Source organism: Podarcis tiliguerta (genome assembly GCF_965153285.1).
Source record: "Podarcis tiliguerta genome assembly, chromosome: 3".
In the NCBI taxonomy this organism is placed as follows: domain Eukaryota; kingdom Metazoa; phylum Chordata; class Lepidosauria; order Squamata; family Lacertidae; genus Podarcis; species Podarcis tiliguerta.
Genome location: NC_139536.1, coordinates 87,286,262 through 87,430,440, shown reverse-complemented (window position 1 = coordinate 87,430,440; position 144,179 = coordinate 87,286,262). Strand labels below are relative to the sequence as shown.

Genomic DNA, 144,179 nt, shown 5'->3' with positions numbered 1-144,179 from the left:
ATAGCTAAGCAATGCTTAGTTGATCAGTTTTATGTGGACACTAGTATCTTAAAGTCTTTGAACAGTCTCGAAAATACGAAGTTCCATATCTTAAAAGCAGCATATGTTTCAAAAAAAATTCCCCTAGATTTATATAAAACTGCCCAATAACTTGTTTTTCTGGGTGGCCAACCATATAAAATACCACAAGACATTAAAAACCTTTCATAAAATAAAAGCATTTAGCAGAGGGTTTCCCAAACTTGGGTCTTTAGCTGTTTTTGGACTACAATACCCATCATCCCTGACTAGCTAGAGATGGTGGGAGTTGTAGTCCAAAACCAGGTGGAGATGCAAGTTTGGGAAATCCTGATCTAGCACAATTCAGGATTCCAGTTCCACAATTCAGGATTCCAATTCAGGATTCTTTTGGATCCCATTTCCTGGGCCTTTTGATCTTCACCTGACATCCTCCTCCACTTGCCCCCTTAGGTAAGTTTGGAGGGTGGGGACAAGAGGAGAGGACCTTATCAGTTGTGGCTTCTCACTTGTTTAATGTTCCTCCTCAGTTAGATCTGCCTGGGACCATCATTAACATTCATTTGGTTACCTGGTGAAAAGCTTCTTTCTCCTCCCAGCCATTTTATGATAATTTATGATATTGCTTATTGCTAGATGTTGCCTGCTGCTGAAGTTTTATTTCACTGGGTTTATATAATAAAAGCAGAGCAAACAGCCCCCTTAACCTACACATATGCACAAAAAGTATCTATAAATACACTTGGCTAATATTTTAAATCAATAACACCTTCACGAAAAAGATTACTGCCTTTGTGAACTCAGGGAGTCAAAGCACTTTTTAACTTCCCATTGCAATTGTTGATTTTAGTACTTATTGAACCGAAAACAGAATTCACTTCTATAAAATTAGAGGTTCTCCATAGGTAGAACAGAGGGAACATGAAGCTTAAAAAAAACTTTTGTTCTTTTTGCTTTCATCTTTTGATAATTGTTTTCTTTTACATAATGGGCACGTAGTTATGCCCACATACAAACTGAGGGGGCCTGATTCAACTCGCTGTAAAAATAGCGCAGTCCCCTGACCTTCAGGAAGCACTTAAAATCTACTTGGTAACTTTGGTATCACTTTTTGTTGTACAATGAATATGAGCCAGTAGTTTGTTCTGTGTGTGCATGTGTGCGTGCACACACGCTTATGGGCTGGCATTCAAAAACATGAACCAATTATGTGCAATGTATGTTAAATACAAATGACACCTGCAAATAAGCATACAGAATTAAATACAGAAAAAGGGGAAACATGGCAAGAAACGTGATTAAAAAGACTAATTCTGTGGGTTGTATACGCAAAATATATCCCATACATTATATTCAGTTATTATATCTCATGCTCTAGCTGCAGTTCCCTGTCTATTTGCAGAGGAAACTGGATATGGTTTAAAATTAAGTGGGTAGGACCCTTGGCCTCCCTCTGTTATGTATGCTGGAACTGCTTGTATGATCAGGTTTCAATACATTATACGTGATAGATTATTAGTAGAGTACTGGTTACGTTGTGTGACAGCTTGTTACAGATATCTGGAAATCTGCCTGTACTGCAGAAGAGCAGTACAACTGATGATACAAATTATTCTTTTTAAATCTGCTGCGACCCACAGCAAGTATTTATCAGGATTCAGTGCTCTGACAGCTAGGTATTCAGGTGCAGTTGGGCATGGTGGAAGCTTCCACTGTTTGGGGGATGCAGAGATCTTGCTCTAAAACAGCTCTAGGTCTCCGGGAGTCTTCTACCTTTCCCACTTCTAGCTATTGAATCTGTTCTTTTAGCCTCTTCCTCTATTCACTTTGCACTTCACAAATTTCTCAGGTGCATGGAAGGCTGATTGTTACCGTATTTCCTAGGAATTTGGGAATTCTCAGGATGTTGATTCTTCCTGGGGAAGGTTGCATACTAGCTATCCCATGGAATGCCACGTGGAATTTCGCTTCTGGGGTTCCTGTGAAGCCTGGAACTTTAGAGGTCTATGGTTCTTATCACTGGTAGCTTTTTTGGATAGTGCTATAGAAGCAAGAGTTTTAATGTCCTATTCATTTATTATAATAATTAGCAGTTCATCTCTGTTCCCACCCTGCTTTCTTCCCTGTAGTAATTCTGGAACAGAGTCATCATTCATTCAGACCAGTCATTTACAGGGCTGCAATACATAAATGGGGAAAATAAAGACAGCAGTAGAAATAGCAAAGGCAGCAAGTATATGGGGATAGAAAAACATACAATTGTAGAGGCACAGTATATTATAATATACTTGCTTCATACACCGCACAGTACATTTTGCTTGACTTATAAGTACAGGACAGCTTTGCTGAGCCACAGTAACTAAAGATACTGCTTGCTTCTTCAGTTCCTTGTATCAGACAAACTGAATTCTCACCTACCAGAATGGTATAGGAAAAACGAATTATAGATGTCTAGCAGGAAATAGATAGGACTGTGCACTTCTATACATACGCAGGATAGGTGGACCTCAGCTTCTAGTTATGGTTTAGCTGCATTAATAGATAGCTACATTACTTTTGAAATATTTGAATGAAGCCAGCATATTTTAAGCACTGCTCTGATTTGAAACTGCGCCAGCAACTTGGTTCTTCTGAAAAGGGCATGTTTTGGAATGTAGCCCCCACAGGCTTCTAATTGATCCCATACTTAAAAGTAGAAAAGACATCTGGAATGCTGAGGGAGAAAAACAACAATTGTAATTACTTCAGAAATTGCATACTCCCTGTGTTGGCTTGGCAATATTTCTTGCATGGAATTTATACTTGAACAGAGCTTTGAAACACTGGACGTTTGATGGGAAAACGTCGGGGGTTTTCCTCCCAAAATGTGTACATACTGTAGCAGTATACTTTGCATCCCCCCCCCCAAAAAAAAGAGGCAATAGGGAATGATACACCTATATGTTACTGCGGAACACCCCGCTGTTCTAAGTTCACAATCCCATGGCGTGAACTGGAATCTGGGCCCAGGGAGTTGTGCCAGCATAGCTGGCCGAGATTAACACCACTGTGCTTTCAATAGAGGTAATGCACAGTTTGAAGGACCCCATGTGAGAGGCAGGGAAGGGGAGATATCCCAGGGTGAGAGACTGGGAGAAGAGAGGGATGCTCCCATGTGGGAGCTGGGAAGACACATCTTTTTCTGTATGGGACAAAAGTTAAGGTACATTGTGAGAGAGGATTTTGTATTCTTCAATCTCTTCCATCTTTTTTTCTCTTCTCTCCTCTCCTTTTATTATTCTTTGTGTAGATTAGCTCGTCTTTTATTGTATAGTGAAAAAATGCAATAAAACTTCATTTAAAAAACAAACAAACCAGAGGTGATGTCAGGATAGTGTCCACTCAGCTGTCACATGACACAAAAATGACCAGAGGGAGGGCAGAGCTGGAATGTGACTAGAGAAGTCTCAGATGCCATTCTGAGGTTTCCTTGGCCACCACTGAGACAGCTATGATAATGTAACCCTATGTGTGTCCGAGTGGTTTCCGTGGAATTCAGTCTACAAGGAACATAACAGGGCATGGCTGGCCTAGACATATTCCCAACCACTGTCACTTTTGAGTACAGTGACAATGCATTTCAAAGGGTGGCTATAGTGTAAAATTGCAACCCAAATATATGTGTGAATTTGACTTTACTCAGTAGCGACAGGGAGGTCTCTTTCCCTCTACACTATGCAATTAATTCTCTTTACGTGGTGTTAGCATAACAGTGCTGCAGACCAAACTTCTACCTTTGCATCTCACAGGCTTATGGCTGCAGTGTTGGTGACCCCTCCCCTCCCCACTTTTACCCGTGTATTTATCTGCTAAGTGAAGTAATATTTCATGCATCTGACCAGCTTTGGCTGTAGCCCATGAAAACCTACGCTTACAATAACATTGTTGTTCTTTACAGTGCCCTTTGTTGTGTCTTTCTGCAAAAGTGACTAGCATGGCTGCCCCTCTGGAATTTAAGGCAGAGGCAGCTATGATGCAGAAAATATGGGCATGCATTTCTGTTTTTTGTTTTTGTTCAGGGAGGTTGGAGGATTAAGGCAGATTACAGCGTTGGGATAATGTCCGATACCTTGTGTTCCATTTGGTCCTAAATAAAACCCTGGCCAGGGTGGGGGAATTGTTTGTTACTATGGTGATGATAGGCTTTTACTATGATGGGAAGTGAGTGGAAAGCTTAGCTTAGTCGTGTAATGCCACTTACAATGATGAACACTCCATAAATGGGAAGTTATGGATAGCTGGAGATGCGCTGAACCAATAAATGCAGTTTGTATACCAAAGGCATGTTTTCTTTAATTGAGAAAAAGGGGGGAAGCTTTACACACTGACGCCTAACCAGTGACACATCCAGGCAATTCATCATTTTCTTCTTGTCTCTACTCCACCACTCATTCAAAAAACAAACATTTTCAACTTTGAATTTAAGTGTGTGAGTTTTCATCCATTGTTTTGTTTTCATCCACCAGTTTTGTTTAAAATAGGTTCTCATTTGCCTTAACACATTCTCATGGCAAGAGTTTGTCCTTATCTATGTGTTCCAGATTTTATTAATCTACACAGATTCACTAATAGCATTAGTTTTCTTTTAGTGTTGAGTTATTGGTGTCTAAGCAATGTGAAACATGAAGTGGATCAGTCTTTTGCAAGTTGTAATAGCACTGTAAGGAGGTGAAAGTCCAGGATTTTCCTTAATGTTTTTTATTGATCTCCGTCCCAACAGTTTGAGTGATGTGTATCCACCAGTGCCTTTTCTTGTTATTGTGATATGTGGAAGGTCTCCCTACACATCCATATAAGTAAATGATCTTGTATTTGCCATTTACTCTTCATGGCTTTTGAAGTGGGCATGAGTCCATGAAAAAGATTATGCCATAATCTTTAAGATGTGCCATAAGACGCTTTATTTTTGCTGCAAGAGACTAATACCGCTACCCCTTTGGAAATTATTTTTGATGTTCTTTTTAAACAAAGACAAAGGATTAATGAGGTTTGTTTTATCTTTTTTAGCCTTTATAACCTGGCATCACTGGAATTAAGAGAGAATCTGTTGACATATTTACCTGAGTAAGTTGTTCGTTTTAAGTTTGTTTTGCATTCATGGCATGAATTGCAGCATTTCTGCCTCACTTTCTTTCTCCAACCCCATTCTTTAAATGAGTCATTCGGTACAAAGAGATGGCGCTGGAATGCAACATTTTCATTAACATCTTTTAATTTAATTTGTGTGAATGTTATTCAACAATTAAGAGGGGAATGTCCTAGCCCTAATGCTAATAGGCTGCTTTTAAAGCTATGTGTGAAAAATACACTATTCTTGTTTTCCTAGGTCAGTTGCCCAGCTGCAGAGACTAGAAGAGCTAGACCTAGGGAACAATGAACTTTATAATTTGGTAAGCTTCCCACACTTTCCCCTGGTTTATAGTGTTGGTGCATTAGTATGCAAATTCCCAAACTGGCAACAGTGACATCTGAAAAGAGCAAGGCTTCCAGAGAGTGATTTTGTACTGATTGCAATTAACGCTGTTCGTTCCAGCAGCATTTGGAACTGTCTTTGCTTATTGGGACCTGAAAGCATCTGTGCTCGAAGGGCTGCCTTATGGGCTGTGGACGTGGATAAGGAACCTCTTGCAGGGAGACTATAGAACGTTATTGGGGAATGTAACTCCATCTTGGGTACACCAGTGCAGCACCTGTTGCTCATGCTTTATCAAGAGAAGAGGATCTAATCATGTGGTCCATGGATGAGAAGCTTTTATGAATAACAAGGGTTTGCAGAAGGAGCTTCCAAGCAGCCATCCCATTCTAAAGAAATGGAGTGAAAACAGCCTCTCGGAGAAAGGCTGTGGTTTGCTTTCACTTCCTGAAGCAGAACAACCAGCAATCTGCTGTTGGGGCTGACTGCCTCCCAGTTGGCACCTTCTCAACATCTAAGATGGAAAGCCACCACATCTCTTACAGTCTGTCAAAATAGGACAATGTTAAAAAATGGACAGTTGGTCTTAAGATGCACTTTGGAGAGAGTTTGAAAAATCCCACTACTCTGCTTTCCCACTTTGAGTTCCATGGGCTATTCACACCATTGTCTAGTCTAGGATGATCATCATCTTCTTTTAATAATAATAATGATGATGATGATGATAATAATAATAATAAATAATAAATAATGTATTATTTATACCCCACCCATCTGGCTGAGTTTCCCCAGCCACTCTGGGCGGCTCCCAATCAAGTGTTAAAAACAGTACAGCGTTACATATTAAAAACTTCCCTGAACAGGGCTGCCTTAAGATGTCTTCTGAATGTCAGGTTACAAAAGTTAATGCTAATGAAATGCGAACTCACTGAAATTACTATATGCCCACATGTTCTCATACATATGCTTTTCTTGGGTGAAATGGAGAGCACTTAAAATTAGCATTACCTTTCTTCTGTTTGACTTCTTTTTTCCTGCAGGTAATGTATAAATGCACGCATGACATGTATACAGTCATAGAAGAGTGAAAGGTTGTCACAACCTGGTGATGCTTCCTTGTATAGATTATTGTTTATGTAGACTCGTCCGTCATGTTCCCTGTATAGATTGTTTTTGTAGGCTTGTCCTTATAGTCATCGCCTCTAAACTCTTCTTCTCCTTACTTCATTCCTCAGCTTTCAGCTTTCCAAAACTATATTTCCCTTCCCCCTTTTTGAAAATTTGCAAATCCTTTTTAAGACTTGCTTTTATGCCACTCACAGTTTGTAGTGTTTTTCTTTTAAACAGTCCTCACTGGAGACAGAAATCGCAAGCACATCAAGAGAAAATCCCCACCTGCCCTCCTTAACTGCTTTAATGTTTAATTCATGTTTAAAAATGCAGATACACTCACACACACTAAAATAAGCTCAAACTGTACAGTATGAAATCACAAATTTAATGCATAGATTACACACACAAAATTAAAATTCTCCCCCAAACTAGACAAGATTAACATTCCAGCTGTTTCTCTTTTTTTACTTTCTTTCCCCCATCCACTGATGTGGCGCTGAAGGCAGAGCATGAAAAAAAATTAGAAACAGTGCAGGCTCTCATTTAATAACCGCAGAGAATGTGCATGGAAGACAGACTACAGCAACTAAAAATATTCTGAGGTTAAATTCTTAATAATGATAGTTAATGTTATAGTGTGGTTTTGGAAGCTCACTGTTAAAAAGCAGGGGGGAGGTGTGTGTGTGTGTGGCTCTATTGCAGTATAGAGTCATTGCAAATTGGTGGTAAGTTTGCTTACACCGTTTGTCTTGGCATTTTGCTCTTCTTGGCATGCTCCTCTTTCAAGCGGGTCATATAACTTCATTTAAAGAGAAAGGAAAAAATGCCAGGTTTTTCTAGCAAGAAATAATAAAACGTAACTCCACGAAATAGTGGTCCGTCAGAATAATGAGAAGCTCTTAGATCCCAGCACTTTAGAACATAGGGAGATGGCCCTTGTCGTTGGTGAAAATGAAGCGCTTCTCATTACAATGTTTCATGCACATTATAGGTTGTGGTTGTAATCAAGAAACTCTGTATCTGCGAATGTTGCCTGGAAAAGCTTTCACTTCCATGAACTGGAGAAAGGGCTTTGGAATGTTGGCTGGAGTGTTTTGGGATGTGGTTAGGGTTATCGGGAGTTGACCCTGGAAGTGGAGCTGTTGCAACATGTTGAGATACCATTTCTCCTCCTCCTTGAAGTTCTGAATTGTTAGCAGTGTTAAGTAATGGCATGCTGAGCAGCCAAGAACCAGGAGGAGACACAGGTTTTGTGCTTATTCCTTATCAATAGCTGCACCTATTTGTTGTGAGAGTTCTTTGCTATGGGACTTTGGATATAGCAAACACAAGCGTAATGCTTGCAGGAATTCTGCATTCTTGATTTGGCTATAAAGGATACTTAGCTGAAGAAATGATGTTATTTCAGATTCCCCTGTGTATTTAAAAGTATTTTGCAATGGTATTCATGATACATTTTCTTTCACGTGTTGCAGCCAGAAACTATAGGTGCACTTTATAATCTTAAAGATCTCTGGCTAGATGGGAACCAGCTGGCTGAATTACCTCAGGTAAGAGACAATTCTCATCAATTTTTAAATTACACTGAACTACATCGAACATTATTATTATTGGATGACTGAAGGGGAAATCTAAGCCCTTCATATCCTGTTATTTAAAAAAGACAAAGTGTCCATTTAAAGATTATGTAATATTTGATTTCCGCCTGTAAATGCCTTTTCATCTTTGTATGTGTGTTTTGAAGCTGAAGAAGCACAGGGGAAGGGATGTGATGTCAGTGACTCCTCCAGAAACCCATTGCTAGTCATGGATCGGTTTCCCCCTCTGCTTCACAATGGAGAGGTCACCTATGTGTCATGCATAGCTGTCAACGTTTCCCCTTTGTGAAGGGAAATTCCCTTATTCCGAATAGGATTCCTCGCAAGAAAAGGGAAAAGCTGACAGCTATGGTGTCATGTAACTGCAAGGAAATGGAAGGGGCCATGATATTCTTGAGGGGGAAGTAGGTGACTCTCAAGGATATTAAGCCCCCAAAGAGTGGTGAATCCTTTTCAGCCTGATGGATTCATTTCCTCATGGTTGACCTTTTTGTGGGTGGGTGTAGTCACATGCCAGGGAAGGAGGCCAAAGGTAAAAGTGGGTGTGATCAGAGGCAAACATTAGGGCAGGTGGGCAGGGACTAAAATGGGCACAGTAATGAATGGGGCACTTACCTTTGTAGAATAGGCTACATTTCAGCTACTCAAATGCCTGGTGTTTCTGTAGCTCCTCACACACCTCTATCCAAGCCAGCAGTAGACTTATCAAGTCAAGCAAATGTATTTAAAGATGATGAGAGGTGTTGCTCAAGCAGAGGGGGTAAGGCCTAGGGGATGCTTTGGGGCCTAGAGGGCTGCATTTGACCCTTGAACTGCAGGTTGCCCAACTCTGCTTTTCACAGTTTTCTGTTCGGAAGCTGAGGAACGTGAGAGATGCTCTACACAGAAAGAGCAAGCTGCTGTTTTGGAATGTCTGCTTTCTGCTATCTTTCCACCTGTGTCGATTCAGCAACACAAGTGTTTTGATAATTTGGGAGATGAACTATGAGAAAATGTGTGTAGGTGTGGATTTTATAGTGCGGGTTCACTGGCATGTGAGCAGAATTCAACATAAATGTCATTGATTTTACAATCGGACCAAGCACCCATATCTTCGGCTAACTGTAATCCAAACATTGATGGTATAATGGCAAAACTTGGTATACAATTCAGTGAGATTAAATAGTTAAAATATTCCCCTGTTAGACATATTTCTTCTTATAAGGAATGCAGAGGCAGGTTCCCCATATACTGATACTGAAGCTTTAGTCAGCAAGGACTGATTTGACTAATTGTGTGCCTAAGCTTTTACATGTTTAGCCCTTTCACCTTGAATAGTATTCAGAATTGGGTGTTGGCTACTGTTGAATGAATGACTGGCTGGCAGCGCTGGGTTGCACTCATAAGTCAGCAAATTAACTTGGACTGTTAGCACATGCTAGGTATTGCACACAGAGGTTTTACTGGTGAATCACTTGTGATATCATCAGAAATGAGTTGTCGTCTGGCAGAGAGGAATTGCCCTTTTGCTGTTAAGCATCTTGTTATGGGGCAGTTGTCAGATCTCTGGGTGCTGCATGTTGAGACATGACTTAGATGTTTGTCTTGTAGGAAATAGGAAGCCTGAAAAACCTGCTATGCCTGGATATCTCCGAAAACAAACTGGAAAAACTGCCTGAAGAGATAAGCGGTCTGCTGTCTTTAACTGACCTACTCATCTCTCAGAACCTTCTTGAGGTGCTACCGGATGGCGTAGGTAAGTGAAAAATTGTGTTTTTAAACAAATAATAAAAAAGTAACAAGAATTTAATCAAGTCCAAACATTTCCAATGGAACAATTTCTTTCTCAAAGAAATTTCTGCTTTGGACTAATGCTGGTAAAGGACAGCACAGTACATTGGCTGCATTTACACATAACACTAACCCTTGGTTTAGGGTTGCAACGCTGAGTTTGTGTGACTCTTGGACTCATGTATTCTCCAGCCTCTTTCCTCTTCAGGCAGGGCCATAAGCAGAATAGTAATAGCTTCTTCTTTTGTCTATCCACAATTTAGTATTGTATCCAAACTTTATGCTGTGAAGAGAGCCTGGGTTGTCTAGTGGTTAGAGCAGGCTTCCTCAACCTCAGCCCTCCAGATGTTTTGAGACTACAATTCCCATAATCCCTGGCCACTGGTCCTACTAGCTAGGGATCATGGGAGTTGTAGGCCAAGAACATCTAGAGGGCCGAGGTTGAGGAAGCCTGGGTTAGAGAATGTCTGGCCCAGGACCTGGGAGAGATCAAGGTTCAAATCTCTACTTAGTCACAAAGCTCATTGGTTGTCCTTAGGCCATTTGGTTCTTCTCAGTCAAACCTACTTCCTGCAGTGACTGTGAAAACAAAGCAAGGGAGGAAAAAGAATGTATGCCACCCTGAGATCCCGGGAGGAAAGGTGAGAGATAAAAACAAACTAGTATAATAAACCACAGCTTGCTTCCGTTTTAGTAAATTGGTGTTTAAAACTACAGTGGTACTTCAGGTTACATACGCTTCAGGTTGCAGACTCCGCTAACCCAGAAATAGTACCTCGGGTTAAGTACCTTGCTTCAGGATGAGAACAGAAATCGTGCTCCAGCAGCATGGCGGCAGCAGGAGGCCCCATTAGCTAAAGTGGTGCTTCAGGTTAAGAACAGTTTCAGGTTAAGTACGGACCTCCGGAATGAATTAAGTACTTAATCTGAGGTACCACTGTAATGTTAGCTAGTCTGGACTCAGATGGACTTGTAAGCTGTAGTTAGTCACTCACTGCTCTGCTACCTCATCTGCTCAAAAGACTCCTGCGTCTTCCATGATACAGGCTGTTAAATCTTTCTCCCACTTGAGCCTGTAGCTTTGTTCTGGAACACCAACATGGTTCTCTTCCTCAAATCCTTTTATGTCCCGTGGTCATTTTTAAATGAAGTGTGATAGCTGCAAATTCATTTGCTTGCATCCATCCTGTTTCTTTTGCGACATTTCTTCCTTCCCAATATTGCTGGCAGGCTTCCTGGGGCAGGGACCTGGTTTGTTTGTCTTTTTGCTTTAGTTGAAGCACTATATATATTGATGTTGCTATGAAAATAATAGTAACTCAAGTACAATGGTTTTCAGGTACAGTAAGGGAACACTTTTAAGAAAACGTCTCACATGAGATTCTTCCAACTGTAATATCTCTATTTTTGCAAGCTTTATTTTGATTGCCTTATCATGTCTGGTGCTGCCTAGGCCTCTCCCATCTTTGTCCTTGCCTTCCTCCCACTTGCTAAACATCCTGGCTGCTGCCCTTAGTACTCCAACTCTTCGTGATATAGCCCACAGCATTCAGTCAGCAGTTTCCTTTTTGCTCGCTGTGCCTTGCCAATTTTTTATTGGTACATAACCAATTACCTATTACAGAGAGGGCAACTGGAGGCTTATGAATGAGGCCATTAATTACCTTTCATCAGACTCTCTCACTGTGGTCACAGCATTAAAAATGAAACTGCCCCACCCCCCAAAAAGCAACTATCCTAAAAATGCATGACTTTCTACACCTGTGTCTTATAGCCAGTGGATGGAAATATGGAATTGGATCAGAATTCAAATCCCTGCTGCATTATGAAACTTGGTGGGTAGCCTCGGGATGCCAACCTCTGTTGGCTTAACATACTTTACAGGGTTGTTGAGGAAATATTGAAATCAAGGCTGGAATAAAGTGATTGGGGGCCATGGTGCAGTTTGCAAAGTAGTTGTCTCCCCTCCCTGCACCGAATACACAAAGCAAGTTGTGAAGTATTTTAAAGTGCCTAACAAATTTATTATGGCATAAGCTTTCATAAACTACAAAAAAATAGTCTCAGCAAGTACAATTTTACAGTAGCCAGCTAAACACAAGCAAAAGACAGTTTGCTAGCCTTGCTAAATGAAAAGAAAATACTCTGAAAATGGGCAGTTTCACATTTTTAACTCACTTAACTTACCATAAAATGGCAAAAAAACAGAGACTTAGTGCTGGTATAATATGCATCAAATGTTGCTTCCTTTAACCTGAGTTATAAAGGACTCCCCCCACATGCACACACATATGCATTGGTACAACTCTGTGGCTTTAACCAAACTTAATTTGGCCTGATTATCGTATTTGTTGGAGGCATAACTCCCACTTGTTCTCAGTTGAGCTTACTCACAGATAAGTGTGCACAGAAGATTTATTCCAAAGAGGAGGTGTCATAAGGCAGGCATGTCCAACTTTCAAGAGACTGAGATCTACTCCCACTATAAATTGTTGAGCTTTTTGGGGTGGGGGGAGGGTCCCGTGATCTACCACAGACACAAATAAGGGACTGTGGAAAACAGAATAATCTTCCTTCATTTTAAAAAGCTTTTTACTATTTTGATTTAACAGGTGAAATAGTAAGGAAAAGCATACGGTCAGCATTTTTCCTAATTGCTTAGTTAAAAATAAAAAACAAAGCCTTTCCCTACTTTTCAGTGTTTTGCTGCAAGGCAGAACCACTGAAATACGGTAACTAACATAAATTTAAAATGGATTTGCCCCCATTGAATAATGTAATTGTGTTATAATTATTTGATTTTTAAGACGTTTTAATCAACTTAGTTTAAACATAGTGGTCTACCTATATCTGCATTGATAATGCCCCGTTGCTTTCTCACAAGAAATCTAAGACTAAGCCCCATTAAACACCAGTGATTCCTATATCCTGATATCTAAACAACTCACTCATTGGCTAAAAACATTGCAAGCCAGGTGTAGCCTGGCTTGATCATCTTACATAAATCACTTAGAAGGTTGTTTGCACATTTTTGCTTTATAACTTTTATTCTCAGTTTATCTGAGGGAAGACGTACCTCAACGGTTCTTGACTATATTGTCCTTTCATGTTCTGCAACAGCTATTGTTAAAGAACTTGGGTGATAACACCACTTAGATAAAAGTCACATGGAGTTTTGTTTTCTCATTTTCTAGATTATAAACATACCTGAAATAATTATCTTTGAAAAGACCTTATTAGAAACAACATCACCACAAAATTTTGCTGGCACACTTTAAGTATTTTAGAATATCTGCTAATGATGTCTGGCAAGTGTTTTATTCCACATATTTGCTACTGGTGCAGTTAAAGCAACTAGCATAAACTTCTATCTTCTGCTTGTAGGTAAATTAAAAAACCTATCCATCTTGAAGGTTGACCAGAACCGGCTTGTTCAGTTAACAGAAGCAGTAGGAGACTGTGAAAGCCTTACTGAGTTAGTTCTCACAGAAAACCAGCTGCTGGTAAGTATGGCTGCAGCTCTTCAAATGAGTGGCAGTAATTAAGCCTTTTGCCATATCTTGACTCATTTTCACTGCAGCATCTTTGTTTTTCCAACTTATGACTACTCCAGTAAAATATAAGACAGTCGAATTAGTACCCTTCAATGTGCATTCTTAAACACATACTATGCATACCATGGAGGCTGTAGTCTAGGAAAAATAGGGGATTATTAGAGAGAATGAGAACAAACTTCGATTTCAGTTTTAAGCAGTTGTTACTTGTATCTAGCTTGCTACAACAAATTATTCAGAAAACATCTGTGGCATATATGAAAAGTGCAACAGAAATGAGAACACGCCCCCACACAAAAAATGGAACTGGATCTCTATTTCCCCAAAGAAGGGCCAGTAGGGTCCAAAGCACATTTGATTAATAAATATGTTTTGCCTACCCTGCTTATTTATATATTTGTTTATTTTGCTTGCATATTTAAGAAACCACAGGGGTGGAAAAGCTACTTATTACTTCTTTGGGTGAAATGTCCCATCATTACATTCTAGCACAGTGTTTCCCAAACTCAGGTCTCCAGCTGTTTTTGGAATACAGTTCCCATCATTCCTGACCACTGATCTTGCTAGCTAGGGATGATGGGAGTTGTAGTCCAAAAACAGCTGGAGGCCCAAGTTTGGGAAACACTGCTCTAGTGGTAGGAACACCTGTTCCAAATTTAAGAAACTTGCCAAGATTGGCTGGTAGGACTTCACTACTGTATCATTCTATCTTTCTTCCCTACCCGATTTTTCCTAACATGCATTCACCTCATAATGGAAAGCCTTGATTAAAAGGGTTTGGGCTCACATATCTCCCCAAATGAGTATCTGATTGCAAATGCTCTTTAGTAAGCTGATGGTTATATCTTCAGAGGGAGAGAGGCTTTAATTTAAAACCTCCAACATTTTGCATTTGCCTAGTGTGGTGGAGCAGCAGCAATAGCCTCCCAGCAGCGTAGTCACTGCTACTTACTGGGAGCGATGAGGTTGAGGTTGTGCAAATGCTATTGCTGCAGCTCCAGCCACCCACCCCTGTATCAGGGGAACTGCTCCTGCATATGGCACAAAAGCTCACCTAATAATTCGGCAAGTTTCTTAAATCAACTAGATGTTTTAAAGGTATTGGAACGAGGAGGTAGAAATCCATAGTGCACAAAAGGTATTTTCAGTTCCCTGGTGCTGGAAATAGAGGCAGCGTAGAAAAAGAAAATGGAAACAAAACAACAACAACAACAACAACAACAATTTATTATTTATACCCTGCCCTTCTGGCTGGGTTTCCCCAGCCCCTCTGGGCTGCTTCCAACAAAATATTAAAATACAGTGGTCAGTTAAACATTAAAAGCTTCCCTAAACAGAGCTGCCTATGTTGGAGCTGTTTCTGACACTTCCAGGTGGGTGCCCAAGTTAGGATGGTGTTGGATCTTGGGATGTTGTGTTTTCAAGCAAGGGGAGAAGGAGAAGGCAAAAGCAGTAATGGCTGCAGAGGTGAGGAAGCAAGGAGGGTTCTGAATGACACAGCAGCATTTTGATTTGCTAGGCAAGATGCAAACATAAAAACAGAGTGCACACCATAGTTACTTAACTCTGTTACATGCGGCTTCATCCTCAGATTATTCATATGTAAATTCGTATGTGGTGGTGAGCATTCCTCTTGGCACTGCCATCACTGCTCGTTACCTGGGATGGGGTTAGGTTTGAGTCAGCAGTGAGGTCATAGTCACATGGTTGTAGCAGAGGACTGGTGGCAAAGGTCATGTTAGTGCAAACATGACCTTGCTTTGCTCTGATCTGCCCCACCACGTTCACCCAGAGAACTTCATTGAGCTCACACACCTTGGAATCTTAAGTCTTTAAATCTCAACAACCTGTATCATCTGGAATTTCCAAACTGCTCTGAAAGGTAAACACATATTGAAAAGCTGGTGGTATTGGTAATCACTGACATTGCTCTGCTTTGATCTGAAACAGACTTTGCCGAAGAGCATTGGACGGCTAAAGAAGCTGAATATACTGAATGCTGACAGAAACAAACTAGTGTCTTTACCCAAAGAGGTAAGCAATATCCCTGTTGTTTGTCTTTGCAGGGGAAACTGGACAGCATGTAAAAAGGTATGTCATTTCCATTCAGCTAACAGCCTTGGGTCAGGGATGGTGGGGCTTGTAGCCCAACAACAAATAGAGAGCCATAGGTTCCCCATTTCTCAACTAGAATGAAATGTAGTAGGGCGAGAGCTTGGACTGCACTGACTAGTAAAACCTGAAATAAGTGGACCTGGGTGGATGGAAATAAATGCATGTAAGGAAGTGTGTTAGAGCAGTCTATAACTGGAATGGTAATTTACTGTCCAATGTGCTGTGGCTGGTGTCTAGTGGTTTAGCCCAAATGATTTCGCTTCTCATGGTCTTGGACATCCCAGAACTGAAAGGAGCTCTTAATTTCCATCAAAATCCACTCAACACAGCAGATGAAGCATTTTCAAAGTTAGAAAAAGGAAGAAAGAAGGCCAGTTCCTTTCCCAGGGCAATGTTTTGGAACACTAATTGCTGATGAATGTGTGGTGCTCTATCAGAATACCCTTGAAAAGTCCCAAGCAATTATGAGTATTACTGGTTAGCCATTTAGCTTTTTATGGTTAAAAATTACTATGCAGAAGTTCGTCTCAAGGTCACAAGATTTGAAATGGCATTGGGTGCTTGTAACAAATGAACTGAAGAACGCTGCCTTCTTGGATATCTATACAACATCTGCAGGGTTTTTAAAAAAACATTTTGTATTTAGCACACTGATGAGATTGCATTGCTGGCAGTCTTATTGTCACAGGCTCTTGTCTGTGGCAGGTTCTGACCTGCAGAATGCTTGTGTCTTTCTGTGTGAATAATTTACTGAGGGGTAGCTGTGCTTAGTCTACTGCAGCAAAACAAAAAGCATTGCAGGAAGAAAGAAAAAAGATTTAATAGATTTGCTATTGCAAATTTGCTGAGAATCCTCAGGAGACCTAGATTCCTTATAGGAAGCTAGTCCCGTGATCTGTTTGAGCAAGCATGTACCCTGTAACAACCCTGCAATGTAATGTTTCTGGATTTCAAAGCATAGTGTACCTTGCAAATGTTTCCTTTAGTCCTTGGGAATTGCAACTTTTGGAAGTAAACGTAGGCTTCACTTCTGCCATCTTAGTCTAAATCTGTGTCCTTTAAGCCTAACAAATGTCACTGTGGCATAACTTTCAACAGACACAATTACTTTCTTACACATGTGTCTTCCATTCTTCATTTTATGCAAAAACTGTGCTGGGCACATGTAATCTGCTTGGTTTGCTTTTAGTTCTGCTTTGTCGCTGAGTGAAACAGGTTTTGGTTTTTAAGGAGGGTGGGAGGGGGGTTGGAATGACAGCCGACAGGCTTCTGGTGGTGTTTTTTTTGTTGCCAGTGTAGCTGTTTGATAACATTTGCTTTCAGCAAAATATGAACATGTGCTATAAATAAGAAAAGCCACACATGGTGTGAAAGTCAAAATGACAAGAAGAAATTTAATTTAATACATCCAGAGACTGAAAGACTGCAGGGATGGAGCAGTGTGGTGAGGAGTCTGCCAGCTGACAGCCTTACAAATTCTGCAGACTCAGCCTGGTGGCAGGAGCCTTGGCCCTGGAAGTAGGTTTGATTTGTCCTAGTAACACAAAGGCTTCAACTCTGCCCTCGCCACTCAATGGGATTACTGCTACATTGCAGTAAACATTTCAAAAACAGCCTTATTAGCCCTTGAAGGTCAACATAGGTTTGTTGGTTCAGTTGGCCACATGCTCCTGAACTTTTAGGCTTCCAAGTCAGAGAGGTCTTCAGAATTTTCCTTTTCTTTGTAGTTTGGATGCTGATTTTTCTGGCCTCTCCGGATACATCTGGTATCTGTGAATAGGCATGATGGATGGGGGCAATGAGCACTGAGTATCACCAATCCTGAGTGGTTCTGCAGTCTAGAAAATGTGAAGGTGGGCCAGTATAAAGAGATAGCCTTGGATAAGTGTACTCATACCCTTTTATATAGGATTACACCAAATCAGGCCAGGTCTCCATTTAGCTCTGCAGGGTTTCAGATGAGTCTTTCTCAGCCCTACTTGCAGATGTTGGGACTGAACCTGGGAGCTTCTACACTTGGGTAGGGAACCTATGTTGTTGGACTCCAGTTCCTATCAGCCTTAGCCAACATGACCAATGATCAAGGATGATGGGGGTTGGATTTCAACATTTGGTGGGTCACAAGTTCCACACCCTGTCCTACATTGAAAGCATGGGGAACGTAACAAAATGTGGTTACTCTCTAGATTCTCAGCCAACAAATATGTTGACAATTAAGTGTATGAGAACAGTTAATTGAAAGCAAAGCAAATCAGCATCCTTAATTGGATGTTACTGCAGAATGAAGATTGTGTTCAACTAAGTCCTACTCAGAGTACACCCATTGTAATTAACGAACCTAAATTGGTAATTTCCATTAATTTCAATGGGTCTGCTCTGCATAGGGCTAGCATTGAATACCACCCTGAGAGTTTATTCTACAGTTTTATTCATACAATAGTAGAGAAGTTTGGTGGTTATATGATACTTCATTGATTAGAAAATGTGAGTTCAGGAAGCTGACTGTTTTCTTCTGATGTCAGTGATATTTAAAACTGGAGATAAAATTAAATTATAAATAGAATTTTGTCTTTCACTGAGTACCACATGTATGGTAGGGTCTGATAAGAAACAGTTTTTTGCCTGGTGAGTTTAGCCTTCTTTCTGTGTACCACTTAATTTGTCACAAATATCTGAGGGACCTGAATTGTGCCTGGGGGCCTGTAGATCCAGCCTGTCATTTTACTGTGAAAGCTTCAGATTATACAGAATGAGCTGCTACACGATGTTGACTGTTGTGTTATAGTACAGAGATAACTGCATGCTGAGTCGAATAGTTGTCTTGTTGAGAGCAGGAAAAGAAATACTGGAGTTCAGCTTCAAATGTATCAACATACTCTGTACAGAACCTTAAATATGATAGCATGTGCTTTATTTGTTTTTTAGAAGCATAGCAAAAAGCTTGGGTAATTTTTCTGCTCTGTAGTGCCATGCAATTAAGTGTTTGGCTACAGACTAAATAATTGGTGGCCAATTTATTTTTTGTTTAGTACAGAGTCAGGCAATGGTATAAGCCAGACCCATAAGCCCTTCTTCTCCTGTCCAGGGATGTCACAAACACCAGCTTCCGGTGTCGCTTCTGCTGCTAATAGGTCGTTCCTTTTGCTTCCATTAACTGTTCAAAAGTCCAGTTAGTTTTGCTCACTCTCTGGATCTTGAATATTCACAGATTTATTTCCCTATACCCTCTTTGGTATTTTTCATGATGTCATAAGTACCTGTTTCAGAGCTTCAAACCTCATATTGCCAGTGGTGAACTGTGTCTGGTGTTACATAAACCAGCTATTCAGGCTGCTCCGCAGCTAATCATAGCCATCAGTGCCACCTACAGAAATATGACAAAGTGAACTGCCAAGTGTGATAATGAGAACCTCTGCTGTGCAGTGTTGGGATGGAACCTTGACAAAATTCTGACAGGTGAGATCAAAGGAGGTGGGCTTGCGTTGCCTTAATAGCAAAGGGGTTTGACATGGGGAGATTAGTGGGTGGATTTCAGCAGGCAGCTTCTGGCAGGCAGGCAGGTTTGATGAAGTGACGGTCAGGTTCTTTTATTCCTACCTGTTTGAAATCATTATATGAACTAACAGCTGATTCATACACAGTGATTTATTTCATTGCTCTGTTATTCGGCATTTGATGTGGGGCAGCCTGCTTTGATAAGGTATTGTCTGAAATGATGTGCACTGATATAAAAACTCTGGTGCTTGTTAGTGGTGGCTGTTTTACACCTGCAAATCATCACTTAATGTTGAAGTTTTGGAGTTCTGAGATCATAAATATATATACATATATACGAATTTTGTCTGTCGTATTGTCACCTATTTTCTTGTTCCCTTTTTTGCAAATGGGCATCTTTAACAAAGTCTAGAATCAGAGCCCCTAAAGATCCTTGGTATGCAATGTAACATGCACAAATGAATACAATACTCTTCAGTCATACCAGGTTATCCAAAAGGGGTCAGAGGAACATATATGCAATTCAACTAACCAGATTCAAACGTCTGCTGTTTTTGACTTTTTTTTGCATTTGTGTTGTGTATTTTGTCCTGCACTTGAGCCATGTTTTGAGATATACATTAGGTATCTATAAATACATAAAAATGAAACGGTGGTTAAATATACAAGTAGGCAGCTGGGACTAATAAAACTGTTGGCAAATATGATATCAAGTGAGTCGCTGGCTATTCATCACTTGACTTAGTCAGATGGCGAGAGGATATTCTGGATTAGTGTTGTGGCATGGATGCTTCTGAATGTGCATGCCGTTTAGAAAATAATGTTAGTTCAACTATGGAACTCACTTGTACAAGATGCAGTGACAGCCACCAAATCGGCATGGCTTTAACAGAAGATTAGGCAAATTCATGGAGGAGAAGGCTATCAAGGCCACAAGCCATTGTGGCTATGTTCTCTCTCCATTGTTGGAGGCAATATGCCCCTGTATGCCAGTACTGCTTGTGGCCATCCCATAGACATCTGGTTAGCCACTGTAGGAACAGGATGTTGAACTAGATGCACTCGATCCAGCAGACTCTTATATTCTTACGCTCTTTGAACCCTGTTTATTTGGCTTGCCACAAAAGTAGAGTGGATTCTCCCACTAAAATGCTTTCCCTAGTAATCATTGCTTCTGTTAATTGTTGCATGTAAGTAATTGTTTCTGCAAACTCTCCTTACCACTATTTGTAGATATTTCCCCCCTCTACAAAGTGCGAAATATTTTGGCAGCAAGATCAGTAAACCTCAAGGTGCTGAACAGCCATCCTTTTGAACCCAGTGTGTCCCCATGTTACAGAACGGGATACAAAGAAACTCTAAGCCCTTGTCTCCATTCAAATTCCTAAGTGTGCACATAACACCTGAGAACTTCACCGGAAAGTTTCAAGATCAGAATTTTGTTTCACCTAAGGATTCATTCATGCCTAGGGAACCCTGTAATTTTTGAAGTGGAGGTGTAAGTTTCACAACAAAAGACTGAGGTGATTATTTCAAGAAGGGCTATTAGTTCACAGTTGATATCTTGCCAGTTTTGATTGGATGCTACATCTTCACCTATTATTTTTGACAGAGCTGCATGGTAACAAATGGTTCAACCTTGTCAATGTTGCTCAGCTGCAAACTATGGCATTTTTAAAGTAACTATATGTGGTAGATATTTAGAATGTGCTGTGTGTAGCCAGCCATTAAATGTGTAGCATTTTTGTGCTCTGAATAGTCAACTTTCCTATTAAAAAAAGAAAAAAGAGAACCCTTAAGGCATTATTTGCATCTCATGATTGTATCCTCCATATGAGCATGAAGTGTAGATAGCAAGCAATCACTTATCAGATAGTATTCATTTGCAAAACTCTCTCTAGGATGTATGCAAAGACATGGGGAACTGGTCATTATTATCTGACCCTGTGGTAAGCAAATACTTTGCCATGTTTTGGATTAGGTCCACAAAGCTCAGCATTATGGACAACTAGCTTCTCACATGCTTTCATTTAGTCAGTTTACAGATTTATTACAGTTTACCATGTAGTGGTCAGTTCACCAGGCAAATTGCTCAAGGCTGTTCAATGCAGAACTAGCTGGAAGCCAGTTTCAGTGAAGGAGCGGAAATGTTGAGTTCTCTGGTAGAGAAAAAAAAAATGTCTCATCATAGAGTGTGTGTGCTTGTGCAAGACTGGTATTGTCTTGTCCTTTGAAATAATAGTGTGTGTTTATATCAAACAACTGTCTCTTGTGTTTTTCTTAATTGTTAGCTGCTTGGAAAAATTGAGTCAGGTAAACTCTTGTAACCTTGTAAGTATTGTTCTGTCCACGGTTGCACTGATTCCTTTCATCCAAACTGCTTTCAATGCATGATGATTCCAACTGGCTGCACTTTCATTGCCCCCAAAAGTCTGGGGTTTTCCAGCTCAAGGGGTGGGTTCCTCTCAAGAAGGCTGCATGGCCAAAACTCATTCTGCTTGTTCTCGACACAGAATCATTCAAAGAAAACACTCCTTGTGTGCTACAGGGCATCATTTGCCAGCTCATCTAGCATTCACTAACCAGAATAATTGTGCTCAGTTTTTTCATTTTAGAGATGCACCAGTTAGGCAGACAATGGATACTTTTGCTACGGTTCCTCATATCCTGTCAAGAGTACTTAGAGAAATTTTAGTGCATGGTTTTTCACTCCTGGGGAGGCTCTGCAACTTAAGCAAACACAATATATAATCATCTTGCTCATGCTTTTTTCCACTATGAACTCCTTGCATGAAAATAGGAGGAAAGTATGCCTGTTTCTAATGGAAGGGAATACGATGGAAATATTTATGTTGGCAAAAAGTTTGCCTAAAGATTAAACTGTGATGAAAGGAATACTTTTTTTGGTGGTTACTGGGGGAAAAAAGATTTCAGTTGTAATGGAGGGAAAATGAAAATGAAAATTCAATTCAACCAAAATTGAATTGACTCCAATAGCTAGCTAGCATTTAATGAGTTGTTTGAAAAAGTATTTTTAGATTTATAACCAAGGCTTAGAGGGGGCTTTAAAGTGGCTTGTTGATACAAAGATTGTGGTCTCCTTCAAACGGTACAGACTCTCTCTTTAAGTTGGTGGTTAGCATCAGTGGTAATGACAGTAGAAAACTTTTTATCCTTTTAAAAAGAGAAATGTGATGATGGGAATTCCATTCATGTTGCAAAGTGACCATCTTAAAGATGCATGTGCTGTTGAAGTTCTTTATAATAGAATGCTTATTCTCTTGAAATGAAGCTTTGAACTTCACAGAACCTGGGTGTGAGATGATATCCCGAGTTCAAGATGCATAGTGTTTTCTACGCTGAAATTTAGGTGAATGTAAACAGAAGCTTATATAGAATTGCAGAGGAAATTGGATACTTGACACAGTAAATTGAAAAGAGCCACTCTTAATTCCTATACACGTTCATTTAGAATAAAGGCTTGCTGATTTTAGTGGAACTTACTAAGTCTTATTACATTTTAAAACCTACTTAGAATTGCTAACTTTAAAATGGCGATTGTGATTTTGTGTAACTTAAAAAGTATGCCTTAAGTGCCTTTCGCTTGAATCTATTGCTTGAATCTATTGCTTTCCATTGTGCTGTTGAGTTAATTATTGGGGTTCGTGTAAATTATGGCTTTTTTATTTTTTGAGCGCAATATGCCTTACAGTGCACTCTTACATAAGTACTGAGTTTTCAAGTTTGCATAAGCGCAGTCTCAATAATTGCTATGGAGCAACCTTGTGGGTGTTTTACTTAGTATAAGCAACTGCTGCTTTAAAAACACCTCAGCTGCAAATAGAGTGCATTGAAGATGCCGGTGCATTTGACAATGAATCTTGCTTTGGGCAAGCAGGTTTGTGTATTCCGTCGTTGCTTTGCAGGTGCGCCAACATATACAAACACATCCCTGAGCACCTGATGCAGAGTAGCATGTAGGGAAAAGAAATGAGATCAGGAAGCCTAATTTTAAAAAGCAGTGGCAGAACCATCAGACCAGGAATTCAGATGTTTTGCTGAAGCTTATCAACTTTGTTCCCAGCTGCTCTCTTTTAGTCGCTAAACAGAAGAACTTTAAATGCTGTCTCTGAAGCATCCATCGTCCAATGGGTTAGCTGAGAAGGAATCAGAATGAGTGTCCCAAGACTGCCCCTTAGTGGAGCAAGTTGTTGTTGTTGTTGTTGTACAAAGCAACTACTAAGGCAAACATGAGTATTCTAGTGTGCTGGTAACATTAGTACTCACAATCCATGTTCTACATACATACTGTGCCTCTGCAACAATAATGCATTCTCTTTTCTTTTCATAAAACAGATTGGTGGGTGTTGCAGTCTAAATGTTTTTTCAGTACGTGACAACCGGTTATCTAGGATTCCTTCTGAGATATCACAAGCCACAGAACTTCATGTCCTAGATGTAGCTGGAAATAGGCAAGTACTCGTATGCACAACAAATCCAAATTATTTTTGTAATGTATTCAAGATGCATAGTGTTTGCTACATCGGATGGGGTATGTGCAATTTGGTAGCTGTTATAAACACAGTTTTTAAAAAACCCACATTAATAGTTGAATGTTTAGGTTAGCTCCCAATTTAAGTCAAATGAAGAGATGTGTTAGATTCAGATTTATTTTAATTTTTTGCTATTATTCCACTGGGATACAGCTGTACAGAATGGTAGTAGTAGTAGATTTTATTTGCGTAGCCGACAGGCCATAGCATCAAAGGACAAACACCAACAAAAATACATTACAAATATGGTTACCATAAAATCTTGAACGCCTTGATGACCAATTCCCCCAACCCTAATGTACAGAATGGTACTGCATCTGTAATGAGATTGGGGCATGTTGTTTTTAAACACCAGATATATTAGTATCATTTTATTATCTTTTCCATGCAGAAGAAAAAATAGGTACTGGAGGTTAAATCTCCCTTCCTTAGACTGTTGTGCTGTGTTAAGACCCAGCAGCTACTGTAATGGGATGTGAGTCTTTATGCTGCCTGGCTGTAATGTAGTTCACAACAATTAATTCCCCCTCCCCCTAGTTTGGAGAATTTAATTTCCCCCCTTTCCATTCACTTACAGCAATACCTATACCCTTCTCACAACGCTTTTAGGGAAGTGCATGGCATATGAAGAGTTAGTTGGGTGGGTGGAATAGTGCAATTTTCAAGATCAGACACTACCTATGTATACTTGTGAAAATGCCAAGCTCTTTCCTGATCACATCAGATGCTTCTCGCATATTTGCCTGCACATAACAAAACCAATGTGGTAAGGCTGATCTTTTGTTGGAAAACAATAAGTTACATAAAGTGCACAGAAACCATGTAATAATTTAAATTTGTATGATCTTGCATGGGGAAACAGTTGTTTGGGGCACCTTCTTCCACCTCTTTGCAGACATAAAAACAAGACTTTTTCATAACACTGAAATGCTTTATTCTCTGTGGCAGTTTAAGAACTATTAGGATTGTTTTCTCCGCCAGGTTGCTACATCTTCCCATGTCGCTCACCAGCTTGAAGCTGAAGGCGTTGTGGTTGTCTGATAACCAGTCCCAGCCTTTACTTACGTTCCAGACAGACACAGACCCTGAAGTAGGGGAGAAGATTTTAACATGTGTTTTACTTCCTCAAATGCCTTCTGAGCCCGGTTGCCAAGGTAAATACATTTTACAGATCAATTTCACTTGAAGCAAGATGGCTTCAGGGTAATGAGAAAAGCAAACAAAACTCCCTTGGCTGCATAGTATCCTGTAAGTGTGCTGTGCCTCTTAAGAGGTTTTCAAGAAATTGTATGTAGTTTTGAGGTGATGAAGTGTTGCATATCTTCTGCCGGGTGATGATAATAATGGCTTATCAGCTCCCCATTCCCTGTAGTTTTACTTTTAACTTATTGAATAAATGCAAATCATTAACTTGATCTTGGAACAGCTTTTCTTGATGATGTTTAAATACATTGCATGTTCTTAGCTCAAGCAAGTACAAGAGTTACGTACATGAAGTGATTCCTTTGCATTTGCAACTGATGACAATCTTGGGCATTGGGGAAATTTACATTTCAGGGAAACAGTCTTCAAGAAAAGAGTTCCAGAAAGTTGATGTTTCAGCCTCTGTCTGCTCATATATGGAGACATGAACCAAATTTTACTGATAAGACTGTATCATTGCAACTGTGATGTAATGTCTTTCCTAAACATAAGCACAAGATCTTTGCAGCTGACCTCGCAAGTGAATGTAGTATGGAATTGTCAAACGTGTGTTTTTATCAGGAGAAAAAAACAACAACCTTGACATCTGAACTGTTGGATATATGTTGATGTTGACTTCTCTAACAACCTTCTATCTCTGTTTGTTATCTCTCATAACAGATAACCTGCCCCGATGTGGAGCACTGGAGAGCTTGGTAAATGAAATGTCAGATGAGACATGGAATGAACGAGCAGTAAATAGAGTCAGTGCAATCCGCTTTTTAGAAGACGAAAAAGATGAAGAGGATAATGAAATGGTATGTTTTCTTGGAAAGCGAATGAAAAAGTGGGGCCGTAAGCACGGTTTGTTGGACTATTGATGATTCGGGCATTAATTTACACGGCACCAGCAGACCATTACTAAATTGCCAATTTTGTTAAATGCTTGTAATCAGATACTCTTGCAGAAACCCCTGGGTAGCAAAATATTGCTACTTAATCCTAGCTTTAATTGACTTTTATTGTCTATTTTTGGGGGTGTTCCCTTCAGTTTTCCAAAAACAGGATGGAAGTATCCATCTTCTGTGGAAGATCTAAGATTTGGAACCAACATCCTGTAGGCAGCAAAGCCCTTGGAGTTATCCCTCCCCCATTGGACTGTCTCCTATCCTTCCATACTGTTTGTTGTCATCGCCACAATCCCTTCCATTGCCCTGCCTTCATTACATGATCATTTGTATTGACACCTGAACTGGCAGGAAATGTTCAGTGTTCTGCTCAAAATGAAGGAGGGCCGAGTGGGAGCACCTGTCACTGTACTTATGAGACCTCCAGTAAAGCACATCCCCCCTCCCTCCAAATACGCCCATGAAGTAGGTCCACTTAAATGATTGCTTTTTACTCACAGAAGATGTCAAATGGCAGGCAGGCAACCATGGCTTCATATAGGAGTGTAGCAGTATGAGACACCTGTTTGCATTTCCACTTAAAAGCAAATACCTTAGGTATACACTTAAAGATGCCATGTGTGAAATTGTCCACAGTACAAACCTAAAATATGCATTAAATGAATATTCTTGCTTTGAATAGTGACTACAGCATTTTTGAGAGTAAGAACATAAGTGTTTCCTTGCAATTAATACTTAACTGAACTGCAAAAGGCGCCTTCTACCCTCCTCATAGCTGGTAATATATTGGGGCAACAAATTGACTCCCAGTCCTTCTGACTTTCTGTAACTGGTGAAATTGTACAGTTCATATTAAAATAATGCTGCTATAAAGCAGTTAAAATCACTGTGATTCATTTAATATCATGGTTTGTGTGTGCACGCACACACCTTCTGCATCATGGTACAATAATTTAATTTTTCTTGGTGCATAGAAGGTGCACACAGCCTGCCACCCCCCTCACTTTCACTTATTTTTATTCTTCAGAATCAACTAAAATTAAAAGCAGGGAAAAGATTCATTGCATAACTAACAGCAGCTGCCGTGACTCAGAATGCATATGGTGGTGGATGCTTTTTACGAAGGTGCTACAGTCACTTTTCTGATCAGAATTTCATTTCACAGCTGCATATGTAAACTAGAATTATCAGCTGTCTTTTTTCAGCTATGGCTGCTCACATGTGAATGTATGTTGACCACATTTCCCACAGTACACAAGTTTGAAGAACAGATGCTTATTGAAATATGTATCCTCTGTGTTTTGATGAACATCTCCTCTTCAAACATTAGTGTTGACAATGTGGGTGCATTTTTCACATAAAGCATGAAGTGTCCCAAAAGTAATAGCATGTAATTCCCAGAGGTAAAATAGATACAGAGTATGACTACTTTTAAATGCATGGGACTGCAGGGTGGACTGAGTCCCTTTAAAAGACTGTGGTGGGTCCATTTATTAAAAAACCGACTCTGGACCCAATGGAGTGTAATATCTATAGACCAGTCACCAACACCCATTTCTTGGCAAACATAGTGGAAAGGGTGATTGTGGAGTAACTGCAGGTATACTTGGATGAGACTCATTATCTAGATTTGCTGCAAGCAGACTCGATTTTGGAACCCAATCAGCTTTGGTTGCCTTTCATTGTGAGACAGAGGGAATACAACTCTGTTACTTCTGCTCTCTCTCTCAGTGGTTTTGGATACCTCCTGGACCAATCAGTTTTTGAAACTCCCAATTGTTCTGGACGCATTTTGCAACAGGGAATTTCGTTAGTACAATCGGTTTCTCAGCTCTGGTCGCAGCACCGCGCCTAAAATTTCAGACTAAAACTGAAGAGTGGAAGGAAAGGTGGACCATTTTCTGCCTCCCCACTTCCAGCTACTCTCTGAAGACGGGAAGAGAGAGCCTCTTAAGAATATTAGGGGGTGGGCAGGGAAAGGACTAGACCATGTAAAAATGAACACAATATTTACCTGCAGTTCATTCATTTTCAGCTTTGTATTCTGGTTATAAAAAAGCGTGCCTAGACATTCTGTTCTTGCACCCATAGCCTAGGTTTAAGGTGCCATATAGGTCCTAGCTTTCGTGCTCGCTTCGGCAGCACATATACTAGGTCCTAGCTTTCATATCTCAGTTTCTAGCACTGGGACCAGTCACGGTGGGATGGGTATCGGGGGCACTGTATTACAATGGTTCCATTCTTACTTTCAGGCCTATGTTTGGAGAGTAGCTTTGGGTAAGTGCTCTGTGGTCCTCTGGCATCTGTGCTATGGGGTTCTGCAGGGTACTATACTGTCCCCAGTGCTATTTTTAAGATTGATATGAAGCCATTGGGAGTGGCCATTAGGAGTTTTGGAGCCAGGTGTAATCAGGCCGCTGATGACAGGCAGTCCTACTTTGCCATAACAACTAAATCAGGAGAGGCAGTGGAAGCATTGGATCAGTGTCTGAATGTAGTGGTGGACAGGATGAAGGCCAATCAACTGTATTTGAATCCTGGGAAGATGGAGACACTTTGAGAGGGTTGCCCCCTCAATGCATGTTGCCTCTCTGCATCACAGCAAGCATGCCTTCAGCTATTAGGTCTATCCCCTCCCACATTTTTTTAAAAATTATTATTATTATTATTATTATTATTATTATTATTATTAAGAGTAAGCAGCTATTTTAAAGTTGACAGCACATTTCCTGGTAGACTCAATCACTGGTATTTGATTTCCAAGCCTGAAAAGCCATTTTAAAGAATATATATAGTTTCTTAAAAGGGGGGGGGGAGTCACAAGAAGGAGAAAAATCATTTATTCCACTGTTTGTTTTTAGAGGACACTTCTAAGGCGAGCCACTCCACACCCTGGGGAGTTAAAGAATATGAAAGTGAAAGTGGAGAATTTACGGAATGATATGAACGCTGCTAAAGGACTGGATTCAAACAAAAATGAGGTCAATAATGCCAATGACAGAGTGACCACTTCTGTGTAGAGGCTCGCCTCCCAGATATTTGCCTCCTGTGTCTTCCCACCTGCTGTCGAACCGTTACTGTTGCATCCTGGGAATACCATCCAATCAACCCTCATGTGTTTTAACCAGAAATCCGACTCATCTTGTCCTTGTGTCATTCCTTTGGAAGGTGCTTCTCACTGGAAGAAAAGTGCCTTATTTCAGTCCAGGCATCTGAGCACAGGGGGTGCAGCGCACTGAAAACTGCTCCCCCACTGTGGTTCTTTGCTTGAACAACTCCTGCTTGTTTGCCGGCGAATTGTTCCCATCAATTCCAGTGTTGTTGTTTTTGTTTAAAAAAAAAGGATTAAGAGGTCTGTTTTGTTTTTGTTTTGTTTTTAACAAGGGGAATATGCTATTATACAATCATGCATCTCTTTTACCCAGGGGTTTTGGTCTGCTGCTGTTCCCCTCTGCCCTCTCCCCAACCCCAGTTCAAGGGATAGGGTATTTATTCTGCCCTGTTCTGGACTGTGGTGGCAGGGGAAAGTAGTTTTATTGCAGAATTGATTCTTTTTAAACCTCTCTGGCAGCTCAGATGGTGTAAATTTTATAATTTTTTGTATAGGAGTCGAGTTTCATAACAAACCAACAAAATGGATGTATTTCATTTTTTAAAAAAGAATTTTTAAGCGGTACATTTTACTATTTGTGGAGGGTGGATTCCATTGACACATTCATGCTTGTCATATCTGCATGTGCCTTAATGCAGCCTAATGAGATTAGTTAAAGAAGAAAAAAAGCCTAGGAGACAGCGAGATTAGCTTGAAGAAGGGTGCCTCCTCAGATGTGCTGCTTTGCAAACAATTAATGTTTAACTTCCTCCCTTTGTTTTAAGAAGAAGAAAAGGCTGAAGTTTTTCTGCAAAGTGTTTTACTATGGTGACCACACTGAATTGCCACTGCCTTATAATATGATGCACTCACACACTTTTAAAACTTGTTCATGAAGAAATTACTTGGGCTGAAGCAGCATTGCAGCCGTTAGAATTTCAGGTGTCCACTTTTAAATGTGCCATTTGTAAAAATAACATATATTTTAGAAATGGAACAAAATACACAACAGCAACAGCATAAGTTGTGAAAGCGAATGTTATGTACTGTACAGGCATGATATTCTCAGACGTACTTGGAAGGTTTTATATCTCTATAAAACCTTAATAAAACACTAAAAAAACAAACACCTTAGTGCCTCGGTAACTTTTTATTCTATTACTTATAAATGGATGTATAACTTTAATTCATTTGCACTGTATTTCTTACTAAGTACTGCTCAATGTCAGTCCCCAATATTACTGCTCATAAATGTTGCTTCACATTTGCTTTGAAATGCAAACAACAAATGCCATAGGGTGATACCAAATTTTTGATTTGCTGGATGTCGATTCTTTCAGACCTGCAGATAAATATAACAGATGTTGCTTCACAAGGTAGCTTTGTTAGTTCCAACAGCCTGGCCAAAGAATGTATAAAAGGTTTTCGGCTTCTAGAGGAATGTATATTCTTATGTCTGAGTCACAGAAGTTCTGTGGTCCTGGTGGTGAAACATTCATGCTGAACTATCCCTGTTGATCAGAACACATGCAAGTGATGGGAAACCTGTAGCTCTTTAGATGTTGGTGAACTACAACTCCCATCATTCCTTGACCGTACCACCTGAGGCTGATGGGAATCCAACCACAACTGGAGGGTAACAGATTTCCCATCCTAGGCAAATGGAAAGCCTTCAGACATGCTGTGTAGTGTGCTGCAAACCTGGAAAACAACAACCAAATGACTTTTATGACTTGAAGTAGGAGTTTTCTAACAAGGGTCTTGTGTTTTGCAAAAGAGAGCCCTCCTGGAAAATGTATTTCTAAAAATCTTCTGTAAGTCCTTCATGAAAACATGTGTTTAGAAAAGATGTGTAGATGTTTTAAGCCGAGTGACACTGTGCTGCGATGGAGAACAGTTGCAATTTGGGGGTGGGGGAAAAGCCTAACATTGTGGGTTCATTCTCAAGAATATATAGGTAGAATATTGTTACAAAAGCATCTGCACAAAGGTTTGCATGTTCTCCAGAAGAACAATGTTGGGGCAGCCCTAAGAGGAGAGCCTTCTACAAAGATCCAGGTTTGCTCACTGCTAGTAAAATAATAATAAAGGAAACTACTCAGTTCAAGGGAGACAGATATTCTTTCATTGTTTTCATTACTCTTGCGGTAAAATTCACCGACTTCACCAGTAAACAGGCATATAGTTTTCAGTTGGCCTGTTAAAACTGTTAAGGCCTGATTCATCGTTGGTGCCATATAGATATAGATCACTGGGTTATGAAATGTTTGTGCTGACTGCACTGAAAAGTTTTGGCTTGGATCCTAACATAATTTAGCTTAAGGAAGTTCATGGAAGGAAAATACTCTGCCCCCACCTCGCAGCAGCAGCCCCTGCACCCTGTCTCACATTGCTCAGGAAGGTACCTCCACCCACCCTACCGAAATGCTTTTCTGGGGTCACAGATGGCCTGGAGGAAGGAATAGTAAACTTTCCTTCTAGGAACTTCCTTGTTAACACACTTCATAATCCAAGCGATTGTGGTGGACCTATTATGGAAGCTTGCTAGCTGGAGACTCATTAACAAAGCTTACCACTTTATCTTTGAACAGCCAATTAACCATCCCTATCAGTAAAAGGAAAATAGTTTTGCAACTTGCAAACATGGTTGTTGTGGGATTAGAGTCTGCAGCGTTTGGGGCAATTCTTTAAATTGCATTAAATAATTTACCACCACCGGTCGTTTCTTTTGCTAGCACTAGTTTATATGGGCATGCCTCAGTACACTGCTCCTGTGTAAGTAACATCCCCAATGCCAGAACTGTTTATCTTTATTATGGAAGAAATACTTTCTTCCCAGTTTAAATGAAATCATTTTACTTAAATATGGCTTGTGCTGGGTGATCAGTTGACTGGCTGCTGTCATTCAGCAGAGGCTGCAGTGTGTTCTGAGTGGTACAATGTTCCCTTGTAGATGTTCATGGGTGAATGATGTTCCAAAGCAAGAATATATTTTTCTTGTCTTGTTGGACTATATTTGCACTAAAGTGTAAATCAAGTGAACATCAGTGAACAAGAATGGGAGAAAGCAGAATCCTGATCAAGTTGCTGTTGAAACACAAGTGTGAAGCCACAGTATTTGAAACTTTGCGTCTGATATTGCGCTAGAATATATCTTGCATATTTTCACTCCCTTCTTGGAAATAGATAGAGGTTTGATCTGGTGCATAAATATCCAAATGGAGAATTATGTTGGAATCCTATGCATGCACCCCCCCCCCCAAAAAAAATTCATATGGGTGTCTACATCCATGCCTTACTTTTGTGATGTAGCAAATAAAAACACCCTTCTAAAGTACTGCAAGTACAGTGCTAGCATTGGGAAGAAAATACAGGGGAAGCAATACATGAAATCTAACTGCATGTGTATATCGGTCAGAGTCTCTTCATGGCTTCATCAAACACAGTTTTCAGATTTAACATCACTGCGTTTCTGCCATAGGTTTCTTATCACTTTAAAATTGCAAAGCAATGCAAAATGTATGCTTAGAGAAGTGCATATGTAGTCGACCGAAAGGCATGCTGTGTTGCTAGCAAAAGAAAAAGGTCAGACAAACACTGTATGCACCTGTGGGGTATTGATTTACTAGATAGGAGATATGTACACATATAAACATTGCCTGGTGTCACCTGCCAGCTCATTACATTGGAAATGAATGTCTTGAAACAGATATACATGATAATTTGGCATCAAAGCCCTTCCTATACGGAGCATTATTTCAGCACTGCTATCTCTTGTGCCTTTTCCTGCTGCTTCAAAGCACCTGTGTCTTACATGGTTAGCATTTTTAAAAATAAAAATACTAAAATACTAAAGATATATATATATATATGATTGGAGTAAAACAATGAGCAACCACCTGGAAGATTTAAGCAGAGGCTTGACAACCATATGTCAGGAGTGCTCTGATGGTGTTTCCTGCTTGGCAGGGGGTTGGACTCGATGACCCTTGTGGTCTCTTCCAACTCTATGATTCTATGATTCTATGATTCTATGATTTTCACCCAGGCTGAAATTACAGAACTCAACATTTTTGCAAACATAGCACCACTGTAAATGAAATTAGGTTTAACGTTATTTTTGAAAGTTCTGAAAACATTTCTTTTGAAGCATCCTTCTTACCACTTGCATTTACTGACCTTCAGTTCTTATTCAAAAGACTTTTTCCAGAGGATTTGTTGCCAGTTGCCAGAATTTCTGAAAAGATTTTATCCACAGTGTAGATGGAATTCCATCAGCAGTTCTCTTGAACGACTGATCTCCCAAGAGAATCCATCAGGCAATAAAGCATTTGGCCAGTTCTTACTGAACTTCTTTCCTTCATTATTGTTTATTCTTCTAACCAAAGGCCATGGACATTGGTGCACATGAGAGTACTTCTATTTTCTGCTGCAGCTGTAGAACTGCTGCCTTGAGCCCAGGTTGCACAGTGGGGTTAAGAGACTCCTAAAGTTGCAGAACATCCTAGTCATTCCTGTATGTCTTTTACTTGAAGTCTCACTGCATCATGGGAGTTGTAGTCACACTTCCTCTCCAGCTTTGAGAGGAGGCTAATACTTCCAGTGACAGAGGAGGAAGGAGCCAGAGCAACAGGGTAGGTTCCCTTTCTTTATGTCTAGTAAAATACTCTTTATCTTTCCCTCTTTCCCCACTTGCTCTCTTTTTTGATAGGAGGGAAGCAATATGTGTGGTATGCTTTGCCCAGTTTGAGACTTTATGCAATGCATGAGCAGTTTGTTCACTGTTTTCCCTGTTCACTTCTTTTCCTTAACTCTTTCCCAGTCGGCTATTTGGAGAGGGATGGGAAGAGCTGGGCATGCATATGGAAGTTTCAGTAACCAGTTTTCATTCTTCAAGAACACTTTTCTTCTCCCTTTGCACACACGCTTGGCTAATTAGCTGTGGCATGATAACAATCCTAGCTATGCCTCCCAGAAATCAATTAAACTTACTCCCAGGTAAGTGGCGTTCAGATTGCAGCCTGATTAAGTAGCGAACAAGGGCATGGCCAATGCAGCGTAAACAATGTGCAAGAATATTATTGATCACTGCAAAACTTGGGTTGGCATAGCATCTAAACAAGGTTGTTCCACCCAGGAGGGCTATTTCATTAATGCCCTGTCTGTGGGCTTTCTGGACGCATCTGATTGGCCAATGTGTACTGAGTGTATGCTGGCAAGATGTAGTGTGCTGTGTGGTCCTGCCACTGAAAAATGGTAATACCCTTTCAGATCTGTTACAGGACGGGGCTGAGGAAGCTATTGATGTGAAGACAGATGTGAAGACAGCATTTGCAGGTTAGAACATCTCTTCTGCTCCTTTGCTTTTGCTTATATAGTATTAATATTTAGGCCACTGATGCCATGATGTAACAGAGGAACAGGATGGTGTAACTCTGCCTTGCTTGGTTCATTTTCTCTTTGACTATATTTTCAGTACATTTTTTCTTCTGTACATCGCTATTTGGGCCAGAGCGGGCCCCCAACATTTCTGTAGCTACTTCTCTTCAAGATGCACTTAAAACTGTCTTCTAGGGAAGCACAGCTATCCTAGTGTGCTTATTAACTCCACACTATGCAATTTTGGGGCTTGTGCCAGCATTCCTCGCTTTTTGCTATCCTAATTCTTCCCGTTTTAATTTCTTTGCAGACCAAGATCTGAAGGAGTTCCTGGTGCAGAGTTCCCTGGTTGTTGTTGTAAAAATGTTAATGTCTAATAACTAGGTGTTTGTAAATAAATCATCATAGTAGTAGAATAGCACTAGAATTAATATTTAAAGCTCCATGATTTTTTTTATAATGGCTAATAAAGTTGTTGAAATAAAGTGTGCTTGTTTGCATGATGGTGGTGGCACTGGACGAGGCAAGCTCCTTTTGGACTGCTTTTTTGTTTTTGCTAATTGAGAGAAGTAGCTTTTATCTCTTACACGCTCTGACAAAAGTGGGATATGAGGTAGCTGCACCCGCCCTGTCCTGGGGGCAAATGGGGGGGGGCAAATGGGGCTTCAAATTTGATATTCTATGGGTGTTTGTTTGAGGGCGAGGGGTGAACCAGACCAGGACATGAAAGGGTGAGAGACGTTATAGCTACCTTCTTGCACTTTTGGCAGCTGCCCAACGCCACTCATTTCCCCCACACATCACATCAGCGGGAGTGTCGTGTTGAGCTTGTGGGACCCTGTCCCCCTCTTGCATATCTCTTTCTTAAAATCATGTGTTAAAATCATGTGTCAATGGTATTGGATGGCTGACGCTTTTGCTCGTGGTTCCTTATCCTTCTGCTCTGCCATCTGATGCACTAAGCTCTCACCCTCTGCTTGCAGATTCCATTGTCTGCTTCAAGGTACAGCTCTCCTGATGTACATTTAGGTGACATTCTGTCCTTTATGGAAAGAAAGCTCAGTGGGCAGAGCACACGCAGAAGGTCCTTGGTCCAGTCCCCAGAAGCCCCACGCTGGGCTTGGAAATAACCCTACTGGAAGCTCCGGAGAGTTGCTGTCAGCCAGTGTAGATGATATTGAACTAGATCGGTGGTTCTCAACCTGTGTGTCTCCAGATGATGTTGGACTACAACTCCCATCACCCCTGAGCTCTGGCCTTGCTAGCTAGGGGTGATGGGAGTTGTAGTTCAACAACATCTGGGGACCCACAGGTTGAGAAAGGCTGAACTAGATGGACCTAAGAGCCTGACTCTGCTTCCTGCCCTGAAGCCATCTTTGGGATTCACAACCCTGAAGGAGTTGCAAGGGTGTGCCTTATTTCTGCTCCTCATGCTGCATGGCTCCCTCTAGCTTGCTTGTGCTCTTCTGTAGCTTCTACAGCAGGGAGCCTTTGCTACACACGGAGGCTCCTTGCACTGTTGAGAACCCCAGGAGATCGGGGTTGTCGATCACAGCCCTCATTTTGTGCTTCCATGACTGTGACACGTCTGTGGGGGACCTCGGGCCTGAGAGTCAAATGTAGCCCTTCCAGCCTTTATCTGATGCTTGGAACTTGCTCACTGCTTCACAACCTAGCTTTTCTGCTTGACTGGAATGTGCCTCTGATTATGCCTCTTGCTTGTCTGGATATGTGTGTGTGCAGAAATGACACTACTGCACAAAGGTAAAATAGCCACCAGCTGCTCCACATACTTTTCCACCTGCCCTCAGAATTTTGCCCAGAAGGGAATGTTGCCCTAAGGCTGAAAAATGTTCCCTACCCCTGCTGAAATGTCTGAAGGCTCACATCAGTCTTGGTTGCAGTCTCTCCCTAATACCTGCTAACTAAATAACCTTTCACAGTGTTTAGTTACAGCACTTGGCACTGATCATCTGTGTTTGTCTCAGCAGTAATAAGGAAGCTCCTTACCCACCTCCTGCTTCCGTAGATCTCTAAGCTGGTATAGCAACATACTTTCTTTCCCAGCTGGTCTGATGATACAGATCATGGGCTTGCCAATTGGTTCCATGCACACTGTGGAACACGGCTTGCTTGCCGGATGGCTTGTTTCTCTGCACTGGGAAGCAAAGGGGAACTGTTTGCCCTGATGAAGGATAAGCATCCTGTAGCTCAGTGTCTACCCATCACAGGGCTTCTCCCTCGCCTTGTGTAAGGGGAAACAAACTGTGCTTGGCTGGCTCAACAGTTGGTTTGCTTGCTTCCAGGTTTCTCATCATGGTGATTTCTGTTTCCGCTGTGAGATGACTGTATGTTCTGGTTAGGTCCTGAACAACAGCTCACCTTAAGCTTGTAGTTACTGGTTCCTTTGAGTCTCTTTTTGTTCTGTCAGCAGGCATGCTTAGGCACCCTGTCTGCATGGGCTCCTGCCTTGCTGGTGAGGATGGTGGTGGAGGAGGAATTAGGCTACACCTGCTATATCATAGTTGTGGGCCTGACGGTATTTCCTTCCTTTGTAACCAGCGTAGGTTTCTGAAACGGCTGTGTCTTGTGGTTGAACCCATCTCTTCACGGGTGCCATTTTGGAGCATCTCATTTGGTTTTCCCCAACTCAAACTTGAGTTTAATTCATAAACGGATTACTTCAACCAGCTCCAAAGTTGCTTGAGCGCCACTCCTTGATCAAACATTTCCTTTTATCCTGACACAATCTGATGCCATAACACAGGGATGGCTGTGTTGCTTCCATCACCCCCAAAAGATTTTGCATGTCTCTGCCCCAACCCTGTTCCTCTCTCTTTCTCAGCTATATCTCGTAATAATCAATCAAAATATTTATTACTGTCAAACAACCATTAATGAAAACATAATAATCCAGAGAGGGACTATCAAAGATCTTGCATTGCTATCAGTTGTGTGAATGCCGTTAGAAGTGTAAATTACTTAGTACTGAACAGAGCTGCTGAAGAACCAGATTTTTCATGAAGTGTGTGAATCTTTTAAACACTTAAAGAGGTACTCAGAAAAATAACCTGCAAATCCCTTTTTATGTATTTTGTGTGTTTAAACTAAGTGTTGTGTTATGTCAGCCCATTTGGCTTGAATTGCTGTGGGCAAACAGTCCATTTTCTTTAGAAGACGTTGGCTAGAGACAGATTCCTTTGACTCGCACTAGAGTTTGCTTACCTAGTGTGAAGTGTTTCGCCATGCCACTGTCTCTGGCTATAGAGATAATAAATGTTTCATAGGATCCAGCAATTGGAGACGAACTAGGAAAATCTGTTGCGTTTGTTTCTTGCAACAGAATCCACTAGATGGTGCCATAACAGACACATTGCTGGAAGTTCCATTCATTGTTTGTGTATCACACAATTACACATCCCATATGTGTATATATGTGTTTGTGTGTAGAGTTTGCATAAATATGTAATTTCCATAAATTAAAGATATTTAATGATCTGATCCAGTCCTCAGTGAAGATAGTGGAAGGGCTGTTGCTTTGGATATGCTTGCCATTTTTTTGTCTTGTCACATGTCTGGAGATTTCCTGAGTGTTTGCCTTATTTATAGAGATTAAGACCACCTAAATACTGCTTGTAGTTACCAAATATCCTAGATTTTTTCTATAGCCCACCCATTCCCAAGAACTATGAGTGGATAAAAAGAAGAAATGTAACATGCTGAAGTTATCACTCTGCTGTTTGAACAAGGCTTATGTATTGTTAAGACAGAGGTCTTAACTCAGTCTCAGGAAGACAAAATGAAGCATAAGTTATGGGTCCAAGGTGTACAGAGCTTTATAGGAGGAGAAACAAATGAATGCTCCTGAAATATGTTGTTCTACCTTTGTCTTTATCATCTGGATGTTTTAGGCAGTCATCAAGAATGGCGCCACATATGGCCCAATAGACTATTAAGTCTACCATAGTTGATAAGCCTATTGATAGCAGGTGTTTCTTATGAATTTCCAAGCACATTTGTCATCAGAGGCAATAGTAACTTACAAGTTACTTTTTCAACTCTTTTTGATCCAATCAGTCCTGTAAGGCTAATAAAGGTTCAAGAGGCTTGTGAAGAAGCTGAACTTTGTTGCAAAGTCCATAGCTCTTGTACAGTTTGATTGCCGGAAGTATCAAAACATTTAAGACGAAACTTTGACAAATTTGGTAGATCGGTTTTAAGATTAGGTGTCTTCTTGGGGACATGTCTGTATCTGGGAAGTTCCCTTGAGCTCATCCATGCCACTGCAACCCCCCCCCCTCCACATATTGTGGATGGAAACATCCAAACTTATGTTTCCATTTATGCATTGTGTGAATGATGGGGAGGGATAGAGCACATGGGAAGGGTAGGCTAAACAAGCCTTGAGATGGGGCAGATAGCCCAAGTTTCTGGATAGGCTCATCTCTGCATGGCATCTCTCTGTCCAACAAAATAAGAGTTTACCAATAGCTACTGATGAAAGTGAATGTCTCTGTGTGTCCCCCTGCTTCCAGTGGTCCTATTGTTCTGGCAGGCAACAGCATCTTCTAAGTTGCTCACTATTGTCCAATATGACTCCATTCATTTCCCACAGCCAATGACTGGCTGACTTAGCAACACACCTGATATGCCTGTGCTTGACTGGATGCCTGTCAAACCTGAAGTCATCTGTTCTAGCTTGTGTCCAATTAGCAGGCATCCTTTTTGAGTGCCTGAACTCTGTACTGAATTAAACTCTTGTGCTTTTGCTCTTCCATGCAGGACTCTGTTAAATGGCTTCCCAAGTCTCCTAAGCTACATGGCAGTCATAACTGGAATTCCCAGGGTTCTCGCTGGGGCTCTTTGAAGGGAAAGGAGAATGTCCAAGGGTGCAGTCTGTACAAATTCAACTCGTCCAACGAAAAATGGAAGGGAGGGCGGATCAGCCCCGAACAAGAAGCTGAGGAGCTGGAGGATCCTGATGAGGATGTAAGTGCCAACCCAGCAAAAGATATGCTGCACCCTCCTGCAGCCATATTCAGCATATTCAAAGAAAACAACCAAGGAGAGAAAAAAGAAATTATGCTGGCTAATGTTGTAGATTCTGAATGTTATTAGGAAGTAATAACATTCACAGATTTTCTAGCAGTATGATAGCCCTTGAACTCATTGAAATCAGTCCAATACTCATTTACATGATTGCTGCATATCAGAAGTAGCTGAAAAAATAATGAAAAGTTTGAAGGGCAAAAGAACAAGAGATTCTGGAACAGGAAATAGAGGCTTTGGTGTGTGTGAGAAACTGGGTGGTATTCATCTAAATTTTACACATTGAAATTAACGGACCTAACTTATGTTCATAATTTCAATGGGTCTATGCTGAGTAAAATTCACTAGTTTATTTTGACATATATCAACTATCCCTAGTGTATGTCCAGAACAGACAATTTTGTTCTTCAGATTTTCACAGGATGAACTGTACAATGCCAAGCCTCACTGTTGACTGATAATCTTGGGATTTTCACAGCAATGTAAATTTGCACATAGACATCTGAGTTGCTGTCAGAAACTGTTGATTTCAGAGCTTGAGCTGAGATTCTCTGGATTTGTGGAAAACATATAATCCTGGCTGTACCTTCAGAAGTGAGAGTGAAGCTACACAAGCAGCTCTGTCTGCCTTTCGTGCCTTGTCACATTTACTGTGGTCTGGTTCACACATAAAGCTAAGCCATGGTTTGTTTGTTTGTTTGGTTAAATTTGCACAGGAGCCTATATCCAAATTCTCTGGGAGTCTCTTTGACTCTGGAGACAACCTGCGAGATCAAAGAAATGCTAGAGTCACTTTTCAACAGGAAAGGCAAAAAGTGGCAACCAAGTCAAAACCCTTCCCAGTGGCCAACAGCAAACCACAGGTTCCAGTTGCAGCTGCAAACAGCTTCCCGACGGATGGCAACAGGTTTTCAAAGGAAAGCAAGGAGCAGATCCCAGGAGCTGCAGATACAACACAGTCACCCTTGAAGGTAACCCATGAGCAAGAAGAAGCATTTGCCTCTTGGTTCTGCTTTCTAGAATGGAATGCTAATAAATGGAACAGTCTGTATTCATTAGCTCCCGCTCCGGCGGGAAGGTAAACGGCGTTTCTGTGCGCTGCTCTGGTTCGCCAGAAGCGGCTTAGTCATGCTGGCCACATGACCCAGAAACTGTATGCCGGCTCCCTCGGCCAATAAAGTGAGATGAGCGCTGCAACCCCAGAGTCGTCCGTAACTGGACCTAATGGTCAGGGGTCCCTTTACCTTTACCTTCCTAGGTCCCTAAAGTAGGCCCATGCTCTCAGTTACTTTTATACAAGGCAATGTGTGTGAGGGAAAGGCACTCTTTCTAAGTGGAGGTAAAGAAGAAGAAGGCTGAGAACCCAAAGTTGGTGAATAATTCTGGATAAGCTTAGATGCTGTTGGAGAAGTTTCCTGATGTATGTGTTTTTGAACTGGCTTAAAATTTATCAGTGGCTTGATCTGAACAAATTGGAAGATGAAACTGTTCAGGGCACAGAGAGATGGCATGCTTATCTTGCTTATGTCTGGGAGGACTTTTCTACTTCTGTTCTTGCACCTGGTAAAGACCCATCATTGCTTCTTGAATTAGTAGTTGCAAATCTTAGATTATGAAGCTCAGATCATATTTTGCCCCAGGGATTCCTTGTTGTACTCACCATACTACATATTACCATAGGCAAACCTTGATTGAACACCACATCTTCAGAGCTTACTATTCTAGAGTGATTGTTCTGAGGTAGCACCTTTCTGCATGGGTCCCATGTATAGGACCTTTCTTGCAAAGTTTAAGCATCCCATATTCTTAATTTGTTTTGTAGGGAGCTTGCCATTCTGCAGCATAGTAATGTTCTCTAGCCTAGTTTGCACACCGTAGTAAGCTTAGCAACTCACCCAAACCTGGGAACATGGTTAAGGTCTCTCCTTCTCAATCACAGCCTGTAACCACAGGACAAACCCAAACTGTGGTTAAAGAGAAGAGACCTTAAGCTCACCCCTGGGTTCGAACAATATATTAAGCGAACCTTAGCTTGGCGAAGGAGGAGTAAGATGGCCGCAATCTCCTTCTTGGGAGTCAGCACATTACTGTGTTCACGCTAAGCCCTGGTTTGGCTTAGCACGATGTGTGAACACAGCCTACAGTATATATGACATGTGTTACAATGAAAGTGAGGTGGATCAATCTCTGACTTTAGACTTGTCAAACTCAGTCCACTTGCACTTTTGATTAATCTCTTGGAAGTAATAAATTAATAAATACTGCTTTGGCAGGAGAGGTACAAAATAAATTTGATACATAAAATGAACAACAGAAAGTTGATAAAAAAATAAAAATAAACACAAGCCTTCCTCCAGTGTTGCAAAATACAGGGAAATAAAGATGTGAAGTGAGGGGCTGGTAGTTTAAGAGCCTGGTTTTCCAGAGTACTAAAATGAACGGACAACTTCACAGATAGAAGAAGCCTTTGCCCACTTCAAGACAGTTGCCTTAAGTGTTGGTGGAGGAGGGCAGAGCTAGTGTGCTCATCCCACCCCTATGTCTTTATTCCCCTGTATTTGTAATGCCTGGAGAGATCTTCCATTGATTTCTGATGTTGCTTTGTTTCCTCCTGAGTGCTTGCAATGCTTCCCAGTGGATGGGCATCATCCTCAGAAGAAAAAACCCAGATGTGTTGTGGGAGTGTTGGGACAGCTTTGGCCATGCAGACCTTACTAGCTTATTTTAAACTGCATCCTATAGCCACATCCCTTGAAGCAAGCCCCGCTGGGACTTATTTGGAGTAGATCTGTAGAGGATTGTGTTGTTGACTAAATTAAGGAAAAATATTCATGGATTAACGTCCCAGAAATTGTGACTTGTCTTATGCTTTCACTAATTACATTTTCTAAACAGACAAGATAGATGTAAACTATTAAAAATAATTGTTAGAGACGTGAGTGCTAGAAATCTGTGCTTTAAACTTATGCAAAGGAATAATTTGACAGCTTCTTGGTCAAACAATGCATTTTTTAAAATTGAAGCTGGCTTTGATCATTAAAAGGATTTTTTTTTTACATTAGGTAAAGGTAAAGGGACCCTTGTGTAAATGTTGTGTTTTGAGCACCTAACGGTATACTACTTTGTACTGCCTAATGGCATAATTCATTTTAATTTATTGTTAAATTTAACTTATTGTTAAATTAAGAGGCTAACTAATAATATGGGGTTGGATCCAGACTGCCCTGCTTGATGCAGAACCGTTGAAATCCATAGCCCTGATGACTAATTCTGAATCCAGACTGCCATCATATACTGCCTACATTCACTATGCCATCCCAAAATTAAGCTGTCACATTGCAATTTGTGTTGACAGTTGATACAGGTTCCATTGCATTGCATCCCAGATCACAAGATGGAGGAAACTGGAGGAAGAACAGGTGGGAGGGTCAATGCTGGAGGGTTTGGGTGAATCTGCTGGGGTTGTCTCCAATTCCTTCGCACTTCCTCAATAACGTCCGTCTTCCAGGAGTCATAAATAAATATATCTTAGAATTTATTTAATGGGGCTGCCATTTATGTTGTATAAGTATTCTTCTGGTTCTGTGCCACCATGTTTAAAGAGGTAATTACTGCAGCACAGGCACTGCTGAGATCTCTGTTCATTTTGAACGAAACAGCATTTTCCATGTGTGTGTGTCGTGCATGAGTTTCATTACCTGTTGCTTGTCTAATAAGAATGAATAAGTGTTGTGTTTGCTTGTTAACTGCCTATTCAATATGAACTACAATTCTCTTCCAGATAACGATTACTGTGTGCAGTCAAATGGGGAGTCTTGGTATTAGCATTGCTGGTGGAAAGGGCTCATCTTCATGTAAAGAAAATGATGAGGTGCATTTCATTACTCACACATTTTCCAACTACTAATTTTTTGTTGTGAGAGACCAAAACAGTCCTCCTCCTGTCTTGCCATTGTCTTGTTGGAAGTCATTACATGGCAGCCTGTCTTAATAAGAAAAGCAGAAAGATTAGCTTATGCTGAACCTCAGAATAATCACATGAATTTCAACTTCTTGAGGGATGACTAAAATAATGTTTGTTTGTTTGTTTGTATACAAAGCCCATATGTTGGAAATGCCATTACCAGTATCATTTCCCACTTTGATTCAAGGTGACTCTACTTGCTTCTATGCTAATGCAAGTATCACACCTGTTCATTTCACAATTGCTCCTTGCTCTTGGGGCAGTGTCTCCGTGTCATCATGCCACAAAAACATTTCTGTTCATGGTCTCAAATCTCTTCCCAACCCAGCACACCTGATTCTGGCCCTCTTCTCTCCCAAGTGAATTTTTGGTTTGATCTTACTAGCCCGGGAAGGCTGGCTTCAATTTTTGTTGTTGTGCCCACCAAAATAACTGGTGTCCGTATAATTTTTAAGGCAGTTTTTTTTCTCCCTGTGCGCTTAGTAATGCATAGCTAGCAAAATAAACTCCCAGGTCTGAAATGTCTTATTTCTCCCCAGGGAATCTTAATAGCACATGTGTCCAAAGATGGCCCACTTGACTTGGCTGGGGTACAATCCGAAGACAAAGTTGTGGAGGTATAGAGTCTTTGCTTTCATATTTCACTTTATGAAATGCTCTCCTGGACTGCAAGGTAGGTTAGGTGGGTTATTAAAGGTCACTTAATACTGAATTGGTGTTTCCGTGTGCTGCGCTGGTGCCGGCTCGCCAGAACAGCTTCGTCACGCTGGCCACGGGACCCGGAAGTGTCTCCGGACAGTGCTGGCCCTCGGCCTCTTAAGTGAGATGGGCGCACAACCCTAGAGTCGGACACGACTGGCCCGTACGGGCAGGGGTACCTTTACCTTTACCTTTAATACTGAATTAAGCTCATTAGTTGTGGCCTACCCTCTTTCAGCAGTGTATTTTAGCAGATGGCCTGTACTGAAAGAAAATTGCTCTCTTCTTCTGTGAGAAAAATTTCAATTGTAAGTTGCTCTTGGTTACTTTTTGTAAACAAAAAAGTTGACTAAAATGCCAGTGCTAATAATAATATTATGAACCTAAGTTCAGTGCTGCCGAAGACTTAACTTTTCACCCAGACCTTTAGATGAATCTGGTGGCATGCTTCAGTTGTTGGTTGTTAGGTTCTGGTCTGTACCTATATTTATTTTGTCCTTTCATGACGTCTCTGGTCTGTAACGTTTCTACTGTAACTTATTCTGAGGTGACTTTCAATAATGAAGAGTGGGTAAGAAATTCTTTGAGTAAATAATGGCCGAGAGAGAGAGAGAGAGGTGATTTTTTCACTTGTTGAATAAACATTATGGTTCCAGGTTTCCTCACCTGTTTTAATAATGCCTGAAAAGTGAATTGGCTATTTTTCTTCTTTTTCTTTTTAAGGATGCCCTTATATCAGAACCCAGCACACCTGATTCTGGCCCTGTTGAGATGCCATCCAAAAGTGGACCATTCCAGACAGTAAATCATGTAATAACAGTAAGTAATGATGGAGGAAGATATTTATGCATTAATAGTGTCTGAAGAGGTGTTACTATTATGTTTTGGTAAAATATAGCTTAATCTCCCCTCCCCAGAAAAAGAAAAACCCCTGTTCTTTTTATTTATACCCACCTACCCCTGAATGGTAAGTTATCTGTCTGGTTCTTGTACTGAATTAAAAACAACCCACCAGATGTCAGTGTTAGCCTGGGCTCTTGTCAGAAGGTTTCAAATGCATCATCGACTTTGGAGAATGAATGAATACTATTTACCAATAGTTAGAATTAGTTAACATTCTGCTTCTTCTCCCACCCCCGCAAAAAACCATAAGAACAAATTTAAAGTAAAACAGTTGAATAGATAGTAGTGTGGAAAATCCTTCAGGCACACAGCTTTTCTCCAGAAAAAAATGGAAATATGCCCTGTTGCAATAGCATTAAAATACTTGCTTCAGCACTTAATAGTTTAGCAAAACAGCTCAAATCTTCTCTAACTTTAATTCTGATTTATATTAGTAGATTAGCAAATATTAATACAGTCGTATCTTGGATCCTGAATACCTTGTGAGTCAAATGTTTTGGCTCTCAAACGCTGCAAACCCAGAAGCGAGTGTTCTGGTTTGCGAACGTTCTTTGGAACCCAAACATCTGACAGAGCTTCCGTGGCTTCTGAATGTTTTGGAAGTTGAATGGACTTCCAGAACGGATTCAATACAACTTCCAAAGTACGACTGTATACCCTAATGCCTAAACCATTCTAATAAAAAATGCAGTAACTGCTGAAAATTATTGGTTCTTTACATTTAGAGAGACAGTATTAAATATCAGTAGATATCAATCCAATGTCCCTCTGGTTACTGAGAAAACCACAAGAGAGAAAGAGATAGAGGATGGATGTTGTAGGCAGTTTCTGCAAATAATACAGATCCTGAAAGGGATTGCTGTGGCGCTGTGGTCTAATCCGCCAAGCCTCTTGGACTTGCTGATTGTAATGTTGGGAGTTTGAATCTACATGACGGGGTGAGCTCCTGCCAACCTAGCAGTTCAAAAGCATATCAGCAAGAGTAGATAAATAGGTACTGCTGCAGTGGGAAGGTAAACAGCGTTTCCATGCGCCTTGGCACTTGTCACAGTGTTCTGTATGCCAGAAGTGGTTTAGTCATGCTGGCTGCATGACCCGGAAATCACCACTCAAGGTGTCTTGTAACTTTCTAGTAGTAGTAGTAGTAGTAGTAGTAACAATAACAATAACAATTTCATTATTTATATGTCACCCATCTGACTGGGTTGCCTCAGCCACTCTGGGCAGCTTCCAGCAAAATATAAAAACACAATAAAACATCAAACATTAAAATCTTCCCTATACAGGTTTGCTTTCAGGTGTCTTCTAAAATTCATATAGTCATATAGTTGTTTATTTCCTTGACATCTGATGGGAGGGCATTCCACAGGATGAAGGCCATCTTCTTGGTTCCCTGTAACTTTGCTTCTTGTGCTGAGGGAACCACCAGAAGGCCCTCGGAGCTGGACCTGTGTTTGGGCTGAACAATGGAGGTGGGCCGAGGCCATTTAGGACTTTAAAGGTCAGCACCAACACTTTGAACTGTGCTTGAAAGCGTACATTCTAAAAAATAGAATGAAAAAACCCAGCAATATAAAACCATCCATCAAAACCCCATATATAATCTGAGCACAGACCCTCTCTGGTCCTACCCCAGCCATATTTCCACTGTAGGTGGGCCTCTCCTTCCAATCTGAGGAAGAAGGATATGAGAATAGACTATTCCTAAGCTATTCCGACATTTGGGGAACAGTTAAGCATTCAGAGAATTTCTGGAAAATGCATGAAATTAAAATTTGCAAGGGAGATCTGTGTCAGAGGAGAGTTCTTGGCAGCAAACGAATGTTAGCTTCTAGATTCTCTTGTGCAATTCACTTCTCTTCCCTACCCCCTTCCCTGCATTCTTTTACTGTATCCAAGATACCTCGAATCATCCTAACACGCCCTTCCACTTCAGACGAAGACACGGACCAGTTAGCGCAAGACCCTGATGACTTTGAGCCCGAGGAGACGGACAATTCAGAAGGCCACCTCTATTCAGACTGTTTAAACAATGCTTTTTACCCCCCTTAATAAATTATTCTTTTTAGAAAAAAAAGTTTTTCTGTTGCATTGAATATGGTTTGTGAACTGCTCAGATTTATTCATATTTTTAAAGGGTAGAGCTTGGTAGAATGAGATAGCCTAGGGAGCTTGCTGGCAGTAGATTCAGAGGTTTGATGAGCTAGATTACATTTGCAGGCCAGATGTTCTCCATCTCTGATTTAAGCCAATACAACGGAATTGAATTTCTGCAGCCCAAAATCTACTGGTATGCTCAATTAATATGCCTTGAATTGTGCTTGGACTGGGATTTATAAAAACTGATATACTGAGTGAATTGTAGTGTACATAGAATTGTAGGGTTGGAAGGGACCCTGAGGATCATCTAATCCAGGCATAGGCAAACTTGGCCTTCCAGATGTTTTGGGACTGCAACTCCCAGCATCCCTGACCACTGGTCCTGTTAGCTAGGGATCATGAGAGTTGTAGTCCCAAAAATCTGGAGGGCAGAGTTTGCCTATGCCTGATCTAATCCAACCCCCTGCAATGAGGAATCTCAACTAAAGCATCCATGACTGATGGCCATCCAACCTCTGCTTAAAAACCTCCAAGGAAGGCGAGTCTGCCATCTCTTGTGGGAATCTTTTCCATTGTTGAACAGCTCTCACCATCAGAAAGTTCTTCCTGGTGTTTAGTTGGAATCTCTTTTCTTTTAACTTGAATCCATTGGTTTGGGTCCTACCCTCCAGAGCAGGAGAAAACAAGCATACACCATCTTCCATGGGAGCCAGTGTGGTGTAGTGGTTAAGAGTAATCTGGTGAACCGGGTTCGCTTCCCCGCTCCTCCACATGCAGCTGCTGGGTGACCTTGGGCTAGTCACACTTCTCTGAAGTATCTCAGCCTCTCTCACCTCACAGAATGTTTGTTATGGGGGACGAAGGGAAAAGGAGATTGTTAGCCACTTTGAGACTCCTTCGGGTAGTGATAAAGCGGGATATCAAATTCAAACTCTTCTTCTTCTTCTTCCATCTGACAGCCCTTGAGATACTTGAAGATGGCTCACATATTACCTCTCACTCTCCTCTTCTCCAGGCTAAACATACACAACTTTGCTTCAAAATTCAGCTTCAAGTGCATTTTAAAATGAGCTATGCTGTCATACAAAAACTTATTTCAAAGATGATTGGGAAATAATTGAAGGAAAGGCCAACAGATTTTTCTTTCAGTCATTTTATCCAAACTCTCATTGATTTTCATGTCATCTTTTATGGTAAGTTTTTATCTTACAAAAATGTTGGCCTAATCAAAAAATATATGGGTGGCTATATTTTCACATTGTTTGTGCAGGATTCTAGTAGAGGAAAGATAACTGAGAATGCAGAAGACAGAGCCCCCGACATTCTTAAGAAGATTTACTTACACAACAATCTCTCTTCATTTTCTCCGAACCAAAGGGAGATGTTCAGAGAGCTTCACAAAACACAAAAATTAAATTAGCCAATTTCACCACTAAAATGACTAGATAAATACCAACATAATTCAATACTGAAAGCTGCATTTAAAAAAACCCATAGCCCAGGCCCCAGAGACGAGACATTAGCAATGAAATTGCACAGCAACAGAATTAAAGGCTCATTTCAAAGGAAAATGGTCTTCAAACTCCGGTGGAACTGAGATAAAGAGAAAAGTGATCTAGACTCTGAGGACAGGGAGTTCCACATATGCGATGCTGTCCCAATGAAAGTGTCAGAAGACAATGGTACACGCAGGAGAGGCTCCATCAGATAAATGGGTGGATTCACATAGGTCTTTCAAGCCCTTGTGGCCATCATACCTGGCTGGAGGCTCCTTCTCATCAACCCTCTATCTTGCTAACACAGGGTTAAAAACTGGGATTGTCCCTTGTCGAAAATTTATGATTTCTGGAATATCATGAGCAGTCCTTGCTCCTCGCAAGTAAGTTTGAGACACTTAAGACTGCCTGCTGTAAGGTTCTTTAGAGAATAAACTATTTTCTTTTTTATGCTAGCTGTTTTCCCCCTCAGTTCTTTTCCTCTATCCCTAATCTTAAAAACAAAGTCCATAATTTGGAAGCTGGGATTCTTAACTGTATTGTTTTGATGATGAACAGAGCATCTCTACATCCTGCACTATAACAAACTTGATTGTTCTAAAGCCTCTTCTCAAAACAGGGCTGATGCAGGCATTAGGTGAAGCCAGGGCCGGATTTAGGTTTGATGAGGCCCTAAGCTACTGAAGGTAACACAAATTGTCACTGTTTTTTGTGTTGAATATATGCTATCTGGTAATTTATGGATCCAATAGGTATCTAAAGCCATTTGCACATAACAAATAGGAGCTTACACAACACAAAACACTGTTGCTGCATGTAGGTTTTATTTTATTTGTTTTTTATCTTATATTTTGGAAATTTACATCCAGTTTTTTCCCCTTTAAATTTTTTTTGGGCCCCCAAGAGAGTGGGGCCCTAAGCTATAGCTTGTTTAGCTTATACATAAAATCCGGCACTGGCCTTGTAGCTGCACAACCATCCATAAAAGAAGCTGAGCCATCCACCCATCAGGCCTCTGAGACGGTAGAGGCTCTGCTTTTAGCTCCACTGTTTTTCTCATTTTGCCCTTGTCAGCTACTCCAACTGAGAACACCCCAGGCATGAATTCCTCTGTTTGGCCCTCATATTTCTACAAGCATAGTCAGACATCTTCCTTCGCATGCTCTTCTGCCTTCTACCCCCAAGGCAGTTACAGATGCATGCATATTCCATACTTGAAGCCTGTTGTCGATCAAAAAAGGCTTGGCATGAAGCCGTGGTCAAGTGGTTCCTCTCTGAAAAACATATTATGGATGTTTAGCACTCAAGGTTCCTGTGTTTCTGCTCCTTAGAGGAGGACGTAGTATTAGTTAGTATAAGGCACGTGACACTATTTCCCCCCACCCATTTCCCATGGCTGGTTATCTCGCCCTCCTCCATCGTATTTACAAAGCAAGCAGTATTGTCTGCAGAGTGATGGCAGCAGGTGCTGCTGTCGGAATGTGGCCTGTGATCCCTCACAAGATTAGCTTCCCCCTCGTCCTCCGATTCCACGCCAGCTGAAAGGGAAGAACTGTGACGATAACAGCAGGCTCTCCAAGTGCGTTTCATTTCCAGTGGGATACCTCTCTGCGCAGAGTTTAATTTCAGCCAAGGGGTCACCATGCCTCTGCTCAGAAACATGTTTTTGTGTCCGAACCATGTGATGTAACGAGAAATAAACAGGTCTTTGAGCACGTTCAGAGTGCATTCCCAAAACCATCCCCGGTGCTTTCAGGATTATGGAAGAGTGGTTCTTAGACATGTGATGTTTCTAGTCATTCTGAGCTATAGCATTTTCCACTTTAGGAAGTTACCACTGGCTATACTTAAAATGTTCACAAGAAAACCACAAACCGTCAACTTGGCTATTGGGTTTCTGTGATGTTTGTAAGGGTGAGAACATCCACCCAGAGTTAAGGGTGGGGAAGAAATCAAACCAGTATTTGCAGAGAGATGCAGTTGCCCTTCAAAATCCGCAAGCTCCAAATTTCACAACGCTGTTCTCGCCCCCCCCCAGCAAAAAAATAATTATACAAACTTGTGAATAGTCCAAAAAGATGCACACAAAAATGGATATATTAGTGAATTTAATGTACCAAGAACAATATCTGTGAGTGTACCCATCTCTGGTGCTCAGTAGACAGAGACACACGCTCCCCAACCCAGCTTCCTATTCTTCACTTAAAGCTTTGGAGAAGAGAACTTCATGAGATAACTTCTCCCACGGGGATTTTTCAGAGCAGGAAGTAGAGGCAGCCAAGGAGGTTGCACAGAAATGGAGAAAGTTTAATGGAAAGAAGGACACAGTCACTGCTCACAGGCACCTCACAAGAATATGGTAAGCCCACCAAAATTCTTAAGTGCCCCAAGAAAGAGGAAAAATAAAAATAAAATGGAAGACTCTTTGGCAGGGGAAGAAAAGTTCTGAGCAATTGGAGGACAGGATTCAGCACAGCATTAAGGGATTATTATTATTATTATTATTATTATTATTATTTGCTTTTTGTGACAGTACTCACTGGTACAGAATATGCACAAACCTTTTTTCACAGCCCAGGACAGACATTTTGTGCCGGCACCACAGTCCAGTGGTCATTATATGAGTACTGGCACCTCATTTTCCACCGAAAAATCTTCTTCTGCAGATGTATTAGGCACTTGTCACCTAAAAGGTCTCCAAGCAGCTGACTTTTTAAAAGATAACTACATTATACCTTTGCAAATTCATAGAAATCATGAACATGCTCATAGAGACACCCACAATCCAAATTCATGTCCAAAAACAAAACACTGTCAGGTTGGGTTTTGCAAGAAATAGCAGGGAAGTGACCTACCTAAAAAGAAAAGAAAAATGAATTATTTCAATGAAAGCATGTAGTTTACTACACATTAATAATCTGAGGCATCATATTATCTGGAGTGAAGCTATGGGGGATTAAAAACAAAAACAAAACACACACACACACACACCACGATTTTTAAAAAATTCTTTTTGAATTGGCATCTAGTAGGCTCAAACGCACGTTTGGTTTAAATATGACACTGTTCACTTTTCACTGCCCTGTTAATAGCAGTCATAAGTGTACAAAAATAGGGCATGAGAGACTCGCAGGCGCTTTTAGTGCGATGTGTGAAAACACCCTCAGACAAGTTGTTCCTGCTACTGGGCATGCTCGCCTACTACTGGCTGCTAGCTGTTGCCCAAATGGCTCTGAACCACTTCCAAGGCAGCCCTGCTTTCGTTGGTGTAGCAACCAAAGGGTGTGTTGTTGTTGTGAACCTAGGAATCCCGCTCTGTGTGCCAGGGAATGATCCCCCTCCCAGCAGAGTTACTAATATTGGACTGCTGACTTTTATCAGCCATGAACTGCTGCCAGGTTATTCTTCTACAACTAACTAGACATCAGAGCCTGCATCCCATGCTATGCAAAAGGCTTTGTGTGTGTGTCTGTACATATTCAATAAAATACTACTGAACCAAATCTCAAATGTTTTATTATAGGTTGCCCCAAATACAAAGGGAGATGTTTTGTAATTATGAAGTGACCTTCGAAAGATTTGGGAATGGTTTTCTAAGATTTAAACTCCTGTTCTGAAGTGTAAAACATGTTTTTTTAAATGTAATTAAATCTTTTTTTATTTATTTATATAGCACCATTGATGTGCCACGGTGTTTTACAGAATGCCTTGCCTTGAGCTGCTTACAGTCTACCATTCATTACTAAGGAGGCCAAGAGTGGGAGGGATATTAGGATAACAGAAGGAAGCAATATTCTTAAATGGACTTCTGCTTGGGTTGCCTGCATCTTGCAGCTTGCTAGCAATTCTGAGGCATTGCTTTTCTCAAGCATCTAAGAGCAGAGTCAAAAAGGTGGTACTTAAAATACAGACAAGGGACGTGGGTGGTTGTTGTTGTTTAGTCGTTCAGTCGTGTCCGACTCTTCGTGACCCCATGGACCAGAGCACGCCAGGCACTTCTGTCTTCCACTGCCACCCGCAGTTTGGTCAGATTCATGTTTGTAGCTTCGAGAACACTGTCTAACCATCTCGTCCTCTGTCGTCCCCTTCTCCTTGTGCCCTCCATCTTTCCCAACATCAGGGTCTTTTCCAGGGAGTCTTCTCTTCTCATGAGGTGGCCAAAGTATTGGAGCCTCAGCTTCACGATCTGTCCTTCCAGTGAGCACTCAGGGCTGATTTCCTTAAGAATAGATGCGTTTGATCTTCTTGCAGTCCATGGGACTCTCAAAAGTCTCCTCCAGCACCATAATTCAAAAGCGTCAATTCTTCGGCGATCAGCCTTCTTTATGGTCCAGCTCTCACTTCCATACATCACTACTGGGAAAACCATAGCTTTTACCATCCGGACCTTTGTTGGCAAGGTGATGTCTCTACTTTTTAGAATGCTATCTAGGTTTGCCATTGCTTTCCTCCCTAGAAGCAGGCGTCTCTTAATTTCGTGGCTGCTGTCACCATCTGCAGTGATCATGGAACCCAAGAAAGTAAAATCTCTCACTGCTTCCATTTCCTCCCCTTCTATTTGCCAGGAGGTGATGGGACCAGTGGCCATGATCTTCGTTTTTTTGATGTTGAGCTTCAGACCATATTTTGTGCTCTCCTCTTTCACCCTCGATAAAAGGTTTTTTAATTCCTCCTCACTTTCTGCCATCAAGGTTGTGTCATCTGCATATCTGAGGTTGTTGATATTTCTTCCAGCAATCTTAATTCCGGCTAGGGATTCATCCAGCCCAGCCTTTCGCATGATGAATTCTGCATATAAGTTAAATAAGCAGGGAGACAAAATACAGCCGTGGGTGGTACTGTGGTCTAAACCACTGAGCCCCTTGGGCTTGCCGATCAGAAGGTCGGCTGTTCGAATCTGCACAACGGGGTGGGGTGAATTCCTGTTGCTCTGTCCCAGCTCCTAGCAGTTCGAAAGCATGCCAGTGCAAGTAGATAAATAGGTACCGCTGCTGTGGGAAGGTAAACAGCATTTCCATGCCCTCTGGTTTCCATCACGGTGTTCCATTGCACCAGAAGCAGTTTAGTCATGTTGGTCACATGACCTGGAAAGCTGTCTGTGGACAAATGCCATCTCCCTTCACCTGAAAAGCGAAAAGAGTGTCACAACCCCATAGTTGCCTTTGACTGGACCATCCAGGGGTCCTTTACCTTTACCTTACTTAAAATACTACTATATTCTCATTAAATATCCAGCAGTGCCCAACCCCACTAACAAGGTCCTGATATATGTTTGCTCAGAAGTAACTCATATTCAAAGGTCTGCAATTGGCCTTTGAATTAGCATTGTCCTCCGTTCACCTTACTTTGAAATAGCATCTGCTTCTCATCTTCTAACTGGCAGGTTTCCATTTTCATGGTGTTCCTGAAATTTATTGATCTATTTCTATTCCCTGCAAGTGTGTGTGTGTGTGTGTGTGTGCGCGCACACACACACACACACACGTGAGCCTTTAATTAATAATTTCCTTTTTACAAGAGAGTGGGGGGGGGAAATATTTTTAAGACTGACATTTTGCAACGAGTACTCTGCTCTTTCAGTACAGTTAAAAGACACCTGAAACTAAAATTCTGAAAGTTGTAGGCACTTTAATAAATTGTACGTGCTTCTCCTTTCAGGTATTGCACTGGTATCATGCAGCTGCAATGAATAATGGGACATTTCAATGAGCTAATTCGTTTGCGAGTAAATGAATAGCATATCTGCCTATCTAGCCAAAAATTCAAATATAAGACACTTTGGGACTAGAACTTGCTCCCACGTCTGAGAAGTTTTAATTACTTTGGTTCAGTTCTCCATCACTTTTATATCCACTTCAAATGATTCTTTTGATAGCTGCCTCACTTGAAGTTGTAATCAACACATTTACATAGATTTCATGCAACTTCCCCCCAATAAAGAGAGTGGAAAGTTTTGCATATTGCTTGATTGTAATAATGCCTGAGTGCACTTGCTTGCATCGTACTGTAAGATGTGGAGCAAACTTTACCATCTACCTCACTGAGAAATGTGGGCATAATTATTCCCGATACAGCTTTGGAAATTATCAAAAAATATCCCCATATGTTGTGTGGCGTCAAGTGTTATGGGGAACCTGCTGTTAGGAAAACAGTCAGAAGCAGACAGCTCTTTCGACCCTGCCCTGTGGATGATGATGGTGTCTGTGTAGGGGTGCCAACTTGAATAAAATATTGGGGGGAGGGGGGTTAAACAGGTAAGCCCCACCCTGCATAATCGATCACATGATGTAGCACGCACACACCATTTGAATGACAATGCCCTAGTCCCTCCCCCCAAAGCTTTTGCTTTTTAGAAGCTGCCCTCGAGGACAGCACCAAATTCTAAACTCACATTCAAAACATAGTTTGGAGGTTTGAACAATTTAAGTGAAAAACTGCTGCTGAATACTCTTTTCCCTTAACAAAGCTCTTAAGCCAGATCCCCAGACTAGATTTTGAGCTTTAAATAACAATTTGGACCGTTCTTCTAGGAAAAGTATGTCTTAGGTGTTTGATGTCCCTCTGGGCTGCAGCCAAAGATTACCCAGGGAGGTGGCATTTTGTTGTCTGAACTTCTATTGCAGACTTGTATCTCTGAGGTCCTTCCTGTTTCATCAGGGAATCCTTAAGCAGAGTTTATTTCACGATCCCCAGGTAACCAAAATTGTGTGGTGCTCATAGTGCCGAATGCTAACCAGCTTTTTTGATGCCAGCCTGGCATTTATTGTTATCTGAAGCTAGTTGCTTGCCTTCCCTCCAGGGTTCTATTTGTGAATTTTCTACGTCTATAAATGGAAACCCTAGCTAACAAGAAATTATCGCCTGGGCAGCCTGATACAGTTCTGTCTCACAACTTGAGTATGTGATGTGGTAGGGTGTCTAACATGTAGCCGGCTAAGGCGCTGCTTTGTGGGATCTGAATCCCTTCTCTTCCTTGGAAATGGAGTTAGGAAAGCACAAACCAGAAGCTTCAACAAGAAACGCTTTGTGGAATGAGAAGCTAAAGGTAACAAGTGGTTTACCTTAAAATAAGGGGGTGGCTTGGAGTTGTTGAAGACATGGAAGAAATGCAAAGTACGGTAGCTCTTGCATGGCTGAGACGTTCCAGTTACTATTTTGATACTTCCTCGAGTCAGTGACCTTGAAGATTAACAGGTTCAATAACAGTGTGTAGAAATTAATTCTGCTGTTATCTCTCAGTCGGAATGATGGGGGTGGTGTTACAGACGTTTTGGTACTTTGGAGTTGCCTGTTAAAATGATAAAGCTGTAGATCTGCTCCTGTATCTTGTGAAGTATTCCGTATATATTTTAGCAAGTCTTTCAACACTGTGCATGCCTTCCACTATGTGTCCAATACTGCATAAGGCAGAGAAGAATCCAAAATCCCCCAGATTTGCTTTTGTTTACAGTATATGTTGACTTAGACTCCGGGGTGATAAATGGAATTTGCTTGTGTCAAATTTGTTTTCCCGGTAGCACGAAAGGGCTGCGTTATTCTTGACCCTGGGAATGGGTAAGCTGTGTTGCCTGTCGCTTCCACCGAATGATGAATTAGAAATTGCATCGCGTTCTTGAGAAGGAAGGCAATACAACTGAGGGATCAGTTTTGTCGCCTTCTCCTAATTCACTGTGAGAATTGCTAGTTTTTACTTTGCTGGCTTTGACTTGGAACTTCCCCAAAATGCCAGTGAAAGAAATAAAATCATTTGTGGACAACAGTGCAAACATTTTATTCTACTCAAGGAGTCTTTGTCTGAGGCCCTGTTAGTCTCAACCCTTCACCTAGAGATTATTTTCTCCATTATCATGGGGTGTTTTTGTGCTACATTATTTAAGTTCTGACACAGAGATGTGTTCACCTAGTAACCTAGGGACAAGGCCACTGCCACCCTCAGGCTGGACCTAGAATCCTTCTTTAGAATTAGTGTTTACTTTATGTAGGCGTACCTGTCAATACCTGGACCTGTTGGTATGCTGCAGTAAATTGTATACATAGAGTTCCATAATATATACAAATTTATCAGTTCATTTTCTCTATATTTTATACAAAGCTACTATACATCATTATGAACATACTGGTACATACAATACTGTTACCTAGATTTTACTATGTCGTGTTATATAATTTTCTTTCCTACACATTAAAAAATGCAGCTCTATATGTAAGTCCACCTATTTTTCCAACCTTGCAATAATATATTTCTTTAATACTTTCATTCTGAATTTTAAAGCAAAAATAGGACTTTAAGCTGTGCAACGAAGTCCAACATTTATTTTCCCATTTTGCTGCAGTAGGTACTTCCATTTTTATTTTCAGTTTAAGGGCTAGCAACCTATTTGCCGCTGAAAGCAAAAATGAAACACTATGTCAACTGCCTCTTTACATCCAACTTTTAAAAATAATAATACAGTGGTACCTCTGGTTGTGAACGTGATCCATTCCGGAGGCCCGTTCGCAACATTAAAAGCCCGCAACCTGAAGCGCCATATTTGCGCAGGTGCACACCGCGATTTGGCACTTCTGCGCATGTGTGAGCGGTGAAACCCAGAAGTAACCCTTTCTGGTACTTCCGGGTCGCCGCCGGATCAACCTGAAAGAACGTAACACTTGGCTTCCGCAAGATCTGGCCCTGAAAGACACATGTCCCAGTTTTCCTTTGGGGCATGTTGGTGGGCATACTTCATGCATCTAAAAAAGTGGCCTTGAGTCCACAAAAACGATACCATCATAAATTGGTTGTTTTTAAGGTACCTAGGATATAAACCTCACCAGACACAATGAGACGTACTTCTGGGTAAGCCTGCAAAAGACTGTACTGTGAAAAGCCTAGGAAATGAATGTTCATTTGAAGCCTCCTTCCCATTTCTCCTCAGTTGTACTGTTCTCCAGGACCTCTTCCAGGCCAGTTGCAATTGCCTCCCTTTCTCCTTCACAGCTTATTTGATGCTGTGAATGAAGACATGAAGTAACAGTGGGAGTAGCAACTTGCCCCTTCATCAATAGCGTGTAAAAAATTGTTTTCGGAAGACCAGGCACAGATCCACTACAGCTCTATGCGCAAGAGGGAAAATGTAATGGGGAGCCTCAGTGCTTTAGCTGATTTTCTTCAGGACTGTGACTGCAAGTTTCTCATTCTTTCTCTTCTCAGGAAGGAGAGGCAGGCAGACAGAGTGCCCTGTCTGGTAAAGGGCATTAGCCATAGCACTGCTTGTATTTTCCTCCCCAAAGACTTCTTCACCTTTTAATGTGCCCTTTCGTTTAAAAGTACTCTATGTTACCGCTGCAGCTGCTGTGTCAGTGCTTCAGCTTTGCCCTACCTGAATATTTTGTCATTTCCCTGGCCCAGCGAGAGGTGGGAGATGATTGATACGAAGGGGTAGGATCAAAGGCAAACGGACTTGCAAGCCCCGCGTCTTTAGTGTGACATTTGTTACATACAGTACATGCAGTAAACATATTTTCCATCTTCGCTTTGCACTGAATTTCACGTACCTAAATATGTCAGGCTCCCTTTGCCAATATAATATCCACAGGGAGAAATTGAAATAGATTCTTGTGGGAGATAAGATTACCGTCTGGCACCTCAGTCCAAAACATTTTCACGATGGCATGAGATGTTGGGCGTCCCCACAACTTGATGTTTTGAGATGTTGCACTGGTGTGAGAGCTTATCAATGAATTTCCTTCCCTTCTCTTTATTTGCTTTTCCTTAAAAGAACATTTAAAAGCTGCCAATTCATTAAGAATCATGGCTATGTACATGAAGACGTTGTAAGAGTATAAAATGCAGAACCAAATGACCACTGGATCCTATTAATTCTCTTTAAAAATGGTCGGCAAAATGTTTGTGACAGTTGTCAAGATGACAGAATTGTAGGTGCCCGACTTCAATATTACTTGATGCCCCTGTGCTAAAAAGCTCTAGTTCATGTAGAAACTAATGGAGTCTCACTTACTGTTACTGCAAGACAGTCAGAAGACTTCTCCAGATGATTTCAGTGATGAGAACAGAAATCTGCTATAGCGCAAGGATTCCTAAGCTGTGGTCTATGGGCCACCAGTGGCCTGTGAGCTTCATTCAGGTGGTCCACAGCATGTTGGTGGATTTGCGATTGAAGATGGCACATATATTGCATTAGATACTCATATCCATTTTTAATTGTGTTTCTTGGCCATAGATTCATAGAATTGTAGAGTTGGAAGGGACCGTGAGGGTCATCCAGTCCAACTCCTTTATCACTTCTTTCATTTATTATATTATATTGTATTACAATTTGAATCTGAACACACTCAAATGCAATTTTTAAGAAACGATCTATGAAACACACATAAAACTCCCACAGCACCTAGTTCAGTGCATTGCAATTGCTACAAGAGGCAGAAAAATCAATCAGTGGACCACCAATATTGTACTACCAGCAATTTCAGGTCCATGGGGGAAAACCTTTGGAATCTGCTGTAATAAGTGTATTCTAGCCACATAGCTGGTGCAGCAAATCTGTGGACTGATGTGATTTTACTCTTGAATCTTCGCAGAATAGCAGGCCCAGGGATTAAGTCATGAGAATGTGTAATTTGTGGTACATGGATGGCTTTGCTTATCACAGGTGACTAAGTGTGTACCTACTTTTGAGTCTGCAGTAAGTAGTCTAATTTCAGAATGAATTTCAAGGTAGCTGCAGTACTTCTGAGATCAGCACCAAGCAATAGATTTGAATTCAGAGTACTTCACAATCTGGATCTTGTTCTATAATACAGCTTTATAAGATGATCCCTGACTGTTTCCACTTGATGGAGCTTGAAGCATTACAGAGTCATCTGAACGAGACACTGACATTAGATAAAGGCTTTTAATGCCAGTCTCTGATTATCAGTACAGCAACAATGATGTTGACTTTCCTTACAGAAAGACGTTTCAGAATGCCATGGACACTCCTGACTTGCTTTGATTAATCGTTCTCTTACTATCTGTTGGCAGCTTAGTCAACTTCTGTTGGCAGCTTGGTCAACTTCACTGATAGATGTGTCACAACTTGATTCATTAAGGGCTAGAGGCAAATGTATCTTATTTCTTTCTGGTAGTTGGGTAGGACAAGGTATACTGACCTCAAGTAGCACCACACTCCTTGGCTGAAGGAGAAGTCAAAGTTCACTGCCTTTCAGTTCAAACTGAACATCCCCAGGTTGTGCAAATGATAGATAGGAATGAATGCTGTTTATTTTGGACCAGGGTGTTTATCGCAAGGTGCTCTGCTAAGTGGGAAGCTCACACTGAAAGTAAACTGAGACATCTTAATAGCATTCCTTGCTAAAAACGCAAGCTGCAGCCCAAGATGGACTGGATTTTTGTGGTGCTTTCTCAGGAAGAGATGGGCAAGCCCAGCTTCACATCTGAACATTAGCTGACTGATGAAAAGGAAAAGGAGGAGCCTGGGGAAGAGGATATGGGAAAGTCTGGAATATGTGGTAATAAGTAAATTCTGGAAACCAGCCCTGCTGCTGTAAAATGCTGGTAATTTCAAAAACTGCCTCATTCACCTGAGACTTATGCTTCCAGTGTCTTATCCAAGGAGGGAAATCACGTAGGCATGGGCATCAAATTCACATGGAGCACACATCACTCTCAACTCTTTGGACTTCACCCTGGATATGGGAAAAAAACTTATACATACCCTCCACCTTCCAAAGCTACTTGTTAATTACAGTGGTACCTCGGGTTACATACACTTCAGGTTACATGCGCTTCAGGTTACAGACTCCGCTAGCCCAGAAATAGTACCTCGGGTTAAGAACTTTGCTTCAGGATGAGAACAGAAATCGTGCTCTGGTGGCCCGGCGGCAGTGGGAGGCCCCATTAGCTAAAGTGCTGCTTCAGGTTAAGAACAGTTTCAGGTTAAGAACAGACCTCCGGAACAAATTAAGTACTTAACCCGAGGTACCACTGTACTTATATAACTGATTTCCTTCAAAGCAACACATTTTTACAAAAGCAAATGAAATACTTGATATCAGGCTAGGGATGTCAGAGAATTCTGAAGAAAATAGGAGCAGAAATTGCCAAAGTTCATTTATTCATCTATGTCCGGCATGCAAATCAATCCAGTGAATCTGATTGGTATTCACAATTGTTTTCAGTCCATAAATTATGTGTACTTGACGACTCCTACCCTCCAATCTGCACTGAATCTTCTTTTTACTGAAACAATGTGGCCTAATGTCAGATTAATGCAGTTAATTATGTAGAATTTTACCACCATGGGCAGAATGGAAATCGATGCCTTCTTACATTCCTAACTGAGACTGGGCAACGATTTGCAAAGAATCTCTGTTTAGAACCATTCAACTGTCCCAACAGCAAGCTGACCCCACCATGCATCCAAATGGTATATAAGCTGTGGTTTTTTAATTGATTAATATACCACTTAATCAAAGGGCTCATTAAAACGGTAGATAAAATACAGCTAAAACCTACAAAACTATTTTTAAAAAAAACCCCAAATATACATAAAATCTTTGAAACACAGATAACACCAGTAAGACTTTTAAAACAAATGTAGGTAGCTATGCTATGTTTGAGTAAGGTTGCTGAACTAGAAAGGTTTTCTCCAGTTGTCTAAAACAAGGTAACAAAGACACGGAACTAGTGGAATTTAGTAAATTTCATCCTGTTCATTATCTTACTAGTTTAAATCATAATTAGTAGTTAAAGGGGGCAGAAACACACATGCATCACACAGATATTCTGTCTGTTTTCCCTTTCCCTTCCAGCAATGAAGTTGGTTTATTGGTTAAAATTAGTAAGGTAGAAGCCTAGCCCTGCCTTGATGTCATCTGTATGACTCATCAACAGGATAGCATGTTAACTCTCCACCGTAGGGTGTGGTACTCTAAGAATAGTGACAGAACTTGACTCCAGCAACAACAGCTATTACATGACTCTCTCTAGTTGACTGAACTGTCACAGTGGCAGCACTGAGGAGAGAAAGTAGAAGAAAAGACTTGCATATCAATAGGGGGGGGGGGGACGACGACGAAAAGGAAATACAAAACAGAGCTCTTCCTGTCCTCAGTGGAGAACATTATAATGTTAACTCTATGGCAGTATCCACAGGACCTTGGGAATTATAGTTCTGCACAGAGGGCAAGGAATCTCTAACAGAATTCTTGACATCCTTAGCATTCTGTAAAAAAAGTGAAAGTTGATTAGCTCGGGGGGGGGCAAGTTATTGAGCCTTAAAAAAAAGGTTTTACCTATTTTTAAGGAGATTTGCCAAAATCTAGACTTCCAACATCAGTTGCCATACGTCCGGATTTTCCTGGACATTTCAGCGATTTCCGCCCAGACACTGCTTCCGGCTACAGTATTCTGGCTATATCTGGGAAATTCCGGACATAGGGCAACCCTAGTTGAAGTGAAAGATGCCAGAAGAGAAAGCAAGCAGTCAGAGGCTGCTGTCTGGCCAGGCAACCCATCACCACTGGGATCTGGCTAGGCTAGCAGCTGGCTAGAGTGCCAGGCCTGGTTTTAGCCACCCACCGACTGAAGCTGAGCCTCTGTTACTGGATCATGAGACATTGCTACAGGCTCAGTAAAATCTCCCAGGACTTGAGGGTGCTTCTCTGTGGTGCCAGCAAGTAAGGACAGACTGCTGGCAGTCCTGGGGGAGGGTGGTAGCAGGTGCCCCTGCTGCCCCTGGTAAGTTGGCTTGCCATGAGAATGCTTCTTTCGCTAAAGAGAGAAATTTGGCTATGAAGCAGGGATTTTAAGTGGGTGGGGAGAAACTGAGGGCAGAGTGGTGGGGAACTGCAACAAACTTTTGGAGTGTGACTTGCTCCTCTGCAGGATACTCCATTCCACCCCAGACCCTGTGATCATCACCTGAGGACCTTCTTTGTTTTCCTCCTCTGAGAGAAGTCTGGAGGGTGGAAACATGAGAGACTTTTTTGAGGTGGTTCCCTACTTGTGGAACACCTCCCCCTCAGGAGGCTTGCCTGGCGCCTTCATTACATATCTTTAGGTGCCAGGCAAAAACATTCCTCTTCTCGTCCTTTGGCTAATTAAACAACCTATGGCCTTTAAAACTGAGTTTGTGAGGGGTATTGTTTTTGTTTGTTACTATGATATGCATTTATGTGTTCTTATATTGTAAATGACTCTGTGATCCTTGGATGAAGGGTGGAAGAGAAACTAACAACAACAACAACAACAACAACAACAACAACAACACATAAGAAACAAGCAGGGATTAAAGATCTACATTGGGAACAACTGTCTCTATATATCTTGCTGCCTGAGGCTGTTACCTCACCTTGCTTCATAGATGGGGTGGCCCTGAGTTTAGCTGCCTTTTATACATGGAGTGGAGCATCATATTATCCATTACCAGCAAAATATCTTGGAGATGCTTACTTTTATACACCTTCAGTTGAGACCTAGGTTGCTTCCAAGCATGTGCTCAGCTCTGGAATTTGTTTTCAGGATCAAAACTCATCTCACTCCATGCTTGGTTTTCCTCTCAGTTGTCTTACTTTTTGGCAATTCCCCCCCCCCCCCCGAGGCTTTTGATGTTGTTAAATGGATATGAGTAAAACTAAAAATCCACCTCTTACTGATCTACTGCAAATCACCTCCAAGATCTACCAGTAGATCACAATTTTCCTTCTTCTGAGCTTTGGGAAAGCAGACAGACTGTTAGAATTAGCATATAAAATGTATTCAGAAATTGGTCGTGGCTTCCTGTGAAAATAATGTTTCCTTGTATATTGATTATCCCTGGAGTACAGCTGGGTTGACTCTAAGCCTGCATGTGAGACAATTACAAAGCCCCCAGCCTTGCCTCCATTTTCAGATGTTAATCTAAAGTTACTCCCTTCCATTTTAATAACTTTTACTGCTGGATTCCAAATTCCTCCTCATTGAATTACAGATTTTTAGTGGCCTATTTAACATCACTGACACAGCTCACATGATTTTAGAAAATGGCCAGACTGGGGTAGAAAAGCGTAAACAACCTCCAGCAACTCAGCTGTAGAATAATAATAAGATTTTAAATTAGAATCAGTTGGCTACTTTAAACTGAGGAATAGAATGGGCATATGCTTTCCTGTTACATCACTTCATATTAATGTTTTAAAACTTTCCAAATGTGTTGTTACCCTCTTGCCTCTTGTAAATGAAATAAAAGAGCTACAGAAAGCAGATGAAAATATAACAATGTCTCGGTCCAGAGATGCTTTACAGATGAAGTCTCTGATGTACATACAGTGTCCCTTACTTACAAGACTCCAGTTGTATCTCGGAAGTCAAATGCATTCAAGTCGAACATTTTGGCTCCCAAATGCTGCAAGCCTGGAAATGAGTGTGAACATTCTTTGGAACCTGAACGTCCAACGCGGGTTCCGCAGCTTCCGATTGGCTGCAGGAGCTTCCTGCAGCCAACAGAAGCCGTGCCTTGGTTTCCAAATGTTTGGGTAGTTGAACGGACTTCTGGAGCAGATTCCATTCGACTTCCGAGATACTACTGTATTCTCATTCATTTTAGTTGATGGGAAAGCTCTGTGAGCCTATCATTTGGGTGCAAAAGTCTCCTCTATGCATCTTTGTATTATTGAACTTGCACACGGAGTTTGTAGCAAAACAGCACCCTTTATGACAATGCACATAAGGGAGGTGTCAGAAGGTTTGGGGGATTCACAAATTGTGCAGACGTATAAAATATTCAATGGCGGAAGAAACCCTAATGGAGTCAAAACAGCAGAAGAGGCCCAATAAGGACTAAGGCTGTGTACACACACCAGAGTTTAGTCTGTATTCAGTGCACTCTGCATGTTGGTTTGTTCCTTGTCAGTTTTGTACACATGATGTCAAACTCAATCCAAATATATCCTGTTTGATTCTATGAGTTGCTGAGTTTTGTTTTTTCACAAGCCAGGGTTGATGCAAAGAGAGATTTTAAAACGGAATGAATTTACACTTCAACCCACATGTGTGATATGCATGTGAACAGTACGTTTTTCCAATGGTTGTCCCCTACTGTGGTGACATTGCAGTGAGTGTACACCACAGTGGAGCATTCCACTTCCTTTCTGTGTCAACTTAGTTTCTACTTTACCAGTGGGGTGCTGGCAGCGATTTACATTTAAACAATTAAAAGGGGGGAGAATAACATTGTTTTCTGAAAGTCTAGTATATTGGAAGATTTGCACCTCAAGACAGTGGCGTAGCGTGGGGGGTGCCAGGGGTGCGAGCCGCACTGGGCACAACATTTGGGGGGGCGCAAGTCCAGAGGGAAGGGACAAGCAATCGAGGCTTGGTTGGGGGGAGGGATTGTCATCTCCGTTTGGCCGGCCCCCCTCGAGGAAGCGGGAGGGAAAAGAGCCGCGCAGCAGCTGCAGCAGCAGGGAGGAGGAGGTGGAGGTGGAGGAGGAGGAGGAGGTGGAGGAGGAGCAAAGCCGGGAGGAGGAGGTGGAGGCGCCGCCTGCCTGCCGCAGGATCCAATCCGAGCCTGCTAATCGCTTGCTCAAAGAGGCAAAGGAAGAGGTGGAGGCGGAGCCACTGGCCCGGCAGGGAGGAAAGTTGGAGAGAGCAGCGCCTGGGCGCAGCGAGGTTGGGTAGGTGCGTGCGCCCTGGCTGGCTGCCCGCCTCCCGGGCTCAGTGCCTCCATGACCCCTCCAGCGGCGATGGGAGAGATCTGGGGTCTGGGCTTCCGAGATACCCTGGAGTGAAATCCTGCTTCACTTTCTTGGGAGTCCCTCTCTTATGCTTTGGGGGGGGGGGTAGCAAGGGGGAAGAATAATGATTTCCTCCACCACCAGCCCCAAATTCTATAGTAAGAGAAATTGGGGGCCAAGCCAACTGGGGAAATGGTGAGTCTCTAACTATAGAGCTCAGGTATTTAGGAGCAAGCTGGCTCTGCCCATAGGGAGGAAAAGCACTCTGTGCAAGCTCAGAAAACCCACGCCATGCCACTGCGCGCTCGCACTTGCAGCTCTCTGCCCCTACCTGGCTCACTCACTCTCTCTCACTGCAGTGCTGGCTGTGCGAATCCGATCCAAGCCGCCCACTGTGGAGGGGAGGGTGCCAGGCGTGCAGTGCGGTGCGGAGGGAGAGCGAGGGACTATCTGGGGGAGGGACAGTGCAGCGGGGGGGGGGCGCAAATTACTTGCCTTGCCCCGGGTTAGGGGGCGCAAATTACTTGCCTTGCCCCGGGTGCTGACAACCCACGCTACGCCACTGCCTCAAGATATATATATATATTTAATGGCTGTGCAGAGAAATACCTGCATGCATGTACACAATGACTACTTACCCAGTCCTGGGGTGGGTGGCAGTTGTGGCCTGTCACAACGGGTCATGACCTCCAGGAGCAGCGTTGGGATGGGTGACCAACAGTTTGGAAATCCTCATTCTGGACGCAGAGTAGGACGATAGTTCTTGCCAGTCCCAATTTTAAATCCTGGGTCTTGGGGGCAGGCCTTGGTCCCATGATCGACCCTGTCATGCCTGCCTCCACTAGGAGACTAAGGAGGGATAGAAACCCAGTGCTTAAGCCAAATCCTATCTACTTCTGGAATCAATAAAGTTGTGGCCAATTTCAAATCCCAGAACGTTGTCCTTGTCCAGTTTCCTCACCTTAGACCAGGCCTTGCTGCCAGGGGAGGGGTCACTGTGAATGGGACCACAATGGGGCATGGAAATGCTAATTGAGGGAGGGAGAGGAGAAAGCTGCTGTGAGCTACTTGCAAAGTGATGTGAACAACACTAAGCAATGTGTCCGGCAGCGTTGTGAGAAACCCGGAGTCCCAGTAAGGACAACAGAACGCTGAATGGTTGTTCAGAGGGGGGAAGTGGAAAACTGAGGAAATGATACTTCTGATAGGGTGAAAAGGAGGACAGAGTTCCCACCCTTTTAATGCTTGTATTAAAAAAGGGGAATTTCAGCTGGAGCAGCTTACATGATAAGCTGCTGGAATTGCACCGCAAAGGTGGAGGAGCCCTGCCCTCTTCACTGGGGAGAATGCCAAATGGGTGAGCCCAGAGAAGAGGGCTGGTGGCGGTGTTGCTACTGTGGTTGTTAAAGGTGATGGCTCTTTCTAGCACCCAGGATAAACACTGAGCTAAAGCTGTGTGACATTTTTAGCCGAAAATGTTTTTGGTTTCCCACTGAGGCAGCTGTCAATTATTTGTGCTAAGTGGATTGATCCCAGAGGGACTAATTACGCTGCTCTTTTCTCAGACATAACTGGTAAATGCAGGTTCATGGTATTCCCTTGTTAGATGTGTAAAAAAAAGGAGAGAAAAAAGATGTTCCAAAAAAACTTCGGGAAATAGAATACAAGCCTGGATGATTGCCTTGGAGAGTTAAGTGACAGCTCTTCCTTTGATCTTTCTCTTGTTTCTAAAAGCTCCTGATTTGATGTAGGTACTGTGCTGTCAACAGAGGTCATTAAGATAAAGGTCCTCTTCACATGTTCAACCAGCTGTGTGGGAAATGCTTGCTGCTGGTGCTGTGTACAACCAACCTCATAACTATCTTCCACCTGATTGGCAGCCCTCCAGAAGGGAAGTTGCTGATTGGCTAGGAAAACCATATCTGAGCTGCTCTTCACACATGGATGCTTTACACACAGAGACACACAGGAGCAATACTGTGATAGCACTGGTGGAAATAAGCTCCCTCAAGGCTGGGTGAATGTGTGAAGCTGAACAATAAGCTCTCAAAACCTTGGGTTCTCAGCTCCCCTAAAACAGGAATAGAGATGTTTCTTATCCAAATCCTAAAGGAAGCATTAGCATCCTGTAATCAGCTCCTCATCCCCCAAACCAGTTGCATGTCTGAATGGAACCAGTAACATTTGACCAATTGGCTCTGGGACACAGCTATTATTTATGATGTTTTTGAAAAGCAGGTAAAACATGGATTTCTAATAAGTGATAGAGCATTGGTCCTTGGTCCAGTCCCTGGCAGCATCACTAGGTAGGGTTGGGAAACAATTTCGGCCTAAAAAACAGAAGACCTGCTTCCATAAGTGTACTTTAGTCAATACTGAGCTAGGTAGACCAACAGTCCGAATCAGTAGAAGGCATTTTCCTGTTTTCTTAAGTAGAGACCTGAGTGAGAACTGTCTCAGTGTATTTGAATCAGAGATCTTGTTATAAAACATTTTAAATTGTCTTAGCAATTATGTTATCATAATGGCAATTTTATAAATTTATAAATATATCATGAAGAATAAGATATTAATATAGGGTCTTACATTACTTTCAAAACTGCATTTTTCTCTTGTGCAGATTCCTTGAAGCCAGCTAGGCGAAACACTTTAGGGCCATAATTTTAACCCTCAGCTTATTTGGGGTCTGATACACTGTAGCATAATCTTTGTAGAAGTGTTTCGATTTGGAGCGATTTTCTTTAAAAACACCAAGATGACTTTGCTAGGCACTTTTTTTGTTACTTTACAATCACTTGAGTTTTGTTACAGTAAAGCAGTTTTCGTGTGGCTGACTTCCATTCTGAAGGGCATTCTCAGTTTATGCCAGCACCATACACCTACACACGAATATTTTAAACCATTGTTATTCATATAAAACACACAAAGTTTTATAGGTCCAAATGAGCAAAGCAAGAATTCTGTGCCTTAAAAGAAGCAACATTCACTTGCGTTGCCTCCCTCCCTTTTCCCATTGTAGGTAAAATAAAATGCATCCTTTGTAATTTCATATGATCAGTGCTACAGACGGGTGATGTTCCAAGTATTCACTTAGGCAAAGCTGTGTGCCTTTTCTAGGTAACACGATAATCTGTGTCATTATCTGTAGAGCTGTCATCATGTGCGAGCAACAAGCAGGTGGCACCTGAATCCTTCAGCGGAATAAAAAAATATAATAGAATAGGTTTCAAGACAATGAATCCACTTAGTCCTAGAGGTCTAAGGTGCCTTTGGTTATGATATGCCTCCTGATGTTGCTGAACTACAACTCCCATCAGCCCAGACCACAGGCCACAATGGCTGGGATAGATGGATGTTGGAGTCCCAATGCATAGGAATGGCCACCGGGCCACTATCTCTGTCCTAGGAGTAAGTTCAAGAATTAAACGTTGTGGCCTGTTTTATAGGGTTGCCATACATCTGGGACGCGGGTGGCGCTGTGGGTTAAACCACAGAGCCTAGGACTTGCCGATCAGGTCGGTAGTTCGAATCCCCGCGAGGGGGTGAGCTCCCGTTGCTCGGTCCCTGCTCCTGCCAACCTAGCAGTTCAAAAGCACGTCAAAGTGCAAGTAGATAAATAGGTACCACTCCGGCAGGAAGGTAAATGGCATTTCCATGTGCTGCTCTGGTTCGCCAGAAGGGGCTTAGTCATGCTGGTCAAATGACCCGGAAGCTGTATGCCAGCTCCCTCGGCCAATAAAGCGAGATGAGCGCCGCAACCCCAGAGTCGGCCACAACTGGATCTAATGGTCAGGGGCCCCTTTACCTTTACCTATACGTCTGGGAAATCACAGACATGTCCTTGGGGGGGGGGGCAGCATGCCCAGGGGGGGGGATTTTAAAATTTAAAATGAAATGTCAGGTTTGGGGGGGGGGTATTCATTTTTTACAATTTTTTGCTTGGGCTTGGGCTCGGGTGTGGGTGGCATGGGTTGCTCTGCATGCCAAAGAAGCTGCCAACCCAAGCCAGAAAAAGAGGTGCATGGGTTCAGTGGCCCCGTGTGCCTTTTTCCCTGGCTCAGGCCAGCAGCGCCTCAGGCTGCCATCTTTTTTGCTCTTCAAGATATGGCAACCCTACTGTTTGGAACCCCAGCATAGGATTTTACCATTTGCAATAAAGTGCTCCTGATCTTCTTTGAAAATCAATGCATCCATCATTTTCTTTTAAACTGTCACCTCTTAAATTATATCCCATTGAATGACGATAACTTATTTTCCCCAGTGAAATGTTCAGAAATCTATCTTCCTCATCTCATAGGATGCTTAAGTGCTTTTACAAAATTATCCATAAAACCTTCTGGTTGAACAAACAAATAAATGAATTTCTGTTGAATTTCTGCATTGTAAAAGTTCTAACATCTATTCTCTTCTCTCATTTTGCTATTCTGATGTATTTTCCATTATAGGTAAAATGCATTCTTAGTAGTTCAGTATGATAAATGACTTTTTGATGTTTCAAATAGTCACTTAGGCAAAGTGCCTAGCTTTTTTAGGTAACACAATATTCTGTCTCATTGCAGAGCTGCTACGTGCAAGCAGTGAGGAGGTAGAACTTTAATATTTCAAAAAAATTGAAAGGAAATAAAAGGATAGATTTTAAAACTTTCACAATACAGAACATTCAAGTGCTGTCTAAGTTTGTTTCATTCAATTTATTTGTTCGCCAGAATTTTTTTATGGATAACTCTGTGAAAGCCCTTAAGCCTTCTATGGACTGAAATATGTCAATTGCTGAATATTTAAACCAAGAAAGATAGGTTAGCATCATTCAATGGGATACAATTTAAGAAGCAATACTTAAAAAGAAAACCATTTTTGCACTATCTTGCAAAGATAATCATAAGCGCCTTATTGTAAATGTTAAAAGAGAGGACTACAAAACACTGGGATTAAAACAGGACACAACTTTCATTTGACTCCAAAGCTTATTACTGTGGCTCTTTAGACATTGTTGTCTCCAATTCCAATCACTCCCTGCTATCATGGCCTGTGGTCTGGGATGATGGGAAGAAGAAGAAGAGTTTGGATGTGATATCCCTTTTTATCACTACCCTAAGGAGTCCCAAAGCGGCTAACAATCTCCTTTCCCTTCCTCCCCCACAACAAACACTCTGTGAGGTGAGTGGGGCTGAGAGACTTCAAAGAAGTGTGACTGGCCCAAGGTCACCCAGCAGCTGCATGTGGAGGAGCGGAGACGCAAACTTGGTTCACCAGATTACGAGACTACCGCTCTTAACCACTACACCACACTGGGAGTTCAACAACATCAGGAGGGACACCATAACCAAAGCCACATCAAACCTCCAGGAATAAGTGGATTCATTGTATTCTATATAATGGATCCAGCATATTTAATATTGGGAAAATAAAGGTTTTAATTATCTTAACAGTTTCATATAAATATCTTGCCCAGTGAAAATCTTTTGCTGACACCTCTGGCCCATGACTTTAGGAAGCAGCCATTTTGCCTTTAACAATGTCACATTTTAGCAACTGGATGTAGCTGAACAAGCTGAGCCTTTGTGTCCCAAATTCTTCCGATGCCCACACAAGCTGCCTACTCCTAGAATATCCCATTAATGGAATCTCTAGCTAGAACTATATTAATTCCCTAAGACACAGGCATAAATCTACAGCATTATTTTATTTGGTTCCCCCCCCTCCCTCTTGTAAATAGCAACCCATACAACATGGAGAACAGACTGAGGCAAGAAATGTGAGAGACAGTTCCTCCTTTAATTTCCTTTACAGAGAACAGGTATGAAGTCTTTTTGAATGTAATGGCCTATTGTATATTTTAAAAAACATTCTAGGACTTGAACACTGCTGTAGGTATAATGCTGTTCTGCTAGGATGTTAAATTTTTAAATCATTGTATTGGTACTCCTGGTATAAATGTTTCATGTTTAAGATGGAAATCCCCATAGCATAGCTAGAGGAAGCAAGCCCCTTTTGAACTCACAGTGGCTTGCTTCCAGGTAGATAGGCTTAAGATGAGGCTTTAAATGTTGTGCTGGTTTTATGCAGTGGGTTCTGAATATAGATTTTTACTTTGGATGCCTGTTCACATGCTACCCATTTGCAGATGCAGATAAGTCCGTTCACCCCTTTTGGTGCAGCAGCATTGCAGGATGGCAAAGGCTTTACTAGAGCCCTGAGGGGGGAACTGGAACAGTGGTGCACATCCTGATAAGCGGTGGGGGCTTATCAGGAACTGGATCCTGGCCTGCACCCAGCTTTGTCTAAAGGGGATGCAGGCTGGGGACTTGGGCTGTGCCAGGGGGCAGAGCCGACGGAGCAGGTAGGCTTCCTTCGGATCTGCCCCTTGCCCATTTAAGCAGCCCACCCCTGAGGCACTACCTGTTTGTTCCTTCGCCGGATTTTTCCCCTGCCTACCCACTCTCAGTTTAAGCTTATAGTCAATGACTTTGCTGTGGCTACGGTGGTCGCCGTTCTTTAAGGGGGCCAGGTAGGAATTTCCCCACTGGGCTAATTGCCACTGACCCGGTGGTTTTGCCTACCTCATAGCAATCGTCACAACTGGTTGAGCATTGGGGCAATCCTGCCCCTCCATCCAAATGTTGGGGTATCCCGTTAAAGGGATCCGGGGGGAGTGGCCATGTCTGTCTGCTTGGGGGTGGGGCAGGGCCAAAGCAACTCCCTCAGATGAAGGTCCCTGAGGGGGGCTCACCCTATTTGATGTAAGTCTCAGGAACCCCCATCTGGATTGACCACGCCTCACTTCCAGCAGGCAGGCTGGAAGTATTTTGATTGCCCCATGCCCAAGCCAAGCCTCTTTCATCTGTATTCATCTGTGGTGACTACGCGGGGCCAAATATGAGGACTACAAAACTTAAATTGATTCCCTATATCTGTGCCACGTGTTGCTTACTAGAACACCCTGCAGTTCTGGATGGTGAGGCCTTGGGAAAACTTCTTCATGCTCCAGATAACCCCAAATGAGAGTGATCTGAACGGACCCGTAAAAATGTAAAATTGTAGCATGTGGGCCTGATAGTTCTGTGAAATCCTTAGCTTGGTGTCCTCCAAGTGACTGACAGCTATGTCAGCCATTGGTACTTCCCCAGAGGAGTGTGTCAAATCAACGTCTTGCAGTACTAAGCAGTGCCAAACTCACTCTCCCGCCTTTTCTGCCTGTATCCCTGACATTTTGGGATTAACATCTCACGCTGATGGGTGATGTGAGTTTATGTCTGTGTACACACTACCAACTTAAAACACAGCTGGGTGCTTCTTTTTCTCAATTCAGATCAGTAATAATATTTTTTTTATTTATATGCTGCCCATCTAACTGAGTTGCCCCGACCACTCTGGGTAGCAGTATGTGCACGGCCTATATCTCAAGAAATGTGGTGTTCTCTAATTTACCACAAGACTGCTATTGAGTTCCCCTGTGTCTACAAATTTGTGATAGACTGTTGCCACACATATCCTGCCCCATATTTTGTTTTACCAGCTGCTATGGAGGCCAAGCATTTTTATTGCTTTCTGTACACATACAAGCAAACACAAGAATTATATGATATCTGTGGGACAACTCTCTCCACATAATTAGTGGTTAGAAGGACTCAGTTTTAGTATAACACATCTTGAAAGTCTGTGGGTGTTCTATAATCAGCAGTTCTTTTCATGAAATGTTTCTTGAGCATGTTGAGTATTTAAAAAAATAAAAAAATCAGTTTTGGGCCATAGAGTATTCTTCTGCTAAACTGCATAGGAATGTTGAGTTGGCTCTGGCTATGTAGCCTCAACTGTAAAACTGCATTCTTTTTACAAGGTAATGAAAGCATCTAACTGAAGGCTTTATTTGCTGAGGGAGAGCTTGGCTTAACATTTTCCAATATGCCAGTGGTTAAACTGATGAGATACTTTAAAATGAGTCATATGTCTCTCTTGTAAAATGGTGCTGCTAATTGCAAAAGCATGGAGTGAATCCTTTCTATCTGTTTAGTGTGCTTATAAAACGGAGTATTCCCACTGGAAGCATAAATGCTGATCTGATTATGGCACCACCCCCACAATTGAAACTTTAGATTGACTAGTAAAATCCTGTGGTGTGTGCTGCAGGAAAAGTGGGGGGGGGGGGGGAGAGATAAAAAGAAAGTATTGTGGACTGCTTGAACTGTTCCATCTCCATTTACTTGCTTTTCTACCTATGCTTCTAAAAGACAGATGAACAGCAACAAAAACAAACCATTACTTTTCCAGTTCACAGTAATAATAATAATAATAATAATAATAACAATAATAATAATTTATTATTTATTATTTATACCCCGCCCATCTGGCTGAGTTTCCTCAGCCACTCTGGGCGGCTCCCAATCAAGTGTTAAAAACAGTACAGCGTTAAATATTAAAAACTTCCCTGAACAGGGCTGCCTTCAGATGTCTTTTAAAGATAGGATAGCTGCTTATTTCCTTCACATCTGGTGGGAGGGTGTTCCACAGGGTGGGTGCCACTACCGAGAAGGCCCTCTGTCTGGTTCCCTGTAACCTCACTTCTCGCAATGAGGGAACCGCCAGAAGGTCCTTGGCGCTGGATCTCAGTGTCTGGGCTGAACGATGGGGGTGGAGACGCTTCTTCAGGTATACAGGACCGAGGCCATTTAGGGATTTAAAGGTCAGCACCAACACTTTGAATTGTGCTCAGAAACGTACTGGGAGCCAATGCAGATCTCTCAGAACCAGTGTTATGTGGTCCCGGCGGCTACTCCCAGTCACCAGTCTAGCTGCCGCACGTGGCAGGAGCTTGGGGAAAACATAGTTTCCCAGGCAAGGTATTCCTATTACAAGAGTATAAGGAAAGCAACGGAGGGCAAACAAGAAGATCAAGGGCATGGAAACCAAGCCTTATGAGGAATGGTTGAGGGAGCTGGGTATGTTTAACTTGGAAAAGAGGAGGCTGAGAGGAGATATGACTCCCAGTGGCGAAGCTGCATGCTCCGCTACTGGGGGTGGAGAGCAGGCAGGGTGTGTGGCTGGCACCCTCTGGGGGGCATGACGTGTGCCCCAGGGGTGTGACACGCCACCCACAGGGGCATGGCGTGCATTCTGGGGGTATGATGAGCTGCTTGCGGGGGCGTGGTGCCCAGCGGGTGGGGGGGGTGCACGGCGCATGTCCGGGGGGGGGGGGTTACACGATGGCACCCTACTGGAATAGTGGTGCCGGGGGTGGTCTGCTCCCTCCGCACTCCCGTTCCTCTGCCAGTGATGACACCTCTCTTCAAATATCTCATGGAAGATGGAACAAACTTGTTTTCTCCTGCTCCAGAGTGTAGTTACAAGAAAGGAGATTCCAACTAAGCATCAGGAAAAACATTCTGACGGGAAGAGCTGTTTTGACAGTGGAATGGACTCCCTCATGATTTTTGTGGGCTTGTTTTCCAGGCTGATTCTTTGAAACCCCGAATCTAACTTTTTAAAACACTGAGGGCTTATCCACGGTTACCTTTCCCCCCACTCTTTCCAGGCAGAGGTCTGCACTGATGCTCCATGTCCAAGCATTTGTTCTGTATGTTTTCCTTTGCCATGAGCTTTCCCTGAAACCCCCCCCCCCTCTTTTAAGATGAATTGGAGCAAACATCAAATCAGGTTTTCCAAGAGTTGCCATTTGCTCCAATTGAGCTTTAAAGAGCAGGTTTTCAAAAGGGGAGGGCTTGAACATGGACTTCTAAATAGTGGACCATGCCTGGAAAGAACAGAGGAAAAGTGTGGATAAGGCCTGTGTCAGCAAGGGCAAATTCAGCCTGGGTTGACTAGGAAAAGCTGATATAGATGAGAAAATATGAACAGTAAAATAGTCAGAAGAGATGATCCTCACTCCAGTTTGTCAGAGAAAATATAGACCTGAAGTTAGGTCCAGTGAAATGACTGCAAAGTGGTTCAGATATGGTAATGCAGCATTACTATATATTCTTTGTTAAATATCCTCTTCACATGCAAATATATATATTTTGTAGGTTCCTTCTGAATCTGAATTTCTGAGGTTCACTTTTGTTCCTTCGTTTGGAAAGCTTCCAACTCAGTTCTACATCGCCGATGCCACAACATTTCTTGCAGAGGGACTTGTGGATAGAAACTCTCGAGAAATTACTGGGCACAAGGTAGGGTTTTTTTCTTTTTTATATTTTCATACTGATTTATGTTTGTGCGGAGACAGTCTTTCAAACTGTCTTGAAATAGGTTGGCTGCCATCTGCATAGGTCCCCTTTGCTTGTAATCTTTACTGTTTACAAGCAATATCAACTGTTGTTATTTTTAGGTTGGATTCACTCACATGCCAGCAAACCTAGTTTTGTAATTAAAGTTTATTTGGTGCTGTAGTACAACAGACCCACTTTCTAACCCCCCCCCCCCCCAAAACTGGACATTTTGTGAAAAGCAAACAGGTGGGGAAATGTACTGCAAAGTGTAGGATAACTGTGATTGAATTAATGTCAAAAAACATCTCCATAATCAAATCAGATGAATGCTCAATAAATCATGGAAGTCATCTAACCCTCCCCACAAACTTTGTGCAAACAAATTATGACAAAATGCTCAACTTGTGGGTTTCCTGGAAGTGATCTTTATGTCAGGACTGCATTAATGTTTGAACCTTCTTGAAAAAGGTTTTTAGCTTTGGCAGCATTATAGCTGTCCTTTGTTCTTCATCACACCTTGATGACATCACAACCAGCCAGGAGGGATAGGGAAGGCCTACCCATTTCAGCCCACCTTTGGGAAGCATATCCAGCTCATAAATTCTTTGGCAACCAGTCACCTGTACTCTCTTTAGTCTTGCAAAGACTGGGCTAGAGCCACTAATTTAAGAGAGACAGGTTTGACCATTTGGGCATCCTCATTTTCTACAGAACCCTGTTTTACAGATATAAAGCCGTAGGCTAATCCATACTAATCCCAATCCTATAGCAATGTTTTGTAAGTATGCTCTGCTGGATTAAGCAGAATGTCTTTCCAATCATGTCTTCAGTTGTGCCCTTTAAATCCCCAATGGAGGTGACCTTAAGGAGTGCCGACTCTGTTTCCCCAAGCCAATGTGTTTACACAAGAAGTTCCTAGGAGGCATTCCTGAATGAGCACAATGTGTACTAGGGTTAAGTGTACAGTCCTTAAGAGCTATTCCCTTGTAGGGTCCTACCTTGTGAAACAAGCTAAGACATTGTATTTGTTGTTTAAAATACATGGTGCCTTGTTGGGGACAGCCTCCAGTCTTTCATTCAGGAGCCACAGCAAAGCTGTTTCTGGCATTTGAGGGGTTAATGGCCAAAATCTGCAGGACCACTGAATGGGTCCCTGTAACAAAACAATGATGCTTTGTACTAAAATGCCCACCCTTAACAAGTACAGTCAAGCTCCCTGACTGCAAATTCTTTTGTTTTGTCTGCTCAGAGAGTGTCCTGGTTTTGAAGTTCTTTTGTGGCTTCAATGTCTATATGGGGCTTTGCCCCAGATTTTTCCCTCTGAGGAGCGTGGGAGCCAGTCTTTTGGTTTTGTGCAGCCCACAGCCAGAACCCAGTCTCCACCGTGCCTGCTTTAAAGGGGTCTCGTAGTCCATTCTGCTCGACTGCACCTGCCTCCACCCCAGTTCCTTTATTGCTCCTAATAAAATGTGAACGATTTCTTCCCTTGTATCAGGCCATATTTATGGGAAAGTGCATTGAGGGAAGAGGGAAGTCGCCAACAGTGGAAAGCTTATTATGTCAACAATACAAGCCCCACTTTCTTTGTCTGTGACCCTCCCCATCTTTTCTGGTGCCTGAGACGTTGGACATGTTTTCCAATGCACTGTAACATTAGCTTGTAGTACAAATTCTTAATTCTTTGGCTGGCAAGGAAAACGAGCTTATGAAAGTAAAACAATTGACCCAAGTCTGGTTTGTTTTTGTTATTTTACAATAGGCCGAAGCAGTTCCTGGAGGTCAGGCCGTAGGAAGTGGAAACGAGGGAAACGGCGGCTCTGCCACTTGCACAAACAGTCGCCACAAACTTTTCCAAGCCAAAGATCACAAGTCAAGCAGAGGGGAAATGGAAGGGGATGACCTTTTCAAAGCTGAATTTGTCTTCATTACGGACTCGGATGAGGACAAAAACACTCTCCTAGGCAACGGATATGGACATGGAAGATCTAAGGGTCTGGATGCACCCTGTTTGTCTCCGAGGGACGAATCCAGAGGACATCCAACAGCCCCACAGTTACCACTGCATACTGAGATCTCTTACAGTTCTGTCAGCCAACAGAAACAGTCTCAGGTATCTTGTTTTCCTAATTGTGAGCATGCATGGGAAAGGAAATATTGCCATCTCTATGAAAACCTGTCTGTTTGTACTCTTCTTGGTTAGACTTGCTGTTTATTCGTTACCCTGCTCAGTTACGAATTAGTCCCTCCCGTATTTTATTGCCTTCCATGGCTGAGAGACGTTGCTTGTCTAGTGGAAGGAGATTGGTGTGGTGGTGGAAAAAGCACATGGCACTGCAACATTTTTTGTACTTTCAATGACACTTTGCAGTTATGGCAAATGGGAGTAGTCCAGCCTTCACCAAGCTGGTATCCTTCAGGTGTTTTGGACACCCATCAGCCCCTACCAGCCTGGCCAGTGGCCAGAGATGATGGGATTTATAGTCCATAATATCTGGAAATCACCACTTTGGAGAAGGTTGGTGTAGACTGTTACTATGCTTCTTCACCTAATGATGGCTGAAACAACACTTAACCTGAGCACACATTCTACTTAGGACTACTTTACACATGACAAAAATCCTCTCTCTCTCTCTCTCTCTCTCTCTATATATATATATATATTTGGGTAGGGGCCATTAAGGAAACAAAGGAAGGGAAGGGCTGTTGCTCAGTAGCACAGCACAGGCTTTATATCCCAAAGACCCCAGGCTCAATCTCTGCCATTTCTAGGAAACTCTGGTAAAGATTCCTATCTGAAACACTCTAGAGCCACTGGTACTCAGTGCAGACTATGCTTCATGGACCAATATAAGGCAGCTTCGTAATTCATTTTGACGTAGGAAATTGCAACTCTCTTGCATGCGGATCATCATGTGTAAATTGCTTCCTAGTGTGTGCAAACAAAAAATTCACATGACTTATTTGAATATGAGATTTGCTGGCATTCTGTGTAGGCATTGAGTGAAGTGCGAAGCATCCTACAGATCAATGAACAACTGTGACTGCTTTTAGTCTCACAGTATTACTCCGAAGCAGCCAAAACTATTCACTGAACCAAGCAGTCTGGGAATGTCATCAACAAAACTAACTTTTGCTGATAATCATGGGCTGGATCCAGCGGTTCCTTTTCTCTAGTGGAAGAAGCTGGATCCAGTACCAAATCTCCAGGCTTCTTCATACGTTAAGTTTTTTAGATTGCTGTACACCTACGTTCATTTTTAACTGTAGACATGAAATGGTAAATGATGAATGTGGCAAGCATGTGTTGGTAAACACGGGGACTGTATACACACTTGTTTCAGAGCTGAGATTGGCTGCAGATCTGTCTCAAATCCATTTTGGGGGGGCTGTCTAATGTGTGGCACTGTAACTTGTAAAATAAAGATTTTGAGGGGGTGGGGAATGTTTCAAATGTAGTTAGTAGACTCGTACCTTATCTGCTTTGAGATATATGTGTAAGGATTGCTTCCTATAGACCAGGACTCTTGCATCTTGTGTCTACTTTGTTTTTTGTTTTCATTTTTTTGGAAACCTGAGGTTCATCATTGAGAGCTGGGTGCAAAATTGGGGCTCAGCTGAGCAAACATACAGTAAGAATTAAAGGACAGGGTGCTTCTGAACACATGTCCAAGCCAAGATTTGTGATCAGCACCAGAGCCAAGTGTACAGTCTCTCTCTCTCTCTCTCTCTCTCTCTCTCTCTCTCTCTCTCTCACACACACACACACACACGCACACACCATTCCTGGTTGCCCCTTTAAAATTCATTTTTCAACAACATAATTTAGGAGCAGAACAGCTTTGTGGTTGTTCCTAATGTCAAAAACAGTTAAAGGCCATAGGTTGTTTAAATAATTAAAGGCCTGGGAGAAGATAAATGTTTTTGCCTGGTGCCTAAAGATATGCAATGAAGGCACCAGGTGAGACTCCCTGGGGAGAGCATTACACAAGTGGGGACCACCACAGGCCTCTTGTGGAGGAGGCACACAAAGAAGGGCCTCCGGTGATGATCACTGGGTCCAGGGTTGGTTCATATGGGAAGAGGTGGTCCTTAAGGTGTTACGGTTCTGAGCTGTTTAAGACTTTCTATGTCAAAAACAGCACTTTGAATTGGGCCCAGAAATTAATTGGCAGCCGGTGCCATCAGGCCAGGATAGGCGTCATATGCTCAAACCGTCTTTCAACAGTGAGCAACCTGCCCACTGAATTCTGCGCCAAACTATCTTCAGATGCAACCCCACGTTTAACGCAGTAATCTAGCCTATAGCAGAGCATAGATGACAATAGGTAGGCTGTCCCTGTCCAGACAGGGGTGCAGCTGGGCCACCAACCAAAGCTGATGGAAGGCACTCTGCACCACGGAGGCCACCGGAGCCACAAGCAACACAAATGGACCCAGGCATACCCACAAGCTGCACATCTACTCCTTTTAGTATTATTCAGCTGCACTTTACCTGGAGTCATTCTTAAATGTATAAAATGCTGCTTATATTGTGCTCAGCCAACCAAGAAGAACCTTATTCTTTTAGAGAACTCTGCATATATGGAATTCCATATGTATATAATAGGTACTAGTTTGCATCCCATGCCAGTGGGTTAGTCATGATGATGATGATGATTATTATTAATTTTATTTACCGTATTTTTCGCCCTATAGGACGCACTTTTTCCCCTCCAAAAATGAAGGGGAAATGTGTGTGCGTCCTATGGGGCGAATGCAGGCTTCGCGGACCTCTCCGCTAGCAGCGGGAGCGCTCCCGCTGCTGGCGGAGAGTTGCCTGCATGCTGAAGCCTGCGCGCGCTGAGCTCAGCGCGTCCAGGCTTCGCGGACCTCTCCGCAAGCAGCGGGAGCGCTCCCGCTGCTGGCGGAGAGTTGCCTGCATGCTGAAGCCTGCGCGCGCTGAGCTCAGCGCGTCCAGGCTTCGCGGACCTCTCCGCAAGCAGCGGGAGTGCTCCCGCTGCTGGCGGAGAGTTGCCTGCATGCTGAAGCCTGCGCGCACTGAGCTCAGCGCGTCCAGGCTTCGCGGACCTCTCCGCAAGCAGCGGGAGCGCTCCCGCTGCTGGCGGAGAGTTGCCTGCATGCTGAAGCCTGCGCGCGCTGAGCTCAGCGCGTCCAGGCTCCGCGGACCTCTCCGCTAGCAGCGGGAGCGCTTCCGCTGCTGGAGGAGAGTTGCCTGCATGCTGAAGCCTGCACGCGCTGAGCTCAGCGCATCCAGGCTTCGCGGACCTCTCCGCTAGCAGCGGGAGCGCTCCCGCTGCTGGCGGAGAGTTGCCTGCATGCTGAAGCCTGCGCGCGCTGAGCTCAGCGCGTGCAGGCTTCGTGGACCTCTCCGCAAGCAGCGGGAGCCAGCACTGGGCTCCCACGGCTTGCAGAGAGCTGCCTGTTTGGGGGCTGGGGTCGGGGGAAGCTCGGGCTTCCCCAACCCCGCGCCTGGGGGAAAAATAATTTTTTTCCTTTATTTCCCCCCAAAAAAACTAGGTGCGCCTTATGGGACGGTGCGTCCTATAGGGCGAAAAATACGGTATACCCTGCCCATCTGGTTTCCCCAGCCACTCTGGGTGGCTTACAGCATATATAAAACATAGTAAAACATGTTATACTGTATATGTTGGTGTGTGTGTGTGTGTGTGTGTGTGTGTGTGTGTGTGTGTATGAGATTTGTAAGCTGTTAGAGAATCCCTCAAGCAGCAATTGTTTTCATGGGTAAGGTGTTTAGCCAGATGGTGCTAAGGAATGTGCTTGGTGTCTTCAAGTCAGGACACAGCAATGCTTATGTCTTCACATCAACTTCTTGGGGAGATGTGCATGTATAACTGTGACCCCTTTTGCAGCCATTGGGTCCCTTTGCAATTCCACATAACCCCAAGGTGTCTGCTAATAAAATCCTTCGTGGGTTTGCATTTTAAAAACCTGAAGCTTTTTACATCTTCTATTTACAACCCACAATTGTGAATGGCATTTATTATTATTATTATTATTATTATTTGTGGGAAAGGGGGAAACAAATTAGTATTGAATCTAGAACACTGATATCTTTCTTTTATGTAAAGCAAAGTGCCAACAAATTATTTGCATGGATTATTTAATATTAAATAGCAATCACTTAGCAATGCAGCGCACAATATAATCACTGGTAATTAAAGGAGGTGTTATGCTGTTAAAGCACATGGCAGATGTAGTGAATGGAAATAGGATGCATAATTTGAAGAACATCATGGTTGCTGCTCTGTATAACCTTTCTTTTTCTTTTCCCCTCTCCAGTTAACTTCTCCTCTGTCTACCTCTGATCATCCTTCTTATAAGCCACTTGTTGCTCATTTGCTTTTTCCAACTAACCTGACGGTAGAACAGGACCCGTCTCCCGCTGTCCACCAAGCCTCTTCTCTTCAAGAATCCCACAGCCAATGGCAGTCTGCAAATGGGTCCTCTGTACGCCAGACATCTACCTATTTACAGTCTACTGCTTCTTACAGCCTCCCTTCTCCCATATTGCAAAGACCTTCTTTCCCAAGTCACAGCCTTTCAGATGGGGCTCAGTTGCCCAGTGGTCTCCAGGCTAGGAATCTTCCCCAGAAACATGAGCTCACCTCATCCCCTTTATCAAGCAAAGACTCGTGCCCTTCTTCCCCACAGGCTCACAGTTCAGCAGACACGCTTCAGAGCTCATCCCCTCAGGCCGCTTCTCCTCTCCCACCCAAGAGGTTTGCCCCCTTGTCTGTGGTTCCCATCTATATCACGACACACTTATTATCCCCTAGTCCAAAGCCTCTGTCTTCTCCTCTTCATGGTTCCTCCTCCACCATCTATAGTGTCAACAACCCCGGCAGCCAAATGTCTTCCAGTGGGAACCTTCTGAAATCCGGAACTAAGTCGCCACTACCAACCAGACTCTCTCTTCTGACTGCTATTTTGAAGTCAGGATCCACTCCGAAAAGACCCTTTTCTCCTGCATCTTGCCCTGCTACGTTTTCTCCCAATTCCCTGGGCTCTTCAACGCTGGCAATAGACCAAAAGTTTAAAATGACCCCTCCAACCCCTAAGAAAGCTGCCTCAGAGTATTCAATTAGGTCCGCCTCTCCAAGTCAAGAGGAATTTCGTCTTTCGGTGTTTTCTACCGTGCCCAATCGCATGGCCTCATTTTCAAAATCCAGCCCTACTCTTAGAACCAGGTCCCCGTCTCCTAAAAAGCACCTTGACACCAGGGCGCTTTCCCCTGACAAATTGCGCCCTTTGTCGCCCACCATTTCTTCCTATAGAAAAACAGTTGTGTCTCCTCTGTTACAGTCGAAATCTCCCACTTTCTCCTTGCCTCCCCATGCCCCTAGGAAAGGGGCCCACTCTCCTGCCCACAAAGCCCGAGGGCCTGAAAAGTCTAAGAAGGTGCATACCTATTCCCCCACTTTTACCGCTAAGTCCTATCCACTGTCTCCTCCCGGTGTTAGCCAAAGGGACGCCGTTTCCCCCACTGCAGACAAGGGCTCTCTCTCTCCAACCATAATGCATTCTAGCTGCCGGTCAAATGGATGTTTACCGCAAGCCATTGTTAAGGACCCAGCTACCAATTCGCTAGGTCTTTCACCTCATTGGCAAGCTTCTCATACAGATTCAACTTCACCCACTCCTCCAGGCTATCGTATTAAATCCCCTTCTCCACACAGAGAGTCCTCCTCTGTTCATTCAAACTTCCGAGCTTGCCCTCCATCTTCAAGACCCAGGACCCCAACAGTACCACAGCACAGATCTCCTGCCACGGTGCACTCACCTTGTTCATTGTTGTCAGGATCCAGGGAGGTGACTTCACCACTGTCTTTCTCTCTGCCTTCTGCCTCTGAGAATAAGAAGCCCCAGGTATTCAATATTTGCTTGCCTGCTTGCTTGCTTGCTTTCAGGGATGGGAGAGTCCATCCAGTTTGGTTGTTTCGGTGTCTCATTTTCCTGGACTTAAATTAAGTTATCCACATTATGCAGCAATTAGCATTTTTTATATATATTTTTAAAATCCTCATGGAAATCACCAGCATTTTAGCACTAATTTCTTCTAATAATCACATGTAGTGTGACACATTTTTGCAAGCAATTTATCCTAATGCTTCTTTGCATGTTATTTTACTAATACGTCCAGTTTTATGCCTACTTTCCACTAATAGACGCATTTTGGAGAACAGCACTGCAAAATTTGGAGAAGTGTGACATAACTGTGTTTCGGTTTGCATGTGGCTTGGAAGAAATGGAAATGTGATAGATTTGGCTTTAAATGTGCACTGAATCGAATTTCTCCTCCATCCCTACTAGCTTCCCTGCTGGTCTTCCCTTTCTTCTCCACTGCAGGAAAATGGTGCCCAAAGAATGAAAAAGAGAGAGAATCAAAGTTCTGAGCCATATGAATTATATCTTTGATAATTGAGATAATCCTCATCCAGGAATGTTTTCCAAGCACCTTGAGCCAAAGTATAGAAAAACTTTGCATAGGAGCAGTGAGGGAGCCAAGCTGACTGCTGGTGTCAAATTGTTCAAGGTGGTTGAAACAAAAAGATATTGTGAGGAGCTCCTAAAGGTTCTCTTGAAACTGAGTGGGTGGGCAGCAAACTGGCAAATGCAATTCAGTGGCCTGGTTTGCTCATCACAGTATGGCTTCCCATGACTGTGTGAATATGCCACCTCCCAGAGATGCAGGGTGGAACCTTGCTTGTTCCTCCCTGGGTGTGGGGTGACAGCTAAGCCAAGGTTTAGCTCAGCTCAGATTGTGGTTAAGGTCTCTCTTCCTTCACCATGATCTATCACCCTAGAGTAAACCTTTATAGCAACATTCTCCCTCCACTGTATGCCTCTGAATACCAGTTGCACCAGTTGCAGACCAGATGAGCTGCTGGCCTGATCCAACAGGGGTCTTCTTAGGTTTTTCTCCATATCTTTGACTAAATGAAAATAATGCAAGACCTCATTATTTTGCATACATGGCTTGCACCACTGATGAAGGAACTGAGTACCCATGAATTTCTGCATCGTAGGATAACTGTATTTGTGGTTTTGACACCACATGTCATTAACAGTGTGCACCAGATTGCTCAGCAACTACTTTTAAGGCTTTGTTTCAAAATCCCTTCAGTTGAACCAGTGACCATTTACACACACAAAATCTTTTGGCACTGTTGGCACACATTCCAGCTCGTTTAAAAGAGAACTCCCCCCCCCCCTTTCTGCTTTGTTCACGATAGAATGACAGTTCTAATCTGTGCTCATCAGTAAGTGGAAATAACCGTGAGCTGCTCTGGATTAATTAATTTTGAAATTGATTTTTTGTGTGTGTGTGATGCACCCTGTTTTCTGAAGCAAGTAGGGCATTGTCTTCAATCCCACTTTTCAGTCCAATCAATCGCAGCACGATTCAAACTTGCATCAACAATAGGCTGATTTGCACATGCTGTTGATGGATATTATAATTATTGTTGGTGGGAACTAACTTTGTGGCTGGTTCCATAGAAATAGCTTTAATCAAATTCAGTTAAAAATGCAGCAGTTGTGTTACTGGATACAAATATTTATAAACCATTGTCCATATAAATCTCAAGCATGATTCATTTTGTGAGGAAGTGTTTCCCCACACAAAAGCAAAGCATGCCTTCTTAAAGACTGCTAATACCGTATTTTTTGCTCTATAAGACTCACTTTTTCCCTCCTAAAAAGTAAGGGGGAATGTGTGTGTGTCTTATGGAGTGAATGCAGGCTGCACAGCTATCACAGAAGCCAGAACAGCAAGAGGGATTGCTGCTTTCACTGCGCAGCAATCCCTCTTGCTGCTCTGGCTTCTGACATTCAGAATATTTTTTTCTTGTTTTCCTCCTCCAAAAACTAGGTGCGTCTTGTGGTCTGGTGGGTCTTATAGAGCGAAAAATACGGTAATTCATGGCCTGCTATTACTGCAGTCATCTCACTGAGCAAGGGATCGAAAAGCATGTGATCGTATGCAGTTTGCACAAAATGCTTGAATAAATTTTGCAAACATACAGGACAGAAGTCTTTCTGCCACATTCATGTGTGTGCACACACAGACACACACCTGTGGCTACCTGCAAAATAAATATACTGTATGTGCAGCCCACAATTCTCTCACACATCTTATGTGCATTCCAGAAATCACTTTAGTGCATGAACATCCACAGTGGGGTAGTGGGCAGGCGAGGGCTGTTGCTCCATGCATGGTTTAACCATAATTCCAGGATTCCCAGATTTTCTTTTTTTTAAGAGAGGGAATAAATTTTGCATTTGTAGAACCTGTTATATGAGGCAAAACAGACAGGTATCATTCATATTTTTTGTGAGAAATTAGCATGTCTTAACACATGGACTTAGGGGGTGCGGGTGGCGCTGTGGTCTAAACCACAGAGCCTAGGGCTTGCCGATCAGAAGGTCAGTGGTTCATATCCCCGCAAAGGGGTGAGCTCCCATTGCTCAATTCCAGCTCCTGCCCACCTAGCAGTTTGAAAGCACATCAAAGTGCAAGTAGATAAATAGGTACCGCTCCGGCGGGAAGGTAAATGGTGTTTCCGTGTGCTGCTCTGGTTTTGTCAGAAGCGGCTTCGTCATGCTGGCCACATGACCCGGAAAAACTGTCTGCAGACAAACGTTGGCTACCTCAGCCAGTAAAGTGAGATGAGTGTCACAACCCCAGAGTTGTTTGCGACTGGACTTAACTGTCAGGGGTACCTTTACCTTTACCTTTAACACATGGACTTAGGTTTCATGAATAAACAGCATCTCTCATAGGGTTGGTATTTTGAGTGTATGGAACTGCTCTCTAGAACATTGTGCCTTCAGAACTTCTAATGAGAGTCAGGGTTTCAGGGGAACAGCTTACTGGGAGGAACACAGGGAAAATCCTCATCAAATAAAACATTTATTCATAGAAAGAAAGAAAAATAATAATTTGATGCCAGCTTTATTGTTATGAGTCACTGATAACTCTACACAGTGCAAATTCATGAGCTGTCAAATCTAATTTGTCCCTTAAGAGCTTCTCTAATCTGACTCTGAGAACTATGCATCCCATGATGCTAGGGTAAAGACACTAGGGAAGGAGAATCGGGGGGAAGGAATGGACTACGAGGAATTAAGAAAATGAAACTTTGTATTTAAATCCTTCCTGGTGTGTCAGAAAGAACTTCCAAAGCAGTGGTTTGGAAGGAAAAGTGCTTTCTTATGCATTGTAACACTGCCTGTTTGGACCATGTGTGTCACATGCTAAGAAAAGCACTGGAACTTACAGCAGGGTAAAGGTAAAGGGACCCCTGACCATTAGGTCCAGTCACAGACAACTCTGGGGTTGCGGTGCTCATCTCGCTTTACTGGCCGAGGGAGCCGGCGTACAGCTTCTGGGTCATGTGGCAGCAGGACTAAGCTGCTTCTGGCGAACCAGAGCAGCGCACGGAAACAGCGTTTACCTTCCTGCTGGAGCAGTATCTATTTATCCATTTGCACTTTGACATGCTTTCGAACTGCTAGGTGGGCAGGAGCTGGGACAGAGCAACGGGAGCTCACCCCATCGTGGGGATTCGAACCACCAACCTTCCGATCAGCAAGCCCTGCTGTCTCTATTTTTGGGTGGGATTCAGTCACATACTGGCAAATTCAGGTTGAGCAAATAATGTTCATTTGGACCCCTTACACAGCAAACCTGCTTCCCTAAGAGATCAGAGTTTTTGCCCTAAGGAAAGTGATGGGGAGATGCATTGGAAAGTGGAAGGTAACTCTTGTTGTGACACAAAGTCATATAGACTCCCCGCAAACAAATCTGAATGAATGCTCATTATATATTTCTCTAAGCTCCCTGCAAATCAGTTTGATGAGTGCTCAATATACAGGTTGTCTGGAAAAGCGTTCCTAGTGTGTTTAACTTTTCCTTGGGAGTGAAATTGAGTAGATGAAAAGGTACTTGCCATCTGGTCCAAGGGACTTCACCACCTGCATTGTCTAGCAAACAGAGCTAAGAAAAGCAACTGCAAGTCAGAATGGAGAAAGTCACAAACTGGCCTCTCCACCTCCACTTCAGTGGTTGTCTGTGTCTCAGCTCCATTATATTTGTATTATTATCAAACTACCAGTGTTGGCTCTCTTTGCAAAGCAAAGAGTTATCGCTATTGCTCTGTGAAAGTGATCACCTGTCTCTATCACTGACCTGTCAGCAAAAGGGCATCCTTTCACACATGTGGGCTGCATGGATAGTAGGTATTTGCAGCAAAGCATAAAATGAATATTGTGTGCACCCTAATAGACAAATGAATGCATGCCAATGAATAGTGAAATGAATGTGTGAGCTACTGTTCTATAAAAGTCAGAACAACATATTCACGCAGCATGTAAGCCCCCTTAATGTTGACAATATTTATAGTTGAGATTATAATGTATAATGTGTTTTCTCTTTCCATTCTCACCGCCCCCTTTTGTTTATGATTTGTAGTCACACAAGATCAAGACAAGCTACAAGGCTTTTGCAGCAATCCCTACAAACACACTACTTCTTGAACAGAAGGTTAGTTTATTTAAAAAAACCTATTCCAGTGATAGTGGTAATTTTATAATTAGGAGTATCCTGATAAAATCACTTATTTGGGGTACCAAAACATGTGACCAATGCTCTGCTGTTTGTGGTAGATGATTGCTAGCTGTTTAGCCCTAAGCGTAGATAGTCACTCTAAACTACTGGCTACATTTACAGAGCATCCATCTTCAGGGATACTTGCCACCATTTGTGTGTGCTGTCTTGAAGAACTGGAGGTCCGGATTGGTTTCTGTTAGTCTTTCTAAGGAGCTTAACATTACAATAATCCAGGTTCCCCACCATAAGAATTCTGTTTGAAACCCTGGACAGAGGCAAATTTGGGAGAGCGGATCCGTGCCACGCCAGTAGGGTGCCACAACAATGACAAACAATGGAATGTGAGAGGAAGTGGAGCACCGCATTTTGGCAGCACACAGGGTGCTGCTGAAATGTTAAAGTCTGAAGTCTTTCACTGCCCTGGAGAGCCACTGCCATTCAGCATAGACGGTGTTGTGCTAGATGGGCAGGATGACTAGATTCAGAGCAAAAGCAGCTTCAAGTGTTCCTATGGGAGAAAGTAAACATCAGTGTGCATGCTCCCTCTAGAGGACAGGTGGGCATAGTGCATCACCTAAGAACCAGAAGTCACATAGGCTGTTCCCAGGCCTTCGGATCTCTCTCTTGATTGTGGAACCTGGCTGGGAGAAATTAGCTTAAAGTAACAAGGGAATCTTAAAAAACACAAAAATAATTTAGGAGAAACTCATGTTTTCCTAAATTTACTCCTTAGATTCTACTGCTTCTACAAATGTGTGCATGGAGATTAAGATTATAATACTACAAGTGTGGTTTATTTTTTGTTGTGGTTCCCCTGCGGTACTTTGCAAAATGAATTGGGGTTACGGTAACAGCTGATTTGATGGAATTCTTTTCTTTGGGACTTTGTATGCATGTTGCTTAGGGTGCTTGGACAGATGGATGCAATCTCAACAAAAGAAAGGAACAGGTTAACAAATGAATAAAATTCGCATTGTAGTTCTGCCTTTGTTTTTTATTTTTCCAATGCTACCTTGATCTCAGAATATTTTGAATTAATCCGTAGGCACTCGATGAACCAGCCAAAGCAGAAGAAGTCGCAGAAAACAAATCTTTGGATACACATTCAGAGGTGACTCTATTCTTGTCTCTGAATTCAACCCATCCCTATGAAAATCCCTTTATTTCTGGTCATATCTCCATTTGACTGATCCTGTCCACAGTGAATAAATGCTAGAATTTGCACTTTTAGGTCACATCCACGCCATTCAGTTGGAAAGCATTTCAAACACACTCCTTCCTTGAAAGAATCTTGAAAATGGTTGTGTACCTTTCAGAGATCTACAATTCCCAGTCGCCTTAACAAACTATAGTTGTTGATTATAGAAGAGATGCAAGTTGTGAAACAGGACTTGGATAAGACAAGGACAAATTATGCAATCTCCATGGCACAAGCTAATCCCAGTAATAAAAGCAGGAGATCATATGACAAGGGGATGGTGAGCTGCAAATACATCCTTGGGGTGAAGTTGAGAATCATGTTGTAGGTAACCGTCTCTCTTTTAAAATCTTCTAGATGTGCTCCCCTGCTCAGCTCAGGCAACAAACTGAAGAGCTCTGTGCTGCTATTGATCAAGTCTTACAGGACCCGCTGTCTATGGTAACCAGATATTTAAAGCATCTTATTTGTCTATATGCTTTCTCCCCAACCCCTTTTGGTTTCTGCAACTGAGCACTTGCCATTTTCAACTCATTCTTTCTAGCGCCGTTGTGATTCTTCTCCAGGCTCCCTGCAGAACATATTGGATTCAGATGCAGGCAAAGTAAGTGGCCATTATTCCCCATGGATACCAGAATGCATGATGTCTTACCCAGATGTCCACAGCAAAACATTTCTTCCCTGAAAACATGAACAAAACAAGCTAAGGGTGTTCAAATTCAAGTTAATATGAAATTGTACTTCTCCATCTGACAAATGCACAATAGTCACATGCTTCATCTTTGACTCTAGTTCAGGGATGGGGGGTGGACTTATGACCCTCCAGAGGTGGTTGGACTGCTGCTCCCATCAGCCTTCAACCAGCATGGCCAATTGCCCGGGATAATGATGGGATCTGTAGTCCAACAACAACAGGAGGGTTACAAGTTCCTGCTCTGGTGTGAAATACCTTGAAGGTTTTTCACTCTGTGGGTGGAACTACATACACATAAGGCCAGAAGTGACTAACCACCAATTTGGGGGCCTCATCTGCCCCTCCCTCCCCCAAATTTTCAGGGCCCCTAAAATCCTCCCTTGATTTTGGAGATGATAGTAATAATATTACTACGCGGGTGGCGCTGTGGGTTAAAGCCTCAGCGCCTAGGGCTTGCCAATCGAAAGGTCGGCGGTTCGAATCCCCGTGGCGGGGTGCGCTCCCGCTGTTCGGTCCCAGCGCCTGCCAACCTAGCAGTTCGAAAGCACTCTCGGGTGCAAGTAGATAAATAGGGACCGCTTACTAGCGGGAAGGTAAATGGCGTTTCCATGTGCGGCTCTGGCTCGCCAGAGCAGCGATGTCACGCTGGCCACGTGACCCGGAAGTGTCTTCGGACAGCGCTGGCCCCCGGCCTCTTAGATGGGCACACAACCCTAGAGTCTGTCAAGACTGGCCCGTACGGGCAGGGGTACCTTTACCTTTAAGATCCTCCCCTGATTTTGGAGATGATAGTAATAATATTAATATTAATAATAATAATAAATAGGAGGGAGGATGAGGTGGTAGGTACAGTGCTGTGGTGGACTGATAAGGATGCAATTTTCCCCTCTACCTTGCATGCAATGCCCTTTTAAAATGTGTTTTTGGGTTGTTTTTATTTTTATTTTTATTATGTATTTTGTGTTTCTATATTGTGGTTTTATCCTGTGAACCACCCAATTTGTTCTACCTGTCTACATTTACCAAATGGGGATAATTATGTGGTCCTTCTAGTTCCTCACGATGGGGGCGATGTGGTAACTAACTCTGATGTTCTTAATTCCCAGAAGGAAAAATAAACATATTCCAGTGTAGGGTTAAATAATGTTCTGGATGGTTGACCGTGAGTCACTTGCTCCAGTGATTGACCACAATGGTCTCATTCAACATAGTCCTAATATCTTAACAAGACATCCTTTTTCATGTTCAAATTCTGTGTGTATCTTAAGCAACAATCTTATATTCACCTGGGAGCAAGCCTCCTTGAATTCAGTCAGACTTAATTCTGAATAGATGTGCATAAGATTGTGTTGTTACTTGTCTGCATTGCTACTTGGTGATAACAACAGCAGAAAATTCCCTGAAAGTTACAATTTGGCACAAAACTTCGCAGTACAATGCACACAGAACTGGCCAAACCTATGTTGCAATTACAATATCGGGCTGATTAATCTTTACCTACAGACATTGATGTCTTCACAGAGACCAGCTGGACGGGAAACAAGATTTGTAAGTAATTTCATAAATGGACTTTAAATTTCTTGCCTGCACTCAGCCTTTGTATCTATTGGCAAGAGCACAGCACAGCCTTGGAACATATAAATGCAGAGTGCATTTTCTCATCACTGACTGGCTATGGCAAGTTGCTACAGATTAGGAAGAACAACTTCTAGACCTAGGAAAGGTATTTCCAGAGAGATCTGAACTCTGGCATCTCCTCTCTCTCTCTCTCTCTCTCTCTCTCTCTCTCTCACACACACACACACATTAAGCACTGATCATAATACCTTTACAAGAATGCCACGTTCAAAATCACATTATTCACTGTAATCTTAATCATCTTTAGTCTATCAAGCTGAATGACAGAAGCCCATCTCCAGGGAACTGAAAATAAGTGGCTTGAAGGCATTAGCATTTAATGAAGCATTAAATGGCATTATCCATCTCTTCACCTGGCAGCAGCTCCTTACAGAACAGGCACCTGGAACAGAAATCTTGAATCCTACTTGGAATTTTTTCATTAGCTCCTATGAGGAGCTATAACAGTGCCCCAACTGTATTTTCTCTGATGATGATGATGATGATGATAGTAATAATAGTTGCCCCAGCCACTCTGGGTGGCTTCCAACATATATAAGGCATTCTGGGATCAAATTAAAAATTGGGACATCTACTGTAAAGCCCCGACTGTCCCTGGAAAATAGGGAAACTTGAAGGGTCTAGAACATAGATATTTGCCTAATAGCCCCTAGTGGCCTTTTTCTAATCCTCTTTTAAAGCCATCACTTCCTCTTGCAGGGACAAATTTCATAGTTTAACTATGTGTAAAGTTGCTGATGTCGCTTACAATTTCAGGTTTGGGGTGTATTGCAAATCTTGTTCTTCTTTGTGTATATTTTGGAATGAACGAACCACTTACAGACATAGACTCTGCTTGGATAAATATGACAATATTTGGAATGAAACATTGTAATTTTGTCAAGAATTTGTAAGAAAAATCATGACTGATTCCAACTAAGATGTTACTTTCTCACTGCAAAATGTATCCATTTCTCCTGTCATACCATGGATATTTTGTTATAAGGTGGTGGAGAAGCGCAGAGGTTTTGATGAATACATAGGTGGGTTTTTCCTTCTATGCACAATTAGCTGAGGGAGGGAGGGAGAGAACATTTATTATCCAGGGAAAGGTATTTATTTCAAGACAGGTTGATGTTGCAATTTTAGTCTACATGAGAAAACATATTCATGGTTCCTCCTACAATTCATTTTATTTCCTCAGAAGGCTCACTGTAGGAGGTGAAGGAATAAAAATTCCCAGTTTATTTTTTATTTATATTTCTAAATCAGTGCAATAGATAGCTAGAGAGGTGATGGGTTTTTTTTTTTTTATCATGTGCTGGCCCATAATGATTTGAAAAGGGAGTAGAAGTGATCATTCACTCTTCTGAAATTGTCAAACACATTAAACTATGTTTGGGACATTGTTCCAGTGGTAACTGCCTGGGGGCTTTCCAAAAGATCAATTGAGTGCAACAAATATGCAGTTGATATTCATTTGCCACAAGTGCTAATAATGCAGTGTTGAAACAGGACTCCAATATAACATGCCTACAATTAGGGAGAGGAGAATCTGTCAGTTTTTGTTCCTCTCAGTTTCTCATTTGTCTAGTCTTCAGTCATCATGAAAATTCACCAGCATTTGCTTGCAAATCCCTCCTAATACCCACATTTTATACAATTTTCCAAATATACACATTTTCCACTCTATAAGATGCACCTAGTTTTTGGAGGAGGAAAACAAGAAAAAATATATTCTGAATCTCAGAAGCCAGAACAGCAAGAGGGATCGCTGCACAGTGAAAACAGCAACGCACACACATTTCCCCTTACTTTTTAGGAGGGAAAAAGTGAGTCTTATAGAGCAAAAAATATGGTAATTTTCACTAATACTGTATATGTATTTTAATGAACAATTTATCCTAGTGAATGTGGTTTTTGTGTGCATTACTTGTCTGCAGAACTGAATTGCAAAAATCAGAGAAGTGCAAAATTTAAAATATACGGTAACTGTGTTTTGGTTCACGTATCAATTAAGTTCATTTTTAAGGTGAACTGAAGTGAACTTTCCCCTCCCTCTATCCCTGGAAAAGCTGCCGCTATGAGCATTTTGATTTTTGTGCAATTCATTTTGTTGCTTGTAGAAACAGATTTCATTTGGGCTACCTTTCTCCTTTTCTTAGATCTTCAAATATTATGCACTATTGTGATGCTTAGTCTCATTTTTTTTTAAAAAAAAAATCTGACACATCATTTGTTTTTTGGGTTGTAAAGCCTCATATGTTCATACTTTTTCCAAAGAAAAAGAAGACACTCTTAACATGACAGAAAACAATGTATGCTTCTAGTTGAACTGATATTGTATGTATTTTATTTCAGGCTAACCTTCGTTCATTGCAATCTGCAGCACCTGAGAAGCAAAAGGTATGTTTCATGTCTAAACTAACACTCCCCACTACAATAAAATAAAATGAAATAAAATAGGTTATGGAGCTGAAAATGATTGCATTTAAAACACATCACGGGGTCAAGGTAGTTTTATTTATATTTATAGTTTCATGGCTTTTAAATCTAAATATGTGACCAACCAATTAAATAATAAAAATGCAGTGTCAGAGCAACCCATCACTCAAGATGAAATTCAGTTGCAGGGCTCTAAACCAAACCTACAGGCATGGAATTATTCTACCTAGGGCCAAACTGCATGTTGCATTTAGCAGAGCTGTAGCTTCAGGGGGGCTGACTGGGTTTTATTGACCCAGGTGAAGTCTCCAGAGGGGCACCATTGAGGCTCCCAGCTTTTGTGAGTGTATGATGCAAATGCGCATGGGTGTGTGTGCAAAACTTAGTCTTTGACCTGGGTGAAATAAAGATTAGTTTCACTCCTTCATATAGTGCACTGCTTAGAAGTGGGTAGACCAAGTTATGTTGGCATGTGCAAAACAAAATCTTGGAAGTGCTTCTTTCTAGAAGTAAAAATGAAGCTATAATAGATTTAATGCTTAAGCATTTGCTGACCTGTCTGCCTGTGGGAGATGCAGCTATGCATCTGAGATAGTTTCGCAGAACAGTGCCCTGCATTCAGAATAGATCTGCGTGTTGCTTGAAGCTGGGATGTGATTTGTCAAGCAAAATAACTTTGGCCAAGTGGCTGACAAAGAGGCTTGCCAAATATATCGCTTCGTTAGGAGCAATATCAATGCAGCGGATTGCTAATACCATTGTATTCAAAGCTGCTTTGCAGTTATCTTCCACTGAATAAATCAAACGCTTGAGATGTCGTGTTTTCAGTCTGGTGCTGAGCCTCAGGGCTTGATCATTTTATTAACTGCAAAGCAATATTCAGCAGGCTGCTTATTTTGATGTCAAGAAAGCAACGTGCTTATTTGGAACTCAAAAACGGATTTCTCGCTATTTTTGAAATGCCTTGCTTTCATTTACAGATCATGAGCATTAAGTAACAACTTGAACTTCATAGTACTGTTGGAAAGGAAGAGGTTTGGGAAAACCTAGTCCCATAGCCCTGTCTAGCCATTGACATGCAATGTAGCATGCAAGCCTAGAAATTGATAGTAGGCACAGCATTCAGTATCCTGAGAATCTCAGCTTTCTTTTCCTTCGACATCAGGTTTCTAGTCCTTATGGTTATGAAAATGGACTTCGACAGTATAAGGGCAAATTGTCCCCTGGAAAAGCTTTCGTGGTCCTTTTTTCCAATATGAGTGATGAATTGTTGTGCCACCCACAATGACTTGTGATGTGTTGGGGAAAATGGGAGTGATCAGCAACAGGACACAAGCAAATACAAATAAATATTTTCTTATTGGTTATGTATCTGGCTTTCCTAAGTATTGGCTTCCATAAGGCATCGATGAAGACCTGATGTTTCCTATAGAACAATGCAATACAGAGAAAGTATAGAGTGCTAAAAGAGAGTTCAAAATATTTAATTTATATGTTTTACATGTACAAATCAAGTAACTTGTATCTCGTGAATGTTCATGAGATTTGTTGCTCCATAAACATGGGCTCACATAAAAGAATTTGCATTTTCCTCTTAGGCATTTCTGGAGAGCAGTAATTTAGTTGCCAGTGGGAGGGCACAAATTAGACTTCTTAAATCCAAAGCTTTTGCCTCCTGTTCTTCTGATACATACATGAAAAGGAATTTTTATTACCCTTATGTGGGTTGTATGAGACCACTGACTGTCATTGCTTTAATTTTTTTAAGTATTGATAGAATACAAAATGTTCTATTAATATTTTCCTGAGTGAAATGTAGCCCTGGTAGGAGAATGACAGAAAAAGCATTGAAAGTAATTTTTCTTTCCCTTCCTTCCTTCCTTCCTTCCTTCCTTCCTTCCTTCTCCTTCTCCTTCTCCTTCTCCTTCTCCTTCTCCTCTCCCCTTTCTCTTTCCCTTTCTCTTTCTCCACCTTTTAATAGTTCCAATACAGATGCAAACTTTTCCTTCCTTTTTCTTACCTTGTTGGTAGTAAGTAGGTGCAACAGGTGGTCTGAGGTGTGTCTGCGAAACTGCAGTTAAAAATCATCCAGCCTCTAGCACAGTGTATTACAATTGCTACAACAGGCAGAAAAATCATTAAGAGATCTTCCAAGACCCCCATCAATTTTCAAAGTGTCCAGGGGTGGGGGGTTCAGAACCACGGCACTAAGTGAAATGTATTCCACCAGGGGAGCTTGAGAAAAAGCTTATCTATCTGGGACAGTGAAACAGATGGCTTGAACACCTGTCATGCCACAGTTCACTTTTAGTAGGCTATATGCAGTTTGCTAGCTACCACATTCTGCCTGAGTCTTCTTCTCATCTTCCACTGAGGCCCTGCCCCTGGTGCCTTCCATTTTGGGGCTGTGATGCTACAAAGGACAGAGCTTTTCAGGGGTGGCACCTGGTTTTAGAAATCCCCGGGAAAGAGGTTCCACAGGTGCCTACTTTGCAAGCCTTTAGATTCCAGGTTAAGACTTTTTTATTTACCTGGAAGTGTATGTGTGTGTAAATAAAATAAAATAAAATAATAAATAAATAAATAAATAAATAAATAAAGCAAGCCTTGGCACGCCTTGTGGGTTGGGTTTTATACATGATCTTAAAAAAAGAAAAGAAAAAAGACTCTCCAGTTGCTGCAGCAACTGCTCAGGGATGATGGGAGTTGTAGTCCAGCAATGTCTCCTGTGCCAAAGGTGTTTTTCAGCTATGATTTATACTGGTTGTGCCACAAATGCATCAGGGTGGACGAGTACAGCAGTTTCTCTTTCATACTTAACCGTTCTTGGCTTCGGCAAGAAGAAATACTCACTGAGAAGTAACGATTGTATCTTTATACTTTATAACATGTAAGGGTGGCAAGTTAATATCTAAGAATGTATGCAGTTTTCCAAGACATGCACACAATTCACACACACAAACGTATCTCTCTACTTCTCTTTCCTGGAAACTAGACAAAGCCTGGTGTCATTCGTCCAACAATGGTAAAAGCAAAAATAATAATATTAAAGGAAGAGGAACCTGCCCAACCAAACCCATTCAGAAAGTACCTAGAAGAAACCGGTGGCCTCCAAACTGAACAGGTAAAACTTCTTTCTTTTCCTAATTCAGCTGAGATTTTCTTACTGGAACAGTGTAGCTGAATTTGTCTTAAGTATGCAGGTGGATATTTTTAACAATGGAAATAACAAACCATCCCTGAACCAAACCCTCTTCCCACTTACCCCCAATATCTAATAAGAACTGCCCCCCTCCTTTGCTGATGTCATTGTGCTGTGTGCCTCCCCACTTTTGTGTCATGGGTTGGTAAGAATGGGGAGACTTGGGCCCCAAACCCCACTTAGCCACCAGGCTCCAGGGTACCTCTGGGAGAATATTTGCTAGCTCTTAGATGAACCCACCTCACAGGGTTGCTGTGAGGATAGCATGGGAAGGTATCCATTTATGCCACCCTCGGATGAAGCAAATCAGACATTCGCCAGCTACTCCTTGTCCCGCTACATTAACTATTTTTTCTTCCTTATCCAAACAACTTGTGAACAATTGTGTCCAATCCAACAGGAGCATGAGGCAGCATAGTAGATTCTCCCTTGCTGATATGAGCCCATCTTTCATATTATAATAAACTGCAGTCCTTTACTGTACCTACTGCAGTAACCGTATTAACATCCACAAAACCATACAGAAATAACAAGTGAATTCTTAATCGTACAAAGTCAAGCGAACTGGGCATCCCCTCTAGGCCTCTTGGGTTGTCCTTTAACCAGTCTCTTTGTCTGCTTCTCTTTCTTCCAGGATTCATCTCTTTCCCATCCTTATTTATATACTAAACTGAGCTCTCCTACTAAGTCCCCATTGCACCCACAGGGACTCTCTCATGCTGACTTGCTAACTCCTGGTCCATTCAATCATTTGGGTTCCATCTTTGGCGACATCCATGACAGTTCTTATAGTCCTTACCGTCGCAATAATTTGTATAACAAGGTGAGAAATGTCTCTTCCCGGTGTTTCTGTTGTGTTAATGAAGTGCAAAGGTTTTTGAAGCAGCAATTCTAAAAACAAAGTAATTCTATATACGAATGCATTGATATAGTGCCCTTTGGCCAAATGGTTTCATAAGAACATAAAAGTAGCCCGACTGGGCCAGACCAAAGGCCTGGGGTCAGACACAGACGGCCTTTATTGGCTCCCAAACCCTGCCCACTAGCCTGGCCAGATTGGCCAGGATTCAGATAAACAGATGGCGGGAAAGCCCAGTACTCCCTAGCAGCTGGCCTAGGAGTTCTCCAATGACTGACGGCCTAAATCAGGCACTGCTCCCAAGGGGTAGGTATTTGGAGCTGCCTATGCTGTGACCAGGTAAGCAGCCATTTATGAACCAGATGCATGTGTGAACCAGATGCCCATCAGCAGGGCCAATAGCCCTCTCCTGATGCTGTTCCCCAGAAACTGGTATTCAGAACCATACCTGGATGCTTCACAACAAATGAGGGCAGTTTCAAAAACTTAGCACCTTTAAGCACATAAGAACGCGGGTGGCGCTGTGGTCTAAACCACTGAACCTTGGACTTGCCAATCAAAAGGTCAGCAGTTTGAATCCCTGCAACGGGGTGAGCTTCCGTTGCTCGGTCTCAGCTCCTGCCAACCTAGCAGTTCGAAAGCACACCAAAAAGTACAAGTAGATTAATGGGTACTGCTCCAATGGGAAGGTAAACGGCATTTCTGTGTGCTGCTCTGGTTCGCCAGAAGCAGCTTAGTCATGCTGGCCACATAACCTGGAAAAACTGTCTGTGGAGCAGACAAACGCCGGCTCCCTCGGTCTGTAAAGTGAGATGAGCGCCGCAACCCCAGAGTCATTCGCAACTGGACTTAACTGCCAGGGGTACCTTTACCTTTAAGGACACTTGCTTGGCAGGTACTTGACATCAATAGGTTATATGTGGCCTCTAATAAGCATCTTCAAATATTGTGAAATAATGCAAATGAAAAAGCATTAAAACAAGCGTCCCTGTGTTGTGAATTTCACTGCCTTCCTCAAGGCAGCCTCATTGGCTGACAGGGATGTGGAAAATGCCCTATTATGTGGGGAGCATTGTTAAATATTATGGGGTGGGAGGAGAAGTTACCACGAGGATGCTATTTCCAGAAGCATCTTTGTGGAGTATATAATATGATCAGATTCAATACTAAGTCAAATTCTGGACCACATAGACCAGAATTAAAAATTATGTGAGTGTCCCAGAAAAGCTTGGTTGCTCTTATGTTGTCGTTTTTAAATTCACGTGCTATGATTCCATTCTTTGGGTGGTATTCACTCAAGTTTTACTCAGAGTAGGCTTACTAGATCTAACTTAGTCTTTTTCATTAATTTCTGTGTAATTTCTGTGTAAAACATAATTGAATACCACCCCATTCCTTTTCAGAAACTGTAGATATCCTAGCATGGCAGAGCTAAATTTCATTGGTCTTGATCTAAATTTCACTTGATCTCTGATTAGCTTTAGAGATATTTTTTTTCAATAGAAAGTGCAGTCTTTCCAGCATCATTAAAAATATATCCTAGGCGTCTTCTCAAACTATCTCACATGAGTTGAATTTTAAATTAACCTTCTGCTGTGTCTACAATGAAATCTGAATTAACTAGGTAAGTTGTACTGTGATCATTCTACCACTAGAGAGCAAGATTCACTGAGCAAAATGACCTTCAGCGTTCATGAAGCATTAACACACCTGCTTAAGCTGAATGGATTCAGGTATTTTTCATTTGCTTTTGAAAAAGCAATTCTTCATTTAGAAAGAATATATATATATATAATCTCCCTCGTGAGTGCCATTGTAAATTAACCTGGTGAGAAAGAGTCTTTTTATGCCTTGTATCGGGGCCATCTTAAGCATATCCGGCGCCATGGTGCAAAGATCCCTCTGCTGCCCCTCACCTTTCCCAGAGTTGTTGACCTTTTCCCAAGCCTCTGCGGGGATCGCTCTCCTCCCACAGAGGCTTGGGAAGGAAGCTGCATGCCTACCAGCCATATGGTTGACGGGGCACAGCTGATGGGTGTGCAAGGAAAGGGGAGGCCAGCAGCAAAGCTGCGCAGCTCCCCCACTCGCTGGGATGCCCGAGAGGCCGGCAGTAGCACCTCGACTTACGTAACCCTCGGGTAATGTAAACTTCGGGTTGTGAAAGCAGCAAACCCGGAAGTGTTTTGCCATGCACGCATGTGCAGAAGTGGCCTACCGTCTACCGCCATGGGTGCATGAGCAGAAGCAGTCTAACGCTTCTCCTCCAGTTGCGAAAACCTCGGGATCCGGCCGGACCTCCAGAACGGAACTCGTTCCGGAGGTACCACTGTACTATAATGTAAAAAGAAGTGCTTCTCATCATCATGATTAAGGCTGTGACCTCCTGACCAGGTCGTACTGACTGACTGTTAATGGGCAGCTTCAAAGTCTCCCTTAAGATGGTTCTTTATTTTGAAAAGGACTTGAACAGGACAGCTTTCAAACAAAGGACTGCTTTCTGTAAGACAGGACACACAGCCTGAAAGAATTGGGGGGCGGGCGGTTTACCTTAGAAATAAATTAGATTTGTGTGTAAACTTTAAGTGCTTCTGTATGTTTTTGCATTCCTTTCACATCAGGACAAAACAGATCTGCATGTCTTAAACGCCTAGGGAGAACGAAAGTTTGAAAGAGATGTTAGCCTCACTAAATAGCGCAGAAAATATGTGGGAAACAGAAGATGTTGGAAACAGTCTTGTTGCTATGGCATTTGCCAGTTGCCAACTGGTAGAATTTGATGTCAAGGGCACACAGTTCCTATTGGGAATGAAAAAAACCTCCCACAGCTAAAAAGACAGTCGTTCAAAAAGCCCCACGCTTCTGCTGTGAGTGATAGCAGGTGATCTACCATACCATTAAAAATATGGAAAGTAAACATGACTCATTCTCTCATGCAAGAGGAATAAAGGTTTAATTAATCTATTTTGTGATCTTCTGGCGCTGCAGCTTAAGTGTCAAGTGTTCTGACATGGAATTGCTGGTCTAGAGAGAACAGCGTCAGAAAACCTTTTAAGATGCCCGAAGAGTAGAAGGAACACTTGGGTTTATTGGGGCAGGTGTGGGAGGTCAGAGAGAGAGAGGAGCCACTGGTGACATACCTACACTCATATTACTCTCAGCATGGTCCTTAGCTGCATACAAATGGTATGTGTATAGGTTCTACTCTAACTCCAACAATTTGGAGTTAGAGCTGACAGTGGGTGTTCCCTGACTCTTCCCCCCATTTTTTGGTGGGATTCAGTGACATGTTGGCAAATTCAGGTAGAGAAATTAAAGTTGATTTGGCATTCTTGCAAGCACCCCCTCCTTCCCTCCCCTCCAAAATCAGACCTTTGTCAAAAGGAAAAGGTGCTGGAAAGTATGGGTCAATGTTTCCTTGATGGAACATCATCTAACCTCCCTGGAAACAAATGAGGATAAATGCTCAATAAATCGGTTGTTTGCATATGAATAAAAACTAAGTTTTTCAAGCTGGCATTTTCTGGATATGGGGTTTTATTCTTTTGGGGGAATTGCAACTAAACATCTAAATTAGCATCCTATTTCTAGCAGGGGACAAAACAGCTGGTTATGGAAAGCCCCAAAAGTGAAAGCTCTAAACATGAGGATTCTATGTAGGCAAGACGACCCTCAGCTACAGACCAGCCTTTCCCATCCTTGGTTCCTCCAGAAGTTGCTGAGCTCTCATCCTTGATCACTGACCATGTTGGTTGATGGTAGTTGATATCCAACAACATCCAGATACATCCTAAGTCTAGGGAAGGCTGTTATAGACAGAGGAACTGAGCTGATTCCCTTTTAAATTAATCTAAGCCAGTGGTGATCACTATACAGCTAGCACTCTCTGGGGCTATGTGGGTAGCAGCAAACGTAAGGCTCAGTGGCTGAGGTCACCAGAGACTGAAAACTGGTTTAGCACCCTTCCTCCAACAGTCTCCACAAGTGAATATTTTCCTTTATTTAATCCTGTGGAAAGGGTGAAGCACAGCTTTTAAGGCTATTGTTACAGTGTGTGGGGGCGGGGGCTCACCTTCATCACCACCCCAAACAACATTTGGAAGATTGTCCACCACTGATGGAAATCTTGCAAAGTATCAGGGTGTGTCTGAGTGCCTGTACACAGTGCACATTGAGATGCACTGCAGACACACACTTTCAAAATCTTCAAAGTACACAGACCCGCACATGCATGCTGTCTGTCTTAATGATGGGCATTCTGCTAACAATGCAGTGAGAGGAGTTTTTCAGACATCAAACTGTCATGCAGGGTTCATGGGCATTTATCTGAACATTTATCTTCAGTGTATTGGCGTCCCATTGGCAATACGCCAGGTGTTTCGCCCTCATGAAATGCCATTAAGTGCCATTGCAGTGTCTGCTTTGTAACGCTCTTGACATTTCCTCTTTCTGCAGCCCACTCATCCGATAGTGCCCATTCCAGAAAATGAAGCACTCAGCTCCAAAGAGGTAATGGTAAAGCATTCTGCATTTTTAAATGCATGCAGGGTTATGACCGCTCACTCAGATTTGTTCTTGTTGATGCAATGTAAGAATGAAAATTAGGAGAGGGTGTAGATGGGAAAAGGTTGCTTTGTATGACAGGTTCACATGCATGGGTTAAATCCTTTAATCTGTTTATTTATTTTACTTCTTTATAAAGGCATTCAAATACTTCCTATGACAATCGAGCTCAAGGAAGTGTACATATTTAAAAATATAAATGAACACAACAGGGAAACCGCAATGCTATAAGTAAAATGCAGCTGATAACCCGAATGACACAATAAATTAACTTTTGACAATAAAACACCAGGAAATGCTTTAGTGCACAGGTATGTTTTTAACGGGGGACGCGGGTGGTGCTGTGGGTTAAACCACAGAGCCTAGGATTTGCCGATCAGAAGATTTCAAATCCCTGTGATGGGGTGAGCTCCCGTTGCTCGGTCCCTGCTCCTGCCAACCTAGCAGTTCGAAAGCAAGTCAAAGTGCAAGTAGATAAATAGGTGCCGCTCCGGCGGGAAGGTAAATGGCATTTCTGTGCGCTACTCTGGTTAGTCATGCCGGCCACATGACCCGGAAGCTGTACGCTGGCTCCCTCAGCCAATAAAGCGAGATGAGCGCCGCAAACCCAGAGTGGACCTAATGGTTGGGGTCCCTTTACCTATGTTTTTAACAAGTGCTGTGTTTAACAAGTGTTGGCACTTGTTGGGGCTGCAAGGGAGGCAATTCTATATAGAAAGGGGGCCACCACAGAGAAGGCCCTCCCCCTGGTTTCCTCCAACCAAGATAGTGACACAGCCAAGAGTGCAATGCTTGGACAGGACAGTAGGGGCAGAGGCACTCCTCCAGGTATCCTGGTCACAAGTTGTTTTATAGGTTAAAGTCAAAACCTTGACTTTCACCCGTTAGCTTATCGGAAGCCAGTGGAGTAGCTTCAGAAACTGTGTAATATGTGTGAAAGAGAGCACTAAATGGCACACAAATTACACACTTGTGCCTACAAATGAAAACAATGGTGATCACGGCATGGCGATAGGTGGGATAGAATTTATCATATAGAAGGGGAAGGGGAAATCCTGCCTGTACCTTTTTTGTGGCTGAACAAGGAGACTGAAGCCAACACTCTTGTTGCTGAGTGGGTGGCTGGCCTGATGTAGACACAGGATTCTAATGTTATTCTCATGCCATGGCTGTCAGGAGCCTCACCTACCAAACTTCTTCCTCAGCTATGGCTGGTGTGGGGGCAGGAGGGGGAAGCTTGTTCTAGAGTGAAGCCTTTATTCTGTTTCCCCAAATTTAAAACTTCTAAAACTTCTAAAAGCTATGTTGTTTTTCTGAAGAGGAAAAAGAGAGAGGCAAGCATACCTGTGTTGTGTTCAGAATAGCAATATTCTTTCTAACTGGAAACTTTTACAGCTTTGTTCTGCTAGAGCACAAAACAAGCTGGATTTGCTGCCCTACCAGGAAAACAAAGATCTAAGCAGAGGAAATGTTCCAGACAATGGCAGTCCTCAGAGCAGAGCTCACTGTCTACCCAGAGGAGACTTTCAGAACGTTTTTGCAAAAACCACCTAAGGTAGATTTGTTTATTATCCTACCTTCTCCCAATGAGCTCAAGGTGGCATGCATTGTACTCACAGTGGTCTGTGAGGTAGATGAGGCTGAGTATGACTTACCCCAAGGTCACCTAGTGTGCCTTGTGGCTAAGTGGGGATTTGAACCCTGATCTCCAGGAACCAGACCAGTGTTTCCCAAACCTGGGTCTCCAGCTGCGTTTGGACTACAATTCCCATCATCCCTGGCCACTGGTCCTGCTAGCTTTATCCTAGCCTTTCTCAACCTTGGTCTCCAGATGTTCTTGAACAACAACTCCCATCATCATTGACCACTGGTCATGCTGGCTAGGAATGATGGGAGTTGTAGTCCAACAACATCTAGGGACCCAAGGTTGAGAAAACCTTCTCTGACCACTGCAATACACTGCTATTTCCTGTTCATGACCCACCTTTTCGATATGTAAAGCATGCACCTGGCAGGAGGTCCAGCAGCAGGGTCTAGCCATCTTGCCCTCTGCACTCAGAACAGAAACATTGATGACCCTCCAAATGGGTTGCAGAAGTTGCCTAATAAAGACCTCTTAGGTTCTCATCAATGAATTAGTGCATCAGTCTTTAGCCTCCAGGATCTCTGAAATAATTATAGGCTGTCTGTGTAAAATAATACCCTTTATTAACAAAAAGGGACATCATCACAGCTGGATGTTTCATGCAATGTTAACAACTCAGCACTGTAGACATGCTCTACTAAAGCCCAATAATGGATCAAAATTATTTATTCATATGAGCATGTTTGCACTCTGGTCAACACACCCCTGTTTTGGTTAAGATGTGTTGCTTCAGTTGCAATTCCTAGGGTAGACTGCAAGGAGGCATCCTGTTTTGTGTTCATTACAGTCGGCACTGATTCTGACAGCTGGGATAGCTCAGTCAGTAGAGCATGAGACTCCTAATCTCAGCATTGTGGGTTCAAGCCCCATGGTAGGCGAAAGATTCCTGCATTGCAGGGGGTTGGACTAGATGACCCTCGTGGTCCCTTCCAACTCTACAGTTCTATGATCCACTACAATTTGACTTCCACTAAGAGCTATGTTGTTTGTCTCACTATCCACGATGGCCAAAAGTAATGAAAGGGAAACAATGCAGAAAACAATGTCAATGGCAAACTAAAAAACCTGTGGCTAATGCTGCTCGTATTCATTTGCTTGATCTCTGTTCCTGACCTCAGATGAGCATGAGAATTGCAGCCATTTCCACTCCTGATTCCAGATGAATTCCCTGACATCCTTACTCATCAGCCATCACAGCATCCTACAGTAATAAATTCCACAAGGACAATTAGGCATTGTGTACTTAGGTCTTTTTCTTGTCTTCTCTTTCCTACCAGGGCTGTCACTTGTGGGATGTTCTGTCTGGGAGCTGGAACAGGTATCATGTTTTCCTCCTTAATCTCATAATTGCTCTTTTGTCACTTCTGTGTCTAATGAGCACAACAGGGAATTTAATACTGCTGAATACATGCTATGTGGTACCTATTAAGCTTCAAAGTCACCAGCTATTATAAACTTTATTTATTTATTTATTAAAAATATTTGTATGATGCTAGTTCATTAAAAGAAACCCAAAGTGGTGTGCAGCAATATTGTAGATAATCAGCTACAGAAAGATGATTTCTTAACTTCCTGCATTATCTTGACAGCCTAGAAAAGTTTTCATCCGAAATTTAAAGGTTAAAACAGAAGTTGCCTCCTGAATTGCCATTGGACTGAGCCAATGATATAAAAGTCTGAGATTCTTGTCACTGTCAGATGAGTCTCACCAACTTGATCTCAGGGATAAAGCTGTGCTGTAAACTGCTCTGTGATCTTCGGATAAAGAGCTGTACAGTCGTACCTTGGTTTTTGAACAGCTTAGTTCTTGAACGTTTTGGCTCCCGAACACCACAAACCCAGAAGTGACTGTTCCAGTTTGCGAACTATTTTGGAAGCCAAACATCCAACGGGGCTTCAGTGGCTTCCGATTGGCTGCAGGAGCTTCCTGCAGCCAATCAGAAGCCGCGCTTTAGTTTCTGAACTTTTTGGAAGTTGAACGGACTTGTGGAACGGATTCCTTTCAACTTCCAAGGCATGACTGTATATAAAGTTAATATATAATAATAATAATAATAATAATAATACCATTAGTAATAATAATACAATTAAGCTGGGATATAAGGGTTCAGGTGGTCCCTAAGGTATGCTGGACCTGAGCTGTATTAATTTACAAAGCCCTGAACAAGGACTTTGAAAAGGAGCATAAGATGCTTTCAAGTGCATCATTTTAGGATGAAGACAGGTGTAAGGCTACAATACTGCACATTCTTACTTCAGACTAAGCCCAATTTAATTCCATTGGATTTACATCTGAGAAAATATATACACAGAAGATTATGGTGCCTAAATGATGGAATTTATTTGAACATACATTTGAAGCATTCCAAGACGTAATTTTTTAGGGTAGTGAATATATATTCAGATCACTTCCACTACACTTAAAATGTTAATGTGCCTTCAATTTCAGGTTCTTATAGTGAATTTAACATCCTTTTCACAAATATCCAATAGCCTGAGTACATGACTATCTGTATGTTAGTGGCTTAGTAAAATCTTACATGGTAATCCAGTTCTAATTGTTTATAAATTGGAACATCAATTGATGGAGATTATTAGATACAATTTCAGTCTGTGGCATCTCTCTCTCTCTCTCTCTCTCTCTCTTTTCAGACATGATTTCGGATTAGAAGTTAATTGTAAGGAATGCTACTTACCAGTCTGCTGCGATGCTGACATGAGATCTATGCTGAAGTGAGCTGAAGTGTTGCAGCTTAAAAATGGCCTCTCTCTGTATTCGTTATAAAATATCAGTGGCATACCACAAGTAATCAGGAACTCAACAGTGAATATACAGTGAAATGATTGTTGAAAAATTCTGTATAACTTCCTGAAGTGTTTTTAACGCATGTTGCCTAGAAAATCAGCTTCGGCTGATCAGAAAACGATTTACATTTTGAAATGAAATAAAGTTGAGTTGTATATTGTATAAAGCAATTTTCGTGTGTGACTCATTTATGCCTGCTGAATAGTGGTCAGAAGGATTTGTTAGTTGTGTTAGTCTATTTATTATTCTTTTTATTTATTATTCTATTTATTATAATACTATTCATTAAATTTATATACAGTACAGTGGTACCTCGGGTTACATACGCTTCAGGTTACAGACTCCACTAACCCAAAAATAGTGCTTCAGGTTAAGATCTTTGCTTCAGAATGAGAACAGAAATTGTGCTACGGCGGCGCAGCGGCAGCGGGAGGCCCCATTAGCTAAAGTGGTGCTTCAGGTTAAGAACAGTTTCAGGTTAAGAACGGACCTCCGGAACAAATTAAGTACTTAACCCGAGGTACAAATGTACTGCCTTTCATCCAAAGATCTCAGGTAGGTTCACAGCATAAAAATACAAAATGAGAAAACCAAATACATAATAAAACAAAAATAAACCGGTAACCCCTTTCCCACAAACACATTTAAAAACTTTAGAATGTTCAATCAACCAAAGGCCTAGTTTATTGAGAAACATTTTTGCCTGGTGCCTGAAGATATGTAATGAAGGTACCAGGCAAGCCACCCTGGGGAGAGCATTCCACAAGTGGGGAGCCACTGCAGAGAAGGCCCATTCTTGTGTTGCCAGCCTCCTAGCTGCTTCAGAAACATCCAGGTGGTGACAAGGTTTGTACACAATAATTTCTACAAGCAGATTCAGGTGCCCAACCTTTTTCCTCTTTCTATTCAAGGACTGTTTTTTCCTGATAGTATCAGAAAATGGAGAAAGAGAGAGAGAGAGAGAGAGAGAGAGAGAGAGAGAGAGAATTGGTTTTGATAAGCTTCTAAAGACATGTAAGCCTTTAATTTTATTGTTTTCTTTCATTTATATCCCTGCACCTTTCATCTGACATGGGGTCCAAGGCATCATCCATGTCGTTCCAGGCACTAACCTGCTGACATTCAAGAAAGTGCTACACTCACCTGCTTTCAGACTATACCTTTGGAAGCTGATTATTACAGTATGTCACAAATAATTTCTTAATTTCCAGACAGCTCTAAGCCTACACAAAACTGACTGAACAATATGAAATGGTACAAGACAAGACAAACCCAAGACAGGTGATTGCCAAAACTACTGTATGATAGAAAATGAGAAATGTGTGGTAGTCTGACCTCAGTTGGAAAATGATAAACAGAGGATTGCATTCACTGACATTCTACTCAGCATATGCCCATTGAAATGAATGGATCTGGGTTAGTCGTAATCACTGGGCGCAACCTAGAATGTCCCAGTCATTTGAGAAAGGCTTCATTAGCCCCAGGGACGCGGGTGGCGCTGTGGGTAAAACCTCAGCACCTAGGACTTGCCGATCGCATGGTCGGCGGTTTGAATCCCCGCGGCGGGGTGCGCTCCTGTCGTTCAGTCCCAGCGCCTGCCAACCTAGCAGTTCGAAAGCAGTTCGAAAGAGTGAGATGAGCACACACTCCTAGAGTCTGGCAAGACTGGCCCGTACGGGCAGGGGTACCTTTACCTTTTTACCTTTCATTAGCCCCAATGAACAAGATTTTCTTGCATTGTACCTGTTCAGGTTACAGGTCTATTTCTGAATGTATCCCAAGGATACGTGGAGAATTGGTGGAAGCAAAAACCTTCCTGCACATGGAAAAATACTGGCTGATCCTTACTCTGCCAGTTTTGTATTTCCCCTGCAAAAGAAAAAGAAAAAGACGTTTAATGGGTAGTATTCAAACATCAATTTCCCCAGCTGTACCTGACATTGTTCTCCCTAGGAAAATCATTATCACTTGTTTTCATTGAATGTATAAGGTAAGCAGTGCAAGACAGATTCTGGGAGCAAAATGTCAAAGGTGATAAGATGAGTCATTATTTATGCAAACAGTCCTCCAACAGTCAGTATTTGGGGGGGGGGGGGACACCATTGGAAATGAGAAATATTGCAAGGGTTATGTTTGGTGTGTCAATGTGCAGGTGCTTCAGTAGCTAATAGGTGCTTCATTAACCGCTGAAAATGTAGAAATATGTGTCATTACATTTTATGGCAATTGCTTAAGCGGTAAAGATTCATCAACCTAATACCCACTGTATGCTCAGAGGAACTGGTGGAATTCAGGCTCTGTACATGACACACATTTAAAGCACACCCCCTCCTTCCAGAAAATGCTGGGGACTGTAGTTTACCCATCACAAAGCTATAATCCCCAGCATCCTTAAACTACAGTTTACAAGATTCTTTGGGGTGGAAATGTGCTTTAAATGAATGGTGTTTATGTAGAGCAGAGACAGTGTGATTGTTGATTTTCTAGCCCAGTTGTAGGAGTCATTATTTATGCAAACAGCCCTCCAACAGTCAGTATTCTGAAACAAAACACCATTGGAAATGAGAAATATTGCAAGGGTTATGTTTGGTGTGTCAATGTGCAGGTGCTTCAGTAGCTAATAGGTGCTTCATTAACCGCTGAAAATGTAGAAATATGTGTCATTACATTTTATGGCAATTGCTTAAGCGGTAAAGTCTCAGTGAGAATCCATGTAATATACTCCTAAAGCTAATGTAAAAATAACGAGGCTTCAATTAAACTACATGTGATTTTAATGGGCATTTAGCATGCTTAATTAGGTTGTGGCACAATGTTTGCAACGACTTGGGTTTTTGGCTGCTGGCTGGCACATCTGAAAGTCCTTATTTGCACAAGAACATTTGTATGATATAAAATGTATGGTTGTTTTCCTTTTACTGGATTTATGGAGCTGTGGCATTACATAAGTTCCCTGGGCAGCTCACAGAACAAAATGCAGTGCAGAATGAGGTAGGTGCACATTCGCAGTCTTATTTGAAGAGGAAAAACTTCTTCCAGAGGGTATTAGCATAAGACGAGGTAATGAATCATTTCTTGCTGCCTGACACTTATCCACTCAGTGTTGCCCGGTATATCAGAATTGTCAAGGAATGCTGTACAAGGTATGAGATGCTCTGTCAGGGATGTGGAACTGATGGACCTCCAGATGTTGTTGGACTCTAACTCCCATCATTCCCAGGCAGCATGGTCAAATGTTAATGGATGGTGGGCTTTGTAGTATACACACGAGGCAGGTTCCTCATCCCCACTGCAGCACTAACCTTGGGCAGTACAGTAGTTCCTTGAGGGCCCTCCAAACAGGCGAAAATGCCAAGTGGGAGACTGCTGGATGGGCTAGATAAGGGGCAGGTTTTCTCTGTTTTGATTGCCCCAACCTGAGGTATTTGCTCTGCAAAAGAGGAGCTCACGTTTCCTTCACCTGCCCTTCCGCATGCACCCGGGGACAGCAAATATGCTTGGGGTGTTCCCATACATGTTCTTGGCTTGCATTGCTGCTGTGAGAAAAAGAAGCCATTTGCCAGGAGAGGCCCTTCTGGCTGCTCCATGAGAGTTTGAACAAGAACTGGATAAATTTTGAGTTTGTAATATGAGGATTCGAAGCTGATCCCATGATGACACAACCTTATCACCCTAAATGTGGCTTTCTCTCTCTCAGAATGGCTATGGGCCTAGAGTTGCATGCATTTGTGTGTAAGATGTAGTTTGGCCAGTAAGCAACAAGTAACACTGGTGGAATATTAAGCTGGAAGTATACTAACCAAGTGCTATTTTTTTCTAGAAAAAGAGGTGCTGGAACTCACCATGAACGCCTCCCTCATTCTCTTAGAATGGCAATGGCGCTCACCTGAGAGGTGCTGGAACTGGGTTCCAGTGAGTTCCAGCTGGAAAAAGCCCTGACAGTATCTAAGAATAGTAGGCATTAGAACCTCAGGTCCATCCAACATAAGAGTGCATGTATTGTGCTACTGATGTTGACTGTGATTAAGACTGGGTTATAATTACCTGCCTTGAGGGTGACAGTAATCTGAGAAGTGTGCCTCAAAGTCAATAGGTTCACGGTAGGTATTCCTCTCCCTTTGGCAGGTAATCCAATATAGCAATAATGATCAGCATTAAAATGGTGATGGACATGCAGAACTGCCAAATATTAGTAGCAGATCTTATTCTATGTTCATGCAGCTTCGCTTTAAGCTCTAAAACAGTTACCGGTAACTTCTATGTTCTTGGGCAAAAAGCATTATTGTGAAAAATCAACAGGATCTGGGTTTGGTGGCTAAAAATAATGTTGTCTGACGTGATGAAATGCTCTTCAATCAATTTTTGTTTCCTGTGCTTTTCCAGACACAGTTTTTCTGACTCATACAGCCATGTGAAATTTCAATTTCCATTGAATCTTTCCATGCCTAGCGAAGACTGTTTTCCTGCTGCTATATTTGAAGTTGCCTCAGGCAACTGATTCTGGGGTGTTCTAAAAGGGCAAGATATTATTTATTTAATTGGCTGTATTTTTACTCCCGGGGGGGGGGGAGGGGTATGTGTGAGAGATTTTCTGCCTCAAGTGTCAAAACATTTAAGTCAGCCTTGGGTAGTATCCACCTTGATTTGTGTAGAGATTTCCTAACCGGCCTCAGGCATAAAAAATGCTGAGTAGGAGTATTTTCATGTATTTCAAGATGTGATGGCATCAGTGCAGCATTTAATCTTGCCAGAGATAGACCCATAAACTGTCAGAGATACTTTATACATAACAATGATGAGATCAGATGTAGTTTTCTAGAAAAGTATTTTACAGCTCAGCTCTATTGATGTGCCTAGTTGTTTATCGTTCCCATTATCTGAAAGGATTTCTGTTTATTTCTTTGGACCTTGTGTCCAGTATTTATGCGATACTAAGCAGCTTGTGTAAAAATCTTGTGTAAACAGGGCATTTTATAACATCTCTGACTAACGGTTAAAGTCCAAATGTTTTCCACATCACAGAGAACATTATTTTCCAAGCTTCTGTGTGGACTTCTTGCTCGAATCATGAGCATTTTTTTTTTTTTTTTGCTTTGTTTTGACCTGCACACTTGGTAGAGAACCATTCTGAAAGAGTCCTGCTCAGGGAGACCTAGAAAATCGACCATTGGGAAACAAACACCCCAGAATGGAGATCTATACCTGCCTTTTTGTTTTTTGTTGCTTTGCAATCATGCTTTGCATGGACAGACTATATGCCTCCAAGAAAAATATTCTGCTGAAAGACTATTCGACGGAAAACAGAGCCAAAAGGACCCTATCCAGGGGAAGTTACTGTAGGCTACGAGGCTGCTGTCCAGGCAGAGATGATGGCTGCACCTTTCTGTACTATGCCAGGAATGCCACATGCTACTGTGATGCTTTCTGTTCCTCTGGCCCTCCTGGTTCTGTAGACTGCTGCCCTGATTTCTGGACTGTTTGCCGGGGCCACCCTATTACAGCTTCATCAGTGCTAGCGGGTGAGTGTTGAATATATCTCCAGCTGCATTTGGTGTAAAACCTATGTGTCCCCCTGAATGTATACTGGCCAAATGCTACAACTTTTTTTTTTTTTAAAAAAAGAAACTGTTATTGGCAAGTTAGGAGGTGGAGATGACAGAGATGGAATCTGGGACCTTCTGCATCAAAAGCAGACACTCTATGACTGAGCTAAGAACCTTCCCCACAGATAGAATCTGTGAACTTGCAAAATTAAGCAATACATTTGGTAGCATTGCTCATTTTAAACACATTTTAATAGAAATCAAAATGTATTGCAACTGACATTTCTCAAATTTCATCGGAAGTTATTAACAAAACATGCTCTTGGATTTCGCACACTGCGCTGTGACAGATACCGTGAAGTAATTTAGCACGCAAAATTATTTTATGCTTTTACCACCTGTAATCGTAGAGGCTAACATAAACTCTACTCAGATTAGACCAGTTGAAATCAATGGACTTCAGTTAGTCATAGATTTGAAGATGAATTCAAATAACGTTTGGAAAGTCGATACCTGTTTCAGAAAAAAATATTTAAAGGCATCCTCTGAGATCTAATAAGGAAAACCTCCCTGGCAAATCTGGATTCTCCCTCTCATCTCTGAAGATGAGTCAGGGCTCTAGATCTATAGACAGGAATGTACAGCAAAGCAGCAACAAACAAGTGGCTTTGCTCCTATTTAGATGGAATCTGATCCTCCTTTTTTTTCCACTTGTCTTTTCGGTTCTGGACCTGGTGTTTTTGCTTCTAGATTCTAAAACCCTTGTGTAATTCATGGGAACAACAATGTAGGAAGCTGTCAGTCAGGCCATTGGTCCATCAAGTTAAGTACTGCTCACACTGCATACTGCATACACTGACGCGGGTGGTGCTGTGGGCTAAACCACTGAGCCTCTTGGGCTTGCTGATCAGAAGGTTGGGGGTTCGAATACTCACAACCGGTGAGCTCACATTGCCCTGTCCCAGCTCCTGCCAACCTAGCAGTTCGAAAGCACACCAGTGCAAGTAGGTAAATAGGTACCGCTGTGGCGGGAAGGTAAACAGCGTTTCCATGCACTCTGGCTTCCGTCATGGTGTTCCATTGCCCCAGAAGGGGTTTAGTCATGGGTCACATGACCCAGAAAGCTGTCTGTGGACAAACACCGGCTCCCTCAGCCTGAAAGCAAGATGAGCGCCACAACCCCATAGTCACCTTTGACTGGAATGAACCATCCAGGGGTCTGTTACCTTTACCTTTTTTTTTACAATGACTAGCAGAATCGCTCCAAGGATTTCAGATATCTGGAGATGCTTGGAATTGAACCTGTGACCTTCTGCATGCAAAGCCGATGTTCTACCACTGAGCTAAGGCCCAAAATCACTGGTAGACTTTAAGAGGGCTATACCAATTTTACACCAGCTGCTTCTCCTCTCCTACTCCAAACCAAACCAGACTCAAATAATATTAAGGACTATAGTAGAAAGAGTATCACCAGAACATGGAATACACATGTATTGTATTGTCTACAAATTTGTATTGTCTACAAATTTCTGATATTGCATGTGTTCTTCATGGAATCCATTGCCAACTAGGTTGGGAGAGGGGAAACTGATGTCCCTCTTGGTATTGCTGGACTACAACTCCCATTATCCCTGACAATTGACCACGCTGGCTGAGGCTGATGGACGTTGGAGTCCAACAACATCACTAGCCCTGAATTAAGCAAGGCTATCCACGGAAATAATGGCTCTAGTTCCAGCAGAAAAGCATGAAAAGGAAATGCTGAAAGGGACAGGGCTCCGTTCTCGCCCTCCAATTTCCACACACCTCGGAAAGAAAAGAGAATCTCTGCTGAGTACCAATAGCAAGTTGGCTCCCCTCAGTTAAATTGCCGGCAAACAATTCTTCCAGCTGATAGCCTGGCGTGGAGCTGTATTTGCCAAGGAAACCCCATGGAGGAGAATATCTATTCTCTGCTAATGATGACAGAGGCTCCCTCATTTGAGGCAGCGCAGATCAGAAGGACTTTCTGTGAAGCGACTGTGAGGAGTGGAATTCAGTGAGGCTTGTTCCTCCAGGAAGCTGGAGGAAGAGAAAGACACTTGGCATCTTCCCACCTCAGGCAGCATTCTCTTTGCCACAGTGAGCTGTGCACATCAGCCCATTAAAGCCTGTTACAGATACAAACATCTATCTATCATCTATCTATCTATCTATCTATCTATCTATCTATCATCTATCATCTATCATCTATCATCTATCATCTATCATCTATCATCTATCATCTATCTATCTATCTATCTATCTATCTATCTATCATCTATCTATCTATCAATCATCTATAATCTATTTCTGCCTCTATGAACTGAAAAATAATACTAAATCTATCTCCTACTTAGAAAAGAGAGGGGTGATTTTCTCCTGATTACAAAAAAGGTCTGTATAATTTTTTCGCCTGGTGGATTGGAGGCACCTTATTAACTATTCGTGGCCTCGATTCATAAATATTATCTAAAGCTGCAAGTCTCTGCAGTTCTATTGATTCAGTGTCTATCGGTTGTATATGGTACTTTAGAGAATACAAGAGGACAAGTCCCTGCCCTGATGAGCTTACAATCTAAAATGAAAACTTGGGGGAACAACGGAAGAGTGGTAGAAACATGTTTGGGGTAAACATGGGAGTTGGGGTAAACATGGTTACATGTGAGAAGGGCTGTAGCTCAGTGGCTTAGCTGAACTATAAAAAGACCAGGGAGGAGCAAAATGGCCATGATCTCCTCAGGAACCTGTGTATTTGTGTGTTAATGCCAAGCCAAGCCCTGGATCTCCTCTCCTCAGGAACCTGTGTATTTGTGTGTTAATGCCAAGCCAAGCCCTGGTTTGGCTTAGCGTTACTTCCAAAAGTGGCCACGGAGTTAGAGAAGATGACTCTGAAATATCAGAGATATGCCACTGGGAATAAGCCCTATCAAGCAGACTTGCTCCTGAGTAAACATGCACAGGATTGGCCTACACATTAAATAGAGGATGTTAGTTGTGACTAGCGTAAGTCTGTTGCTCTCAACAGGACTGTATCACACAATTATCTTTAGTAGGGTTTTGCCTAATATTCATGACTTCTTTTTCTTTCTTTTTTGGAGACATTCCAGACCCATTAGTTTTTCAACTATACTGTGTTCAGGATTAGCTGACAGGAAAATGCATGTTTCATTCCATGTTTATATGAATCTAATGATGCTTATGTACTCTGCTTAAAGTGAGTACACAGCATAAATTTTTCAGACAGGGGAAACAAAGGAATGATCATTAAACCTTTTTAGGAATGTGAATAATTATGCTGGAAGCAGAGGGATATGTAAACAGCATTACAAGAATATATAATGAAATCTTTTCTCAATTTGTACGGGCATGATTCGCTTATTCATCGAGTTCACTGATGCAGAAAATTAAAATGTCTACTTGGCAGAAACTGGGCGGTGGGGCAGAATGCTATCCTCTGTCTTTAGGCAAATTATGTACAATCAATTACCTCACTGGCATTTGGCTAATTATGGCCTCTTTTTTTCTATGTACTGCATTGGCAGGATGCTTCAAAGGTGGTCGGTACTATGAAGAAGGAGCAACAATTCAAGACAACTGCAATTCCTGGTAACTGAGAGAAACAAATGAAACGTCTTCACTCTTGAGATCAGCCTTAAGAAACCAGCTCAGATCTTGTCTATCTCACAAACTCACTAGCTGGTTTTAGGCAACCCATTCATCTCCCACCTGCAATATAGACAGAATATGTGGCAAGGATTCCAACAAGATAATGGATGTGAAACACTTCATGCATTTTAAGTCGCTGTATAGATATTGAGTCCTGCCAACCTAGCAGTTCGAAAGCACGTCAAAGTGCAAGTAGATAACTAGGTAGCGCACCGGCGGGAAGATAAACAGCGTTTCTGTGCGCTGCTCTGGTTTGCCAGAAGCGGCTTAGTCATGCTGGCCACATGACCCAGAAGCTGTAGGCCGGGTCCCTCGGCCAATAAAGCGAGATGAGCACCGCAACCCCAGAGTCGGCCATGACTGGATCTGATGATCAGGGGTCCCTTTACCTTTACCTACAGATACTGAGACTATTTGAAATAGGAGTTGGTTATTATTGCACCCATGTTGTTTCGCTGATAGGTGATTCACCAAATTTATTAATTAGAGACTGTGAAGTAGGAGATCACAGGCTCCAGTTGCCCTTTCAAATTCAGCTAAGGAATTTAGATGGTGTGGGGGTTTCTTTTGAAAGGGAAAAGAATACTGGAATCTCTGTCAGAAAAGCTGCTGGTGCATTAAAATCCATAATTAAAAGCTTGCTTAGTTCTTAGTCATTGACCTTATACAGATCAATGTGATTGAAGAGGAGTAAAAAAGAAAGAGAACTGAAATATTGTCTCCTCCCTGCCCCTTAAATGTAATTCTTGATTACATCTTAAATTAGGGCAACTAACAGGGTGAGCCTATCCATGTCTATGTAGAAGTAAGTCCTATTGAGTTCAGTGGGGGCTTATTACCAGGCGAGTTGGTTTAGGATTGCAGACTGAGGCAGCAGAAGCATATTTAAACTAAAATCCCACAGCATTTGCCAAGCAATACAGGACGGACAGAGGGAGGGATTGAGAGAAAGAGAGAGAGCCATCTACACCTTATTTTGAATGCATTAACAAGCCCATTAACCTCTCTTTCAAATGGATATTAATTGGGCAATTTTCATTGCATGACTGCATGCATTACAGAGAGAGCAAAGCACTAACAGGACTAATTTCTTGATTAGATAAAATGGTCTGTTGTATCTGAGGACCCAGCTGCTGGTCTTGGCCAGATTCCAATCCCAAATCCATCCTAACAATTCTGCAGCAGCATTTGGACTGTGAATGGTCTGGAAAGCAGAATGTACAACCCTAGAATGAATTCCATTTCTATCTGGGGAACAGGTCTGCAGGCATGTGACAGTTTATGATTCTTCACTTTAAGGACATTGTCACAAACGTGAAAAAGGTAAAGGACCCCTGGACGGTTAGGTCCCGTCAAATTTGACTATGGGGTGTGGTGCTCATCTCCACTTTCAGGACACCATGACAGAAGCCAGAGCTCACAGAAACACTGTATATCTTCCTGCCACAGTGGTACCTATTTATCTACTCCTGCTGGTATGCTTTCAAACTGTTAGATTGGCAGGAGCTGAGACAAAGCAACAGGAGCTCACCCCTTCATGCGGATTTGAACTGCTTCAGCAAGCTTGAGGCTTGGTGGGTTCAGACCACATTAAGAAGCTCGGATGAACGTGGTGTGGAAGATTTTTCTGAGATAGGGCAGGGATCTGTTCCAAAGAACAGCTATATTCTGGGGGACAAGTGTAAATCATAAACTAGATTTAGAAGAACCCATTCTTTTGTGGGGCCCATAAGGGTTACTGAATACCCACTAATCTTGATTATTGATTAAAAAAAAACCTGTCACCAAGCAGATAAAACAAAGAAGGAATATATGACAGAAGCCCAAATGTTCTTCACCAGATACACACACACAGAGGGAGAGATGAAAAGAGGATTATAAGATCATTGTTTCAGGACAACGTACTATGTGTTTGTAATTATTCTCCACAAACTTTTCCTATGTAAGTCTAACTCTCTCCTTTTATTCCTTTCAGCAAATGCATGAGCAGCAAGTGGAGCTGCCTAGAAGAAACATGCCTCGTGCAGCCCAACTTAATTAAGCAAATCAACGATGGTAACTATGGGTGAGAAAAGTCCTGTTCTGCAGCACTAAGATGGAAATAGCTCCCATTTTATTGACAGAGAAAAAGATCACTTGAGCCTTACGCAATTGCCTTGATATCTTTTTTTCCCCAAGCACCATGCCCACAGATGTGTGTGTGTGCATTTGTTATTACACCTCCTCTGTGAGCACAGTGCAAGATATGTGATTTTCTTCTTTTGAAATAACTCTATGCAGCTATTCCTCTACACGGCATAGAGAAGCAACCTCTCTCCGAAGCTTCGAACATTATTCCCCCGACGATTTCGATATTGAGAGTAACAGCTTCACACAAACAAATTGAATGCTGAGTGCCCCCATGAAGTTCGTTTCCATTTTCAAGAAGGAGCACATTGATTTTTATAACTTTATGATTTGATGACTCTTTATATTGAACATATGGGCCACTTAATCCACTAAGGATTTCTGCTCTGTGCAGCGCATCCTTGATACAGCAAAGTGCACTAAGATACAGCAAAATGTCACCAAGATTTTTTCATCTTAACTGATCCGATGGGAGACAAAATGCAGAAACAGTATTACTTTCTGCTGCAATTCCCATATCTTGCTGCCTGGGCCTGGCAGGTCTATACATCACAAGCAGCAGAAATGTCACAATTAAAAGGTGACGAAATTGAAACCCTGGTTTCACTTTGTAATAACTCCCCCGGCTCCAAAAATGTATGTTTGTATCCATGATCACACACACACACACACTACAGGAGGATAGCCATGCATAAAGTAGACCCTGTCCCATAATAACATTTGTTAATGTAAAATGACTGTGTTTGTTAGTGGGGCATTTTAAGTAATGTTCTTGAGCAGTCGCCAGGTGAAACCCTCAGTAAATTGGATCCCATTTCTTAAGATAGGAGGACCCCTGGATGGTTAAGTCCAGTCAAAGGCGACTATGGGGTGTGGCGCTCATCTCACTTCAGGTTGAGGGAGATAGCGTTTGTCCACATAAAGCTTTCCAGGTCATGTGGTACAAACCACTTCTAAACCACTTTTGGTACAATGGGACACCGTGATGAATACCAAAACGCACAAAAACGCTGTTTACCTTCCCACTGCAGCGGTACCTATTTATCTACTTGCACTGGTGTGCTTTCGAACTGCTAGGTTGGTAGGAGCTGGGACAGAGCAATGGGAGCTCACCACCGTTACACTGACTCGAACTGCTGACCTTCCAATGGGCAACCCCAAGAGGGTTGGTGCTTTAGACCACAGTGCCACCCTCTCCCAGTAGATAAGACAAAAAAGGGATGTGTGTGTCTCACACTATGTATTTGTGTATGTGTAAGTACTGTTGCAGCAAAAGATGACCCCTTGCATTTCAACTGTAGGTGAGATTACCATGATCACCGTTCCACCACCATTTTTGTGTCAGCAAAAGTTCATGTGATAAACATGATCTTGGAAGTCTAAATCATCATGGTTCCTGGAAATGGGTTTGCTGTGGGTGATACCTAGTGTTAGCTGTAGAGTAGACCATTGAAACCCATTGATTTCAATAGGTCTTCTGTGAATATGACTAGCCTTGGATATCACCACATATGGATCAGGCATTTCAACACTACAGGGAAAAGAATACCTATGGTGGATGCAAGGGGGACATTTTAAACGAACAAACAAGCAAACAAACAAACAAAAGTGAAAGAAACCAAGATAAAATCTGAGTGATAAATCTTGAGACCGGATGCACAGAAATAAATCTTGTGGTTGTGCATATCTATAGCAAAGCTCTATCTTCTGTGATTAACTCACTGCAATTTTGCACATAGTATTAGCTGATAAGCAATATGACTAAGCTATAGTATGATAGTGCACTGAATGATGTGAATTTGTGTGAATGATGAAACTCAGGAATGCCATATTTATGTTGAAAGGAGGGGAATTGCCCAGAATTATCAAAGTATTATCTTAAAACGAATGGACAATGTATTCCTTTTTATTGTACGAATGCAGACCTTGAATGGCAAGTTTAAATGCTACCATTCCCCACATCAGTGGAAGATCGTTTCCTATGGAGGAAAATCTTATGAAGGCTTCATTCAAAACCTTTTAAAAATGGCAACATCTATGATGAACTGCCCAAAGAGCTAAACATGCATGACTAACACACTATTTTTTAAAAAAAAATTATCACTGAGGCAGCTGGAAAGCTACGAACTACAGCCAGTTCTGGGGAATGAGTTTGAAAGAAGGTTTCTATTATCGTCTTGGCACGTTCCCCCCATCTGCTGCCTTGCTGGACACAAGACAAGTCACGGTAGGTTTTCATTTTCTCTCCTCTCTTCAAACAGCAAACTTCAGTGGAGCCTTTCCCCACAGTTATCCTCAAGCTATGCTTCAAATGGATTAGTCCATCATCCTGGGCATGACACTGAGAGAATGTGTCAAGCACAGGCAGTTGGCTAACCAGGTGAAAATCGTGATTCTCTTATATGTGAAAATGAAATCTTCCTCTGATGGAAAGCTGCTCACTCAGATTAGCACAAAGAATCACAGAATCATAAAACTATAGAATTGGAAGAACCCCAAGGACCATCTGGTCCAACCTCCTGCAATGCAGGAATCTCAAGTAAAGCATCCATGACAGATGACCACCCAACCTCTGCTTAAAAACCTCCAAGGAAGGAGAGTCCACCACCTTCTGAGGGAAGGTCTGTTCTATTGTCGAACAACTCTTGCCATCAGAAAGTTTCTCCTGATGTTTAGTCAGAATCTCCTTTCTTGTAACCTGAATCCATTTGTTCAGATCATACCCTGCAGAAGAAAGCAAGCTTGCTCCATCTTCCATGTGACAGCCCTTTAGATATCTGAAGTTGGCTACCAAATCTCCTCTTTTCTAGGCTAAGCATACCAAACTCCCCCAACCATTCCTCATAAGGCTTGGTTTCCAGACCCTTGATCATTTCAGTTGCCCTCCTCTGCACAGCTTGTCAATGTCCTTAAATTGTGGCACCCAGAACTGGACACAATATTCCAGGTGTGGTATGTCCAAGGCAGAAAAGGGTGGTCCTATGACTTCCCTTGATCTGACACTGGACTTCTGTTGATGCAGCCTAGAATAGCATTAGCCTGAAATAACATGTAACAATTAGAAAACATATAACACTTGGAAAAAGTGGTCCTTCGAAATCCACCCATATGGGGTCAAATGGGGAAAGGCTGTGGCTCAGTGGCAAAGCATCTCCTTGGGATGCAGAAGGTCCCCAGGTACAATCCCCAGCATCTCTAAGTTGGTCTGGGAGATCCTGCCATCTGAAACCCTAGGGAGTCACTATTGGTCATAATATGCATGTTTGAATATAGTTATCCAGTCAAATGCCTTGGGTTTCTTGTAGGAAAACCTGATCACAGAAACAGATTTCCCCGAATTTTTTGTGGCCTCGTATGAATGGCCTGGGTGGATTCATGACCCACTGGATCAGAGAAACTGTGCAGCATCCTGGGCCTTTTCAACTGCAAGTAATGTGTCCCCCCCCTCTTTTTCTTGCACCCTAAACATAGGAGAGAGGCTGTCCATGCTTGCAATAGAATATTTCAGTTAGTAGTTCACTGCTTGCTAGAGAAGGTTTGTGAATCTCTTTACTTTTCCAAAAGTTTCAAAAGGGTTTACTATTTTATCTGTTTAGGGTAGTCTTTTCCCCTTTGGGATTATCCTTCTCTTATTTATTGCCTCCCCTCTAATGCCCCTTAAATGGGGAGGTGGATCGTAAGCTAGAATAAAAGACAGACCCAGACTGGACTTTGGGGTGCAGAGTAACATGCAAATGCAATCTTCCCTAACCACATCAATAGAGTAAACAGCATGTCTATCATATGCAGCCAGGCATCCTCCTTAGATGGGAACTCTCTGTGTACACAGGCGCCCATGCAAGAGATCAGTATAAGACAGGGGTCAGTCAACCCTTTAGAAAGTAGGATACTTCTTTCAAGCCTAATTTCAGTGATGGGGGGGGGAACCCTGTGGGTGCCAGGGAAGGGCTCTGTGGATACATGTGACCCTTGTTGGAAGAGAATGGACTACTCTTCTGATCTACAGGAAGTTGTGGATTTTTGCAAACCAATGAACTAATGCCTGGTTGATTTGGATAACATAGCAATATAGAAATTGGTGGGGGTGGGAAGATAGAATTTGATGAAAAGATGCTCAGAGGTCTCTTTCCCTCATCAGCACCAGAAAGTGGAAGAGCAGCTTGGCCCTAGCCATTGGCTGGGGACCAACCATGCACTGGAGTTGTCTGCTTTTCCTTCCCATCTATTTCTCTAGGAAAAACCTATCTGTAGCTATGATTAGTTGCCCTCTGGCAGCAGGAAGGAGTGGCAGGATGCTCTGGGTGGAATCCATCATTCCGCTTGCTTCATGGCTTTTGAACTAGCAGATGGCTCTGGCAATATGGGAGGAAGAGAGAGGAGTGTTGACCATTTCATCTTCCCTCTAGTGCCTCCTGTACCTCTCTCTCACACACACACAAAAATTGTCCCAGACCCTCCACAACACCATGGAAGTTGGCTCGGGGGGCCTCCAGGACGATGGGCGGAATTGGGGGCAATCCCATCTCCTCTTCCATTAGTGGAGGAATCTGCTGGATCAAAGGTTGTTATGGGAGTGGAATAGCAGCACTGGAGTCTGCTCTTTGGCTCCAGTCACCATCCAAAACAACCTGGGTACTAACCTAGAGAAAGGCTTCTCCCACATGGTCACCAGTGGAAACTCTGGCAGTGGTGGGACACAGAGAAGGAGAAAGGTCATAGCTCAGTGGTAGAGCATCTGCTTTGTAAACAGAAGGTCCCAGTTTCAATCCCTGGCATCTCCAGGTAGGACTGGGAATGCCTCCTATCTGAAACCCTGGAATGTGGCTGCAGGTTAATGTGGGGAAATCTGAGCTAGACGGACCAATTGTCCGGCTAGATATGGAGCAGCTTCCTGTGTTCCTAAGGGTCACTCTCAGAAGTGGATGCACACGTTTGTGTGGGAAGAAATCCCAGGTCCCAAGCCATACAGGGACTTCTCAGGTACGCTTTAGGTAGGATATACCCTGTAGGCAAGCAAATTGGGGCATCTTGAGTTTCTCAACTTGCCTTCCAGCTGGCCAAAGGGATTGATCACATTTGAAGATGCAACCTATCAAAGTCCTAGGAAGTGCATCTCCAATTGTGTGGGAATGTGAAACCTTAAAGTTGAGGGCATTCCCTCATAGCAATTTGCTAGAATTAAAGGACACTCTGTGGTTCCATATATATTCTGTCACACAGATTTATTATGTCTGGCACGGAGAAAATTCTAACCGTCCAAACAATATAGATTACTTAGTAATCCAACTGTTTCCCATAAAACAGGTGTTGCGGCAGACAGAATAGCAATTGGGTCCAAAGGCCATTTCACAGACAACCTTTCCCCTCAAAATTTGATCTCTTGTGACACCAGAAACCAGCTTGGATGCAGAGGAGGAAGCATAAATGGGGCTTGGTCTTACCTCAAAAAATATGGGTAAATGAATCATTTACTTACTGTGCTTTTAGAGCTTAAAATAATCAACAGCAATAATGTTTAAGAAAGGCAACTTATATATGTGAACATCCTGAAGCAAAACAAAAACAAAGTCACCAAACTGACATATTTTAAATTTATGCAAAGCATAAGTGCAAACCTGATAAGATTTCCCAATAATTTTCTCAGTATCAATGAGAAGTGCCATATGAATTGCAGATCTTATTGTCCAGAGAGTGCAATGTTAATGTATTCATATACTTAAGCCATGCCATTCATATGCAAGAAAGTGTATGCAGGAGATGTGAGTGCAAATATGACTTCCCTCATTGACTCAAGGATGGCCTTAGGACCCAGCTACATTAGTAAAGAACCAGCGATCTGAATGTGCTATAAACATGCAACACCAGATGGCACCAGAGAGCAATAAATTTTAAAACGTGATTTTCCAAAGAGATTTTTCCCCTTTTGTTAAAACGATCTAATTTCTGACATATTTATAGGGAGGGAGATTTCTGTGTTTAGATCCACCCACAGTTTCTTGGACCAGTTACAGTGCGCCATCTGTAACATTTAAAAAGTAGCAACCTCCTTAGATTGTTACAAAGATGAACGCTATAATACTGACGCCACCTTAGAAATAGGACTGGTGCAAATATACTAGGATTGATTCCTGGGACGTGTCATGGTCATCAAGCTCTCTAATAACTGTCATAAGCAAATTTCAAAACTAATTTTGAATCAGATTTGACATTTGACCAACAATTCCTTGATTGCCAGGGTCTGTTTATTTGAATGTGGTAGCTAAATCCAGAGGGGAAGCTGTACAGGCCTGTTGCAACAAAAACAACTTCTGGTTAGACAAGTAGTGTGCTGCAGCCAGCAGTGGCAGCAAGTGATGGATTCCTTGGTGGCTGGATCTGCTGCCTCGGTAGATCTGTTTGCCTCACCTTGCCTCATGGGTGGGGCAGTCCTGATTGTACTGTAAGTTGCTGAAACAACAGTGAGGTCTGTAGCACCTTAAAGGCAAGCAAATATATTACAACATACATTTTCATTTACTAGAGTTTACCTCAACTCTATGATTCTGTGATTCATTGGATATGTCAGCTACAGCGGTCCAACACTGAGGGCCTTTTGGCAGTTCCCTCATGGTGAGAACGGAAGCTACAGGCAGCCAGGCAGAAGGCCTTTTCAGTAGACACACCTGCCTTGTGGAATGCCCTCCTGACAGATGTTGAAGAGTTAAACACAGCAACTCTCCCTTTCTTTCTTTCTTTCTTTCTTTCTTTCTTTCTTTCTTTCTCTCTCTCTGTTTGTAACCATCTGAAGACAGCCCTATTTCAGGAAGCTTTTTTTATTGTTGTTGTTGTTCAAAGCTTTACTAACTTCAACTTATTCAAAAACAGTTCCAAAATGTTCAAAATGATACACCCAAATAATTCCATAAGACATATGCCTGTCCAAGACATAGGCTCATCTACTTAGAAATAAAATGACTTATAATCACAGCTGACAAGCATAGTGCGCGCTCTCTCGCTCTCTCTTTTTATTAGATGATGATTTTATTTTGGCAAAGTAAGGATCATAAATAAATAAGAACAAAAATGTGCACTCCACCACCCTTTTCATTTTAACAGTACAAATTCTACAAACACCTTCCATATTTCCACGAAATCATTTCTCCTGCATGTTCCCCATTGGGAAGCTTTTAATGTTTGTTGTTTTGTTTTCCCTGTATTTTTGTTGGAAGCCACCCAGAGTGGCTGGGGCAACCCAGTCAGATGAGCGTGTTGTTGTTGTTGTTGTTGTTGTTGTTGTTGCTGCTGCTGCTGCTGCTGCTGCTGTTAAACAATGTATACCCTAGTCCACAAAAGCTTTGCCAGAATAAATTTGTTAGTTATTTAGATGCCACTGGATTCTTTGTTATCTTAGAAATTTAAAGCACAATCCTATATACCCCGCCCCCATTCAGAAGTAAGCCCTGTGAGGTTCAGTGAAACTTAATGCCCTGATTAAGTGCATCCTACACTTACCTAATTGGGAGAAAGCCCAGTTGACCTCAGCAAGACTTACTTCTGTGTAGACATGTATTGTTTCATAAATGGCTCATTGCTGATTCATACATCAAAACCAGAATGTCACACGAAAGTGACTTTTACCTGTAGCATATTCTTTTTGGAATGAAGGGTGTGATGGTTCCCTCAGGGCCTACCTTGGAGACTTCTTTACATTAGGTGTGTCTGTCACCTCTCAGCCTACTCTGCCCAGGCTTGCTCCCTTCGAGTTTGAGGTTATGCATCTCCATTCTGGAGGCAGCACCACAGTGCAGTTATGAACTTCTCATGTTCCTAAGACACACCCTAGTCTCTTAAAGGGAAGAGCCATAGCTCAGTGGCAGAGCATCTCATTTGTACACAGAAACTCCAGGTACAATCCCTGGTACCTCCAGGCAGGAGTGGAGAGACCCTCATCTGAAACCCTGTAGGGCTGCTGTCAGTCACTGTAGATGGCGCTGATCAGGATCTCAAATCCTTAAAGATGGCTAAGTAAGAGCTCAAATAACATTCATTCTACACCTTCCTTGTTCCCTAATGAGCCTGAAATGACAGCCAAAAGGGTGTTGCCAGTTTTCTTAAATAAAGGTTTTGCGTAAGCGCAAGTTCTTTGCTCACTCACAGCTCAATATGAGTGGATCGTAGTCATTCTCCTTGAGAAAATGAGAGTATGAAAGCTCAGTCTGCAGTGGATGTTTCTGAACATACAAATCATCACTTGCCATTATAGCACTTGAGGAGGGAAGAAGCTGGCATGGCCTCTCTTGAAGACAGCTCATCTGCCCAGCAGATCCTATCTTTAGGCCCTCATAGCTCCGGCAACTCTACTTCTCTTATTTTCTCGCTTCCACCCAACTATAATAATGCTGCAAGATTCAGAGACTGCACTCCATACACAGTTATAGCAGGGCAAGACACCAACTAGTAGAAAGTGGAATGGGTGCGGAAGCCTGCATTCAGCAGCCCCCAAACAGATGTGTAGAATCATGTGTCTTGTACTACAAGTCTGTGCAAGTGGTTCTGCGTCTGAGCAATTTAAGGGACATGTGCTGAGCATTCAGTTACTCCCAGAGTTCTACAGATTTAGGCACATGCCGCAGTATTTCCTCGAAATCAACATGGTGCCCTCCAGATTTTATTGGCCACCAGCTCCCAGCAGCCCCAGACAACAAGGCCAGCACGATGGAAGCTGGAACCCGGCAACACTGGGAGGGCACCAGGTTGACTATCCCTGAACCAAGGAACTTTAAAGCGAGTGCCATATTCCATTTGTAATTAAAAGCACCTTCTAAATTTCCCCTCTCTAGCTTCACTACCAGACCTCTTCCTTCTACCATTCCTTCCTGCCACCAGTCCTTCAGAGTAGAAAATAATTCTACCTACTGAGTTAAGTAATCCCCTATAATTCTCCTTTAGAAAATTGTCAGAATGCTTAAAAGAATATTTAGAAAGAAAGTGCATTTTAAAAGAAGAAGCACGTTAGGCCGTTCTCCCTGCCCCATTATTTTTATCTCGAGGGGGAAATGTTGTCGCTTTTGTAGGATTTAAATGTAAAGTAATCCTGTGTTGGTAACAAAGCTTCATCAGCACTAGTAATTATGCATGTTGTGGCGATGTGACAGATCTCAGAGATGAAAATTAGGACTCCCTTTCACTGGAGAAACCTAAAATTTTGCCTGCTTGTTCACTGCGGTTTAAACGTCCTATTTACTTAAATGTGACTGATGCAAGACTCATTTGTCAGTATTGCACTAACTGTAGTTATTCTATGCCAGTGGGATGCTAACTTTCTAAATTGATTTGACAAGGCTCTTAAGAAAATGTAATAGGCTCTCACACAAATTTAAACATCTCTAAGCAGCTCCCTATATCAATATTTAATTATCTGTGGTGGGTATCCTATACCAATAAGCCTGGAAGGGAATAAGCCTCATTGACTTCAATGGGACTTGCTTCTGAATAGATATGTATAAGATTATGCTGTAAGTCTGCCATCCTGCAGGTACAGATTTGGCTGCAGAGTTTACATGCTTAAGAAGTCAGAGTGGTGTCCCATCTGGCACCTTAGGACATTACCATAGCTAGTGGACCACTGTTGAGCTGAGCATTTTGGAAGGCCCATCCTAATAAATGGAAGGCATCTCTCCATGGTTTAGATTTAAGGCACCCAACAGCTCATTATTCTTCTGTTTCAGTAGCAGGGACGTGGATGGGGACCTGGACAAGAACTGCCTGTTGAGCTACCCTATTGAGAGAGACGAAGGGCCTCCAATTAGAACAGGGATGGCTAACCTGGGGCCCTAGAGATGTTGATGGACTACAGCTCCCATCATCACTTACCATTGACCATGCTGGCTGGAGCTGATGGGAATTGGAGAGTAACACCTTGAGGGCCACAGGTTCTCCACCTGATTTAGAAGGCAGTAAACCTGCTGAGATGCAGACTGCTTAACACAACATGGATGCACCTACAATGGCTTCTTATGAGAGCATTTTCCACGCCCTGCACCATTCATTCAGCATGTAAGGTGGACTCTAAGATACCTGTTGATCCCATAGATCTCTGCTGAATTTTGGTCACAGCCCATGTGGTGTAGCGGGGAGAGTTAATAAACTAGGACCTGGGAGAAGAAGAGTACAATGCCACATTCTTGAGGAAGCTCAATGGATGACTTTGTGCTAGTCATTGTCTCTTAGCCTAACCTACCACACAGGGTTATTGTGAGGATAAAATGCATAGGGGGAAGGGGCAGAGAACCATGTGTGCCACCCTGAGCTCTTTTGAGGAACGGTATAAACAAGTACAATTTTAATGAGTGGATAAGCCACAACATGGAGCTCTTTTTCTCCATCCCTTCTATGCTACCTTGTCTAGCATTATTTTCAATGACTTCCGGTCATTGAGAACTTCTGCACAGAATGAGCAGTTCAAGCATACTGCTTTTCTAACTGAACAGTTGTGCTGACTAATACTTTAAAGTCTTTTAGAAGCACACTGGAAACCTTAGAAGATATCTCAAATCCTGGAAAAGAAGAATCAGTAATTGACCTTTCTTAATGTCTGTTCTGGGCCTTTGTTGGCAAGGTGATGTCTCTGCTTTTTTTGTTGCAGCGTAGTATTTTGTTATTAGAGGTTTTGGAGCACTGCATGATTGTTGTGCTGATGGTGCTCAGCTCTTTCCCTGAAATACCTAAATCAGGTGCGGCTATGAAAGTATCGTGCAAGACCAGTGTCTAGATGGGTGAGGGTCATCAGACTGAGCTCGACTCATGAGGCTCCAGGTTGTATACAAAGTTAGAGCTACTCAGAGTATAATGGGCATGGTTAACTTCAGTCCATTAATTTCAGTGGGTCTTCTCTGAATAGGACCCAGCTGAATGCAATCTTTTCAGCCTGATTCTAGTCTTTTTTGAATTCAATAACTTGCCTTCCAGTCCCAGCTGCATTTCTAAATTGAATTAACTAGATGAAAGCCATAATACAGAAAATGATTTGACATATTATTTGACAATCTTCTTTTGCCCTGAAAGGATAAAATGTCCTTGCCGTGCCTTATTATTTTATTTAATGTATTATGCAGGTATTCTTCAGCAACTCTAAAATAATAGATGAGCCTCCCTCCTCCTGTTTTGCACCGGGCATCTTCTACCCTGCCTTTGGCACTTTAATCTTTTCTGCCGCCTTTTGCTCTCCCCACCCCACACTCATTCACCATTTATCGTCAATGACATGCCAAGCAATTAACACACAAATGCCTTGCATAGAAATAAAATGATGTGCAGTCTGTCCATGTGTCAAATGAAAAAGAAAGATCCAGCTGTAGCAAAGGGATATACAGAATAAATCTGAATTGCCAGGAGGCTGCTTGGCCTAAAAAACCCCCTGTAAACCAAGGAAGATCAAAGAGGTGTATGTCCAGTAATAGATGCCCACAGGCTCCAACTGAATCTTTAAACTCACCACCACCTCAAACAGCATTACAGCACACCTGCCATTACCAGCGGCAATGGGAGTCTCATGTGTTCATCTCATAGTTCTTAGTAGCATCCACTGGTGTCATCTGCTGCAAGTAGGCTGTTCATATTACAAACAGCCTGTTTGTGAGGATGTTGTATGCCACTCTGGCAGGGATGGGATACCAGTTGGACCACAAGTCAGTGGTGTAGTGCGGGGGACACAGGGGTGATTGCTCCAGGTGCAAAATTGTTAGGGATACAACATTTCAGCACCTGGTGCTACCTCAGTACAGCTGTGTGCTGGCAACCAATGCTACGCTACTGCTACAAGTCCCATTAGATCCCTGACCATTTGCCATGCTGGCTGGGGCCAAGGAGAGTTGGAGTCCAACAACATCTGGATTCATCCATACCCAATAGGAAGTGTGCATAGGTTTCCCTTTCCATGCCTGATGTGTTCCTGTGCGTGAGCAGGAAGGAAGCGAAGGAAATAACTTTCCAAATCAATCAGACTTTATTCAGTAAAAGTCTATATTGACCTTGAATGTGTATAATTTGTTGTTCATTATTGCTACAGGCAGCCTATATCTCTTTTCTACAGTGCATTTGAAAACCAATGGAACAAATTATTCTTTACTGCTCTTTTCACATGACAGAAATTAATTGACACAAAAAACAATTAAATACAAAACCATGTTTCCTACAAGCATTTAACACATAAATGACCTTAAGCATTACTTCAGCAGATGCACACACATAACTTTATATTTATATATATTATTTTGCCATAAAATGGACTTCTAAGTGATTAAGGGGCAACAGAGCATGCTTATAAAATGTTTAATATAATGTGGGGATTCAGAGCAAAATGTCAACAGGATGCTAAGTGGTCCTTCCTGGATGACTCACGGAGGGGAACAAAACAGGCTGATGAGTATATACGGAATTGTAAAATCAAGATGGTGAAAAATAGCAACCCTCAGAAGGTCGTGCAGAAGGGGATGTGGACCTCAGACTGAAAAGGTTCACCAACCCTGTCCTAAAAGCATCTGATTGACCAAGGTGGGAATAATCCTAACCCTACTTACCTAGATTTCTATTTATTTATTTATTTATTTATTTATTTATTTATTTCCATTCAGAATCATAGAATTGTAGAGTTGGAAGGGACCACAAGGACCATCCAGTCCAGTTCACTGCAATGCAGGAATCCTTTGCCCAATGTGTGGGTCTCAAACCCACAACCCTGAGATTAAGAGTCTCATGCTCTACTGACTGAGCTATCAGCAGTTCATCACCATTACTTCATTACTGCTTCATATCTACTTCATTAACTCTGTCTTTATTGTGCCACAAGGCTCTTTGTTGGTTTTGCTGCAATGGGGCTTCCCCTCTGGAAAGGGAATATTTGTAAATGGTTGATGGCTGAGATATGTGCATCTATCGTTGGCTCAATATATGTTTTTAAAAACATATGTTTCTGTATCGGCGGATGACAAAATAGAATAGAATAGAATTTATTATTTATACCCTGCCCATCTGGCTGGGTTCCCCAGTCAATCTGGGCGGCTTCCAACAAAGTATTAAAATACAGTAGTCTGTTAAACATGAAAAGCTTCCCTAAAGAGGGCTGCCTTCAAATGTCTTCTAAAAGTCTGGTAGTTGTTTTTCTCTTTGACATCTGGAGGAGGAGGAGGAGTTTGGATTTGATATCCTGCTTTATCACTACCCGAAGGAGTCTCAAAGCAGCTAACATTTTCTTTTGCCTTCCTCCCCCACAACAAACACTCTGTGAGGTGAGTGGGGCTGAGAGACTTCAAAGACGTGTGACTGGCCCAAGGTCACCCAGCAGCTGCATGTGGAGGAGCGGAGACGCGAACCCGGTTCCCCAGACTACGAGACTACCGCTCTTAACCACTACACCACACTGGTGGGAGGGTGTTCCACAGGGCAGGTGCCACTACCGAGAAGGACCTCTGTCTGGTTCCCTGTAACTTGGCTTCTCGCAGTGAGGGAACCGCCAGAAGGCCCTCAGTGCTGGACCTCAGTGTCCAGGCAGAACGATGGAGGTGGAGACGCTCCTTCAGGAAGACCTGTGCAAAATAAGCCAATTGCAGTGGAATGGAAAATGGTGGATAAAAGTGCAAGTGGACTAAGGTGCAGTCACATGATGGCACATTCACACATCCTTAGACCCTTTGGATGTTGCCCTTCAACTCTCCTTTGCCATAGCCAATATGGCCAACAGTCAGGGATGATGTTAGTTATAGCACAAAAACATCTGAAGGGTCATAGATTCTCCATCATTACTCCAAAGCAATTGCTTCCAAACTATGGGCAGGATTCAACTAACGATTCCCATCAACCCAAACTCTGTGCAAGGATTTCTACTTGTGCAACAGGGGATTTCCCCCTCTCCCCATGAACTCCCAAAATTTGGCTCTGGTAGGTTCAAGAGGAATTAAAAATTAAAACACAGATTTGAAAAATAATAATAATAAATAATGTGTCGTTTGATCCCAATAGGCTGGTGTCTCATGCTTGCTACCCATTATTCTGGAATCAATCTGACCCGGCTGCTTGTGGGGTTTCAAGTGTGGCTGATGCTGCTGGGAAAAGGCAGGCTACGCGACCATGTCCAAATGGCTTAGAACCATCCAACCGCATTTATCAGTGTGGTTCTCCCTACAGAATCTCCTCACAGGTAAGTGCAGACAACAGGGACTCAGCTGCAAATAAAACGTTTTAAGTGCAATATACAATGTGACACTAGATGGCGATGGTGAGCCATGGAAAATTCAATGTATTTTTTAAAACGCTTTTTTTAAAAATAAAAGTGTTTTCAAAGTGGTTTTTATATGTGTCTAGATTCCACCTAGGTGTCTGGTACCTTTCTTGAACTATGGAATGAACCATAAAGTTAAAAACAGATATATGATAATAAAATGCATTACTGCATTACAGGACTGCTATAATATATGTGAAAGTTCTTTCAAAACTTTACAGCACTGGATAAAAGTTTGTTATTATATCATCACTGTGAAAGTAAACTTTGTGCCCCCTGAGAGGAAGCATTTAGGTAAATTTCCTTTAAATCAAGACAATAAACAAAACCCAATGAAATTCTAGAGATAAAATCTTTAGTTTGAAACAACAGTTGAGGCACTTACAAATTTACTAATGCACCAATAAGCATGGAAATTGAAAAAGCATTAAGTGGCAGCTAGTCATTCACATTAGCCTGTGCAGCCGGAAGATCAGACCATTTATCACAATAGTTAAATTCAGCCCGTTGTAAAAGCTTTATAACCAACTCATTCTGAAATGTAAAATGTGGGGAAATATATGCAAAAATAGTATATGTCTCTTCCCTCCACTTTTAGGAGATGGACATAATGAAAGAAATTAAGGAGAATGGGCCAGTGCAAGGTAAAGAAAACAAATGCTCTTGATTGCAAAACCAAAACCAAATTATTGCATCCTGCCCACACATAAAAGCAAGCACTGTAAGGTCCTTTGTGCCAACACCACACGTCACACCAAGCATCAAACAGATGTCTGTATCACTGATAGGGCTGCTTCCCTCTGTTTAGAGGGAGGGCTCTGATAACATCCCCACCAGTACTATAATGGCAATGTCTTCCCTGCACATGTTGTCTTCCTTCCCCTGGTCCTTAGGAACATAGGAAGGTGTCTCAGACAGTCAGGTCGTTGGTCCATCAAACTCATTGTCTACACTGATTGGCAGCTGTCCACCAGGATTTCAGAAAAGGCATCTTTCTTGACCCTATCTAGGAATGGAGAAATGAAAGAAGCTGCAGGAAACACCAGGAATGGGAAGACAGAATTGCTTTGCTTCCACTTACACCAATGTTTTACACTTACCTTATTTGCTTATGTTTCATACTTCGGACATAAGCTGGGTTCCTTGTTAGTCTATGACCTGTCAGTGATGAGCCATAGGTAAAATTGGAAGAATAAGGAAAATGAACATTGACTTTGCTTGCTGGTTCCTTTTTTTAAATCCAGCTGTCATGCACGTGTACCGTGATTTCTTCCTTTACAAGAGCGGGATCTATAAGCACATTCGGAGGACAGGTGGGCAGCTGCAACATGAGAATCACAGGAGAACCCATTCTGTCAAGATTGTTGGGTAAGTGATGTCTGAAAGCTGAGCAGCATGGATTCCTGCTGAACCTCTGCTGGATGAGTATCCTGCCGCATGGGACCATGGACACTAAATGGCAGACTTATAGTTGAAGTCATTTCGGCTTCTGAAACACAGGGGCGGGGAATATAATATACACACTTTGTTTTGCTTCCCCTTCCGCTTCGGAGCTATAGCCCATAAAGTGGACACAGTGGCTGAGCATAGACATAGGCTACATCCACACCATATATTGAAAGCACTTATTTTTAAAATATTTTAAGTTAGTTTTTACTCTTACGCTACTTTAATAGCTCTGACGTTCCCCCCAAATCATGGGAATTGTAGTTTTTGAGGGTGCTAGGTATTGTAGTTCTACGAGGGGTTTCCTAACCACTCTCAGCATCCTTAACATGCTACGGTTCCTAGCATTCTTTGGGGGAAGCCGCAACTGTTAAAGTGCTATAAGAGAGCTTTAAATATATGGTGCGGTTATGATTCTTCAACATCTCCTCCTTTCCATTATTTTGCACAACAACTTCTATTGCCCTGGTTGATGCTTACTCTTAGGACTTGAGAGTCTTCCAGTGAATAAATTAAATGTATAAAACTCTAAAAGTAATTGCTTCTCGCCATTATTGATATAAGGTAGAAGTGGAGGTTTACGGATCACTGAGTGGATCGTTAACGCTACAAGCTTGTAATTAAAATACATTTCCAGCGCCTTAAGTTTCCACACACTTGCACTTTAATAAGTGATGTTTCATGATCTTATGTATGAGTGGGTATCAGCTTCCCAAGAATTGTCTGTCTTTTTTAGCTGCCAGAAGGCCAAGAGAGGCTTTGTGCTGCTACAGCAGCTAAAACAGCATCTTCTGTGAGGGCAAGAACTTCACAGCCGTGCCTTGCCTCCCTGGTAGTTTTTATGAATTCCCACAACTTTCTTGCCACTATTTCTCTGGTGCCAACTTGTTCCAGCACTAGGGGGAGTTATCCCAACACATCTTGGGATAAGATTGTTGGAGGCCAGGCCACTCCGGTCAACCTCCATCCCTTCTGAAGCCCACGGTGGTTTGTGATGGAGTTGCACAGATGCTGCTTGGATGTGGCTGCGAGGTTGCTAGTGTTTTACATAACTGAGCAAGCATCTAAGCCTGGTCCTTAGTGAAACTAGATTTTCTAAAGGGTGGTTGTCACAAACTGGCTGCTATGGACACTGTAGTCAGGAAACTGAGCTTTGCTGAAATTATGGAGTCTATTGAACTGGAACCCTTCATGCAACCAATTTCAAGAGGGATTCATCTGGTCAATGACAGCAGAAGGTACCAAGATACCTGCATAGCTGTTTATTTAATCCTTTGTTCCCCTAACAGTCGCTCCTTTATAGTTAGATGCTGGTGATAATCCATTCTGTAGTCTAATCAGTATCTGTAAAGGTCTGTAGTCCCAGTTCTGCTAATTTTATCCCGAGCCAAGGAATGGGTAGCTTTGGAACTGAAATAGACATGCAGAGGGCAGAAACTCAGGGGAAATGTCTTCACATTTACTTACTCTCGTTCTGTTTAACTTTGGTTCAGTGAGCTGGCAACTTCCCCACAGAAGAAAGCCCATTAAAGAAAATAAGAAGCTATTTCACTGACAAGAAGTCTAAGCTCTAACATTGCCTGCAATTTCCATGCTGACACTGAAAATACACTTCTCATCAGCATAGCAATGAGCAATATACTTTCAGATTCACTCTTCTGTTATGATTTATATTGATTGCTCACCATTTAAAAAAATTATCATAGGGTGTATACAGACACACACAGCAGTAAAGTGCCTTCTCTGCCTTGTGGAGACACATTTTTTGGCAGAGTTCACACATTGTAGTCTTCATATTGTTGGCTTTGGTGTTTCTAAAGTGTCTTTTGCTATAATTTTGCAATGCATTCTGAAGTACTTGTGGAAACTGAGAGTGCCTTCTCTTGGGCTGGCAGTCTTCTGGACAACTTTTCTTTAAAAGGAGTGTCAGTGGGTGTTGAAAGGGGAGGGAGCAAAGAAACTAATCTGTGCTAGACACACCTTCTGTGTGTACAGATGACTGTGTTTCAACAGCTTCTCATGCTGCCTGCATAGTGTGCAGGTGTAGACAGTTGCAAAATGATGTCTGCAAAACATCAAACTGCAGTGCTTCAAAGCTTGTATGCAAAGGTGTACACAGTCAAAAGCTCCTCCTTTGATTATTTCATCACCCCCGCCCTGATGTACGGGGGAGGTGGAGAAAAAATATATAGCATGTCTGATGAATGCCATCTCTTTGGATAGGTGGGGTGCACTGCCAGATGCAGATGGACAAAAGCAGAAATTCTGGGTAAGTGTACTTGGGCAGTAAGATAGAGCAAAGACAGAGGACCCCAACCAGAAAAAGCTGCTTGTGCTTAAGTCCCACTGAAAATGAATGGGTCAACTTGCAAATTAACTAAGCATCCCTTTCAGTGGAACTTACTCGAGCATGGCTATCTTTCTCTAGATTGGGGTCATAGCCTTCTTTGCTCATGTAAATTATCTAAATTTGTCTTTCCCTCCTCCCATTTTACTGTTTCACATTCATTGGTTGCATCAAGTCCATGTGATCTTCCATGGCTACCAAAACTGGGGGTTCACATTGTGGTTGGGTTGCCCATAATGCCAGTTGTTCCTAGCAAAATGTCGTGGTTTTCCTTCTGCTTTCTCACCTTATATTAGTATAGCAATGTTTGGTGGCAGAATGAGTGAAAGTTCTGCTGACTGTTTCCAGTGACTATCAATGGCTGCTAGTCACAAGGCCTAAATTCTTCCTCTACAGCTGGAGGCACAAATGCTTCTTCATACCAATTGCTGTAAACCACAAGAAGGGAGAGAATTCTTGTGCTCTAATCTCACAGGCATCTGGTGGACCACTGTGAGAACAGGATGCTGGACTAGATGGGCCACTGGCATGATTCCGGTTTGAGATATGGCAAACTAAGAGATCAGCTGCTTTAACCTTCTCATACCACAAATATGGGACCCAGGTGGCGCTGTGGGTAAAAGCCTCAGCGCCTAGGGCTTGCCGATCGAAAGGTCGGCGGTTCGAATCCCTGCGGCGGGGTGCGCTCCCGTCGTTCGGTCCCAGCGCCTGCCAACCTAGCAGTTCGAAAGCACCCTTGGGTGCAAGTAGATAAATAGGGACCGCTTACTGGCGGGAAGGTAAACGGCGTTTCCGTGTGCTGCGCTGGCTCGCCAGATGCAGCTTTGTCACGCTGGCCACGTGACCCGGAAGTGTCTCCGGACAACGCTGGCCCTTGGCCTCTTAAGTGAGATGGGCGCACAACCCTAGAGTCTGTCAAGACTGGTCCGTATGGGCAGGGGTACCTTTACCTTTACCTTTACCACAAATATGCATGCCAACAATACCTATTGTCATGACCTTCAAGGTCTAAAACATCAGTGTTTTTTAATAATATCAATTCCCTTAGCCAGCATAAACAGGATGCCTTGTAATACCTTTCTCGAAAAGCAACAGGATAGATATGGATAACATTGTAAGCGAACTGCTTCCCAAACCAGCTGTGGGAGTGCACTGGATGCAGTGTGTACACAGCCTTAGACTACCACATGTCAAAGAGAGTTCAGGGTGTGTGTGTGTGTGTGTGTGTGTGTGTAGGAGGTTAGCCAGGAAAGACTGCAAGTTGGATTGGATAGAGAGAAGCTGCTTAAGCCCTCCCTCCAGCCATTCCCCAGCTCAAAATAACCATTGACAGCCCCATTGGACAGTGGACAAGAAACCACCCAGAGCAGGGAGTATTAGGTTACAAGAAGGAGATACAGAACAACTTTAGCTCATGACTTTTATAGCATTTAGTCTACTCTTGTAATGTCTGGGTGCTGTCAGTGTATGCTAATGGGCTAGATATACTACAAGTTTCACTCCATATAAAGTAGTTCTTGATAAGATATGGGGGCAAGTGGCAGACCTTTTGGAAGAGGACAGTACTATTATTGCCACTGGCGATATGACTCCTTTTCTCCTTTCACTACATCCCTGCTTCACTACGATCTGGCCATTCACAGTAATAAAAAGTTATTTCTTTCCCCTCCTGTAGATTGCTGCAAATTCCTGGGGGAGCTCCTGGGGAGAAAACGGCTATTTCAGGATTTTACGTGGAGAAAACGAATGTGATATTGAAAAGCTGATTATAGCTACTAAGTGTCACCTTTAGTTGATTTTCATTTATATCATTATTACACTCCAAAAGCTTTTTATATACCCAGAATGTACCATCTATAATGTCTTTGTGCATCCTTATGTTTTATTTGTGTGACTGTTTTACCTTCACTTAAACGTACTGCATTTCTGTGTGAATTAAAACATGGCTGTACATCCAGCATGATCAAATTCTGTTACTTGCTTTGCTTCCAGCTCCAGGGATATTGGCGGTCTGTCTATCTTTTTCTTCATTAATGGCACAAATGAAAGGTAGCATATGTGTATAACAGCCAGTTCTCATGACCTTCTTCTTCTGTAGCAGATGTCATTACTCAATGGGTGCCAATAATGACTGTGATGCCTCAGGCTGCGCATGGCATATATATGCCAATATACCCGCTGCTTGTCTACATGGTACCCAATTAAGGCTGAAATCCTATGCACTCCTACCTGAGAATAAGGTAAAAGGTAAAGGACCCCTGGATGGTTAAGTACAGTCAAAGGCGACTAGGGGTACAACGCTCATCTCGCTTTTCAGGCTGAGGGAGCCGGCGTTTGTCCGCAGACAGCTTTCTGGGTCATGTTGCCAGCATGACTAAGCCACTTCTGGTAAAATGGGACACCATGATGAGTGCCAGAGCGCACGGAAATGCTGTTTACCTTCCTGTCACAATGGTACCTATTTATCTACTTGCAGTGGTGTGCTTCTGAACTTCTAGGTTGGCAGAAGCTGGGACAGAGCAACGGGAGCTCACCACCGGCGTACGGACTCAAACTGCCCACCTTCCAATAGGCAAGCCCAAGAGGCTCAGTGGTTTAGACACCAGTGCCACGCGTGTCCCTTACTGGAGAGTAAATCTCATTGAACCCAGTGGTTATTTATGAGTAGACGTGTATATGATTGCACCGGGGTGCCAACTTGAATAAAATATTGTGGGGCCCAGGTAAGCCAGTCCCCTCCCCCATAACTGATCATAAGATCCTGCACACGAATACTATTTGAATGACAATGCTTGTCAAATTTTGGTGGGGCCTGGCCCCCTCAAATATTTTACTTGGGAGCCCAAGGGAACTTGGCTCCTAGGAATTGGCTCCTATGTAAATCCCATAGATTTCAATGGGATGAAAAAATCAAACATGTCTATTTTTTCTCCTGAATTGTGACCATTGGCTCCCATCCAGCTCTTGAAAGCAGCTGGTTGTAAGGAGTGGTGGTTCTAGATATATCTACTTAAAAAACAACAACGCAGCCAGTCTGCTCTTTCTGACCCAATGAGCATCCCAATGCAAATGTAGCCGTGATTCTAAATCCTCTACGCTTGCAGAAAGCTACTTTGCATGGCCCTCTCTTGGAAAGGCAGGGTACATGTAATCAAATGATTCCACTCTCTGTTCTCCATATGCCATATTAGCAGCACATGCATACAGGGGCTTGCGCAGAAGTAAGTCCTGTTGCATTCAGTAACACCCCCAAATAAGTTTGTTTATGATTGTCGCCTAATTCTCTGGGTCTGCAAAAGAATCTACAATGTTCCAATAGCATCTTGCCAAAATGGTATTGATAACTACAGATGCTTTTATGCAAGGACCTATCTGTTCACGTTACATGTCTCTGGGTGAGAGCAATTATTTTCTTGAAGTAGACATGCTGGAAAACAGGTGTGTTTTCACATACACAAATGAACACACTGATTATCAGGCCTTGTGACACACACAGTTAACAGTTACAAAACTGCAGTATAGTCATATAATTATTACCTTAAGTTGGAACAAAAACCCTCTATCTTACTTCCAGAAGTACTGTTCAAATTCCAAGCCAGTAAGAAGGAAGTATCCAGTCCATTCCAGGGTGCAAAATCCTTGCCACACTTTTGTGGCTGCAAGCCTATTCAAATGACTTACTAGGTCACCAGAAGCAGGTGCATAAGAGGCTGTTGTTGAATTTCCTGTGAATTTCCCCACCTAGTGGGGTGGATTTTGGCCTTAATCTTTCCATCTTTTGAGGAGTGGCCATAATGGCCAAACTTCTGGTTTGTTTTCTTTCTTTGCACATAATGGCATCATAATTTTTATAAGAACCACTTGCAGATGCTGATTCAGTGTGATAGAGTTGTTATTGTGCATGCCAATGGCACAGTTATAATAAACAGTGGAGAATGATAGGTTTAGAAAGAACCTTGTATTTTGTATCAGGGATTTCTGATCCCAGCACCTTTTCCTAACTATTACCTTACACACTATCTCTCAAAACAGCCTTTCCCTGCGAAACAAACAGATAAGGAGCAACAACAAATCTTGCCGTTTGTGGACCCAAATGCGTGCCATATTGACTTGAATCAAGTTGCTCTAGAGTCTAGACATTATCAGAATACTTCTTTACCAATCATTCTTAAATCGCATTTCAGGCATCATGAAGTGAAAATTGGCTGTTGTCAGTGTGAGGCAACCTTTGGAATAATTGCATATGTCAGTTTGAGTTTTACCACTTCAAGCTTCTCAACTGCTTGAAACCAAATAGGCTCATTTCCTTCAGATGTTTTCAAATCCAATTGCATTCATATGCTTTATTTGGGAATATGCCTGAGTTAAACCTCTGCTTATATAACCTTCCCCTAAGCTTTTACTGATATATTTGAAGGCTGAATGGCCAGAAACATCACTATAATACAAAAGTCTGCCAAGTGAGGGGGGAGGAAATAAATGGAACTGCACACTTGGAAAGTAAAGAAATAAGACTAGCACATCATTTCAAGAAAATGGAAAACTCTATCACTCAGAGGTGGGTGTTAAATTGATCAATAAAACTGTCTGTTACAAATAGTTGCAAGATTAAGGTTGCAAACTTCCCGAGTGCCAGAATGAATGTTATAGGAAGCCCTGTTTGTTTATTCGCATATCTACCCCATTCATAAAGCAGAAATGGTCATCTAACTATTATTATTATTCATTAAATCTATACTATCCTTCCTCCAAAGATCACGGGGTGGTTTACAATATACAAACACAAAAATACACAGCATAGCAACAAACAAAAACAATAATTCCACACACAATAGTTTACAAGTCCATAGAATGTTAGTCAGCCAGAGGCCTGGTTGAAGAGAAACACTTTTGACTGTTACCTAAAGAAACGCAATGAAGGTGCCAGGCAAGCCTCCTTGGGGAGAGCATTCAACAAGCAGGGAACCACCAGAGGAAAGGCCCATTCTCGTGTTGCTGCCCTCCAGAGCTCTCATGGAGGAGGCACACGGAGAAGGGCCTCAGATTATGTGGGTCAGTTCATGTGGTGTGAGGTAGTCCTTGACAGTGCCACATCACCACATAGGCAGAGCACCAGCCTATGGGCCCCAGGCCTTTGAAGGGCCCTGAGACAATGATCAAAATAATATTGATTTGATCTTGAAAGAAAATTACAATCGAGCTTTCTTAGTTCATTATTATCCCACTAGAGCGCATGCACAAATCGTCCCCGTTCCCTGTCCCGCCCCCCAAGATTTTGTCTGGCTAGGAGCCTCCACAGGATTTAATCAGGGCTGCCATATGTCTGGGATTTCAAAGGTGAAATTGATGTCCAAGGGGAATTTCCTAAAGGCGGCGTTAAAAAAAGGAAAAATCTCAACAATTTTGGGGTCTTCCTAAAAAATGTTCAGCAACTTTCGGGGTGTCCAGGTTTTTACTTTTTGAAATACGGCAACCCTAAGCTCCCTGAGGTATTGCAGTCCTGACCCATTTAAGGTAAAACCTCAGTGCCTAGGACTTGCCGATCGTATGGTCGGCAGTTCGAATCCCCGCCGCGGGGTGAGCTCCTGTCGTTCGGTCCCAGCTCCTGCCCACCTAGCAGTTCGAAAGCACCCCTAAGTGCAAGTAGATAAATAGGGACCGCTTTATAGCGGGAAGGTAAACGGCGTTTCCGTGTGCTGCACTGGTGCTGGCTCACCAGATGCAGCTTCGTCACACTGGCCACGTGACCCGGAAGTGTCTCCGGACAGCGCTGGCTCACGGTCTCTAGAGCGAGATGAGCACGCAACCCTAGAGTTGGACACGACTGGCCCGTACGGGCAGGGGTGCCTTTACTTTACTTTACCTTTATCTATTTTTTATAACAAATAAATTGGTAACTAAGAGAACCATTGCCTGAGAGCTGGACTGGAAGAAATGGGGCACAGAGAAGAAGCAAGGGAAGGGGGTGAATTTGGCACCTCTTTGGGTGGAAAATCAAATTCCTCCCCACAGCAACAAGAAACATGATTGCCTCTAGCACATTTAGTTTCTCAACGAGTTTCAGTGTCTCCATTAAGTACAAGCAGGCTGAAGATCACGACCATTGATGAAGGGGTGGACAACTGGTGGTGTCTGAGAAGGAGTTGTACTCTGTCTCCCGTCACTCCCAGTCAGCATGACCAAAGATAAGGGATGATGGGTGTTGCAGTGCAGTAGCATCTAGAAGGCTACAGTCCCTCACCTTTGCCTTATGTTAAGCAGTGCTGCCTATTAAAATTCAACAATGAAGTACAAATGTATTACGTATTTCTGTACCTAGTACTTTCTCTTTTTAAGCAGGTGGCTGTGATGAGTCACTGCAGTGAACTGTGCCCTGTGAGCTGGACTAAATGAGGGGCATTTTGTCAAAAGCATACATACAAATGAATAAATAAGCAGGCACCTTCCTGGAGCCAATTTTGATGTACTTTGATTGCTAAGTAAAGAAGAGTGTGTGTCTGTGTTTGTGAACACTTATGCAAAAAGCATAGCAATTAGTGCCTATGCAAGTCGATGCGAGAGACAGGTACTGCTGGAAACAATAATTACAGAAAAGAGATGATGAATAGCTGTGCTGTGACATTTATAGACAGCACCTGCCTTCATGTGAATATCATAGGGAAGCTTATGGTATGAGAGAAGAACATGGAAATTATGTATTCCCCCCACATTCACCCCTGATTGAGAGCACCTCCAGATTGCTAATATTCTGTGGGAGTATTTAATTTGCATACTAGAACATTGGGTTTGGACAGTTAGAGTGGTTTAAAGCGCTCTGTTGCCTAGCACAACAAATGTGCATGTGCACACACACACACAGCAATTTGGAAAGTTGCAGGGAGATGCATTGAAAAGTGTGGGATGAATGGCTGGCTCAAGGGCAGATGTGTAAAAACATGAAGGACATTTCCAGTCCTTAATGTTTGAAACCCCTTTTATAGAGTAACTTTGCAATCTGAGCAAGAGGAGTCAAACATTTGTTCAAAACATTCTGAGACATTATCTGAGGCCCTTCTTCATGTCCCCCCTCTGTAAGAGGCCTGGAGGGCGGCAACACGAGAATGGTCCTTTCCTGCAGTGGCTACACATTTGTGAAATGCTCTCCCCAGGCAGGCTAACCGGGGACCTTCATTAAATAGGTGCCACATGGAAATGTTTCTCTAGAATCAGGCTTTGGGCCGGTTGAACATTCTATGGCCTTTTAAATGCATTTGTGGGAGGGGATTATTGGTTTGTTCTGGTTCTGGTTTTATTATGCATGCTGTGTTCTCATTTTGTATTTTTATGTTGTGAACTACCCTGTGATCCTTGGATGAGGGGCAGCATACCAATTTAATAAATCATCATAATCATACTCCAAAGTTTCCATTGATTCCAGGAGAAGCTACATCAACCACGCACTGAAACTTTGATTAGCTTATGGCACAGTTGATATGAGAGTCTTATAAAAATGCCTTATCTATGGGTACACAGACACTAGCTAATTAATTCTGAAAGATATCTTGGGCCAACTGAAAATACACCCCTGCCCTAAATTTCCAGTTATAGATTTACATGATGTGGGCCTCATCGTGCTTCACTGAAGAGGAAACTCAAATTATTTTTACAGGTTATTATGATCATGGGTGGCTTATTTGAGCATCATCTTGAATGGGATAGTTCCCACACAAGATACTAAGGAATGCAGCATTGGGTGGCAGAAGATGAGACAGGTTTCAAAATTCC

At 42.3% G+C, this 144,179-nt stretch overlaps 4 protein-coding genes and 1 long non-coding RNA gene across 21 annotated transcripts in view; 4 read left to right on the top strand and 1 right to left on the bottom strand.

Annotated features, from left to right (window-relative positions):
• Positions 1-29,976, top strand: part of LRRC1 (leucine rich repeat containing 1) — a 59,587-nt gene extending 29,611 nt beyond the window's left edge. Inside the window, exons 5-14 of the mRNA XM_083431686.1 lie at positions 5,065-5,121; positions 5,384-5,447; positions 8,059-8,133; positions 9,772-9,916; positions 13,336-13,454; positions 15,456-15,539; positions 23,472-23,587; positions 24,650-24,822; positions 25,532-25,668; positions 28,620-29,976. Of these exons, the coding sequence (XP_083287812.1) occupies positions 5,065-5,121; positions 5,384-5,447; positions 8,059-8,133; positions 9,772-9,916; positions 13,336-13,454; positions 15,456-15,539; positions 23,472-23,587; positions 24,650-24,822; positions 25,532-25,668; positions 28,620-28,778 (1,129 nt within the window). The 3' untranslated portion in view covers positions 28,779-29,976. The remainder of the gene's footprint in view (positions 1-5,064; positions 5,122-5,383; positions 5,448-8,058; positions 8,134-9,771; positions 9,917-13,335; positions 13,455-15,455; positions 15,540-23,471; positions 23,588-24,649; positions 24,823-25,531; positions 25,669-28,619) is intronic.
• Positions 29,977-34,536: 4,560 nt separating this feature from the next.
• LOC310673722 (uncharacterized protein) lies at positions 34,537-46,914 on the top strand (the record flags this gene model as incomplete). The annotated part of the gene is made up of 7 exons (XM_083432313.1): positions 34,537-34,593; positions 39,011-39,217; positions 39,994-40,248; positions 43,059-43,148; positions 43,781-43,858; positions 44,664-44,759; positions 46,743-46,914. Coding segments are annotated over 7 exons (936 nt in total), but the record flags the coding sequence as incomplete, so codon positions are not given.
• Positions 46,915-49,546: 2,632 nt separating this feature from the next.
• Positions 49,547-51,657, bottom strand: LOC310673423. The gene is made up of 3 exons (XR_014508990.1): positions 51,431-51,657; positions 50,980-51,294; positions 49,547-49,713 (listed from the first exon to the last, which is right to left on the bottom strand). It is a non-coding gene; the product is annotated as an uncharacterized lncRNA (long non-coding RNA).
• A 3,131-nt stretch (positions 51,658-54,788) lies between these two features.
• MLIP (muscular LMNA interacting protein) lies at positions 54,789-107,181 on the top strand. 17 transcript variants are annotated; one of them, XM_083431543.1, is made up of 17 exons: positions 55,203-55,484; positions 70,869-70,949; positions 75,172-75,315; positions 77,114-77,464; positions 81,655-83,241; positions 87,848-87,919; positions 89,031-89,096; positions 89,541-89,624; positions 89,728-89,787; positions 91,381-91,425; positions 93,856-93,900; positions 96,935-97,063; positions 97,776-97,964; positions 102,453-102,506; positions 103,956-104,115; positions 105,483-105,523; positions 106,858-107,181. In XM_083431543.1, exons 1-15 carry the CDS (start codon positions 55,419-55,421, stop codon positions 104,112-104,114), a joined length of 3,132 nt encoding a protein of 1,043 aa, XP_083287669.1. In that variant the 5' UTR covers positions 55,203-55,418; the 3' UTR covers position 104,115; positions 105,483-105,523; positions 106,858-107,181. The 17 variants fall into 17 exon arrangements, with proteins under 17 accessions (XP_083287674.1, XP_083287681.1, XP_083287676.1 ...); XM_083431548.1 differs by lacking the exons at positions 55,203-55,484; positions 70,869-70,949 and adding an exon at positions 54,789-55,132; XM_083431555.1 differs by lacking the exon at positions 70,869-70,949 and having other exon boundaries at positions 54,821-55,484.
• Positions 107,182-112,024: 4,843 nt separating this feature from the next.
• Positions 112,025-138,401, top strand: TINAG (tubulointerstitial nephritis antigen). Its single transcript, XM_083432385.1, has 11 exons — positions 112,025-112,530; positions 116,118-116,181; positions 118,217-118,306; positions 120,481-120,595; positions 121,674-121,797; positions 123,673-123,823; positions 132,364-132,541; positions 133,221-133,266; positions 133,867-133,990; positions 136,292-136,337; positions 138,091-138,401. The coding sequence occupies exons 1-11, from the start codon at positions 112,200-112,202 to the stop codon at positions 138,205-138,207; spliced, it is 1,386 nt and encodes a 461-aa protein (XP_083288511.1). The 5' UTR covers positions 112,025-112,199; the 3' UTR covers positions 138,208-138,401.
• Positions 138,402-144,179: the final 5,778 nt, after the last annotated feature.

Bases quoted from the DNA above. Each gene is read 5' to 3' on its own strand.
- MLIP (XM_083431552.1), top strand. From the start codon at position 55,419: ATGGAGTTAGGAAAGCACAAACCAGAAGCTTCAACAAGAAACGCTTTG. The intron at 75,316-77,113 runs GTAGGGTTTTTT...ATTTTACAATAG, and splicing joins GAGAAATTACTGGGCACAAG to GCCGAAGCAGTTCCTGGAGG. The intron at 77,465-81,654 runs GTATCTTGTTTT...TCCCCTCTCCAG, and splicing joins GCCAACAGAAACAGTCTCAG to TTAACTTCTCCTCTGTCTAC.
- TINAG (XM_083432385.1), top strand. From the start codon at position 112,200: ATGGAGATCTATACCTGCCTTTTTGTTTTTTGTTGCTTTGCAATCATG. The intron at 112,531-116,117 runs GTGAGTGTTGAA...CTGCATTGGCAG, and splicing joins AGCTTCATCAGTGCTAGCGG to GATGCTTCAAAGGTGGTCGG. The intron at 118,307-120,480 runs GTGAGAAAAGTC...TCACTGAGGCAG, and splicing joins ATCAACGATGGTAACTATGG to CTGGAAAGCTACGAACTACA.